At 39.4% G+C, this 122,595-nt stretch overlaps 1 protein-coding gene across 2 annotated transcripts; it reads right to left on the reverse strand.

The window, feature by feature from the left end:
* Nucleotides 1–8,789: 8,789 nt before the first annotated feature.
* On the reverse strand, nt 8,790–92,067 carry MEGF9 (multiple EGF like domains 9). Of its 2 annotated transcripts, none has more exons than XM_079927836.1 (6): nt 91,369–92,067; nt 49,480–49,681; nt 23,606–23,745; nt 14,913–15,056; nt 14,200–14,370; nt 8,790–12,325 (listed from the first exon to the last, which is right to left on the reverse strand). In XM_079927836.1, the coding sequence occupies exons 1-6, from the start codon at nt 91,955–91,957 to the stop codon at nt 11,874–11,876; spliced, it is 1,698 nt and encodes a 565-aa protein (XP_079783962.1). In that variant the 5' UTR covers nt 91,958–92,067; the 3' UTR covers nt 8,790–11,873. The 2 variants fall into 2 exon arrangements, with proteins under 2 accessions (XP_079783962.1, XP_079783961.1); XM_079927835.1 differs by having other exon boundaries at nt 14,101–14,370.
* Nucleotides 92,068–122,595: the final 30,528 nt, after the last annotated feature.

The following is a 122,595-nucleotide window of genomic DNA, read 5'->3' on the forward strand; positions in this document are numbered from 1 at the left end:
CCATCCCTCTCCCCTTTGGTAACCATAAGTCTGTTTTCTAGGACTCTCTAGACTAAGACTCTGTTTCTGTTTTGTATATGGATTTATTTGTATTATTTTTTAGATTCTACATATAAGTGATATCATTAAGTATTTGTAAAATTTTTATCTTAAATTTAAATAACCACATGAGGCTAGTGGCAACTGTATTAGCATTGATATAAAACATTTCCATCACCCCAAAAAGCTCCCATGTGATCCAGTCCCAATCAATCTCCCTTACACTTCAGGAAACCATGATCTACTTTCTATCATTAAAGATTTGCCTTTTCTAGAGTTTCAGGTACCTGGCGTCATACAGTATGTACACTTTCTGTGCCTGGCTTCTTTTGAAAACAGGTACTTTTTGGTTTTTTTTTTTTGGTTTTTTGCGGTACTGCGGGCCTCTCACTGCTGTGGCCTCTCCCGTTGCGGAGCACAGGCTCCGGACGCGCAGGCTCAGCGGCCATGGCTCACGGGCCCAGCCGCTCTGCGGCATGTGGGATCTTCCCGGACCAGGGCATGAACCCGCGTTCCCTGCATCAGCAGGCGGACTCTCAACCACTGAGCCACCAGGGAAGCCCAAAACAGGCACTTTTAATTCTGTATCCTAAAGTCTATCATAGTGCCTGGCAGATAATAGGTGTTTAATAAATGTTGGTGAAAGAGTGAATTATAAACCTTAATTAGAATTAATGATCTTATCCCAAACACTCTTTTTTCCCCACCTAATAGAATACAAGAGTGAAAAAGGCACTCACAGAGACCATTTAACTAAATCTCTTGGATGTACCAATGGAAATACTGAGACCCAGATGGGTTCCGTGGCCTGTCCCAGTTCACTCTGTAAACTTAAAGTGAAGGTTACAGCCTACATGTGCAGACACCAAGGCTTGTACTCTTCTCACTTCCCAATACCCACCTGCCATCCGTTTCCCATAGGCCAACATGGCAACTCTGTGAATCCCTGTGGGATCACAGGGATGCCTTCAAGATGCCATGCTGCCTACTTCAGCCTCCTGTGGATGCCATCCTGGCCCTAGATCACCTACCGAACCACAGAAACAGCAGCGATTAAACTCAGAAAAGTATCTCATTTCATTCCAAGCATACCTAAAACCTAGGAGTGACCTTCCTCCAATACGGGGCTGTGGGTTGGTTTTCTGCTCAGAAAACAAGCCACCCGGTACCGCTCAATAGAGAAAGAATAACACTGCATTTATTGAAGACCTCCTAAATAAAAGGGAGAGAGGAAAGGACCTACCATTCATTATAGATGTGGCATGTGCTGGGGTGCTTCACATATGATTTCACTTAACCTCAGTGCGACCTTAAGAGGTCAGCATCATTATTCCTTCTACAGGTGAGGACAGTAGGATTAAGAGCCATCAGTCATCTTGCCCAGGATACTACAGTGTGGAGCCTGCACTGGAATCCTCTCTGCTTCCAAAGCTGACACTCTTTATACTACAACCTATTGTGTTTTAGAACTCAGTTAAAGAGCTTTTCTATTGATGTTCCAGGATGCATCCTTTCATTAGTAAAAGCTAAGTAATCTATATTGTTGTTTGCTGGGAAACTCAGCTAAATTAGGTGCCAATTGCTAATGTAGCCTTAGCCTAGCTTTGCTGGTATACTTCTATCTCCTCTTTGGTATACTAAACTGGTACTTTTATCCTTTATTTAGTGGTTTAATGATCTCTGTCTTTTAATACAAAAGGTGAGGTACAGATTATAAGTAAATGAAGTTCATTCTTTACTCAGGACCAATAACCTGTTAACACTGCTACCTTTTCATTTTAACTGAAGGAGATTCAAAATGTAACTGTTACCAAACTCTGATCCTTGCTCCTGCATATAAAGGCCTCTCCATTTCAGACAATTGCTTTGGAGATTAATGGCCCATTGGAGTCTATACAATTTGCTTAATTGCCCCCAAATTATTATCTCAACTAAAACAGAATCTTCAGAGACAACCATTAATGTCTTTATCCTTGTCTGGAAGAATCTCCTCTCTTGGCAAAAATAGCTTCTTCAAATGAAACTGGATAATCCCCTGGCCATGGTTATTAAAGATAACAATGGCTCATTTTAAAAATGTTTTGGGGGAGTTAAAAAGCTGAGATTTAGCCTGTTCTGCAAGCTATTGAAAATAAAGGCAGGAGGGGGAGGACAACAAAAGCATCCAAATATCAGACTAAGTTTGCTTCCAACCCAGTCAGCACAGGCCACGATGTTTGAGGATATGCAATCCAGTCTGTGGGCGAGATCTGTCTCTGCCCTATGGGAGTGAGCTTCATCGGCACCATTCCGCTGAAGGAAATTTTGTGCTGTTTGTTCCCAGTGCCACTCAGAAACGTCCCTATTTACAAATGACTTGGTGCTGCCCCAGATAACAGTCTATTTGGTTTTTGGTTTAGGCTTGCGTTACTTTAAAGCTTACGAACAGCAGTTCTTACATGCCTTTACCGTATTTACCAGTGTAAACCCTGCAGTACATTACTGTATTTACCAGTGTAAACCCTGCAGTACAGCAGATTCCATCACTCATTCATTCACTAACATTTATTGAGCACCTTTTGGTACCAGGGCCATGCTTGGTTACATATACATTAATGTATATATATACATTATATATATAAATGTATGTATATATTATATATATATACATTATATATATAAATGTATGTATATATATACATACATTTAATGTATATATATACATTAAAAGATGTATACAGGGGCTTCCCTGGTGGCGCAGTGGTTGAGAGTCCGCCTGCCGATGCAGGGGACACAGGTTCGTGCCCCGGTCCGGGAGGATCCCACATGCCGCGGAGCGGCTGGGCCCGTGAGCCATGGCCGCTGAGCCTGTGCATCCAGAGCCTGTGCTCCAAAATGGGAGAGGCCACAGTAGTGAGAGGCCCGCGTACCGCAAAAAAAAAAAAGATGTATACAGTCCCAGCTCTCAAACTGAACAGATAATTTGATAGTAGAGAGTATCATCATCATCATCTTCTTCTTTATCATCATGTTATTATCATGAATGAATGTTGGATTTTGTCAAATACTTTTTCTGCATCTATTGAGAGAATCCTCATAAGATTTTTTTCAGTCTGTGTGAATTTCATTGATTTTCAAGTATCACACCAACTGTGCATTCATGGAATAGATTCCAGTTGGTCGTGAAATACTATATATATATATATATAATATATAATTATTAAATTATATACTAAATATATTTTATATATTGCTGTATTTAATTTGCTTAAGTTTTCTTAAAAATATTTGTGTCTGTGTTCTGTCTGTAGTTTTTCTTTTCTTGTGATGTTTGTCTGGTTTTGGCATCAGGGTAACGCTAGTCTAACAGAATGAATTGGGAAGTATTATCTCCTTTTTAATCTTCCGGGCCAAGTTTGTGCGGAATTGATATTATGTTTCATGGAATTCACCAGCGAAGCTATCTAGGCCTGGAGTTTCCTTTGTGGAAGGTTGTTAAATATAAATTCGATGTCTTTAATAGTTATAGGCCTCCTTAGGTTATCTGTTTGAGTGAGCTTTGGTAATCTGTGTCTTTCAACGAATCTGTACATTTCACCTGTCATCAAATTTATTGGCATAAACTCCTCTTATTATCCTTTTAATGTCTGTAGGATCTATAGTGACATCCCCTTATTACTGGGTTTTTTGTGTCTTTTAAAAAATTTTTCATGATCATTCTGGCTGGAAATTTATCAATTTTATTGAATTTCTCAACTTCTAGTTCATTGATCTTCTCTTTTGTTTTCTATTTATTTTTGCCCTTATTTTTATTCTTTCTTATCTTCTGCTTACTTGGGGTTTATTTTTCTCTTCCTTTTCTAGTTTAAGATAGAATCTTAGGTCACTGATTCGAGATCTTTCTTTTCTAATATAAACAGTGCTTTGAACTTCCCACTAAGCACTGCTTCAGCTGCATCCCACAAATTTGAAATGTTGTGTTTTCATTGTCATTCAGTTCAAAATACTTTCTATTTTATTCATTTCTTCTTTGACCCATGTGTTATTTACAGGCATGTTAGTTTTTAAGTATTTCAGAATTTTCCAGATATATGTCTGTTACTAATTTTTAATTCCATGCAGAGAACATATTTTGTATGATTTAATATTTTTTAATTTAAGACTTATTTTATGGCCCAGTGTATGGTCTTTCTTGATAAATGTTCCATGTACAGTTGAAAGGAATGTATATCCTGCTATTGTTGAGTGAGTGTTCCATGTAAATTAGGTCAAGTTGGTGACAAGTACTCTGTATCCTTACTACTCTTCTGTCTACTTGTTCTATATGTTATTGAGAGAAGGGTTGCAATCTCCAACTGTAATTGTGCTTTTGCCTGTTTCTCTTTTCAGTACTATCAGTTTTGCTTCATGTGTGCTGAAGCTCTGTTCTTAAGTGCATAAATATTTAGGATTTTTATACCCTCCTGATGAATTTATTCTTTTAGTATTATGAAATAAAATGTAGTGGATTTGCTTTGTTTCTTTTTTTTTTTTTTTTTTTTTTTTTTTGCGGTACGTGGGCCTCTCACTGCTGTGGCCCCTCCCGCCGCGGAGCACAGGCTCCGTAGGCGCAGGCCCAGCGGCCATGGCTCACAGGCCCAGCCGCTCCGCGGCATGTGGGATCCTCCCAGACCAGGGCACGAACCCGTGTCCCCTGCATTGGCAGGCAGACTCTCAACCACTGCGCCACCAGGGAAGCCCAACACATAATGTATTTTTAAACAACATATTCCATTTCCCATTTTTGGCCATTATATAAAAGAAATTATATTGTATATATTCTATGACTAGCTTTTTTTGCTTGACATTATGTTTTGAGACTCATCCATGATGTATATAGCTGTACTTCATTCATTTTCAACTACTGTGTAAAATTCTCTTCAAAGTATATGGATAGACCACAATTTATCCATTCTTCTACTGACAAACAGTTGGGATATTTCCAGTTATTTTGCTATAACAAATGATACTGCAATGAAGAGTTTGAAACGCGGGTCCTGGTACACATACATAAGAGCTTCTCTAAACTATATACCAGAAGTAGAATTGCATGCACATTTTCAAAATAGTCTATATTTTTCACTTAATTTTATTGTTTTTAATCATTCTTCCTTAGTCTTTTTTTTTTTAAATAAAATTATTTATTTGTTTATTTTTGGCTGTGTTGGGTCTTTGTTGCTGCATGCAGGCTTTCTCTAGTTGCAGCAGGCGGGAGCTACTCTTCGTTGCGGTGCACGGGCTTCTCATTGCGGTGGCTTCTCTTGTTGCGGAGCATGGGCTCTAGGCACGCGGGCTTCAGTAGTTATGGCTCGCAGGCTCTGGAGCTCAGGCTCAGTAGTTGTGGCGCACAGGCTTAACTGCTCCCCAGCATGTGGGATCTTCCCAGACCAGGGATCAAACCCACGTCCCCTGCATTGGCATGCGGATTCTTAACCACTGCACCACAAGAGAAGACCCCCTTTTTCCTTATTATTAATGACAATATGTTAATTCAGCAGGTGTAGGCACTAAGCCATGTCTCTGTTGTTGAACGTCTAGAGTTTGTCTCCATTTTTTTGAATTTTATACACGACTCTGGGGGAAAAAAAATTGGGGGGTGGGGCACAGAAGTCTCTGCTTTTCAGGTCATTTCCTTATGAGAGATTCCCAGAAGTGGATTCCTTGCATCAAGGCTGTACCAATTTACGTTCAGTGGGGGAGGGGACTATTGCTGAAATACATAAAGTAATCCCCATCCTAATAGCTGTTAATCCTTTCGGGATCATAGATCCTTTAGATGCTGTGATTAAGGGTATGGACCTTTTCTCCAGGAAAAAAAACCACACACAAATTGTTTATTTTCACAAGTAAGCATACAATCTCAAGAGTTTCTCAGACCCTCTGAACCCTGTATGCTGACATCTCTATTAAATAGAAACACTGTCTTACCCACTGAATATAAAATTTCTTATAATACCTCACCAAATAAGTTCACAGACCAACTGTTGTATCTGTCAAATACTTTTTGTTTTAAACCACCATTTACTGAGTACCCATAACATGCCAGCATTGTGCCAGATACAAGAGACAGAAGAGGAAATGCTCCTGGCTTCAAGGAATGCAGTCTACTGAGGAAGACATAATATAACAAGTATTTGTAATAAAATATGTGCAATAAGAGAGGTCTTCATTAGGCAAATGGAGATTATAAATTAAGGACTTATCAACCTTCTTTTATCAAGGGTTTGCAAAGAATGAATAAACATTCTCAAGGATGTTATAGATAGAAGAAACAGTACCAGCAAAGGGAGAAAGACATCATATAACCTGACATATATAGGAAATTATACATGAGTTTATACAGTTGGGTTAGAATGGTAGTGAGCATAAGGAGGGGCTAAGACTCTTCCTTATTTGGAGCAGAGATTAAGAAAAACCTATTGACATTACAGGACTTTAGCAACTGGTCTGACAACACAAAGGAAACCACAAAAGAAGATCTCCTCCCAAACACTTCATTACGCAAACCTACTCTTATTACATACAAAGAAAACATTTTGCCTGCTTTCTCTGCAACTGTCTGAAGTTCAGTGTTCAACACACAACACATGTATTCTTCTTTTTTTTTAGTTTATTTATTTATTTTTGGCTGCATTGGGTCTTCGTTGCTGTGCGCAGGCTTTCTCTAGCTGCGGAGAGCAGGGGCTACTCTTGTGGTGCAGGGGCTTCTCCCTGAGGTGGCTTCTCTTGTTGCGGAGCACGGGCTCTAGAGCACAGGCTCAGTTAGTTGTAGCACACGGGCTCAGTAGCTGTGGCTCGCGGGCTTAGTTGCTCCGCGGCATGCTGGATCCTCCCGGGCCAGGGTTTGAACCCGTGTCCCCTGCATCGGCAGGCGGACTCTCAACCACTGCGCCACCAAGGAAGCCCCAAAAACAGGATTTTAAAGTTCAAATATCAACCAGCTGAAGCTGAATAAACCAACTGAAGTTTATAAAGTTTCAGGACAAACAAAGGCCTGACTTATTTTTTCTTCTTTTTCAGGGTACCCCTTGGATCTCTAGATGGCATCCTTTGAGCTTTGTCAAAATAGAGGATCTCCAAGGGTACCTCAAAAGAGTAAAAAAAAGCACTCTCATTACAGGTTATCTAACAAACACATAGAACATGGTTCCCTTCATATTCTAAAGAAAGGACATTTTTTACATGCATGAAAAAGAAATCCAAAAGGAGCAAGTTTTTTCTGTAATATTTTCATGGAAAACCCAATGGATCTCATTGGAGACAAGTAAAAGCACAAACAAGAATATATGTTAATATATGCTTTTTTCTCAGGGTGTTTTGTTTTTTTCTGAGAGGGGGAAATCTTCGTGTGGCATTTCTTTTCCTAAGTGGAAGACATTCTTTAAAGGAACTTCCTAAAACAGAAAGCATGGTCAGTAAATGAAGGGTTCAAAGACTTTCATGAAGTGGTTTGAAAATAAGTGATCTGTGACATATATTAAAAGACTTCCAAAAACTCTGACCACATAAAAAAGTAAAACAACAAATCTACAATAGGTACAAATTATATACATTTATTTTTTAATAATTTTAAATAATACTCTTGTATAAATTCTTTCATATATTCAAATCATACACAAATTTAGAAATGCATCATGAAGCCTAGTACAGCATATGCATGAGACATGTTTTTAAAATTTGTGTTAGAATTTTAGCAACATAAATACAAGTTTAATGTTTCAGAAACACTCCCCAATTGCTTGGGCTGAAATTTAACGTAGTACAGAGTGCTTGTGCCTAGCATGAAAACGTCACTGTAAATCAGTTAGCTCTTGGACTAGTGCAGACCTAAAGCCTGGGCTCACGTTCTAGGGCTGCTGGTTCAGTTACTGCGTATGCATGATAAGTAAGAAAGGTTCCCAATGGCCTTTGAAAAAGCATCATTCAACCACTGACACTGTGATGATCCAGAACTGTTCTAGTCCATGTGATGTCATTTGACTTCTTCCGATGAATCAGTGTGTTCTTCCTGCTTCTCCCCTTGGCATAATCACTGGCTCGGGGCTGAAGGGAAAGCTTGCATTAACCTTCCGTTACTCCCCTGCACACACCAAACTCATTTTAGCTTCCAAATTCCTATCAAGATGATCATAATAGACCAAAGGTTCTTCGTGGATGAGGCCAGAAATGCTTTCTTTGCTCTAACAGATTACATTGGGTTGCTTTTTACTTCTCTGACATTTCTGTCAGAGAGCTTTCCGTGAGATATATAAATTCAACTCCTTCCCACATACCTCAAAATATAAGAACCTGGGAATGTTCATGATAAGTGGTGCTATGTTCACCATATGCGCTACAGAAAATACAGGTCCAAGGTGAATGATTTAATGACCCAGTCCAAACTGAGACTGTCGGGAAGCAGTACTGTTGCTTCAGCTCTCTGGCTCCAGAATAGCACAAGAAGGACGAAGTGTCCTCAAGGCACTCAGCTGACCAAAATGAACTAGTGGGTCAGTGAGTATTGCTTTAATGGTCAATTTTCTGGGAATATTGGGGCTAGAGAGTAGACGTATAATTTGATGCTTCCACAAATCCTCTGCCCCCACATCTCTCTCCTCCCATTCCACGTCCGCTCTGTTCTCCTCTCTTAAAATCCAGGTATCCCTAAGAGTAACACACTAGATCCATAGGACCTTAGTATAAATGAGGTTTAGTTTTTATTATCATTTTTCTCTGTAACTGGAGAAATTCCATTAGAAGAGACCTCTGGGAGGTAGAGGATGGAGGGAGGGAGGGAGGGAGGGGAAAGTAAGGGAGGACATACATACTTAGCAACACTACCGAGGGCATCTGTCAGAAATGCGGAAGGGCTTACTAAAATGAATTAATGAAGATAAAAGTATCACTTAATAGCAATATCTGTCATTCATCAATAAGATTCATACTAGTCTTATCTCATTTGAAAATAAACGCATTCCTAATCCTTAGACAAAAATTCTTCCAATATTAGTCTTTCTAAAGGACGTATGGGATCCTGGTGGTAAATGCCGTAGTTCATGGGGATCATGCCTTTAGAGAAATGACTATTGTACAATGCATTCCATACTGGTTTCCTAGTCTGATTTTGGTGGTAGATCACTTCATGATTGATTTCATTTTAGAGCAAAATTATTTCCACCAGCAGAAGCATGGGACACTAAAGAATATTATTTAAAACAGATTTTAAGACCTTAATTTTTTCCATCAGGACAAATTGAGAACATGACCTAGGAACTGTTCATAAATATTCAAAGGTAAACGTTCTTTGTGGTTCAGTTTTTGCAATATCTTTTAAAGTGTGTTTCATGGAATCTCTACATGGCCAGAATCCAGACTATTTGGCTTTGGCTCTTAGATCCCAACAAACTCTTTCTTTCTCTATTCGGTTAACTTCTGTTTAACAAACGCTTATTTCTCACCATCCTCAATCCCTGGCTTGAGGAGGTAGTAACCTAGGGGAAAGGCAGGTATGTCACTTTACACAATTCCTTGGAACTATGCACTGCACAGTCTATACACGCGTATGTGCCAGCTGCTGGGGAAATCAGGTTTCCTTTCCCTGTTTGGAAGGATTAGTTCACTTTAATGAAGCACAAACTGGTATTTTAATTTTCTTATCACCAATACTGGCTTCAGAGAGTAATCCTCCTGTGTTCTTTCCACAAAGTCCTTCATGGCTGTATGGCCCTGGATTGTACCTCGTACTTAGAAAAATTAGAAACGTTCACAGATGGGCTCTTCCTCCCAGCCTTCTTGTGTTCATGGCTGGGCAATTTCTGCACAAGCATATGGTTGAAAGAACATGTGCTTCAGAGTTAGGAGTCCTGATTCCAAGCCTAATAATGACATATTATATAGCTTTGAACAAGACATTTAACCTCACCTATAAAATGGGAACAACAATTATTCCTCAGGGGCCTATGGTGAGGAACAAAGGACACATATATAGAAAGATGCTTTGCAAACTGCAAAGGGCTATAGAAATAGTAACTAATTTTAATGTAATATAATCTCTACTTTCACGAACCATGGCCAAGTATTCGGAGCACCTAAGGTTAATAGAAGTAGATTACCTGCCTGTGCATCCTCCAGAGCATCATCTCCAAACCCTGAGAACAACTACAGAGGGATGTGACCACATTCCAGGTTCTTCTCGGGGGAAGTTAGGCAGAGTTACCAACTTGGATTTCCGAGGTCTAATCTTTGTGTTTTTTTTCTAACCACTTGACAGTTTGCTCTCCTTCCTAATAAATATCTATATTTGACTTCTGGCTGCTTTTCTGGCTTGCTTAATCTACAATCTGTCAATATCATAATTAGATGAGAGCAAAGGTAGAGATAGCCTCTAAGAAAAAACTGCATCTAAAAGCAAGGACCAACTATAGCCACTCAATTACAAAGCTACCCTCTAACCAGACAAGAAGATACAAGAACTGTAGCACTGCAGAGAGATGGTACACACCTCATGGCATGTGAGTGACAGGCTACGTTCAAATGTAGGAAGTATTTTGGGGTGGGGGGGAATACAAATATTTCACAGGCATGATATTTCACAGGGGATCCCAAGTAATAATGATGGCTTTTCTTTTGGAACTAAAATATTTCTAATTCCTTTGGAAGACTATGTTTTACATTTTAAAAAATTCTTTAATGAGAATATATTCTACATTAATCTATGTAAAATATATAGAGGCTAATGTCTAATCAGGTGAGTAGTTTGGAGAGTGCAGCCTGTGTCCCAGCTTAACAAACACTGTCTGCAAAATCTATTGCTTGAATCTATAGGAAGCCAAGACCATAGAACTCTACTTTTAGATTGAAAAGGGAAAGAAAAATTAGAAACATCCAACCTCATGAATTTCAACAGTGTCCAAAGAGGGACTAAAAATGACTGGTGCTCACCAGAGTCCCAGCTCTAGCAATATTGCCATCTATTTTACAGTATTTTAACCCCATATTTTCTTTTTACAACTCCATTAACTGCTGTACAAATAAATTCCAGATGATAAAATATGACATGATTTTTTTTACAAATAGATACAAATACAATGCTGCCCAGATATTCTATATTAACTATATACACCTTATTTCTCTAGAGGCAGGAATATTCCTTAATTTTAGACAACTTATCATTTATACTGAGACCCCAAGGAGGGACCATCAGCTTCCTGCTCCCAGATGTTGCCTCCCTCTCTCTACCATTAGAAGCTTATCCTGTGCTTTAATCTTATCATTGAGCAAGAATTCTGGAAGGAAAAATCAAACCCTTCTAAAGATCTTCTTGGGACTTTTCTGCCCCTATTCTGGAAATAATCAAGGTTGTTTATTGTGATACAGCCCAAACATCAGCTTTTCCTCAATGAATATCACCCCTGACCCCTCCTTTAAAAAAATGTGTTTCAGGAATGGAGATGAAGTCTTCTGGCAGTCCTTTCCCCCTCCACATCCATCATCCTGTTTCCGCTGGTCTGATAAACACTTCCCCAGAAGTCTGTTTGGAGGTCAAAGTGGATTTGGGCTGCACTCTGCGGTTCCGCCTTTCTATACTCCCATGTGGTTTGGTACAAAAATAGACTTTACTTCAAGTCCTTATTGTCAGTGACTGCTTCAGATCTTCATGGGAAATCTAAGGGTAATAGGCTAAGTACATTATAAATTTGTACCTGAAAATTTCAGATGCACTATATGCCTTTGCTTTCTCATCTCAGTGACTCTACCCAGGCTTTGTTCGGCCCAGGCGCTGATGCTGTTTTAGTAAGCACTGCGGTCTCACAATCCAGGAGAACAGCTCTAGCTCCTTAGGCTTTATAGTTATGTATTGGTGTCGTCAGGGTCAGTTGCCCATTGGGAGCCACTTCATTGCCATCATCTTCCAACAATCCTGACACATCTGCATTGGGAATGCTGTCATGGTAGCTGCTGAAACTGATATTGTCTTCTTTCAGCTCAATGGTCCAAAAGGGGGCGTTGAGTTTCCGGTTTTGGTACTCCCGGTACATATATACGGCCCCCACAAAACCCATCAGCAGCACCACCACGATGATGATGACTGTCAAAATGATGATGTTAAACTGGGTCCATGATACATCAGCTAAAGCTGATGTGCTATTTTCAGCAGAGCTTACTGAAAAGATAGTCTGCAGGGCTGTAGGGGTAAATGTACTATTTATAACAGGGGTGGGCACTGATGTGGTCAAAGAGGCATTGGAAACCAAAATGGTAGAATCTTCAGGTGTTGGAACAATAACTTCTGAAAATAAAAACAGAGAACGAAATGTAAAAGACAAAATATCTTGTTTTAAGAAACCATAAAAGAAATACACATGGGAGTGGAAGTTGATATGGGATGCTGACATGATACACTGCTTTACGGTAATGCAAGTTAAAAATAACTTTTTAAGAAATATCATGAAAAGAATCAGGGTCTAGAAAGCTAGATTATTACATCCATGGCTGTTATCCAAAGTGTATAATATCTATGCTAAAATCTTTGGGAAAATTCTAATGTTGGAGTTTTCCAACCTTCTGTACTCTTGAATAGATTCATACAAATTCCTAAAAAGGTAGTAAATATGTCACTAGAGACTTCTAAATCACTTGGTTAAAAATGATTTAGATAATAATCATTTGAACTAAGTTCAACATGTCTGATGGCATTTCATAAGGTAAAATTCTCTTCAATGGAGGCAAAAACAAAATAGGAAAAATTGTATTTCTAGTTACTTCTGAAAAACACATTTTAAATATCCAAAGTTGATATCAGCCAAGACAGAAAACAGCCATTGCAAGCATAGTGATTCTTCCTTTATGTATGTTATAGCTATTTTATAACTAAGGTACTATACTTTGTACTTTTAATGCAGCATAGCTCAGTAGAAATACCAAAAGCTTTGGAATCAAGTAGAACCATGTGGCAATAAATAAGTCAGTTAATCTTTTTAAAACTGAGGTTCCTCATCAATAAAATGGGAATAATGATATCTACTTTGCAGAGTTCTGGGGAAGGATTAAATTAGATAATGTACTATATGACATTATCACATTTAATGTTTACAGTGCTTGGCACATAGTAGGCACTCAACAAAATGATTACTATTAACATTACAATTCACTAAAGTCAGACACATCAATCTATCCTAAAAAGAAGCATGTTTTACATTTCCTAATAACTAATAAGAAAAATCATCCCAGTCCTGTCAGCTAAGTATGGACAAGGTATGCCTCTAGTGGGAAAGAGAATTGAGTGACAGGACCTCCAGGCTAATGATAGGGTTCAATCTGAGCTTTTTAGCCTTGATAACAGCAGAATAAGGGTATCAAGAAAATGGCAGAAGGATAACCCTTGCCACAGACCAACTGCCTATCAACCCAGTATTCAGCATCTGTCAGAATATCAAAGAATGGTTTATAGAAGAGCATGGCCTAATCTCTATGACCTAATAAAGCCTGAATATCCCTAATTCATCCTAAATTTCTAATCATTAATTTTCATCTAAACCCTTACTGAACTTCCCTGAAAGAAACATTTTGCCATATAAATAACTTTCTCTTTTAAAAATTGAGGAATATTTTTACTGTTTCCTCCATCACACCTGGGAAAACTTAAGCCCAAAGTTAGGACAGAAGTTAGAATAAACCCTTGTTTCTCAGCTGGAACTTCTAACCAGATATAGGTTTCTACTTAAAAAGACCTTTGATGATCACTGGAAGTGATGAGAATACAGGAAGCAAAGGATAAAAGAAATGACAGGACTTTTAAAATATTTTTTAAAAAACAGATGAAGAGAAAATGTGAGAACACTGCAATGACTTTGTCTTGGTCCTCAGATTTCTAGAGTTGACTCTGGAGTCTCAGGAGAGCAACAGGAATAGAAGAAAATCTCTTTAGGCAAATATCTATCAAAATCTATTTCCAGAAAACTTCTCTGGTAGGATTGGAAGCTTTTACAAAGCTAAAAGTAGCTGTCCTGAAATTTTCACTGCTAGGTTTAAATATTAAATTTACAACCTTAGGTGAAGTTTTACCTTTCTTGATGCAATTTCCCTCGAGGTCTTGAACATAACCTTCTAGGCAGTTCTCACACCAAAACCCAGTGGTGTTATGGAGGCAGTCAATGCACTCACCACTCTCAGGCTTACAAATCTTTGGAGTTTTAACTGGGTCCACGTGGCCATGACACTGGCACTCCATACAGATGCTGTCAGAATTGTAATAGCCATTGTCACATTCATTGCAGTTCTGGCCCATGTAACCATCTTTACACCGGACACATTCAGGTTCCAATTCACCGAGTTCTGACAGAGAACATCAAAATAATTTAGTAAAATTTCAAGCTACAATTGAAAATGCAAAACTACTACTAGTCCCCCCACCAAAACAGTTTACACACCCTGCCTACTATCTCCTCCCAAACTTAAGAAACACATGGAATTCAAACTAATAATTTACACCTTATTTATTAATTGTCCAGTTTGTTGTGAGAATGATAGGGCCACCCAGAAAATCTATTTAGGTAGAGAAGGAAAGAAGTGTGCTTACATAAAGAATCTGAGTAATTGAGACGGATAGGCACTCAAAATTTTTTTATTCCTTCCTCTTTAGTCATGTCAGATGGAACAAAATACAGTTTTAACAAAAACTTCCTCATCCCTCCCTCATGTCTCATTTCACATATGTATTTGGATTTGATGCAAATTCCTAGAAAGGAAAACCTATACTGTTTTTATAACTCCCTTTCACCTACAGCATCTAGAACTTTATCAACACACTTTCTACCTATTGATAATTGATTCACTGATTTTTCCTCTAAAAATGAAGATTTAGGTTAAGGCCTTACTTATGATACAACTGCCTGTAGATGTCACTGCTGAACAAGGGCAGCGAAGACATTCTTTAGTGGCATCAGGACTCTGATAAAATCCTTCTTTGCATTCTTCACAATGATCCCCTCTGCTATTATCCTGGCAATTTAAACAAGCACCTAAAAGAAGCAAATCATTTCAAGAAGTTAAAGATTTACTCTGAAAGCACAGTAACTTTAAATAAATCATACCTGCAACCAAAAAACCTTAGGAGTTAACCAGAAAAAGTTATCCAACAGAGATTGCACAGAGTTCAGTTTCTACCCCATCTTATTTCTATACTAAACAGGCATGTCAGTTCTGTGTCCCCTACTAGATTGTAAACTCTGTAGGGAAAGTCTAGGTACATGACTAGAGTCGCAATAAACCCTTGTTGATTAACTGACTACATACCAAAAGCAGGCCAACAATTTGCAAAGAAAAAATAAAAACAACCTAAAGACCTATTAAAAGAAGAATAGCTAAATTGTATTATTTTAATAGTTGGGATACTGTAGTTAAATCAGTGAACTACACCATATGTATGAACACACATAAATCCTAAAAACAACGTTGGTTGAAAAAAGCAAATTGTAGAATGATACATAAAGAAGGAGAGTGCTTACTTATTTTGTAAAAATTGATTGACTGAAATAAAAATTTTTAAAACCACACTAAACAATACTAAGCAAATGGATACATAATACTCTAGGCAGATGGATACATACATATGCAGTAAAAATTAAATCCAGACTAAGAGGGTATAGGCAAGTTATATGCTGTTTGTAGAGGGAGGGAGAAAAACGAGAGCACGGAAGAAAACAAAGAGGAAGAATTCCGGCTCTATTTCAAATTTTCTATTTCAAATATATAACTACAAATATGTATAAATATTAAGCAAAATACCAAAGTGTTAATTTTTATTAATTCTGTTATATTATTCTCCATATTTTTTTAAGATTTTTTTTTTGATGTGGGCCATTTTTAAAGTCTTTGTTGAATTTGTTAAAATATTGCTTCTGTTTTTTATGTTTTTGGTTTTTTGGCCCTAAGCCATATGAGATCTTAGCTCCCCAACCAGGGATCAAAACAACACACCACCCCCTGCATTGGAAGGCAAAGTCTTAACCACTGGACCACCAGGGAAGTCCCTCTCCATATGGTTTTATATTTAAAAATTCAAAATAAAAATGAAAACAATTAATAAAGAAAATGAAAAGGAAGGAGGCAAGCAAAGTTATGTGTTTCTTAATAATACTCCTTTGGTTCCCTACCAGTAAGGACATTCTACAGGTACTGAAGCAGCATAACATCTGCAAACAGGAAACAAAAATGTGTAGAGTAATTTACATTCTACAAAGATTCAAAGGGACACTCAGAACTCCTATTACAGAAATGAATGAGTAAACTCTACAAAGAGATCTAGGAAGACAATGAAATTTTTACATGATAAGCTAAATATAGTTCAGTGCAAAAGTATCATAAGTAATTTTATTTGATTTCTTTTCCTTACTAGTGAAATATTTACAAAAAAGGGGAGCAAGAATGAGGCTGTGGAATAAAATGGTCTGACAACTGGAACAAGATTTGAAAAATCAAAAGAATGAAAATTATTAACATACATCTCAAATCTCAATTCTTATGTGATTACAGCAAAGTTCCTTGAAACTTCATGAACTTATTCAGAAAGACATTTTTTTAAGTTTATTATATGAACACTTAACTCTGAATTAAATCAAATTTGCATGTAAATATCACTTTTAATCATATAATTTGTTAAGGCCTGATAGTGTTAATGATGTATTTCATATATGTAACAAAGCAGTATATCCTCATACGTTGATAAACACTTAAGGTACTGGTTTCTTCGCAGATCTTCTTATATCCTGATCCCTCTTTAGCTGTGTATCATTGTGACAATAAAAATAGCTGAAAAATACACACTAGGAAACTGTAGATTTTGGCTCTAAAAATAAAATAAATGTCAAAGTGTTCTGCAGGTTGGAAAAGTCAAAACCTGCTTTATGTATAAAATCTGTCTACCTGCTCTCCCCCTATTAAAAATGTCCAACGGAAATAATTTTCAAGAAAAATTTCTGATAACGTCCTAAACTTTAATACAAAAAATCTCAAAAATTAATAGTTCTGAAACAGAATAAGGATGCATTCCAATAACATGCCATTTGCAATGTGTCAAGAAAAGGTCTTATTAAAAAACAGTATATATATATGCTTTTAATACTTTGCTCCTACTGTTAATACTTTGCTCCAATGTTACTGGACCTACATGCTTATTATTTTGGGGCTTTCTACTATTCTAGATAAGACCTTCAAATGTTTGTCGTTGTGCTTATCACAATACAGCTTCACTCTCCTAAACCATTTATATTAGAATATTTAATATTTTTTCCAGAAGAATTTCTTATTTCAATTTGTTTTAGGTCACAAGCCGCAATGAGAAATCAGTAAGAAAAAATAAGCCTACATGGTAAATATGTTATCTGAAAAGTAAAGGAGGAAACAAGTATAACAATAAAACTCATCAGTTTTTAAAAACTTATCACTCTACATTGCTTTAAAAATAGCATGCACATGGAACACAGCTATAGAAAAAGAAAATTAATAAATTAAAGACAGATAAGACATAAATACACCAGAATGCTAACAATAGTTGTGAGGGGCAACAGTCCTTTAAGTGTTTTTTTCCCCTCTAATTTTTAAATTGTCTCTAATATGCACTTATCACTTTTATTTTTACTATCTTAATTTTTTTCTGATTACAAAATTAATACATTGTAAAATGTATCAAATGCATATTGTAAAATATTTCAAAAGCTCAAGCAATTTTAAAACATTTCATGTACAAAACTGAAGACTGATTTTTACAATAAAAATAAAGATCATAACTTTTAAAGTCCATATAGAGCAGGAACGAATAATATGAATTTGCTTTTCTAACAGCTTACAACTCCTCCTTGGGAGGCAACATAACATAAGAAAAATGGTATGTATTTCATGTCAGATATGAGTTCCATTCTCAGCTGAACCTCTTACAGCTATGTGACCTTCAGCAAATAGCTTCTCTGAGTTTCACTTTTTTAATATGTAAAATGGGATAATAATTCCTTGCCCAAGGATTTAATGTAATGTAAACATTTCAGAGGGTATATGTAGATATTCCATAGGATATAATGCTTCAAATTCCTCCTCTACAAACTAGGAAAGCTTAACTAGATGAGATCTAAATTCCCTTTAAAATCTGAAATTTGAGAATCTTTCTTTTATGATAAATGACATATAAAAATTAGCTGAAGTGTAAATTTGTTCATTATGCTCTGCCTGGAACCTCCCAAATATAACAATACTGCCTTAAAATTCACATTTTCTTTGCTGAAAGATGGCCAAAGGAGCTAATCCAAAAAAAAGAATAAGTGTTTCCTGAAGATGATCTCATGCTGCTTGGCTAAGCATCAAAAAAATCTGGTGGGGGTAACCAAGAAAATAACTGGTCAAAGAAAAGAATGTAGGGTTCTTTTCCAACCAAATTCAGTGACAAAGCTTTGAAACCATAAATTGCCACCTGTAAAAAGCCTTTTCCTTATTTATTTCGTTACCTCTAGTTCACATATAAACCTGTCAGAAATGCAGCAAGGTACTTTGTTATAAAAAGAAATGCCTAATCTTCTCTATGCAACAGAAGACAAACTTCAACCTGTTAAACAGAAAGGCCAGCCTAAGCAAACAAGGGAGAGGGTAACAGAAGATAAGGTCAGAGAGAAAGGCAGAGGCCCAAAAAATGTAGTCATGGAAGGAAGTTTGAATTTTATTCCAAGAGGGATAGGAAGACTTTGGAGGGTCTGAGCATGCGAACGACATGATCTGGTTTTACATTTTTAAAAGATCACGCTGGTTGTTATGTGAGACTGGACTGTGGTGGGGTGGGGGTCAGAGGATGAGAGGACAAGAGAGAAGGCAGAATGGTCAGATGAGAGCGTGTCAAAGTAATTCAGAGAGATGACAGTTGCTTAGACAAGGATGATAGCAATGAAGGTCATGTTGAATGTCAGGCTGACAGAACTTGCTGACGGACTGCATCTGCAGTAAGGAAAAGCAGCAAATGTGACTCCTATGGTGCCAGCCACCAAAATGAAGAACACTAGGAGTAAAGCAGGCTCAGCTTATATAGTAAAATAAAGAGTTGTTTTGGATGTGTTAAGGCTACCTTGCCACTTAGAGCAGCGGTCCCCAACCTTTTGGCACCAGGGACTGGTTTCATGGAAGACAATTTGCCATGGACAGGGGTGGGGGGTGGGGGGATGGTTCAGGCGGTAATGTGAGCGATGGGGAGCGATGGGGAGCGGCAGAGGAAGCTTCACTTGCTCGTCCGCCACTCACCTCCTGCTGTGAGGCCTGGTTCCTAACAGGTGGCGGACTGGTACCGGTCCACTGCCCGAGGGTTGGGGATCCCTGACTTAGAGCATTCAAATGAAGACGTCAAGTGCACTGTTAGATCTTTGAGTGTAGAGATCAAGGGAGAAATGTAAATCTGGTAATTAGCTCATTTGGAGATGGCATTTAAATTAAATCCAAGGGACTGAATGAGATCATTTAGGGAGAGTATAAATGCAGAAGACAAATGTGTCAAGACAAACAAACCTCTGAGGCACTCCAGTGCTTATAGGTGAAAAGAAGAAGATCTAGCAGAGCTGACTGAGGAGGGAAAAAAAAAAAAACAGGGAAGTGTGATATCTTAAAACTAATTCTTTTTTTTTTTTTTTTTAATGCAGTACGCGGGCCTCTCACTGTTGTGGCCTCTCCCGTTGCGGAGCACAGGCTCCGGACACGCAGGCTCAGCAGCCATGGCTCACGGGCCCAGCCGCTCCGCAGCATGTGGGATCTTCTCGGACCGGGGCATGAACCCGTGTCCCCTGCATCGGCAGGCAGACTCTCAACCACTGCGCCATCAGGGAAGTCCCGTGTGTGATATCTTAAAGTGAAGAAAGTCACTGAGGAATGAAGGATGAAGGAGTGGTCAACTCAGTCAAGCTACTGACAATTCAAGGTACTCACCATGAGACACTATGAATACACGAAGTCGCCTTAAATTTTTAAAAAGAAGTACACTATGTGAACATAAAGTTTTAGCTTAAAAATGACAGTCCCTCCCACCTCCATTTTAAGGGAAGTATGTGTTCAATAAAGAAAATCTAGAAAAATACAGGAGAATAGAAACAAGATAAATATCACCCAAAGAAATCTGTTATTAAGATTTTGAATACTTTTCCTTGCATCTCTCCTTATATAGAGAAGTTTGGGTTTTGCTTTTTAAATAGTCTAAACATATGGCACATGTCATTGTATAACCTGCTTCTTTCACTCTCTCATGTCGTTATATTTCATTCTTTAAAACATTTTCATGGCAACATTAACAATAGTTGCCATTTACTGACTGCTTGTAATTAGCCAGGCACTGTATAAACATATAGCACTGAATCTTCACAACATCCCATTAGGCAGTTACTGTTATAATCCCAAATTTCTAAGTGAAAAAACAAGGCTAAGTAATTTGTACAATGTAAGTCAAGAGTTCACTTTCTGTGCTCTTATCATGTATTGCCTAGATAACATAATTTGCTTCATTCCCTGCTGTTAGAAATAGAGTTGTCTTATTTTTTAGAATTATAATTGCCACTGTGGTGAGCATCTTTGAACATAAAGCTTTTTATGAATTTCAAATTATTTCCTAAGAATTGATTCCTGGAAACAGAATTACTGGATCAGGGAAATATTTTTAAGACATATTTCTTTCCAAAATATTTTTCTCAATATACTGTATCATGAAAAGGTTACTTTAAAAATCTACTTCAATCTAAAACACAAGGTATAGATAAAGACTAGGCGGGTGGGGGAAATAAGAACTGCAAAAACACAGTAAGTGGCCACCAGAGGGCAACCGTATCACAACACTGTTGAAAAAAATCTTTTCAAAGTTTGAGACAAAAGGAAAGACTGATTTTATATTAAGCTGGCAGTTTTATATTATTTGCACTCTTTCACATTAGATTCCACTTTTATTATATTTCCAGAGAAACCATTTATTTCTTATTACTAGCTGCTTTAGAAATCATAACCATGAAAAGGATTTCTTTTGCCTTAAATTATCTCCTGAGCAAAAACAGGTTGGGATTTATGTGACACTAAAGAAAGCTACCTTGCTGCTGCAAGGAAAATTAGAAATGAGAACCAGCAATGTAGACTGCTTCCTGGTACCATAAATGACCTAGGGAGCAATTTAAATCAATTCAGCATGATGAAGCATTTCTGTTGTTATCCAGGATTGAAACTCATCTTTGCTCTGTAAGTTTCTCCGTTCATTTGTTCATTTATTCAACAAAAATTTAGCAAATACTTACTATGTGCAAATATCTTTACTAAATATCGTATAAAATGGTGAATAAAGCTGGTATGAAACTTACAATGTAGTGAATAAACCATATATGACTCATAATCACAAATAAATATATAATTACAAACTGTGATATGTGCTATAAAAAAAATACAAGTGTATATGAGACTGTATAATTGGGAATTATCATTTAGCCTGGAGCATGAACTGCTTTCTAATGAAGTCACTTTTAACTGAAGGCCTGAAGGAAGGATATGGTTTAATAAGGCAAAGGGGCCAGGGGTGGGGGTACAGGTATATTAGAAAGACCATTCTAGGCAGAGGAAAGATCATGTATGAGAATCTTGGGACAGGGGAACATAACACGTTTTAGGAGTAGAAGCCAGTATGACTGGATCACCAACAGTAAAGAAAAAGAATAGCACAAAATAGAACTGGCAAGTAGGCAGGGACCAGATCACATAATTGAAAAAAAAAAACAACACAATTTCTTCTAAATTAATTTGTTTCACCACAGACTACAGGATTAGAATGAAGAATACGATTTCAACACATTTTTCCAGGGTACTTTCTTTTCAAATATTCTGCTACCTTGGTCTCATAAAAACACTTGTACTTGTCAGACTAGTATGTTCTGATTTTTTTTGTTGGGGAAAAAAAGATTTCCAAGGAAGTATCTCTAATCCTTACATTTAGGAAAACTGAAGAGCAGAAAAGCTAATTGTCTTTAGTTTTAAATAGTTTAACTAAGTAAGCCTAGATGTGGTTTTCTTTGTTTTTATACTGCCTACGGTTTGCTGAGCTGTTTGAATCTGTGGGTTGATGTCTTTCATTAATTTGGAAAACTCTTGGACATTATCTCTTTAGATATTTGCTTCTGTCCCAATATCTCTCCCCTTTCATTCTGAGCCTTCAAGTACATTTATGTGAGACCTTTTGGCTATTTCCCACATGTCTTTCCTGCTCTGTTCTTTCCACTGCATTTTTTTTCTCCATGCTGCAGTTTGGATATTTCAAATTGAGCTGTATTTAAATCTACTAACCTTGTCTTCACTGTATACAATGGTATATAACCTTGTCTTCACAGTATATACTGTATACTTCTGTTAAGTCCATGCAATGAGGTATTAATTTCAGACATACTTTTCAGTTCTAGATTATTCTTTTGATTATTTTTTATAGATTCCAAATCTCTTGAAATTTTGCCTCTTTTCATCTATTTTGTCTGGTTTTTTCCTCTATTTTCTTAAAATATTAATTTTAGTTATTTTAAAGTCATTTTATGCTACCTCTAACACTTGGGTCATCTGTGGGTCTGCTTCCATTGTTTTTCTCTTTATTATTGGTCACATTTTCCTACCTGAGCATTGTCTAGTGTTTTGATTGCCAGACACAATGTACAAAGAACCACAGATGATTCCCCTATCCTCTGTTAGACAGATATAATGAGAGGATCACCTCAATTCAATCAGAAATTGAGATAGGTGGAGGATGGACTGCAATATTAATATGAATCAGTTCACCTACGGTTCATCACTACTTCTTGGTCATGACCCTCTAAGGCTTTTGACTGAAAACCTAGCAGGCATGTGTCTCCTCAGCTCTGAAAGACTGCAACAGATTAGTACTTCCCTTAAGTAATGTGAGCCTAAGTCCCACTCCACACACCTCTGAATCTGGCAATGTCTTGAGAGAGAGAGATGGTTGTATGTTGTAGCAGGTCCTCTCTTTCTAAAGAGATTTTGTCTCCTAAGCACCACAAGACTGAGAAATTTCTTTCTACCTTTTGGGACAGCCTTCCATCTCCTGCACAGTCAGCTTATGTCCTGTGGGAAAATTGGCCTTGTGTTTAGGGCTCCTCTAGTTTCCAATTCATCACGCGAGCCCCAAATGACTGCCAGAAGCTCTTCTTGTATCTCTTTCCTCAAGAAGAATTCTTTTACTTGGACCAAGCCTGCTCCTTAGTCTGTGCCCAGAATCAGCAATGTCCCTTGAAAGGAAAAAGGCTGGGTGATCATCAGCTTACTTAGAAATACCCTGTCTGGAATTTTAGTTCATATAGTTTTCCTTTCTTCCATGGATCTCCAACCAATATGATTTTTGAAATTTATATATCTTTTTAAAGTTGTTGTAGCAGGAGTTTGGCTTGCTATGACCTATTACATCCTACTTAGAAGAGAAAGACCCTTACAAACTATTTGGGAGAATCAACTCATAGATGAAGGACTTCAAAGTGAAAAGTACAGTGGACTAATTATATAAAAAGGTAAGGAAAGTGTGTACCTGTGAGGGCATCACAACTGGCAGACCGATTATTGCATTGGCAGGGCAAGCAGCCATTCTTATTAAAGTCATAATATCCATCTTGGCATCTATCACATGAAGAGCCGGTGACACCCACTTTGCACTGACATTTCCCAGAACTGCAAATAAAAGCAAAGACAATGAACAAAAGTAAATAAGTTTGAAAGTTTTGTTGCCTAACATCCCATCATAGATGATCTTGATGTAGAAACAGTTTCAACTAGATTCTAGTCACTAGATGTACTGAGTGACTTTTATTTTGAATTGGAAGTTGAGCAGCTTCATGACTATATTAATTCAATTAACATAGTACTAACACTAATCATTTTTGACAATTTAATCCTCTGCACTTGGGTAGTTTAAAATAGATGATAAAGGAACCATGGAGAGTACAAGTCCCTGGCCCTTCAAAATCTTTATTTACTAAAAGCACTGGGGCACAGAACTGGCACTACTGCTACATCTCATTCCTGAATCATTCCACAGTTCCCTCAGAATCCACACTGCCCGATCTGGAGAAGAAATACCACCAAGCGCTCATGCAATCTAGCTTTTGGCTGAAGAATATGAAGGCCAGGACCTTAATGAATGTGCTGGAAACTCGACATGATTTTCTACTTTAGGTCAATGCTGTATTAAAATATTTCTGATAATTAACTGGAATTCACAACTAAGTAAATATGACTATAATGGGGACCTCTATTGGTTTCTGAGTTAAAACCATATAAAAATTCTAGATTGTCAACCCAAAAAGAAGACTAAAAATCTAAAGTAAGAAAAATATTTTATTTAGTATCCCATCTCTTCCTATTAACCTGTTTTCTTAGATGTCAATTACATCAGTGACATCATCTCTCTCTAATCAGTGAAACTTACATCTTTGTTGTAATTTTCACCTCTCCTCTCTCTACCCCATGCTCTTCCAATCACTCCCTCAAATCCAATATATCACCAATTTCGGTCAAATTTTCTTTCAAATTTTCTCTTGTTATTTACTCTATAGTCACCCCTCTTAGAATATCTTTCCTCTTCTTCACCTCTCAAACTTTTTCCTGCTTTCATGCTCATCTTTTCCCATGAAACTCTTCCCTGACTGGTCGACAGAGATCTTTTGGCCTCCTGACATCACATACTCTATACCATACATTTTATTCCTAATTATGGACTTTTCTATATTCTTTCATATATGTACTCTTGTTTCTCTAGTTAGATTGGTAAAGACCTGAGGCAAAGGCCATATCATGCAGTTTTTTAAAAGGTTATCTTCAAGACTTAGCATGAGCCTAGGAATAGTGTACTCTAACTATTTTCATGTCATACATCTTACTCGGTAAGTTTGCTGAGTTCAGGGACCATATCTTAGCCATCTTGGTATGCTCAGATTCTAGTATAGTTCCTGGTTTGCTGCAGGCACTTAATATATGCTTGATAAATAAATGCTCAATACACAAACTGAGTTTTAGAGTTAAGCACTGGAAGGGAAAAAGAAAGATGAAAGACTATACTAATTACTAGAGTTCTCAAAACAGCTAAAGTACTTTCCCTTTTTCAACCTTTCTTTATATGCTCATTCTGGACATCAGGTTTTTAGACTTCATCTCAGTAAAATTTTGGCACCAGTCATATTGGATGGGAGACAATATAAGGTAGAACTGCATTTCAATATAATTATTTTAGAGACTGAGCTCCTAATTATGAGCCCCTATGGGGTTGTTCATTTTAGTTCAGAAGACTAAGCTAAAATTATTAATACTTACACAGCTCTTACACATGTCAGTTAAAGTAATCCCCTACTGCTTCCCATATTCCTATTTCTGTAATAAAAATAGAAGTTCTAAATTTGAGTTATTGGAACTTTGGGTTGAACTTTGCAGAATGGAAGTAAAGCAATTTTCAGCTGTGTGTATTCTATTTGTAGCATACAAACCTAAGAATTATTTTTTTAATTTGAGATGTGCCTCTGTTTATCAGCATTCCCTGGGCTAAATAATGAAGGCTTTTGCCTTCTATCCTAAAAAACTATTTTGAGCAGCTAGAGTTGAAGTTTACTTCTCTCTCCCACTTACTATGGTTCTTTGCAATATCCCAGGGTATGCCAAAAAGGAGTAGAAAAACAGTTGTACCTGGTATATTTTTAAGGCATAACTCAAAACCATTCCAGAAAGGAAAGAAAGCCAGGCTTTTGTAAATAATAAATACTTAACATATCTTAAAGCCTTATATCCTAAGAAGTCACCTATCAAACTCTGTATTTCTATCTTAAAGCTGCCTAATATACTTGGTTACATAATTTCTTGACTTACAAATAATTTTACAGAAAGTGTAAAATGGAACAATGTCATCATTTATTGAGAGTCTATGTCAATAAATATATATTCTCTCTAATCCTCAAAATAACTCTACAAGGTGGCGGTCATAACCCTCATTTTACTACTGAGGGAATTCAGAGGGTTAAAGTTACTGTCCACACCTAGTAAAGGCAGGTTTATTTATACAAAGCCAGACTTTCCCCACTCTGCTACCAACCCTTTCCTCAGTTTAACTCTATACTTGTACAGAAAATCTGACTGCCAAATAATCTGATACCCACTTACGTATCAAGCTTCATTCTGTAGATTCCAAGCACCAAAATTCACCATTTATTTAGGTTCTGACCCCAGTGAGCTGTTTCTGCCTTGCCCAGAATAAATCCCACTCTCTTTTCTCACTGCCAGTAAATTTCAGGTCTTCCTTAACAAAAGCTGAGAGTTCTTTCTGCTTGAAGAGACTGCAGCCTAACAAAGCCCAAGGTTCTCAGAGACACAAGCCCAGATATTTTGATGTTTAGTTAAAACTTAATTAAAGCTTGTATCGATCATACTATAGAAGATGATTATTCTCTTTAAAAATCCAACAGAAATGTACATTTCCAAGTCTCTCAAGTAACTTTGCAAAAAAGAAAACAACTGAAAAAAAAAACCCAAAAAGCCCACCTGCATACATATACGCAGTCTTACACCAGAATACCCCAAGGTATTTAAAGATCTAGCAAAGTAAATCTGTATTCGTCAAATATGAAGTTCAGGATTATCTTATGACTCAACAAGAAGGAATCAGTCAACTTAAGTCTCACTATACTGTCAGAAAATTATAAAGGATATAATGTACCTTTTGGAGACTGGCCTTAGCCAATTTCCAAGGCTTTAAAAATGTTAATCAAAATATGCTTACTCCCCATTTCTCTATAGACATTAGGTTATTTGGTATACAAAAGAATAAACAGTTACTTTTAATGGCAGTGTCTGCCCAATCCACCATCTGTAAGAAAAAGGTATTACCTTGGAATACCTAATCACCTAATAATATCTCATAACCATAATATAGCCAGTGTTCCCAAAGTAGTTGCTATTCCTGTAAGTGACCTTTCTCTTCATAGTTCTGCTCTAGACACTCAGAAGACTGATATAAGCAGGCGTCTTTCTCCCTGGAAAATATGCTCCTTAGTTCTTCATTTAAAAAAAAAAAGTGGCTTTATGAATCTTGATGAGGTGGTTGACTAGTCTAGATACCATGCATCACTTTTCCTGGGTAGATTTTAAAACAACAAGGAAGGAGGTGTTTTTTCTCTATTTAAAAAATATATATAGAATGGAGTGGGGAAGTTTGGTTGTGAGCCTGCAACTAGTAGTGCTTTTCCATCATGTTACTCATGGCCCATGGCCAATTTCTGCATGTATAAGAATTAAATCACTCAGCAAATATAAAGCTTTCCCTGTGTGACTTCTTTTATAGAATAAAGCCTTTACAACACCGCTTTTCATGGTCTCCTTCTGTTAAAGACCGCTGAATGCTTTTTGAAGCAAAGGTCAATGATATAAATGCAATGAAATTTTTTAAAAAAAGAAAAGAAAAAAAAGGCCTGTTAACAGACCACTTATGCTTATCCATAGGTTTAAAATGAAAGAACCAAAGACTCACATCTTCATATCTGGAGAATAAGGGCACAGAGCTGGATTTTGAAAAGTCAGAAATCGATACTACTGAGATCAACTAACAAAGAATTTAAGATGGAATTTCCTCATCTGGCATCACTTTTTATAGACATGAGTTAGTTGCTAGTAAAGAACTAATGAAATATGGATAATTATATCAGAAGGAAGAATATGGAATTATTTATAAAGGAAGCACAAACATTGTGGAACTAAGCTACACTAAGTATACTAAACATGTATTATACATTCTTAAATTACCCCAGACAGAATTATCAGATTTTCTTATGGTGTCAGTGCTTAGTTATAGAATTTATCACACTCACAGGTGTGAACAACTATTACAAGGTTTAAACACTTGAAAAATTCTCTTAAAATGTAAACAAAGAATGTATTTTCTGACATGAAGTTATTAGTTTTTCAAAAGGAAATTCAATGGTGTGTCATCTCAAGATATTGTACATATTTATGTCATACAAGTACTAACCAAAATATCATTTTAAAGGTTCTGTTTTAAGATGAGTGGGTGGAGAATCTTCAGAATTTCCATTATTTTACTAGGGTAGGAAGGGTGGAACACAGGAAGGGAGGTATCAGGGTCTATGGAAAATTCATAGCCTGAGGAGACAGAGAGAGCTTGGTTCAAATTCCAGCTCTGCTAGTAACTAGCTGGGACTAAGTTCTTATTCTATCTTGGACTCAGTATTCTCATTTGTAAAATGAAGATAATTATACCAAACTTTGTGAAGTTCTTGTGAGGATTAAAGATCACATATGCAGGGTACTTAGCACAGTGTCTGGCACATAATCAGTACTCAAAAATGAAAGAACTATGAAGATGATGACAACGGTCCTAGATCTTTAATTTTTTCTGTGAATTGTAAAGAGAATGAGTTAGAATCTCTACTAGGCGAAAACAGACAAGATTATTTACTTTTAAAATTCTGTTAACAAACCTAGAAAAATGGCAAGAATTTATGGGGTAATTACTAGTTTGGAGCAAAAATGTGGCTAGGAAAAGAGAGCACATTATGAACACATGGTAGAAACAGTTTTTGGAAAGAAAATTTAAAAATTGAGAAGGGAAAGAATCAGCAAAATCCTGCATTAGGTGGGACCAAAGCCAGCAAGAACTGATATGCTTTTGTACCAACTAGCTAATTGATTTAACTTTTTTCTAAATTGCCAAATGTCTTGACATGTTTTACATTATCAAAAACATTGTCTATTTTCTTCCTAAGATTTACAAGGTATAAATTATGTGCATGGCATACCTTTATATATAATGTTATCAATTTTAATTCAAACAGTCACAGAGTAACTACAAAGGTATAGTTCTAATTAGGGGAAATTAATTTATTCAGAAGCCTTGCTTTTCCTCCTTCCTTCTTCCTGAGACAGCTTACATGTTGTCACTCTGACATGGAAAGAACAAGAAGCAGAAAAAGAGAGATAATTAAATGTATCAATTTTCTTCTTCTGCCTCTTTTAATAACTAAAAGCAATTTAGTTTAGGAAGAGACTTAAACTACTAGTTAAAACAGAGTCTGAAATTAGAAAATTGCTGATTGCAAGCTCTCCCAATATATTAAAAATAATATAAAAAGGCAGCTAGCTTTTTCTAACCAGAAAAAGCTTTTACATGGGAAAATAAACAACATGAAAAGTTATTAACAATCCTTAATATCATGTTTGGCTCATGGTTTGTAAAGGTAATGAAAAAAATAGTTTCTCCTTTTTGTGAAAGAAACTCAATAATCAGACATTTTGGCAAAAGACTATTTGCATTTAGTGTTCCTCTGTCTTTCTACCATCATGGAAAAGACCATTATGCAATGAGCAAAGCTCCTTTTCTGGAGGAAAAAAGAAGATAGCTTTATTGTTGAAAACATTGGGCTATTATGCTAAACATTCCTTGTTTTTTCAAGTCTAAAATATGTTTAGAGGAAATTCATATTTGAACAGAAATTCTTAATACTCAAAAAGGGCACTGCCTAAGTGTAAAAATATTTTCTGATAGCTGGTCTTACCAAAATCAAATTTAAAATTTTATTTGAAAAGCCAGAAGTAAAACTTAATGGTAAAAAAAATAAAAGTATCATATTTCCAGAGCCACAACTTGGGAGGGCAAACTTAAACTAGGAAAGTTATTTTTTATTTCCTTCACTTTTTTTTAATGGAAGAAATATGGCCATAAGAATTCGCAAACCCACACAATTACTCCATTATTTGATAGTGATTTCTGCATTTCAGAAGTCATTTTAAAAACAGAAAAAGCATGAAGTCCCAGTATCATCTTCTTGAAAAGATGATGCTTCTCACATGTTAACATTTGTATTCTTTTGTAACCACTGTAAAAGGTTTGCTTAGTAAAACAATTATTAATACTTAATTTGTTTTCACGCTGAGTTCTAAAAATTAACTTGTAGCGCTTAGAATTTAGAACTCATTTTCTCACAGAAATGATAGCATAAGTGGTGGCTTAGTTTCCAGATGAGCGAACAAAAACCTATTTAACTCAAAATGTTGATATCAACAGTACTGAGGACCAAGTAAGTCCTAACTAAGCCTTTGTGTTCTGAACCCTGTACGGGGTGGAGTGGTCAGGGGGCAATATTAACATTTATTGAATTCCTACTATGGGGTTATAAATAAAGTGCATAGAGCAATATTTATCTATGCATTACTTAATTTTGTCCTTACAATATGACATTCATTAGTTTCAGTTTTGTCACTTTCTTGCTGTTTGATTGTTGGGCAAGTTAAGTTTCCACATCTGAAAAATAAGAATAATAAGCCCTGTTTCAAAAGATTGTAATCGTTGGCTAAATTTAAGTGTCTTCCGAATATTAGTAGCTCCATATATGGTAAAATACTAATATTGTCAACATCCCCAATTGTTAGAAAATCAGCAATGTGAACGACTCAATTTTCGAGGTCACAGAGCCAGAGAATAATCAGAATCAGAGCCTAGGTCTTCTGCCTGCTAATACGATGTTTTTTTCTCTCTCTTGTATATTACAGATTACCTCTATGTACATAATGAAAGCAATTCAGAAGGATTTAATGTGCTCATCTCTATAGACTTGCAATACTCCTAGAAGAAGCTTTTATGTTGATCTTCTCCTGGCTCAGTCATCAGTCATTTAAATATCTCCTCAGTTGAATGAGACTTTAAAACAATTGCCAAAGAAATAAGACATTGCTTCCGATCTGTCTCAATACAATGACAAGACTTAGGAGCTCGTTTCCTACCTGTATCTAGCACTATTTGCAAATGCCCCTATAACAGCCAGTTTCCTTGCAAAGCTTTCTTTTTCCCCCTACCAACTTTATTGATATAATTTTGCGAAAGTTTTTCAGTCTTCATTTTTAAATTATGAAATATTCTTTCAAAGGTAGACAAATTTAGGGCTTCCCTGGTGGTGCAGTGGTTAAGAATCTGCCTGCCAATGCAGGGGACACGGGTTCAAGCCCCGGTCCAGGAAGACCCTACATGCTGCAAAGCAACTAAGCCCGTGCGCCACAAGTACTGAGCCTGCACTCTACAGCCCGCGAGCCACAACTACTGAAGCCCACATGCCTAGAGCCTGTGCTCCTCAACAAGAGAAGCCACCGCAGTGAGAAGCCCGCGCACCGCAATGAAGAGTAGCCCCCGCTCGTTGCAACTAGAGAAAGCCCACGCACAGCAACAAAGACCCAAAGCAGCTGAAAATAAATAAATAAATTTATTTAAAAAAAAACAGAAGTAGACAAATTTAAAGACAATACAATCATCTTTGAGTTATTTAAAGAACAATAAACTCAAAACTTTGATACCCACTAGTGAGACATTTGAAGCCCCTTAAGTGGCCCTCCTCAACTGCACCCTTTCTCTTGCCCCAGAAGCAACTAAGTTTTAATCATTCTTTAGCTTTTTAAGAGGGCCACTTACTATGTATTACTAAATAATATATAGTTTTGCCTGCTCTTAAACTTCATTAATAAAAATAATTATGTATAGTTTGATTCACTATTTTCTTGCTCAGTAGAATACTACGTTTTTGAAATTCATCACTGTAAATTTGTATAGCTGTAGTCATTCATTTTTCTCTGCTGTATATTTCATCATATGAATATAACCCTATGTATTTATTCATTCTTCTAGACATTTGGGCTGTTTTCATTTGTTATTATGGATGCCAAAGGCTTCTGTGAACCTTCTTGTATGTCCCTTCTGGTACACATGAGCATGCTTTTCTCTAGGGTATTTACCAAGGAATGGAAAAGCAAGGTAATAGTTTGTGCATGATCAACTTTACTAGGCTATGCCTAACTGTTTTCCAAAGTGGTAGCAACAATTTACACTCCCATTACTAGTGGAATAGTGGTCTCGTTGCTCTGTATCCTCACCAATGCTTGATGTCATCAACTTTTTAAATTTTGGGCAATTTGGCAGCTTGAAGTGGTATCACGTTCTGGTTTTAAATTGCATTCTCCTGATTATTAATGAGATGGAACATGTTTTCTGGAACATGTTTTCATGTTTATTAGCCATTTAAGCTTCCTCTTCTATGAAGAGTCTGCCCAAGTATTTCTGACATTAATTTGTACACATTCTTTATGTATTCCTGGAAAAGCAAACCTTTATCAGTATAATGTGCTACAATTATCTTCTCTCAGTTTGTGCCTTGTCTTTCCACTCTTTTCATAAGTTTCGTAGTTTAATGAAGTGTTAAGATATGAACTGTGGAGCTTAACCACCTGGATTCAAATCCTGGTTTTATCACCTACTAGCCATATGACCTTAAGTAAATCATTTAAACTCTTTGTGCCTCAGTCTCCTCACTTATAAAATGGAGAAAATAATAGTACCTCTCTTATAGGTTTGCTGTGACGATTAACTTAGTTAATGTGTCAAGCATATAGTGCAGTGCCTGACACATAGTAAAGACTATGTAAGTACTGTCATGACATTAACATTATTGCTTAGGAAATCCTTCCCCACCTCAAGGTCATTAAGACACTTTATGTTTTGCCTTTCACATGTAGGTCTTTAATCCACCTGATCTTTATTTCTGCATATGAAGAAAGTTAGAGGTCCAATCTCATTTTCTTCCTTACAGATAATCAAAGCTCTAGTACAATTCATAGAAAAGTCCATACTTTTATACTTTAATACTTCCTATGCCATATGTCAAATGTCTTCACAATCATGGATTGTTTCTGAGCTTTCTTTTTTGTTCTATATATCTGTTTGTCTATTCCTGAACCAATACCACACTGTCTTAATTACTATAGCTTTATTTCCCTCCCCCCCATTTTTCACATAAAATTTTTTGAAAATATAGATATATTGAAAGAACAGTATCTTGAGTATCTGTGTATATATTTTGCTTTACCTAGTACTCCCCTAACCCCTTCTTCCAACTCACATCACTTCAGCCACAATCACCCTGCTTTTGCTCAAATATGCTAGGCATATTCCTGCATCAGGAACCTGTACTTGCTGTTCCCTCTATTAGCAATACCCTTTCCCTAGGGGATCCACATGGCATGCTCCCTAACTTCTTTTTGTTATTTATTCAAATGTCATATTCTCAAAAAGGCCTTGGCTAGCTACACTATCTAAAATTATAATATCTCTTACTATTTAACATAATATATATTTTATTTCCTTGTTTATTCTCTCTCTCCCCATTAAGAATGTCAGCTCTTAAAAAACAAAAGAACGTCAGCTCTATGAAATCAGGGTGTTTTATCTGTTTTTCTCCACTGCTGTATTCCCACGGCCTAGCACAGTGCCTGGCACATGGTAGACACTCAAACTTTTTTGTTTAATGATTATGTAATCTGGCTCCAAAATCTATGTACCTTTCTTCATTAACTCTGATGCCTTCTGAGTGCACTATTCAGTGCACTATTCACTGTCTTCAATTTAGTCCATTTAATATTTTCCAAGCACCTAATCCTGATGCTTTATATCACATTTAAATAAACCTCTTAGAATCTTAGAAATAGGATATTTATTCTAGGTGAGCAAAATAAGACATTTAATGACTGGTCCATGATGGGTCAATCAACCTTGGAAGACAGTGATCCCTTGGATTTGTTCTTTAAAGCAGGACAAAGAAGAGCAGATAAAAATAAAATTACTAGCCCTCAAAGAAAATGCTATTTTACTTAACTTCAATATCCTATGATGACCCTGCTAAAAGGGCCTCTTTAATGTTTATAATCCTTATATAAACAAAGAACAGAGGCTAGAATGCCTTCTGGTTTTCTCCTGCATATAAGTTGACATTAGGTTTTAGGGGGCAACATTGTCCACTAGATCAGTGGTGCTCAAACTTAGGCATGCATCTGGAAAGCTTGTTATAACACTGACTGCCCAGCCCTATCCCAGAATTTGTGATTCAGATAGGTCTAGGGCTGGCCCCAAGAATTTTCATTTCTAATTAATTCCTAGGTTATGCTGATACTGGTCTGAAGACCATACTCGGAGAACCACTGCACTAGATTAACTGGAAAAATGTCATTGTTCTTATTTCACTCCCTACTTTTAATACTCTTAGCCCTGACTTAATTTCCACCTCTAGGCTTAGTGCTGAACCCTTTATTTGGTATCAGTTCTGATCTAAGGAGAGGGTACTTACAGCAATCAGCCTCAGTGATATCTGTCATCAAGTTCCATTTGCTTACTGGTTCCTTTGACCTCAGTCCCCTATATTCTCAATGATTGAATTACAACTATTGTCCCTAGCTTCTCAATGCCTGGCTCCTGGTCCCAGTTGCCCTGACTCCCCACTTCCCACCTCAATGGCTAGGTCCATGACACTTGTTTTCAGATCTCCTGCATGTCAAATGCCTGCCATTTAGGCTCCAGCAAGTCAGGTGGACTCAGCTTTGATATTCATTAATGTGCTAAATCCTACCTTTCAAATGATTCTCTACACATACTCTCATTATTTCAAATTGTCTTCTATGCAATATTTATTTTCATTGTGCCCAGATCTGACTTCTAGATTTATGTCTCCATGAGCCAGTTCCCAGGTGGATGAATCATGCTAACCACACCCAGAACTTCACTTACACTGAGCCGCTGCCATATCTAATCTTGCCCATTCTATTTTAGGGTACAGTGGGGAGAACTTTGGAGTCAGACAGACCTAGTCTCAAATCTAAGCTCTGCCACTTATTAGTTATGCCATATTGCTAAGTAACTTAGCCTCTAAGAGCAAGATAGCTAAGTTGTTCTGAGAAGTCAGAGAGGTTATATGTGTAAAGCATCAAGCACAGAGGTTCAACAGTGTTCATTAGATGTTAGTTTCCTTCTGATCCTCCTGCTAAATTATGCAGCTTCCTTAGGTAAACAGTTTAGTCAAGAAAGCTAAAACTATTTCCCTGCAAAAACCTTTCTTTCAAATACCTATAGTATCTGTTTTACTGGACATTCTATTTAACTGTAGAACTTATAAAAAAATCAACTCAAGACCAGGAAAAATAAAAATTAAAGAGATGGTTGTAGTGTATGTGTTGGGAATTGGCAGAAGAGACGAAGGGATTCTGGTACTGATAATATAAGCCATATTTTCATTACTGCTTTTGGCAATGTGAGAAGAACATCTTTGCCCTTCCTGTATAGTATTCAGAAAACTTCTTACACTTGATGGTATCTCGGATCTCTTTGAGAATCGATTGAATGTTGCAGACCTCCTCCACAGAAAAATGCACAGATTCACCATTACACTTCATGTGCTTCCCCTCTTAGGTTAAGAACTCCTGACCTCGAGCACAGGGGGGTATACTTACCCAGAAGTACAAGACATGGGAGTTTAATGCAACAGAAAGAACATGGGATATGGTGTCAGAAGACCTTGAGATGACTCTTCTCACTCTGGAATGTAATAGATATCCAACTTTGGGCTTATCATGTAACCTTTCAAATATTACTTCTCATCTGTAATTTGGTGGATAACAATTTTTACCTACCTCTCAGGGTTGTTGTTAGAATCAAATGAGAAAATGTACAGGAGAAAAGAACACTATTACTTGTAAATGACTTTACAGATATTAGTTATTAACATTCTCTGGAAACCTACTGAATTTATAAACACAGGGGCAAGCTTGAAAATCCCAAATTATTGAAACTAATGGAATATATCATACCAGAGAATTATCTTAATAAATAAAAAAGCATAATAATGATTTTTAATAATAATGAAATTAATAATTTTAAACTAGTCCTATATATGTTGAATGTCAAAATTATCATGGCTGAAGCACTTATGCTCCTTTTTAAAGGAAATCTTGAGAAATTTCAAGCCCAAATCTCTAACTGGGATTGAGAAATTTAGATATTGTAAGTGGAAATCAAATCCAAGGAGAAAAAAGATGAATAGTCCCATATTTCTCTCTACCCTACAGGAAACATATTTCTTGCTATGAAAAAACCATCTGAGACGGAGAAAGTCATGCTGATTTAATTTTCTTTCAAGGGACACCGGGGAAGACAAAGCCTTCTCTGTGGGAACAAGCGTCCTTCTATTTTAGCCTAAGTCTACTAACATTTTAGAAGCTCTTCTTTTAAAACTTTAGATAAGGAAGATATTTAAAATATTAAAGTAGGCTACGAATTTGATCATATATTCTAACCACAACGTCATACATCTAAAATGGCAGATCTCCATGACAACAACGTAAGTTTATTTCCTTATCCTGATTCCTCTTTTGGATCTAAGGCTAAAAATGTCACCAGGACCAATTTTGCCCTCATAATAAGACAGTAATGCTATCCATATTCCCTTGACTGACTGTTCCAAATAACAATTCTATTAACTTTTTATTTTGAAATAATATTAGATTTAAAGAAAAGTTGTAAAGATAGTACAGAGGGTTCTTGTATACCATTCACGCAACTTCCCCTAATGTTAACTTCTCATGTAACCATGGTATATTCATCAGAACTGAAAATTAACATCACTACAATGCTGCTAACTAAACTATAGACTTTGTCAGATTTTCCTAATTTTTACACTAAGGTTCTTTTTCTGTTCCAGGATCCAATCCAGGATATTACCTTACCTTTACTCATCTCCTTAGCCTCTTCCAATCTGACAGTTTCTTGGTCTTTCTTTGTCTTTTATTACCTTGAAGCTTTTGAAAAGTACTGGTCAGGTATTTTGTAAAATGTTCCTCAATTTGAGTTTGTCTGATGTTTTGTCATGATTAGACTGGAGTTATGAATTTGGGGTAAGGATATCACAGAGGTAACATGCCCTTCTCATTTCATCATATCAGAGAGTACAGGATACTCACATGACTTATTACTGATGATGTTATCTTTACCACTCAAAGGATAATTTTTCATGCTAGGAGTCTGTCTATATGGTAGCTAAACCTAGGATGGTTACCACGCTTATTTGGAAAATAAGCAGAGGTTCAACTGCTCAACTAAGAAACTCTGGGAACTACTGAAGGCAGTATAGTCAGACAGGTGTTGGTTTGAGTCTGTTTCTGCCACTTACTAGTTGTCTGCTGGGGGGCAAATTACTCAAGTCTCAGTTTCTTCACCTGTAAAATGAGAATAATATCACTTCAACCAGTTGTTATTTTATCCTCACAAGATAGTATATATAAAGCACTTAGTTTGGCACATAGTAAATAATCAATAAATGTTAATGCTGTTCATTCTGGGGTTGATGGTGGTAGTAATAATGTTAGTAGTATTTGCCAAGTTGTGTTGTGTGCTATTTTCATCTCAGAAGGAAGTCAAACTACAGCCCAGAAAAATACTATGTGTTTATAAGATTTTTAAACTTTTTAAGTGTAGTAAAATGTCCTATCAGAGAGATGTTTAACTAGAGATTAAATATGTGGGTTTTTTCTTCTTTAGCAAGAGAAGTTTGCAATTGCTTTGCCATTTGGGCAGAGGTAGAAAATAACCTTCAAGCAGATTCTACTGACTGGGTAAAGAATCATTTAAGAATGAAATTAGAATACTCCCTAACACCATACACAAAAATAAACTCAAAATGGATTAAAGACCTAAATTTAAGGCCAGACACTATAAAACTCTTAGAGGAAAACATAGGCAGAACACTCTATGACATAAATCACAGCAAGATCCTTTTTGACCCACCTCCTAGAGAAATGGAAATAAAAACAAAAATAAACAAATGGGACCTAATGAAACTTAAAAGCTTTTGCACAGCAAAGGAAAACATAAACAAGACAAAAAGACAACCCTCAGAATGGGAGAAAATATTTGCAAATGAAGCAACTGACAAAGGATTAACCCCCCAAATTTACAAGCAGCTCAGGCAACTCAAAATCAACAAAACAAACAACCCAATCCAAAAATGGGCAGAAGACCTAGATAGACATTTCTCCAAAGAAGATATATAGATTGCCAACAAACACATGAAAGAATGCTCAACATCACTAAATCATTAGAGAAATGCAAATCAAAACTACAATGAAGTATCACCTCACACCAGTCAGAATGGCCATCATCAAAAAATCTACAAACAATAAATGCTGGAGAGGGTGTGGAGAAAAGGGAACTCTCTTGCACTGTTGGTGGGAATGTAAATTGATACAGCCACTATGGAGAACAGTATGGAGGTTCCTTAAAACACTAAAACTAGAACTACCATACGACCCAGCAATCCCACTACTGGGCATATACCCTGAGAAAACTGTAATTCAAAAAGAGTCATGTACCACAATGTTCGCTGCAGCTCTATTTACAATAGCCAGGACATGGAAGCAACCTGAGTGTCCACTGACAGACGAATGGATAAAGAAGATGTGGCACATATATACAATGGGATATTACTCAGCCATAAAAAGAAACAAAATTGAATTATTTGTAGTGAGGTGGATGGACCTAGAGTCTGTCATACAGAGTGAAGTAAGTCAGAAAGAGAAAAACAAATACCAAACGCTAACACATATATATGGAATCTAAATTAAAAAAAAAAAAGGTTCTGAAGAACCTAGGGGCAAGACAGGAATAAAGACACAGATGTAGAGAATGGACTTGAGGACATGGGGAGGGGGAAGGGTAAGCTGGGACAAAGTGAGAGAGTGGCATGGACTTACATATACTACCAAATGTAAAGTAGGTAGCTAGTGGGAAGCAGCCGCATAGCACAGGGAGATCAGCTTGGTGCTTTGTGACCACCTAGAAGGGTGGGATAGGGAGGGTGGGAGGGAGATGCAAGAGGGAGGAGACATGGGGATATATGTATAGCTGATTCACTTTGTTACAAAGCAGAAACTAACACACCATTGTAAAGCAATTATACTCCAATAAAGATGTTAAAAATTAAAATAAAATAAAAAAAGAATCATTTAGGTTAGGGTTCCCTTAGTAAGTTTAGAGTGAAGAGGCCCCACTGTCCTGAGAGAAGGGTTTAACAAGACCTTTTGTATTGGGGAAGAAGGGAGACTTATAGTTTGTCAGGTAAAAGATTCTACAAAATGTCCTCAACCAGTACTCTTGGAACTGGCTTATACACTGGGATGTAGCTGCACGTATAAACTAAAGGAGCCAGTTGTTACAATCTCTATAACTTCCGAGTCCCAATTTAGAGTATAACTGAAGGAACTTGAAACCAAGGGAGTGGGTTCATCCTACCTCAAAGAAGCGTTGCTGCCAACGATTCTGGACCAGTAAAAGCATCATCTCAGTAGTGAGCAAGCATCATCTGTCAGGTTGTTCAGGGTCAGGCCTCAACCCCAAAATTCAATATAAGGGTAAGAAACAACAAGATCAGTGAACTGATCAGAATCATGTTCCCCTGATACTCAGCATTAGAGAGGGATTGACTCCTAGAGCTACTGGAAAATTAGTAATTAATTGTTGGGGAATGGATTGATGCAAAAAGAGGGCACTGGATTTATGCTACTGAGGCATGTAAGTGTCAGAGTAATTAACTGTAAAATAAAAGAGGTATGACTATACTTGAAGCCCGTTCACAGAAAGTTTACCAGTTGTATAAGCTTTCAACTTCCCCATATCTATTGTTTGCTACCCCCACAGGCCTCTCTATAAAGATAAATAGTTTTTAAAATGCCTAAAAGGTAAAGGGCCCCTGGATTTACTTTTAGCAACACAGAAAGAACATGAGTATGGGGACATGGCTTGACACTTAGCAGCAAGGCTTATGAGGGAATAAAAATCCCATGGGATACAGTGGGTGGTAGCAACTACTGAAGCATAGGAAAGCAGATTCAATTCCTGCAGCCTGCAACAAAGGAAGAACGGTAAGCATACAGTGAGGGTATGGGCCTAAGAAGGAATCCTGGGACTGAGCACTTCCCTAAATTCCACTTAGAAACTCAAACTACCTTTAGATTTGTGTGCATGTATTAATGCAAAAATCATAAACTTTCTAGAGAATTATGCACAGAAACACTATCATGGGACAGATCACCATTCTCCTTTCTCTCCGCAGTCTCTCCAATCTCACAGTTTTCATTCTGCCTCTGATCTCCCCCTACTTATATCCACCCAATCTACTACTGCTAGAACACAGTGCTGATCTTTTACCTGCTTAAAATTACTCTGTGAATAAAATCCAAGTCATGTGTCTGGCCCTTAAGGCCCTCTGGGGCCTGACCCCAGCAGGACTTGCCAGATTTATCTCCTCTGCCCCACTGCTCTTCCACCTTACATCCTGTGTAAGCACATCTCTGAGATGTTAATCTTGCTGTTTCTATTCTGTAATGTTCTTTTCCACCTTTTGCACTTCTGTATGTCTAAATCCTTTCCTTCCTTCAAACTGAGGTCAAAAGCTATCTCCTCAATGAAATCATCTCTGATTTTTCCAGCTATAAGTGATATCTCCCAGTTTCTTAATCCCCTTAACATTTTATCTTTCTATTTTATGATGTGGCTCAGTTTTTGCCTTGTATTATATATATATATATATACATATATATATATATATGTATATATATATATATGTATATGTATGTATGTATGTATGTATTTCTTAATGACCTTACTAGACAAGAAGCTCCTTTGGTCTTCACATTGTCTTATTTATTTCCCACAAGGTCTGTTAAAGTATCCTGCACATAATTTGTTAAACAAATAAATACCTTGGTACCAAATACTACATTTATATGAACTTGATTATCTGTAGTATTAGCATATATATAACTACAGATTTGGGGGAGCTTCTCAGAAGAAGCAAAATAAATAATCTTTTAATATTATCAATAATAAAACTTTAACTTTAAAAGATTTCTTTAAAAAATTCCAAACTGACCTAAAACTGGCTTAATAAAATGAAAGAAGCAGAGGATTCTGCAATATGGTTTAGGAAAAATTACGCATTTGATCAACAGCAACTACATCAATTCACTGTGACATGTTACGTTAATGTTCACAAAGGTCACCAATAGCTGGGAGGAAAAAGTGTTTTGTTTGTTTTTTTCATTCAACTACAGATGATATCTAGTTAATAATTAGAAGACCAGGAGGGCAGATCATGTTCTGTATTGAAAGGAGGATTTAACACAGAGTGCACGGAAAAACATACAGAGCTTTCCAAACTGTAATAGACATGCATTATTTACACTTAAACCTCAATGCACTCAGTGCCTTTTCTAAATAAGCCCCTGTCTGGCTATTTATTAACATTCAAATTTTATTCTAATCTGTTTTACCATGAACTTTACATGATTTATTTTCTAATATATAAACCATTTGGAACTGTAGAAACATTTACTGAAACAAATGAACCACGATAGGATAAGGGCTGAGATCAGTTACCTGCTTCTGACCAAGACAGCTACCTTTTAAAATTCTACCTTCAAGGAAAAAAATACTGAAGTGTACAAAAAAAAAGGTAATTTAAACTAGAGATTGGTAGAATTGCAAAAATAGTAACGGGGGTATAGAATAAAGTTATTTTTAAGTAAAATTAAAGCTATGAGGCTTTGCTTTGTTTTCCTTAGAATATGCTAGTTTCCTTTCCTAAGAATATGCTAGCTAGTTTATAAGATTTCTTGAGTTTGGCACACAATGCATGTGCAACTGTCTACCAGACACCACTATCTGAATGTCCCATAGAAAATGAACATGTTGAAGCCTAAGATCATAATCATCTCCTTCCAACTTGCTTATCCACCTGTATTCTTTATCTAGTTAATAGAATATCTCTTCACTCATGTGCCTGTGCCAGAGCCAGAGCAAAAAACATGGGAGTCATATCTATCTCTCTCTTACTCTATAAATACAATCAACCATCTAATAGTTCTGTAGATTTTCTCTCTTACGCTGGTTCCCTCCTCTCCAGCACCATTGCCAATGCCAGTGTCAATGCCTTAGATCAGCCCTTTAATTTCTCTTGCTTGGAGAGTTACACGATAGCCTTCTCCATGGTCTCTCTGCCTGAGCTCACTCTCTCTATCCACCAGACTTCTGATGGAGTAATTGTTCTAACGAGCAAATCCAATGTTACTCCTTACTCAGTATTCTTCAATGGACAAACTAATTTACATGGCATATCAGGCCCTTCGTGGTCTGGCCCTGTTTACTCTTAACCATTCACTCATTCTGTTCATTCATCAAGTATTTACTGAGTCTACTTTGTACCAGGCACTATTCTAGGTATTAGAGATACAACAGTAAGCAAATAGACAAAAATCTCATCTTTTCAACCTTCCCTCTCTACCACTGTCAAGTGTTCCCTGCCTTCAAGAAATAGTGAGCCACTTGCAGTCTACTAAAACATGGCTTGTTCTTTCATGCAAACTTCTACTCATCCTTCAGATTTCAACTTAAATGCAACTTCCTCTCTCAAGACCTCCTGAATCTCCTGTGTACTTTATAAATACTCATATTATGTTTGTGTTTCTATCTTTCCATTTCAAGTTCCTTGAGCACAGAAATAATATCTTTTGACATATAGTTGGCAAATGCAATGTCTGTTAAATGAAATAAGTGAATAAAATGACAAAGGTTTCCTCAAGTTTTAATTGTTTCTAGTGATCAAATAACTTTTTCTTGATGTCCCAGAATTACAGGCAAAGTAATAAGTAAGAGTTTACACAAGCAACTGTTACTCCTTATTATTACAAAACAGATGATTTTCAGAGCCCCATATGAATGTAAGTCTTGGCAATTTTGTCATCTTTCTATTTGACATTTATTTCAGCCTAAGTTTATTTCATGAGTAAAATTTTACACTCTGCCCTGGGGCATATTCCCATAATTAAAAATGCAAAGTAGTAAATATTTCAACATACACTATACAGCAGCAACCACAGGTTTTATGGGAAAGGATATTACGCAACGACAGAACTTCGTTATCTCACAGAGACAGTTTTAAATGATGCACCTTGTATACTAACCTACTATGGATACATTAAAAAATCTCAAATCAGTATATTACTGCCTACATATAAGTCAACCCTGATGACATTCTAAGGCTATATTAAGAGAGTCAGGCTCTCACTAGGCATACTGCTTTATTGAGATAAAATGCTATCTGATTTCTCCATTCATTTATTCAACATATGTCCAAATGTGAACCAGGAAAATATTAGAAATGCATTCCAAAAGCAAAAGTGAAAAGACAGATATTGTAGACCAAATCCTTCCCAATTAAACAGGTTGGAACACCACTGTTGATGTGAGGGGTGGCCATCTGTCAGTACATAAAGGAACTTGTGTTTGCACACAAAGACATTGCTCAACCCACATCTGGCTCCTGCAGCCAAATTCTACCCTCACTGGGGCAAACTCCCACTGAAATATATGGGCATAAAGAACAGGCAAAACAAAAAGAACAGGCAAATAAATTTTTAAAAAGCCAGCTATTCATTCATAGTAGATGTATGACGGTAGATGTATCAGAGAATCTGGACAGAATTGAGTTCACAATTCTACTTTCATTTAAAAAAAAAAAAAAAGAACAAGAAGGTCATGACAGAAGAGAATTTGCATATGTGTTAGGAGATCATATTTCTCATCTCATGGCATAAACTTAGGAAATTCTCTTGGATTCTCATGTTTTTTCTCTTCTCATCTCTCTTCCCAAATCATAACCTGTAAGGCACAACTCAGTTCCTACCTCCTCTGGGAATCCTTTCCTAATTATTCCTGCTTTTTTCCTACTCTAAACTACTCTACTTAGAAATTTAGCATATATTTTATAAACTTCCTCTAATGTTCTCAATGTCTACTAAGCTAAAACTGGGATTACTCTTTCCCAAGAAGAGTTATTTATATAGCACCAACTATATAATCAGAAGAAATTCCTATAAAATATCAAGTAGTTGGCACCACAGCATCAAAGTTTCTTATGATACTCACTCACTTTGCTCAATATCTGAGATTTCGAGAGGGGCTATACTAACATAATGGATAGGAATATATACTATAGATCCAGCCTGTATATGTTTCAATTCCAACTCTTATTTACTGGCTACTATATCATAAGTTAGGCAAATTACCTAACTTGCAACTCTTTTCCTGTACAAATGAGAATAATAATAATAGTGCCTTCCTGATATGGTTGCTGTGAGGATTAAATTAATCACTACCTGCAAAGGCCTTAGGATAGTGCCTAGCATGCATTCAATTCATTTTAGCTGTTATTATTCTAAAGTATGAAATGTCCAATTTTAAAAAGCATATATGGGTTTCTTTAAAATGGAAGAAAATAAGCTAAACTTTCTTTTCTTCTACAGTGAACAATTTCTTCTTTAGCCTACCAACAGAAACAGATATCCCAACCCCTACTCACACCCAAGACTGGGTGACTTAATTCTTCTCTTTTGTGAGTCACCAATTCTATTCCTCATTTAAAAAAAAAAACAGGGGACTTCCCTGTTGGTGCAGTGGTTAAGAATCCACCTGCCAATGCAGGGGACACGGGTTCAAGCTCTGGTCTAGGAAGATCCCACATGCCACGGAGTAACTAAGCCTATGTGCCACAACTACTGAGCCTGAGCTCTAGAGACCGCGAGGCACAACTAGTGCGTCCGCATGCCACAACTACCGAAGCCCATGCGCCTAGAGCCTGTGCTCCACAACAAAGAGAAGCCACCGCAATGAGAAGCCCTTGCACTGCAACGAAGAGTAGCCCCGCTTGCTGCAACTAGAGAGAAAGCCCATGTGCAGCAACAAAAACCCAATGCAGCCAAAAATAAAAATAAATAAATAAATTTATAATAAATAAATAAAATAAAATAAAATAAAAACAGACTCAACTACTGGGGCATTACTGAGCCGAATCTAAGTGCCAGTTACAATGTAAGTGGGTATACACACACACAATTTAATTCTCACAAAAATTCTTCATGCTACATTTATGAATCCTATTTCACAGTAGAAAACACTGAGGATCAAGATTGTACAGTTAGTAAGTGGCTAAATCAAGAATGGAATCAAAGTACTAATTTCAGATTCCACCTCCTTTCTGCTACATATCACACTACTTGCCTACAATTTCCTTTTTCCCTTAACCTACCCACATATAATTTATAGCAGAGCAGAACATAGAGGTGTTTCCTCAGAGTTCACCCATATGTTCTTGCCAAAGTACATAGCCCTGCAACTTCCCATTTCTGTTCCTCAAGTCTCATGTCAATTTAACTTCCTTTCTTGTAGTAAGAAATGCAGTGCTTACAATTTGTATGGAAACACAAAAGACCCCGAATAGACAAAGCAATCTTGAGAATGAAAAACGGAGCTGGAGGAATCAGGTTCCCAGACCTCAGACTATACTACAAAGCTACAGTAATCAAGACAGTATGGAACTGGCACAAACACAGAAACATATATCAGTGGAACAGGATAGAAAGCCCAGAGATAAATCCATGCACATATGGTCACCTTATTTTTGATAAAGGAGGCAAGAATACACAGTGGAGAAAAGACAGCCTCTTCAGTAAGTGGTGCTGGGAAAACTGGACAGCTAGAATGAAATTAGAACACTCCCTAACACCATACACAAAAATAAACTCAAAATGGATTAAAGACCTAAATATAAGGTCAGACACTATAAAACTCTTAGAGGAAAACATAGGCAGAACACTCTATGACATAAATCACAGCAAGATCCTTTTTGACCCACCTCCTAGAGAAATGGAAATAAAAATAAACAAATGGGACCTAATGAAACTTAAAAGCTTTTGCACAGCAAAGGAAAACATAAACAAGACAAAAAGACAACCCTCAGAATGGGAGAAAATATTTGCAAATGAAGTAACTGATAAAGGATTAACCTCCAAAATTTACAAGCAACTCATGCAGCTCAATGTCAAAAAAACAAACAACCCAATCAAAAAACAGGCAGAAGACCTAAAGAGACATTTCTCCAAAGAAGATATACAGATTGCCAACAAACACATGAAAGAATGCTCAACATCACTAATCATTAGAGAAATGCAAATCAAAGGTACAATGAGGTATCACCTTACACCAGTCAGAATGGCCATCATCAAAAAATCTACAAACAATAAATGCTGGAGAGGGTGTGGAGAAAAGGGAACCCTCTTGCACTGTTGGTAGGAATGTAAATTGATACAGCCACTGTGGAGAACAGTGTGGAGGTTCCTAAAAAACTAGAAATAGAACTAGCATATGACCCAGCAATCGCATTACTGGGCATATACCCTGAGAAAACCGTAATTCAAAACGAGTCATGTATCACAGTGTTCACTGCAGCTCTATTTACAATAGCCAGGACATGGAAGCAACCTAAGTGTCCATCGACAGATGAATGGATAAAAAAGATGTGGCACGTATAGACAATGGAATATTAGTCATAAAAAGAAACAAAATTGAGCTATTTGTAGTGAGATGGATGGACCTAGAGTCTATCATACAGAGTGACAGTAAGTCAGAAAGAGAAAAACAAATACTGTATGCTAACACATATATATGGAATCTAAAAAAAAAAAAAAAAAAAGGTTCTGAAGAACCTAGGGGCAGGACAGGAATAACGCTGATGTAGAGAATGGACTTGAAGACGCAGGGAAGCAGAAGGGTAAGCTGGGATGAAGTGAGAGAGTGGCATGGTCATATATACACTACCAAATGTAAAATAGATAGCTAGTGGGAAGCAGCCACATAGCACAGGGAGATCAGCTCGGTGCTTTGTGACCACCTAGAGGGACGGGATAGGACGGGTGGGAGGGAGACACAAGAGGGAGGAGATATGGGGATATATGTATATGTATAGCTGATTCACTTTGTTATAAAGCAGAAACTAACACACCATTGTAAAGCAATTATACTCCAATAAAGATGTTAAAAACATTTTTAATAAAATAAAATTAAAAGTCGAAAAGAAAAAGAAATGCAGTGCTTAGAGCTGGATTCTGAGCTCCCATGCCTTCCTTCTAATGACTTTCTTTAAGTACAAGTTTTTAAATGACTTTTGTGATGCATTGCTTGCTCTGACAAATTGCCTGACATTTTGAAATAATATTATTTTAAAAATTTAATTAAATATTACTCTGTAGTAACTCATAGAAAAGAATTATGGATTTATCTCAAAATTTTAATATGCCTATCCTTGGGGCCAAAACAATCAAGAAATGAGGCTTCTGTGCTCCAATGAAACTATTTACAAAAACAGGCAGTGGACTGGATTTGGTTCATGGATTTGGTTTACAGACCCCTGCCCTAGACTTTCGAAGGTCCAGTGCACTTTTCCACTACTTTATAGTTACTACCTATTTTCAGAATGGTGTTTTAGCCTATGTCACTTGACGACATTCACTGTCAGGGAAAAGATAAATAAAAAGTAATTTGTAAAAGACCTATGAAAACAGCAGTATACTACATAAACATTAGTATTACTTTTTTCCCTCTTCTCCAGCTTTTCAAACTCTCTCTCACTCCTTCTCATTTCTTTCTCCTCTAATAAGGTAGTTTGGCCTAGAAGTAAACACTTTTTTATCTTTCCAAAAGTACTCAAAGCAAACGTGTTTGCAGAATCTTATTTTAAAAGAAGTAGTGGACAGGGGACTTCCCTGATGGTCCAGTGGTTAAGAATCCGCCTTCAAATGAAGGGGACGCGGGTTCGATCCCTGGTCGGGGAACTAAGATCCCACATGCCATGGAGCAACTACTGAGCCCACGTGCCACAACTAGAGAGCCTGCATGCCGCAACTACAGAGCCCATGTGCTCTGGAGCCCACACGCTGCTACTAGGGAGGAGCCCACACACCACAACAAAGAGCCCGCATGCCACAACAAATATCCTGAGTGCCGCAACTTAAGACTCAGCACAGCCAAATAAATAAATATTATTAAAAAAAAAAGTAGTGGACATGCCTTTAGGTACCAGAATGAACAAACTTATACAAATCTCATCTTTTAAAATGGTAAGAAATGTGGGCCTTCTGAATATAACTTGTGTCGGCATGTTTTAGGGGAGTAAAGGGAGCAATGGTAAGCAACCGTTATATTCTCAAACTCAAGTAACAAAGTGATTATCAGTTTTCTCATTATAGAAGCTATACGGCATGATGATAAGAATACTGGACTTAGTACTGGAAGACCAAATTTGGAATTCCTTTTCTGCCACTTACTATCTTTGTGATTTAATAACCTACATAAAAGGAGTTGTTATGAGGATTTAGACAGTTAACTATTTAAAAATACCAAGCATCATAAACATCGATTATTGTCGTATTTGAAATTATAAACTTCTTAAGTTCACATCTATATTTTTAATAGAAGTACAATATGATACAGTATTGTACAATACAATTTTTTGGGGGGGCTGCGCCACGCTGCATGTGGGATCCTAGTTCCCCAACCAGGGATCAAACCCAGGCCCCCTGCAGTGGAAGCAAGGAGACTTCACCACTGGACTATCAGGGAAGTCCCTGTACTATATGATTTATAAAGCATCCAAAGTATCTACTGCTAAGTATAAAGAAACTTTTCTGCCAAGGAGCTAAAGATTATTTAAAAATACTCCCTCATCAAGCCAACAATATTCCTCTGAAATTGAAAGAAACCAGAATTAATTGAGTGAGGTGTGCTGGGTATTTTACATAGATTCTACTCATTTAACCTTCACAACAACCTTGAGAAGAAACTGAGGCGCAGAGAAGTGAAATAAGTTGCTGAAATCACAAAGCTCCTAAGTGGCAGCCGATCTGGGATCCACACCCAGGTTAGACTGATCCCAAAGCTCTGTTCTTTTCATCACATAACACTGCCTCTTCAGCTTTTTCACTTGAGGTCCACAGAAAGCTAAGTACCTCACACAAGGTCAAATGATAATTACTTTCAGTGGAGTAGAAGGCAGATCCTTAGATTACAGGGCACTGTTCTACTAGATTAAGTCACCTACAAATAATTTACTATTTTAAAGGTAATTTCCAGACAATTTCTGCTTAATCTAGTTTTGGTCCCCCAAAATGTATATACTGGTACATAGAGTGAAACCAGTCTTTTTCACACTAATTAAAGACATTAGGATATTACCAAGTTTAAGCCTTACATGTGCAAAGAAACAGCTTTAGAATTTTGAAAAGAGAAAAAATAAACCAAAGAATAAGTTTCCTGAAACTCTAATAGTATGTTAATAAACATAACAAGGACATTTTCACTGGAAATGCCTGGAAGTTACTGCTTCCAGGAAGCAGACTGCTTTCTCAATACTTTTTTCCCATGAAATTTAGAGAAACTATTACAAGGCAAAATTGGTTACCGAGGTGCTTTTGAAGAACTAAATCAGTAAATTAGAAGCTTTTAAATCTTGACATCAAATATAATTCACAAAATGATAAAAATATGTGAAATATTTTGTAAATCTATGGCCCCTTTATTTAAACCAGTCTGGTCCTTGAGAGCAGAGGCCTTTTTGTGTGTGTGATAAAATAAAATTAATTTTACCTTCAACTTCTGCTGCTTACCTGTTGCAGAGTATGCTGAGGGCTCCACGTGGACTACAGTCACATGGCAGACAGAGCCTGGAAGTACGATTCAGGTACAAACCCTCCTTGCAGGTTTCACAGCGAAGACCCTGATAACCTGGCTGACACTCGCACTGCCCTGTGGTCTGGTTGCAGCGATTCACATCCAGGCTTCCGACCACAGAGCAGTTACATACATATCCTGCAAAGAAAAGAGGGAAAGAGATATCAATTAAGGTTTAATGCTTTCCTAATAAAATGAGCTCTATTTTATTTTTCTTAATAAATATTCATGACAACTTTGTAAGGATGGATAAAATTAAGTCTAGTTCAAATTCACTTTCTATCCTATTTAGTTTATTTAAATTGGGAATTATATACAGTAAAGTATATAAACTAATTATAAAACTAACATTCTCAATTTCTTTTTCAGCACTCTTTATCTTCTAGCCCTCTTACCCTATACTCCAATGTATGGGTGGGTCTGTATATTACTAGTTTTTCTGGATTAGAAATCTCCAAAGGCAGGGCCTATGCTTATCTACATGGCACTGAGAGCACATGCTGGAAATGACTACACGTTAAATAATAAATAATCCCGCTATATAGCAGCAGAAGCGCAGACGGTTGACTGTGGTAACTTATACAGGTCAGACAAGATTGTGCTACAGCTGGAATCATGAACTAGTATGTTCTTCCCAGGAAGAAATTAACGGAGAATTGCAACTTTAAGGTGAGGAAATGACAAACAATAAATCCCAGGTGAGAACGTTTACAGGGGCATCCTGATCAGTGGGTTAAAACCAATCACAATTTGAATCTCTTTCCCAAATTAAAAGATTTAGAAAATAAACATTTTCTTTAGATATTTCAAACAGTTTTTTGAATGAAAATATTTAGAAGTAGTTGGCTTTAGCTTTTTTTTAAAAAAAAAAAATCATTTCCAAGGGGCTTCCCTGGTGGCGCAGTGGTTGAGAGTCCACCTGCCGATGCAGGGGACACGGGTTCATGCCCCAGTCTGGGAAGATCCCACATGCCGCGGAGCGGCTGGGCGCATGAGCCATGGTCACTGGGCCTGCGCATCCGGAGCCTGTGCTCCGCAACAGGAGAGGCCGCAACAGTGAGAGGCCCGCGTACCGAAAAAAAAAAAAAATCATTTCCGTGGGTTTTTTTTAAGACTTATTTTATTATTTATTTATTTTTGGCTGCATCAGGCCTTAGTTGCGGCATGCGGGATCTTCCGTTGCAGCGCCCGGGCTCCTCATGTCAGCACCCGGGCTTCTCTCTAGTTGTGGCCTGTGGGTTTTTCTCTTCTCTAGTTGTGGCTCGTGGGCTCCAGAGCGCGTGGGCTCTGTAGTTTGTGGCACGCGGGCTCTCTCATTGTGGCATGAGAGCTCAGTAGTTGTGGCATGTGGGCTTAGTTACTCCACGGCATGTGGGATCTCCCTAGACCAGGGCTCGAACTCGTGTCTCCTGCATTGTAAGGTGGATTCTTTACCACTGGACCACCAGGGAAGTCCCAGCTTTAGATTTTTTTTGTTTTTTACATCTTTATTGGAGTATAATTGCTTTACAGTGTTGTGTTAGTTGCTGCCGTATGACAAAGTGAATCAGCTATATGTATACATATATCCCTGTATCCCCTCCCTCTTGCATCTTCCTCCCACCCTCCCTATCCCACCCCTCTAGGTGGTCACAAAGCACCGAGCTGATCTCCCTGTGCTATGCAGCTGCTTCCCACTAGCTATCTTACACTTCGTAGTGTATATACGTCCACGCCACTCTCTCACTTCGTCCCAGCTTCCCGCCCCCCCCACCCCCGTGTCCTCAAGGCCATTCTCTACATCTGCGTCTTTATTCCTGTCCTGCCCCTAGGTTCATCAGAACCATTTTTTTTTAAATTTAGATTCCGTATATATGTGTTAGCGGCTTTAGCTTTTTAATGCAGATACATTTAAAGGTCAGTTAGGATTTGTTTTTTGCTATTATTTATACTCATTCTATTAAGAAGAAAGTATTTTCCACATAGTTTGACAAAGTATCAACATAGGGCTTTCTAACCATATACAGAAACATGTAGTTAAAGTCAATTGCAGATAAAACCTTGTACATATTTTAGGAATAGCCCCCATTCCAAAGTAGCTATGGACCTCGGTTTAAAAAGCTCAGAGAGGGCTTCCCTGGTGGCGCAGTGGTTGAGAGTCCGCCTGCCGATGCAGGGGACACGGGTTCGTGCCCTGGTCCGGGAAGATTCCCACATGCCGCGGAGCGGCTGGCCCCGTGAGCCATGGCCGCTGAGCCTGCGCGTCCGGAGCCTGTGCTCTGCAACGCGAGAGGCCACAACAGTGAGAGGCCCGCGTACCACAAAAAAAAAAAAAAAAGCTCAGAGAAATCTATGACAAATTATACTTCTGAATAAGTAAGGAACTATCAATATATAAAATGACATTATACATATAGATAAAAGTTTAGCTTGAAAAAAATCTTTAACATAACTTTTGATGATTTTTAAAAAGATACTGGATAAACTGCAAATCCAGAGTCTTAAAAAGAAAGCTATAAAGAAGTTTGCTTCTCTATTCTAGACAACGAAATTAACCTTCAAAATTCTTTATGTCATCACAAATAGCTTATGCACACAAGTCCAAACAAAGGATTCCACAAAGATATTCTCACTTGACCAACTCTTGGCCCACACTTCTTCAGTTCCTAACCTTTGGTGTCAGCTTATCTCTCTGCTCTTCACACCTCTTCTAATTTGTAAATATACCAAATGAATGAATATGTAAGTAATTTGTTTATTTTATGTATATTTTAAGCTTGAGTGGTGAATTAGTTACAAAACCCAGAGGACAGTTCAGATTTCTTCAGCCCCAAACTTAGAAAAGGAATAAGCTTCCCGTCTCAATCAGGATTCTTAGTTTTACTAAGCTACATAAGCATGACATTTCTGTGACAGAGTTACATGTTTTCACATTATTTCTAGTTTCTTGGTTTGTGTGTGTGTGTGTGTGTGTGTGTGTGGTTTTTGTAAATAAGGAAGCCGTGTTTAGTGGTCTGTAAACCTGCCAATAACAACTTCATGGCAAGGCCTTCACTCTACCAAAAATGACCAGAATGCTAAAAATAACATTTTCTTCCAAAATCTGGCAGAATTCCAACATACATTCAATTCCTCCTGCTGGACCAATTTCATCACAAGTTAAACCAAGCAAATTGTGCCGGTGTGGGCAGAATTAGCTCAAGAAAAATGAATGGACTAAAAAACTCTATAATAAAGACTGAGAATTTTATTCTATTATTTCTTTACTAAAGTGCTTCCATCTAAAATGTGAATCAGTGTTCCCAATGAATAACATTTTTAGTAAAACTGTTAAGAACTTTGAGATAAAAACTAAGGTTTTTTTGTGTTTTTTTTTTTTTTTTTTTTGCAGTACGCGGGCCTCCCACTGTTGTGGCCTCTCCCGTTGCGGAGCACAGGCTCCGGATGCGCAGGCTCAGCGGCCATGGCTCACGGGCCCAGCCGCTCTGCGGCATGTGGGATCTTCCCGGACCAGGGCATGAACCCCTGTCCCCTGCATCAGCAGGTGGACTCTCAACCACTGCACCACCAGGGAAGCCCAAAAAACTAAGTATTTTTTTCAATCAAGTCTTATGGATAAAACTTCAGTAGTAACCAAGTTTGTTGGTTATTTATTATTTCTATAGAACTGATTCAGCCTTTTCATTATCCCCTGAACATACTCTTTTCAGTCCCATTCTGTGCTCCTTGTAATGTTCTCTCCTCTCCACATATTTAAATCTGTCCCTTATTTCAAGAATCAGCTGAAATTTACTCCTCCATAAACTCTAATTCTATTGCCCCTTGTTTGAACCCATAACAACAACTACCACCCATGACCCTCATACAACAGTAATTTAAAGATTAAGGCAGTAAAGTGAAGCAGATATGAGTACAGACTATAGAAGCAGACAGCTACAGGTTTAAATCCAGCTCCATCACTTACTAACTTTATGACCTTAGGCAAGTTAGTTAACCTCCTTGTCCCTTCCTTCTCTCATCTGTAAACAGGCATAATACAGTACCTATAACACTCAGGCCCAACACAAACTGGAAGCCGTTTGGAGTGCCGAAATAATTACTACAATAGCTGGAAGAAAGGGATTCCAAATAAAATAATAGAAACACAATTTAGATGGCCAGATTCACAGGCCACAGCTTTGTGATGAGATCTGAAAGCCTGGGATTAGGTTTATTACCATGTCAGTTTTGGACAATGTCTGTGAAATAGAACTAGCGTCCTGACATTCAGGAATTTAAGCTGTGGGTCAGGTAGAGAAGAACAGCGTATCCTTCATATGCTGGGCTCCATACATTACCAACATGGGTGCCTACAAATACAACGATGAAAACAAAAGGGTGTAGGACATGGTTTTAGAGAGAAAAAAAAGAGCATTTATTGATTATATGCCCTTGGTACTAATCATCCTAACGGTAGTGGGGTGAATTGCAAATATTTCAGCAAGAGAAGAGACGATCACCCTAGGGCCAGGATGAAGTGCTATCACCTGATATAGCAAGACAAAAATACACTATCACATTAACATTCCTCTCCAGATTAACCAAAGGGAAGGAAGCTGAAATAAAGCATACCAAGTCAAGTGCCAGGGAACATATGCATCTTTTCAGTTTGGAGCTCAGAATCTGAGGCCCTATCCCAGTGTTTAACCTCAAATGAAATGATCCAAATTAAATGAATAGTATGAGTAACAGTAATAAATATAAAGGACTATGAACATGCATTAAATTGTGTCAGGATAACTCATTAGCTTGTAAGTAAACTCTCAGAGCCTTCACAGTTCTTGACATTCATACGGAACCAGATAGGAGTTAATGCAGAAACAATGCAATTTTCTAGGAGACTGGCAATATGAAAAAAGAAGAAAAGATATGTCAATCGATAAAAGCAGTGGGAAGGACCTATAGCCAAAGACAAGAGATGAAGTGCTGACTTTTTAATGAGGTAGAATCTTAGACACCAGAGCGGCACAAAGGACTCTGTGACATGACTGATGGTAAGGCACTAGTGTGTATGTTAATGGGAGTGAAACAAGATGAAGAGGACACAAAACGCTAATCACAGACAAGTCTGAATGAAATGCCAAAAGGCTCATTTGGTTGCCTATGAGTAAATATGGAATAAACTCGCCATCATTTGAGTAGAGTGTTTCCTTTCAGTGCCCTATAATTCTTAGGAAAACTCTACAGAAAAATAGAGAAGAGTAACATATATATTAGCAGGGAGACATTTCTTTTTGTTTGGCTTCTGAAGAACAATGAAATACAGTGACTTGAACCCCGAAGAAGAATAAGAAACTAAAATCTGGAGCCAAACTGTTTAAAAATAGAAATATAGGGGGCTTCCATGGTGGCGCAGTGGTTGAGAGTCCACCTGCCGACGCAGGGGACACGGGTTCGTGCCCCGGTCCGGGAAGATCCCACATGCCGTGGAGCGGCTGGGCCCATGAGCCATGGCCGCTGAGCCTGCGCGTCCAGAGCCTGTGCTCTGCGATGAGAGAGGGCACAGCAGTGAGAGGCCTGCGTACCGCAAAAAACAAAAAAACAAAAACACAGAAATATAGGGCTTCCCTGGTGGTGCAGTGGTTAAGAATCCACCTCAGTGCAGGGGACATGGGTTCGAGCCCTGGTCTGGGAAGATCCCACATGCCATGGAGCAACTAAGACCGTGCACCACAACTACGGAGCCCATGCTCTAGAGCCCGTGAGCCACAACTACCGGAGCCTGTGCGCCTAGAGCCTGTGCTCCGCAGTAAGAGAAGCCACCGCAGTGAGAAGCCCACGCAATGCAACAGAGTAGCCCTTGCTCGCTGCAACTAGAGAAAGCCCGCACGCAGCAACAAAGACCCAACGCCGCCAAAAATAAATAAATAAATTTATTAAAAATTAATTAATTAATTAAACACTGCACTTTTCAAACATCCCTTACCAAAGCCAAAAGATGAAAATTTTAGCCCTAAAGAAAAAAAAAAGTAATTTTGTTAAGAAGTCCCGTAAGTCCCCTCTTTATGCAAAAACACCTGTCCTGGTAAGAGATTATCTCCTTGAACATATTAAAGATCTTTTCCGGGCTTTTCATACACCTGGTAGGCTTCTCCCTGCATTCAACTTTTAACCAACTCGTGTCCTTAGCTCAGTAAAAAGTCCATTATATCATCTACAGAATTTTAATTATGTTTTGGTAACTGCAGCTACTTCGATGGGAGTTTTTAGAAAAATATTAATTGTAGTAATATGGCCTAATTAATGTGTCCTTTGTTTCTCTGTGCCTGTTTCTGAAGTCCTTTCTGAGTGCTGTAATTAACTATGATGTCTGAAGACTAAGGCAGTTTGATACAATAGTGTGTTTGCCTTTTGCAGATAAAAAAGAACTATAAAAGAAGTGAAAGATTTGAAAAAGACTGAATAAGAAAGTGAAAAAAATTGTGTCCTCAGTCAATTCATGATGCAAATCTCATAAAGAAATGTTCATTGATATCAGCACTGTTGCTGAACTAAAATGATTATGAAACAAGTATTGCACTTAAGCATAGATACTGAAAAAAATACTTGTAAATACAACTAACACAGAGCACTCACAGGAATCTGATTCAGGAATATAGCCTGAAATTCTATCTATAGCCTCTTGCAAAATTGTGGAAATACCTTTGCAAAACTCAATCTCTGACTCCATTCCTTCAACAATCATTTCACTCTTGCTTTTCAATATCTTCAGATATTGAAACAATACAAAAAATATATCTATTAAGAATACCAAAAAAAAAAGAAGGAAAGAAAAACTGCTTTTGGCTATTCTAAAACTTTTCATTTTTCCCCATATTCAGAAGACATAGTAAATGTACTATAATATGGCAACCTCTGTTCAATCTCAAAGCAGCAAAAACTAGAAGTATTTAAAATATATTAAGACTCAGTATTTAATCTTATAATGAAAATTTAAAACATTAAAAATTCAAGTTTAGTAAGTTTAAAATTATCTGAAAATACACACTTAAGTAAAAAGTAAATACACTTTAGTATCTCCTTCAGGAAAACATAATTATTTTGTAAGGCACTATCTAGAGGTCATTTATAATTATGGAGAAATTGAGTTTCTCAGGCTTATCATTAGATGGGAATAAGCTGATTCCAGGATATAAAATATTTGGGGAGCTTTATGAACAGAGGTCATATGACAAGAGTTATGGCGGCACTCATCATACTGGTACAATTGTCACCACTTCCTGCTTTGTACCCTAAAGCCAAAGAAAAAAACACATCTTCCCAACTTCCCAAGGAATAACCTCTTATTCCTCTACTTTCTCCTTTTCCTTCTTTTCTCTCTCTCTATTAACTGTATTCTAATGTTTAAAAGTATTCGCTACACACACAATGCAACCATTATAACAGCATCTACTGAATGGAAGTCAAAGAGCAAATTGCACAGTAAGAGGCAATGAATACCCACCTATTAGAATGGCTCAAGTTAAATAAACAAAACAAAAAAATGACAATATCGATTGCTGGGAAGGATGCAGAGGAATTGAAACTTTCAAAAACTATTGCTGTGAATGCAAAATAGTACAGACACTTCGGAAAATAGTTTGATAGTTTCTTATAAATTAAATATACCTTCATCATATGACTCAGCAATTCCACTCCTAGGTATTTATCAAGGAAAATGAAAATCTATGTTCACACAAAAACTTGTATTAAAATGTTTATAGAGCTATATTCATAATCACCCAAATCTGGAAACAACCCAAATGTCCTTCAACTAGTGAACTGGATAGGCTGTGGTACTTTCTTACAATGGAATACTACTCAGCAATGAAAAGGAAGGAAGCATTGACATGGATGCTTTGACAAGGATGTGATGGACCTCAAATGTGTTATGCTAAATGAAGAAAGCCAGGCTCAAAAAGGTACATATTATATGATTCCATTTACATGATATTCTGGAAAAGGCAAAACTATAAGAGCAGAGAAAAGATCAAGGGTTTTCCAGGAATTGGGGTGGGGGGGGCGGGTAGGGGGAAGGGCTAACTACAAGCTCAAGGGAATTTTGAGGGAGTAATGAAATTGTTTTGTATCTTGATTGTGCATTTGTCAGAACTGAGAACCAAATGAGTAAATTTTATTGGATATAAATTTTAAAATTAAAAAAAGTTTAATAAAAGCAATGAGGTTTTACTAGACTAGATTCTTAAATTTTGCTAGAGGGAAGCCATGGTGTACCACAAGCAACGATTTTAGCTGGACTGTGGCACTAAAGTCAATATGGGACCCAACTAATAACTCAGTCTTTTTCAAAGCTAATGTTACAATTAAGACAGCGAGAACTGATTAACGCTTCGGCTGATTACTGCATAAGGAGTTGTGGAACATTTTAGGATTTAAAATGCTATTTAACTAAAAGAAGTAGAATTTTCCTTTTTCCTTTGGCTTCAACTAAAGTCTTGGATTGTAATTGCTCCTATGTAGAATGAGGGAGAAGAGGGAAAAAATGAAAGATAAAGATGTATAGGATTTCCAACCCCTTTTCATATACAATTGCTTATTTCCCTTTGAGATTGATCATTAAAAATCCTACTCTATTTAAACAAAGACCAGGAAAACAACTTTGAATCTATCCAACATAAAACTTCATCCTTTTTCACAAACCTAGGATAGCATCTACAAAAATAACATCTCTCCTGATTTTCAAGTTGAAAAGAAAAGGAAAAATAATTGTTGGAAATAGGAATACTTAATTCAAACCTCTGCCTGAACATCAAAAGAACAGAAAATTACAACAACAACAAATTATACTGTCTTGACTACAGATCTGATTTCCTAAGTGTATGGGGTATTTATTTCAAAACGTAGTTTTTATTAGGCCCATATTTCGTCTTTGTAGGTTTAGAGTACAGGAGTCTCAGAAAGGCCTCATTCTAGGGAAAAGGAATTATCAACATAGAGTTCTTATTTTTATAAAAGGTCCTACTCTAGCATAACACTGATACTCAAATTATATTTCACATTTACGTTATGCCAGTGTAAGGTCACAAATCTTTGCAGAGCTGGGAAACAATACTAAAGTTGATGAGTTTTTGAGTTAAACCAGGCTTTGTAGAAATATGGAAAGTTTTAAAGCCACCACTTTTAAAGAAAGCTTTACCTTTTAAAATAAAAATATATCCATGAAAATTCCCAATCACAATTCACTATTGCAAAACATTTCTTCTACTTTACGGTAGACATATGAAAAAAAAAAGTGTAGCATGACATAGGTTTTGTTGAAAAATTTGTCTCATGCTTTAAGGACCATGTTGTTAGTGCTTGTCCCTGGCTCACTGCCAGTTTTCCACAATTCAAAAACAATTCATCTAATTAATGAGACAAGACAGCAAGTTCTGGGAAAGGCTGTAACAACTACCTTTTACTACAAATAGTAACAGAGATGATATTACCAGTTATTGAGCATGTGCTGTATGTATATCAAACTTCACATTAGAAACTTTACACATATGGCCTCCTTTAGTCTTCACCACAATCCTGTGAGGAAGGTTCTTTGAAGTCTTAGAGAGTCTTAGAGAGATGAAACAAATCATACAACTAACCAGCACAGGAGAACAAACTGGAACTCAAACTAAATAACACCAAAGTACACGTTTTTCACTATAAGAAGCTTCTGCTTTCACTTTGTTATAAAGCAGAAACTGACACACCATTGTAAAGCAATTATACTCTAATAAAGATGTTTAGAAAAAAAAAAGAAGCAGCTTCTGCCTATGAAAACGAGTAGTAAAAACACTAGACAGACCCAGCAATCCCACTACTGGGTATATAACCAGAGAAAACCTTAATTCAAAAAGACACATGCACCCCAATGTTCATTGCAGCACTATTTACAATAGCAAGGTCATGGAAGCAACCTAAATGCCCAACGACAGATAAATGGATAAAGAAGATGTGGTACATATATACAATGGAATATTACTCAGCCATAAAAAGGAACGAAATTGGGTCATTTGTAGAGACGTGGATGGATTTAGAGACTGTCATACAGAGTGAAGTAAGTCAGAAAGAGAAAAACAAATATCGTATATTAACGCATATATGTGGAACCTAGAAAAATGGTACAGATGAACCGGTTTGCAGGGCAGAAATTGAGACACAGATGTAGAGAACAAGCGTATGGACACCAAGGGGGGAAAGCGGCGGGGGTGGTGGGGGGTTATGAACTGGGCGATTGGGATTGACATGTATACAATGATGTGTATAAAATGGATGACTAATAAGAACCTACTGTATAAAAAAGTAAATAAAATAAAATTAAAAAAACAAAACACTAGAGAGACCCAGGACACCTGAAAACCAAAATATGCTGCTAATTAACTATCTCCGTGACCTTCAGTAAGTCTAACTGTTCTGCATTTCAGTGTCTCAGTCTATAAAATATGGATAATTCTTGCCATCTCTCTATATGAAATACTTAGATATAAAGTAAAATAGTATGTGTATGGTTTTTATGCTAAAAACTGCAAAACACTGATGAAAGAAACCAGAAAGACCTACATAAATGGAGAGACATACCATAACAATTAGATCTACAGAGCTGATGAACCCTGATCAAAATATCAGCAGGATTTTTTGGTTGAAACTTGAATCGCCGAAGAGAAATAAAGTTGAAGGAGTCTCAATAACTGATTTCAAGACAATCTAAAGCTGCAGTAATCAAGACAACGTGTTATAGGTGAAAGAATAAACACAAAGATCAACGGAATAGAATAGAGAGCCCAAGAATAGACTTTCACAAATATCATCAACTAATTTTTGACAAAGCACAGAGGCAATTCAATGGAGAAAAATAGCTTTTTTCGGGCTCCCCTGGTAGCGCAGTGGTTAAGAATCTGCCTGCCAATGCAGGGGACAAGGGTTCGAGACCTGTTCCGGGAAGATCCCACATGCCGTGGAGCAACTAAGCCCGTGTGCCACAACTACTGAACCTGTGCTCTAGAGCCCACAAGCCACAACTACTGAGCCCACGTGTCACAACTACTGAAGCCCACGCACCTAGTGCCCGTGCTCCACAAGAGAAGCCACCGCAATGAGAAGCCCGCACACCACAACGAAGAGTAGCCCCCACTCACCACAACCAGAGAAAGCCCACACACAGCAACAAAGACCCAACGCACCCAAAAATAAAAATAAAATAAATTTTTTTTTAAAAATAGCTTTTTTCAATAAATGGGGTTGGAACAGCTGGACATCCATATGCAGAAAACTGAACCTTGAGTTAACCTCACACCCTGTAAAAAATTAAGTCAAAATAGATCATAGCCCTAAAAGTAAAATGTAAAACTATAACACCTCAAGAAGAAAACATAAGAGAAAATCTGATTGACCTTGGGTCAGGCAAAGAACTTTTAGATACACACCAAAAGCAAAACCCGTAAAAGAAAACTTTATAAATTGGACTTTATTAAAATAAATTTAAAACTTTTGTTCTTTGGAATACTACTGAGAGAATGAAAACACAGCCACTGACTGGAAGAATATTTGCAAATCACATTTCTGTCAAAGGACTTGTATCAAGAATATACAAAGAACTCTCAAAACTCAATAAGGAAACAATGTAATTTAAAAATGGGGAAAAGGTCGGAATAGACCCTTCACCAAAGATGTGTGTATGGCAAATAAGCACTTGAAAAGATGTTCAACATCTTTCATTAAGAAAATGCAAATTAAAACCATAATGACATACTACTAAATACCTAATAGATAGGCTAAATTTCAAAAAACTGGCAATACCAAGAGCTGACAAAGATGCTGAGTAACTAGAACTCTTATACGTTGCTGAGAGGAATACTTGGAAAACAAGTTTCTTATAAGGTTAAATTTACACCTCCCATATGACCCAGCAATTCCACTCATAGGGATCTACCCAAGAGAAATGAAACCTATGTTCACACATCAGTGTAAGTGAATGTTTATGGCAGTTTGCTTCATCATCACTAAAAGTTGGAAGCAACCTAAATGTCCTTCAACCAGTGAATTGTTAAATAAACTATGGTCCTTTTTATAACATATATTAATATATTTTTCACATCAGAATCTGTTTCTGATTTTGAAATTGATCTATTCTTGTGCCAGTACAGTAAAAAAAAAAAAAAATGGTTTTAATAACTACAGCTTTATAATATGTTTCACTGCTATTCTTCTTCACATTTTCTTTCAGTGGTTCATAGTACTTATGTTTTCATCTGAACTCTGTTTGCCACAGTTCCTCCAAAAAAGATCTTACTGTAATTTTTCCAGTAATTCTACTTATTCTAAAAGTTAATGTGTTAAGAACTGATAGCTTTATGATATTCAGTTTTCCCATCTATGAGCACTGGCATGCCTCTCCAGTTATTCAGTCTTCTTTTAAATCTCTCAGTGAAATTTCATAATTAAAAATATATTTATATGAGTTTCACACATATCTTGGTGAGATTATTCCTAAACTTTTTATCATTAGTGGTAGTGGTAGCAGTAGTGGTTAGAACTGTGATCTTTTTTTCCATTATCTCTTCTAATTAGTTTTAGTTAGTAAAACTTATTAACTTGGATTTCTTGGGGAAAATACATAGTTATTTTGATGAAGTCTCTTATTATTTCTAATGGTTTTTCCCTTGATTCTTTTGAGTAAGGCCTCTATTTTTAAGCTACGTGTAATGAGGTCTTCCATTGAAAGTTATATTTTGCTTGGCTAAAAACAGATACAATTCTGAGTTTCCTCAACCACAATAGTTTGTTGGTAAAATAGAGCAGGCCATTTCATATAACTTCTTATCTTAATCCCTAGGTTAGCTTTATTATTAATTATAATAAAAGTAGTTACCACTTACTATTACCTACAATGTCTCAGCCTTTGTCACACATTTTACTTGTATGAACATTTACCTTCACAACAACCTTGCAGAGGTTGTTTATAAATAGGAAAACTAGAACTTAAAGAAGGTAAGTACTTGCCCAAGGCCACAGAGTTACAGTAAGTGGTTGAGACAGCATTCAAACCCAGGTTCATCTTACTCCAATGCCCTTCCTCATTCCACTTCACCACAGAACTTTCTTCCTTGGTAAAGAAGGGGAGAAGAGAAGGGAGGAAGGGGGGAAGGGAGGAAGGAAGGAAGGAAGGAAGGAAGGAAGGAAGGAAGGAAGAAAGGAAGGAGGGAGGGAAGGAGGGAGGAAGGAAGGAAGGAAATAAGAAAGAAGGGAAATAAGAAAGAAGAAAGAAGGGAAGGAGGGAAAGGAAAAAAGGAGGAAGGGTAGAAAGAAAGAAGAAGAAAAAGAAGAGGAAGGAGAAGGAGTAGTAGCAGTAATAATAGTAGTAGTAGTAGTAGTAGAAGAAAGAAATTCCACCTAGTATTGTTAAAAGCAATTTTTTTTTTTCAATCTGTTTTCCTTGTGAGAAAGTAACATCAAGTCAAATGACTGCCAAACAGTATGGTAGGGGGAAACAGTTGCTCCAGCTACAAAAATAATTCTCAACTGGCGACTCACAACACCTTGTATATGCTTTGGGCTGGAGAGTCTTAATATATTGCTCAAGGTTAAACCTGCATGCTCATGATTTAGTATTTGGGATCTGTTTATTTAAATGCATTCTCATAGCTAAAAGAATACTGCTAATTAATATTTCCAGTATCTCTCTAAAAGAAGTGTAGTGATTTAGGAGTCAAGGGTTACGGATATGGACTATGCTAAACTGCCAAATTGCTACCTGAACCTAAACAAAAATTTTTTCTTTATGTGCCAACATTTTCCCATTTCTTTGCATTTTTCAAGCCTTTAAAAAAAAAAAAAACCTAATTTTGCTATTTAATAAGAGTCAATTGCTTACTTTTTGAAAGTGCATTTTATTCTTTCAGGCCACCATCAAATTCAGAATGCACTGACAGAATTAACCAAATACTGCCCATATGGCTTGGAAGAATAACTATTCTATCAAACTTTGAATTTCTGTGAGCTTTTTTATTTACAGCATTTTTACAGTATCCTTGAGTTTAAGGGGAGGTAGGGAGCGGGGAGGGGAGCAAATACAGAATGTGAATTAACATGTGAAATCTGGTTCCAGGCCATAGTAGAAAAAGATCAGTCTATGAGGTGAAGGGACCTGGGTTCAAATACAGAAACCACTGTTTATAAGCTCTATGATCTTAAATTTCATGACCTCTTTTCATAAAATTGGGATAATGATACCTAACTTATAAGAATGTTTTAAAAATTAGAGACAAGGCAAAGAAAACACCTATGACAAGGCCTTCTCCTCCCCATCCTACAATTTTATTATAAGTAATCTTTTTAACAAAGCAGCATTCTTAGATGTTACTAAAAATTGCAAGAATTGAGAACTAAAAGGGATCAGCAATCTCAGAATGCAAATTACCCTAAATAATTTCATTAATACCTTAATTTTTAGCAACAGAACAGAAAAGGTAAGAAAAATAAAAGAACTTCAAGTACTGCTGATTGCTTCTGAGGTTGGGACTTAGATTTGCTCTCTATTTACAGAGCAAAGCTGAGCAACTTAAAGGCTAGAACTATTTGCTCATGATAATACCTGAAAAATGAGTTCAGAGAAAAGGAGTGCAAACAGAGCAAGAGGAAAGGTCAATTTAAAAATACTATCTTAAGGCACCCAGTGATGTAACCTAGGAACTGTTTCCTAATTTTCAAAAAAGGGAAGGTTGGTCCCATATTATAGTTTAACATTCATCCCCAGCCAATCTTTAAACATGTTATTAAATAGATGGTTTATGGATTACTAGAAATATATATTTGATCACAAAATTACGCCATACCATCCTGGGAAAATACTTGGTGTATACAGGGAAGCATGAGTAGAGAGAAAATCTTACTATGGTTTCAACAGACTGATAGGAAGGAACATAGGAGAAAATACATATCTAAAGGGTTTACTGGGGCCCTGAACTCCAGACTAAGGAGTTTGCACTTCATCCTACATGGACTGATTCTCCAAATAAGGTCACAGTACCATCTGCTTCAAAATCCCCTGGGGAGCACATTGAAATTCTGACTCCTGGGTCCCATCCTAGACCTACTGAATAGAAACCTCTATTTCTATTTGGGGGAGAGGGGACTCAGGAATATGCATTTTTTACAAGTTTCAAAGTGATTCTGATGTACCCAAAAAGTTTGCTATAAGCAAAAGGGAATACGAAAAATTCTTGAGCAGAGCAATGATGTGGCCAGCGTTGGGCTTCAGAAGTAAAAACAACAACAAAGACAAAATAGCAACAATAATAATGACAATGGTAACACTCTCTACTACTATTCATTATTTGTTACTTATTTACTTTTTACATACCAGGCACTGTTTCATGTACTCTACATACACTGACATTTAAAACTTTCAAGGAATCAATAAGGTAGGTAGGTATAAGGTGATACAGGGGATAAGATAAGGAAATGAAGGCACAGAAAAATAATTTCCTCAAGGTCAGATGGCCATAAGGAGCCCAGCTGGAATTAGATTATCCTTAGCAGCAGTGTGAAGGAAGGATTAGAGAGGAGAGACTGGAGGTGATAGATTTACTGATAAATATTGTAGCAGCCTAACATGAAAATCTGAATTGAGGCAGTCTCACTAGTAAAAATTGCTTCTGCAAACATACAGATACCTGTCTGTATGTCATAAAGTGAAATTAAGTCTGCTTGCTTTCAGAATAAATAAATACTGCAAGGTGGAAAATATACCTGTCTGCAGCTGTCTGCAGTGCTAAAAGTTTAAAAGATTTGAAGTTAAGAGCCAAGTGAAATAGCTGAGCCTTGAGTTATTCCAAAGGACCCTTGAAAGAAGTACTTTTTTCCTTTGGAACTGGATGTGGGCTATCTTACTTTGTGTTCCCTATCTAATCCTCTTACTCCTCAAAACATGTTGACAAATTCTTCCCACTCTCCTGCCACACTTCACCATTATCAAACACTTATACAGTATCAGCATTGTTCTACACCGCAAGCTGTGAAGTTCTTTGCCTTATCATCATGACTAAGCATTTGGGTAACACTTCAGATTCAAAAATAAGGGCACAAGAGAGAAGAAACTCCTCTTCCAACTCCACTGCTCACTCCTGCTCTTCCTGTACATACCATTAGTGGAATCCCATTGTCCCTCCTTCCGAAAACACACGCATACACTCACAGGATCCTCAAAAGAAAACTGAAATGGTCAGACGTCACAGTTCTAAAACATGGATTGGAAGGCTTCTTCTTTTTTTTTTAACAAGAATTTGGGAGCACCAAGATGTCAAAGATCTTGTTCAAGTTTGCAAACAATACAAAACACAACTTTCAAACTTTCCTTAATCATTGCTAAAGCACTACTGGAAGTTAACAATCTCAGAAATTTTCAGTGACCAGTGGTCAATAAAAAGCCAAAAAAAAAAAAAAAGAAATAATTTGGCTTCCTCCTCCACTCCTAAAGTATTAATAATAGTCTTGGAGAAGCAAGCAATGTTAGCTAAAATATCTAAGGGAAACAGATGCTGGCAAAGTGAAATTTACCTTCACACCAGTAGAATTTACCTATTCTTCCTACTTCACTTCTGATTTCACATATCCCTTTCACTACTTTCTGTGCCATTAAAAGATGTCACCACACTGTTGGCAGAATTGTAAAATGGTGTAACCACTATGGAAAACAGTATAGAGGCTCCCCCAAAATTTTAAAATAGAATTACCATATGATCCAGCAATTCCACTTCTGGGTATATATCCAAAAGAAGTGAAAGAAGGGTCTTGAAGAGATATCTGCACACCCCTGTTCATATCAGCATTATTCATAACAGCCAAGATGTGGAAGCAACCCAAATGTCCATCAACAGGTGAATGAATAAACAAAATGTGGGATATATATACCATAAAATATTATGCAGCCTAGGGGGCTTCCCTGGTGGCGCAGTGGTTGAGAGTCCACCTGCCGATGCAGGGGACACGGGTTCGTGCCCCAGTCCAGGAAGATCCCACATGCCGCGGAACGGCTGGCCCTGTGAGCCATGGCTGCTGAGCCTGTGCGTCCGGAGCCTGTGCTCCGCAACGGGAGAGGCCACAACAGTGAGAGGCCCGCGTACCACAAAATATATACATATATATATATATATATATATATATATATTATGCAGCCTTAAAAAGCAGGGAAATCGTGTCACTTACTACAACATGGATGAAACAAAGTCATTGTGTTAAATGAAATCAGTCATAAAAAGACAAATACTACAAGATTCCATTTATAAGAGGTAACTAAAGGAGTCAAATTCAGAGAAACAGAGTAGAATGGCAGTTACCAGGGATGAGGAGAAAAGGGAGAGTTCTGTTTAATGAGTATAGAGTTTCAAATTTGCAAAATGAAAAAGTTCTGAAGATCTGTTTCACAACAGTGAACACTCCTGAAACTGTACACTTAAAGATGGTTACAGTGGTACATTTTATGTGTGCTTTTTAATTATAACAGAAAAAACAGGTGGGTAGAAGCTATCATCATACAATATGTGTGTATGCATTTCTTAATTTATCAAAGAAGCTAGGAAATCTTCAGTGCTGGGAGTTAAGGATCTAATTATCTGATCTACTCCCTTTTTACAGGTAACTGAAACTAAGAGCAGTAAACTAATTTCTCATGTAAACCTTGAAGCCAGACAGGTTAGACTACAAACACTGGCTGTATTACTTAGCTGTGAGCTTGTACAAATGTGGGGATTAAATGTAACAATGTAGCACAGTGCCTGATGCACAGTTCTCCTTCCCTTTCAGCATCTGGGATAGTTCATCTTATAGCCTGAGCCCTGTCTGGGTTGACAATGGAAAATGGAGTATTTGGAAAGAAACAAGTGAAGTTTTAGAATATTATTTAATTAAAATCTATATATCTATATAATTTAGATCAATTCCTAAGAAATATTGTAGTTAACTATCCTCTGAAATAATTTTATTATTTCATGCTTTCCCACCCAAAAATCTTTCTAATTTTAAGAAGAGAATGGCTGCAGATTACATTTAAATAGTTATCTAGAAGAGGCTACTCCTGGGACAACCAAATCCCTCATACACTCCTGTTGGAAATATAAACCTGTACGACATCGTCAAAGAACAGCGTGGCAGTATCTAGAAAGATAATGATGTGCCACAACCTACTACTGCCTTGCAATTCAAAGTGTGGTCCATGGTTCTGCATCACCTGGGAACTTGTAAGAAATGCAGATTCTCAGGTCCACCTCAGACCAACTGAGACAGAATCTACATTTTAACAAGATACCCAGGTGATTCCTATGCACATTAATTGCGATGCACTGCCCCAGAGAAAGCCTCCTATTTGTGAAGAAAGAGACATGGGCAAGTTCATTGCAGCTTTATTTAAAATAGTAAAGAAAAGCATTATTTGAAATAGCTATCAATAATAAAATGGATACACTGTGGTATATTCATATACTGGTAAACTACACAGCAACTTAGACAATCTAGAGTTACATGAACCAGCAAAGATAAATCTCAAAAAAAAAATGTTGAGTGAAAAAAAGCACGGGAAGATGCCATTATGCAAAGTCTAAAACATTAAAACAACCCTATATTGTGCGTGTGTGTGTATGCATGTGTGCACACACGCACGAACACACACAGAACCAAATTCAGAATAGCGGTTACATCTAAGTAGGGAAAGAAGAAAATTGGATAAAAGAGGAACACTGGAGGCTTTAGTCATATCTAGTATTTTCATTCAAAACAAAACAAAAAAACCCGAAGCAAATGTGGGAGACAATTCAGATATTACAAAGCTGAGAGGTAGGTATACAGGGGATGCTTACCACATTACTTTCTATGCTTTTCTGGAAGCTTGATATATTTCACACAATATGAAATATTGTATTGAATATAATATGATATATAAAACATACATTTCTCCCCAATGATTAATATTCCTCATTATTAATATTATCCTACTCAATCTTGTACTATAGTTATTTATCTACTTGTCATATTTAGGTTCTAGAAGAACAGGTTTCACATCTGATCTATCTCTGAATGTATACTCACCCCTCCCCAATACACACATACATGGCTCTTTGGGCTTCAGATACCAGGTTAGGAGATGCAGAAGTCAGATTTAAGTTGAGTAATAGTCACCTGAGGCTATAAAATGGATAAACAGGATTTGCCTGGGGTAGCCAAGATTATGGCCTCAAAATAGGACTAAATGTAAAAGTCCAAAAAATGAAAGACAGAAAAAATAAACAGCACAGTACTGGAAGCAGGACTGAATCAGGGGCACCAAAAGAGTAAAGAAAAAAGAGACGCACATTTAAGGGTATGAATGTATTCATTCATTCAGCAAATATATATATATTGGTTCACCATGTGCCAAACATTGTATTAGGTCTTGTGGATGCAGCAGTAAATAAAACAAACCAAAATTCATGCCCTCATGGCCCTCACCTCAAAGCAGGGGGAGACATACAATAAGTAACTTAAACAGGTTAAATATCTAGTACGTCAGAAGAGTTAAATAGTAACGAGGGAAAGCAATACAAGGAAGCAAAACATGGCGGTTGTGGCGGGGAGAGGAAGGACTATATGTGTGTGTATTAAAGAGTCCAAGTTTCAATAGGATGGACAACAGAAGCACACACATGTACTTTCCACATGCTTCTGGGCAAGGTATGGAGGCTGAAGAGGTTCAAAGCAATGTTCTGTTGAATAATTAAATGAATAAATAAGTTAATGAATGAATATGACTAGAAGATGAGAAGAAAAATATCAAGAATGTGAAAACAGAGAATCGTAATTTTTCTCGGATGTTGTTAAAGATTCTTGGCAATGCACTTGATTATTAATTCAATCATTCAACATATTAGTTTTGTACCAGAAGTGAGTAGTATAATTTCTAGATGCTGAAGATATAACAATGTGGAAAAAAAGAAAAGGTTCCTGCCCTTATACAGCTTAAGGTCTAATAAAGAGAAAACAAAGTAGCAATATAGTGTGATAAGTACTAAAATGGAAATATGCCACAATGTTATGGGAAAACATGGTACGTGTTTGCACAGGGAGAAACACCTAATTAAGACTTTCCAGAGGAAGAAATCTAGACTGGGACATAAAGAATGAGGAGGGTTAACCATGCTAAGAGTAGAGAGGAAGAATATCCCAAACACCAACGTTTGTGTAATGACCTGGAAGCAAAACAGGGCACAGAGAACTGAGAAAAGTTCATTATAGCTCTGACATAGAATAGGAGGCTGGAGTAGTGACAGGTTAAGGGCTTTCTTAAGGGCAACTGGGTAGCCATGGAAGAGATTTATACAAAAGAGCATAACATGATTATACCTTCATTTTAGAAATATAACTGACTGCATGTAAAGAATGGATTGGGAAAGAATGAAGGCAAAGAGACCTTTCAGCAGCCTGTTAAAATAAAATAATCCAGTTGAGAGACAAAGATAGCCAGAAAAGTAAATGCCAAGAGCATATGCACGCTATTATAATCAGAGAAAATTTATCGTTACCTGGGCCAGATGGTATGCTCACGTCCTAAAAACCTACTTTTCTATTGTTGCAAAAACAAATCATATGTGCCAATGAATTATCAATGCCTCTTACCCAGAAGACAGGAAAATTGCATTAAATCAAAGACCCTAATAAAACAGGGCTATGAAAATGTTATCAGAGTTGTGCTTGATAACCTTAAAGTCATTATGCTTTTCCCTAAGAGAGCACGTTCATTGCACATCATGTCAATATCTGATAACAATTTTCATCCTTTCCCTTCCCAAAACAATTTTTCCACCTATTTTAACAGCTTCTGAGACCTTGAGATTCACGCCTGACTGTATAAGAGACAAGCACAGCTTTTCAGCTGAATAAACAAAGACAGACAATGAGGGCAATGTGGCAAACAAATCTGCCCACTCAGATATTTTCCAAAGTAGGAGTTCATGCTGGGCTCCCTCAGCTGGAAAGCCCAGGGGAATAAACATTCCAGATATATAACTGAACCAATATCAGAGACATATTTCAGCAGCACTATCATTTCTGTTAATTGTTGACTCGACAGTGTATAAAACTTTGGGGAAATTAAGAGGTCCAAGGGCTTAAAAATTAAAGAACAGAAATAAAAAAGGTTGGTATACTGGGGTATTTTGTAATCAAAATTGGCACCACTCAAAATGGACGTTATTTTTATGTTAGGGTATACTCTAAGAGACTAATGTTTTATATCACCTATACAGCAGATGTAAAATATTTGACTTGAGTGTTGCAATGTTTGAGGCAGCTTCACTAACCTTTTTTCTCATTCAAAATGAGCATTACATTCCTAACCAGGTCTGCTCAGACACCCAGGGTGCTAGCGAATGGTAGCACAGACTCTTCAGTGACCAAGCAACCAATATCCTGGAATTTGAAAAGAACTTTTTATAATGAAATGTTCTACTATCAATAGACCATTTGCTTGAGTTGTTTTCAGAGTTGCAACTGATCCTCTGCTGGAGACCAAAATTTCCCCTGTATTAGCCCTAAAGTCACTCCACCAGCTAAAAATTAGGATAGGACAGAGGAGAGAGAAAGTACTTTAAAATTATAAGACAACAAAAGATAAAAGAAATTAGGTGATCAAAGGGAAGAATGTACTTGTTATAAAAATAATGTGGGCCATAGACATTTAAAAAGAAATATAAATAGTAAGTTTCTTGAACTCAAATATTTATGGAATGAGCATGGTTCAAAGGACAAATTTCAGCACAAGTTGTTTGCAGGTTATATGACCATTGACAAACCATTTCTTTGAGTCAGTTTACTCACACGTAAAAACTAGATAATAATCTGCACCCAGTTCTACCCAAACAATTCAAAGAGTCCTCATATTGCTAGTTTTCATCCTTAGTTGGGTTATATGAGGTATTTAGCAATGTCAGAAATGATAACAAAAAGACTATTAATTTTCATTACTACTCCCCCAAACTGATCGATCAAGTCTCTAGATTTAGCTTTGAAAAATGGAAAAGGGAGGGACTTCCCTGGTGGCACAGTGGGTAAGACTCTGTGTTCCCAATGCAGGGGGCACCGGGTTCGATCCCTGGTCAGGGAACTAGGTCCGGCATGCCGCAATGAAGATCCTGCATGCTGAAATTAAGACCCAGTGGAGCCAAAGTAAATAAATAAAATTAATTTTTAAATGTTAATAAAGAAAAAAAATAGAAAGGGAATTCCCTGACGGTCCAGTGGTTAGCACTCGGTGCTTCCACTGCAGGGGACACTGGTTCTAGCCCTGGTTGGGGAACTAAGATCCCACAAGCCATGTGGCATGGCCAACAAAAAGGAAAGATTTCCCCCCTCATCATAAAGAAAGCATTTTGATGATATTAAGAAATTGTTCATTTTTTCATTTAGATATGATAACAGTATTCTGGCTATTTAAGAAAAATAGGAGAAGACATATTTTAGAAACACATTCTGAAATATTCACAGACAAAATGATATGATGTCTAGGATTTATTTCAAAATAAAATAGGAGAGGGGTAAATGGATGGGGTACGGATGAGGCAGGATTGGCCTGAATGGTTGTCCAGATGGGTGATAGGTATGAGAGAAGTCAGTACACTGTTTTCTCAACTTTTGTTTATTTTCAAAATTTTCCATAATAAAGAAAAGCTTAGAGTGTCTTTATGCTAGTTTCACAGGCATATTTTCATAGGTGTTTTTGATACCAAGGTCATTCACTGATCCCCTGAACCAGAGGTCAGATCTCAAACATGCATGCTAGGCAAAAGCTCTTCGCCGATTAATTTGAATAAGGTAGGTTGAATTAAATGCATTTTAACAAAATTTCCTGAATGTTTGGAAAAAGATGAGTTGCTATTCCAAAGACAATCTTAACAGCTAACATTTAGGTAATTCTTTCCTTATGCTTCCACTGTTTTAACATTATCTCATAACAGTACTCACAACTCTATGAAGTTGGCTGACAGACTTAGAGAGGGTAAATGATGGAACTGGGATTTGAATCCAGACAATATGACTTTAAAGCCTACACTTTTAATCACCAATGACTGGATCTTTTGAGGCTCAACTGGTTTGGGTAGTGTTTGAAAGAGTTAAGAAAATATGGGAAGAAAACTACTTCGGGCTTGGAAATAATATATATGCATTATCTTGTCTTTAGAGGAAGCTAAATATATGATGGGGGGGAAGAAACACTCTGGAGCTGGGTAGATGGAATATTGAATTGTAGCTATCTACCATTCATTATTACATAAATACCTCTCTTAGTAGAGCTTTAAAATTCTCACCATAATAACAACAAAAAGGTAATTATGTGAGGTGAAGGATATGTTAACTCACCTTATCCTGGTAAACATTTTGCAATATAAATGTGCAATGAATCATCACATTCTGGCCTTAAACTTAGACAATGTTATACGTTAATCATGTCTTAATAAAGCTAGAAAAAAAATATCTCTCTTATCCTGGATTTCCACATCCATACTTTGAAGGTTTGAGATAAGGATAGAAAGTGAAAATGTAAGTAAAGGAATCTAATACATAAGTATCCTAAAGCATTTGTATACAAGTCTATCCCTCCAACAGATTGTAAACGCCTAAGTCATTCACCATTTTATCCTCAGCTCCACAGTGCCTGTCACACAGGAAGTACTTGGGTTTGTTCCGTCTAACACCAGATCCATTAAGAGGTCCAGCACCAATTGCTGACTTTATTTGTCAAGTCTCTAATTTCAGTCCTCTAGGTCTGTGTGTTATACCAACAAGCAAAATAGGTTTCAAATGTTTGCTTAATAAGAGAGAACAGAAAACCAGTCCATGTCCCCCCGTATTATTACATTATCTTAGCATTTAAACCCTTTAATCCAAAATTAATGATGGGAAAGATTTAGCGGGGCCTCTAATCATCTTTGCTGGGGATCACTTTTAAAAGTGCCCTGCAGTTCCCATACTGATCTAAAACTCAAACTTACCATATCACTTCAGGGCTTAGAGCTCTTTGCTGCTTTTAGAATAAATTTCTGAGCATGACACATAAAGCACTTCATGATTTGACAAGTGCCAGCTGTTCCAGCCTCAACTCTCACCATTCCCCATTCCACACTCACATATACTCGCTTTTCCTACTGGAGCCACCCAGGACTTCAGTTCCCTGAACAGGCCGTGCATGTGCTTTCTTACCTCCATACTTTTCATGTGCAGGTCCCTTTTCCTGGAGTGTCCTCCCCCTCCTCCGCTTGGCTAATTCCTATTTTTTCTTAAGACTCAGCTCAGAGAAAACTTCCTCCAGAAAGGACATCATCTTTCACCCCCCGCCCCGGCAAAAGTCTGGGTGAGGAGTCCTCTCTTTGCTCCCGTAGCACATGCATACCACTATGGTGGAACTTATCCATCTGTAGTCTGACTTTCTGTATCCTCCACTATGCTCTCAAGGACAGAAAACACATCTCATTTGTCTCTCTTGCATCTATCCAGTCCAGCAGTAGGTGCATAGCAAGTGATTAACTACGATCAGATAGATGAATAAAAGAACCTTATTTTGTTAACATAGAAAGCCCAATGTAAACTTATTGACAAAAGCATACCCTTTGGGTTTCCCTGGTGGCGCAGTGGTTAAGAATCCGCCTGCCAATGCAGGGGACACTGGTTCGAGCCCTGGTCCGGGAAGATCCCACATGCTGCAGAGCAACTAAGCCCGTGCGCCACAACTACTGAGCCTGCGCTCTAGAGCCTGCGAGCCACAACTACTGAAGCCCGCATGCCTCGAGCCCGTGCTCCTCAACAAGAGAAGCCACCACAACGAGGAGTAGCCCCCACTCACGGCAACTAGAGAAAGCCCGTGCCCAGCAACAAAGACCCAACTCAGCCAAAAATTAATTAATTTTTTTTAAAAAGCATACCCTTTTCCCTATTACTTAAATAAAAGTGGATGCAAAGTCTTAAGCTGAACCATCTAGTGAAACACAGGTGAAGGCCAGTTTTAGCATGGTGAGACCCACCCACCCCCCAAAAAAAAACAAGTGAAAAAGGATCTGAAATCTTGTCTGATTAACAGTGAAAGGAAAGAAGGAAGGAAGGAAGGAAGGGAGGGGAAAGGAGGAAGAAAAGAGAGAGAGAGAGAGAGAGAAAGAGAGAGAGAAAGAGAAAGAGAGAGAGAGAGAGAAAGGGAGGGAGGGAGGGAGGAAAAAAAGAAAGGGGGAGAGAGAGAGAGGGAGGGAGGGAGGGAAGAAAGGAAGCAAAGAAAAGAAAGAGGAAGATACCATTGCAGATTGGTTAAGCAATAAGGAAGTACAAAGTAACAGCTTGTGACACTTGTGGCTTTATTCCCTGAAGACTACTTAATCACTGATTTTCTAAACGAGTGATCTATTATATGAGATTATCAACCAAAAGAAATATAGCAAAGAGAAATGCTTACTTTCTGATAAATTGTTAAAACGACTGTTAACAAGAAAGATCATATGTAAGAAAAAGAATTCTCTCAAACTAAGTTTAAGTAAACTTTTTTTTTGCAACAAATGTCTGGAGTCCGTTTCTAATTTCTCTCTCTCTTTTCTTCCTCCTTTCCCCTCCCTCCCTTCCTTCCTTCTTTCCTTTCACTGTTAATCAGACAAGATTTCAGATCCTTTTTCACTTGTTTTTTTTTGGGGGGTGGGCGGGTCTCACCATGCTAAAACTGGCCTTCACCTGTGTTTCACTAGATGGTTCAGCTTAAGACTTTGCATTCACTTTTATTTAAGTAATAGGGAAAAGGGTATGCTTTTTTAAAAAAATTAATTAATTAATGCACAAGTTAAACAATGATTAATGCACAGAAAAGTATTTTACTAGGCTGCAAAGCTTTTGTAGCAACTCAATATCATTATTTGTTACTGTCTCTATTTCTGACAATCTTGTGTTTCACCTGTTGCACCAGCTGAAATGGCCCTCAGTTGGGCGTATTCTATTTGTCCTTAAACGCCACCCTGGCTAATGTATAAAATTACTCATCTGACTCATAACACTACGTTTTCTTTCCTGGCAACAATCCACTGTACAGATCAATTAAGCTAACAAAAAAATGAAAGTGAAATTAAAATGAACAGTCATAGTAGTATGTGAGGATATGCTTTGGTCTTTCAAATAAAATACATACTTTCTATTACAAAAAGAATCAAGAAGAACACCAAGGAGGGCAGTACACAGACCTACCGTATGGACAGAAAAACAATGACTACAAGTCAGGAAAGAGAGTGAAGGTGGCAGGGGAAAAAAGAGGCATTAAAACTAACGGGAGTTATGGGGACTTCCCTGGTGGTCCAGTGGTTAGGACTCCATGCTTCCACTGCAGGGGGCACAGGTTTAACCCCTGGTTGGGGAACTAAGATCCCGCATGCCAGGCAGTGCGGCCAAAAAAACAATCAAACAAACAAACAAACAAAAAAAAACTAACAGGGGTTAGAAGGATATAATAGGGCACAATCTACTTTTAGCATACTATTTTGCCATGATAGAAAGCACTTCCAAAAAGGAGAGATCTTGGTTTGAATTCCAGCTAACTAGTATTTCCAAACTCTGTGACTATTGAGCAAACAACTTAACCTCATCTCAAACTCAGGTTCTTTGTAAAATGGGGTGATACTACTAATTCAGAATGGAAAGGATTAGCGGTAGTGAAGAATTAAAAAGATTGTCAGTAGCATTACAATAAGTAAATGGGTATTCAAAATATAAAAATGAAAAGAACAGCTAATATTTAGAAGGCCTACTTATGCCAGGCATTCTAAGTACTTCACATATGTTATCATTTAATCCTTGTAATAACCCTGTGAGGTAGATGCTATTATTATGCCCATTTCACAGATGAGGAAATTGAGACACATCCCAAGGTCACACAATAAGTAAGTTGTAGAAAAATTATTCAAACCTGGCTCCAGAGCTGATAGTTTCCACATAACAATAATTCTTCAGTTCGCTTGAACAAAAGTTCTCTTTCAGCTTGACATAATTATGCTTGTGTCCCTCCAAAAAGCTAACCTCTAAAAGCTACAGAACTCTGGTCTACATATAGTACATTTCTGCCACTCCACTACCCATGTGTAAATCATTCCACAATTATGGGTCTTCATTTCCTCAAAATGAAATGCTACCACCCTGGGTTATTAAACTTTTTAAAACAGCATACAAGACAGTTTGCCTAAAAGCCTTTTCTTCCCAGTATAGACTGCATCTATCAAGACATAGTTGGTTATACAAAAGGAGACAAAAAAGATTTCATGTCAAGCAGGTATTGTACTTTAGGCCATTTTTGTGGCTAGTGACTATGGTGGTAGGTCTGGGAAAGAATTCCTAACTGCCCTTTTCTGGTTATGCTTCTGGATAGGAGGAAGAGGTAACTAGAGATGAACAAGGCAGTTTCTGGCTTCATACTGTATGTGGTCTAGTTGTAAATTATGATACAGTGCTTTGAATCTGCCATTCACATTCAAAGGCTTTTCTGACAGCATCATTCCCAGAAATAAAGAATGTACTATTTAGGAGTATTCATTTATTCTATAAACACTTCCTGAGGTCCCAGTACATGTTAGTAATTAATCTAGGTGCTGGGGAGACAGTGGTTTAAAAAAAAGAAAACAGAAAGAGAGACAAATACAAACATCCCTGCCCTTGTGGAACTTACATTCTAGTGGTGGTGGGCAGGGAGGATTTATGCCTCAATTCAGTTCAGCTTTTTATTGAGTACTTACTATGTGCTGAATGCTGAACACTATCCTAGGTAGGTAGATGTTAGACAGTACAAACATCAATAAGACATAGCCTATGAGCTACTTGAGAATAGGTTATAGAGGAGTCAGTTATATTAACAAGTAATACTTAAAACAAGAATCCTTAAAAAGCAAGTAATCAAAAAATATGTACAGTAATATTAGAACGTATAAGGTAAAACAGTATGGGAGGCTGCATGGATGATGTTTCTCAAGGACAAGTAAGTTTCTCAGGTAAAAGAAAGGGATATGGTAGACTAGACATCTGTCATTCTTTTTTGCATCCTGCTAATTCCTTCGTATTCTGGGAAATTCTCCATCTTTTAAGGCTTGCTATCCCACCACAAAGGTTCACAATGCCAGATTATTGTTTTCCCTGCCTCCCCTACATCCAGGGCATGAGCAAGTGACTGAGGCCCCAGTAAGCACAAGCACCCTCACCTGGCTTGTAATTAGAAACTAATGATCCTAAGGAATGAGCATGAGGCCCTTCTCTGGTGGCAGAGGGGGTGATGGCTGCAGTATGACAAGTGGCAGTAGAGCATCTAATGCTCAATGGTGATGGCAGTGGCATATTCAGTGCACCTCTCTGTGTATGACTGGGCCTTATCTCTAGCTCCATGTCCTGAACTTGGTTCCCCTGGAGATTCTGTGAACTCTTTAACAATCTTTTAGTAAAGTCCATTTCTGATTAAATCAACAAGCATTCATTTCTGCTTTAAGGCCTGTATTAAAACTGAAGAGAAGGGCATTCCAGGCTGAGGGAGGAGCAGAAGCAAAGTAAACGAGAGGCCAGTTAGCTTAGTGATTAAGAGAGGAGCCTCTCAGGCTAGAGAGATCTAAATTTGAATCAAGCTTCTACATTTTACTAGCTGTGAGACCTAATTCAATGTATTTAAACTCTCAAACCTCAACTCCTGCTTAGTAAAATGGAGATAATAATACATATTTATTCCAGGTTCTTTTGAGAATTAAACAAGGTGATGATAATTCATTTAAAGCTCTTAGTACCTCACACAGAGTAAAACCTCCACAGATAATTGTTTTATTAGTAATATTGATGATGTAATAACCATGATATTTTGGGGTAAATACAAGCAATCTGATTCTGTTGGAGTTTAAAGCACAAGGAGAGGGGTGGTAGGAAATGAGGACAGAGGCAGATTACAGAGAAGTTTTAAATCACATTCGGAAACTTGAGCATTACGCACTGGGGTCACTCATGGTGAACACACAGGAGAATTATCTTAAAGTATAAATATTGTATTAAATTATTAACTAGGAGACTGATGTGACCAGGTTTTGCACTATATGTGTATTCTCCACAGCTATAGTTATATAGTTCCACTTGACCACAGTACTTGTGCACTTGCAGGATGTAATAATATATTATACATTGTTACTGTTGAGTCCTGATGCCATACAAACTGAAGGTATTTGATTCTAAATCAAATCCTCCAACATTGTGTATATCATCTGTCAATATGTTTGCAACTGGATCAGAAGAGGTTGGTTCTATACTTGAAATAATAGCTTTTCCTTGTCTGATCTGAGAGACAACTAGCCCTTCAGTGAGAAGGGAAGTTTATAAAATGGGGAGGGGGAATGCATCCTCGGGTGACTGGCAGAAGTATGAATCACATTTGCAAGTCTGAGATTCTTCTATGACTTGTATAATCAAATATCACCTGCCACTTTTTACAACATGTTGTTGTGCACCAGCATCTTCATCTAGAGTCCATATTAAGTTAAAGATGAAAGGTTTTATTGTCAAGTCAAGAACAATCAATACTATCATTTTGCAGTGTGTGGTATTTCTTGCCAAATGCTAATAAGCATCACATTGTCTCTGTTAGCCCCGATCCTTCTGGCGCTGAGTAGACAATCTCATACTTACTGTTCGGTTCTGCTTTACATTTACATGTAGTCTACCTGCTTACCCTCAGCTAATTTCTACCATTATCTCCTCTCCCTACCTCCACTCCACACCCATATCTACCTCTGAGAAACACTCTTTGATTTAATTTTGATTTTCACAGCAGCTACTGAAATCAAACCTGAGTCAAAACTGTGTAATTCAGAACAAGCGCTGAGAAGGACAATGTATGGGCTTGCTGGTGGAGGCTCTGGGAGGCTAGGGAAGGCAACAAAAATGGAACCCAAAATGTGCTCTGTAACCACTGAATGCTTCATTTCATTTTCTGCTACTCCCATCTGCTTTGGCAACGCAGCACAGTTTAGTCAAAAGAAAAAAAAAAGCAAAACACAGACTTTTAAGTCAGCCAGAGCTGGGTTTGAATTCTAGGTCAACACTCAAGAACCCTATTAGGTTGGTACTATTATACTCATGTTACTGACAACAGTATAGTAGCCCAGGCAGATTATGTGACTTGCCCTGTGTCTGTGCATGTAACAGGTCTCATTTTATAGTTAGAGAAACTAAGTCACAGAGCCATTAAAAAAAAATGTGCTCCGGAACTTACAAAGTGAATGAAAAGAAAGACGAATTTATTTCTTCTGACTGCTATTCCACTGATTAGCTGGACCATTCAGCCCTGCCTTTGTGGACAAGTTGAAGCAACAAACTAACTTAAAAACTAAAACCAGTTGAACAGGATAGGTTTGTAGGCAATACACCAACAATTCAGTATAATAATAAATACCCAACAGCTAGCTTGCTTTGTGGTTTTGGTACACTTTATAACCATTCATTCACCCACACAACATCAAGGGATGGTGGGGCTACCTTGTTAAAGCAGTTCATATAGAACAGGTAATCAAAACACGCTGTAGAGTTATAAGGAATATAAAGTCAAATGAGAAATCTACAGCAAAAAAAGCCCAATGCCTTCCTCTAATCAAGCCTCAATACAGATATAAAACAGGATAAACACGCTGGAATATGAAGCATTCCATCTTTTCCCTCATTATTACCGTTAACCCTTCCCAAACTGCCATTTCATCCCTATAAACAGCAGACAGGGCTGAAGAGAACCTAAAAAAGCTACTCGGTTCATGCAATTTCCTTCAGAGGAGACAACTTTCCCTAGAATATGCTTAAAAGAATTTCATTTTTAAAGACCATTTCTAAAATTAAAAGGAACTAGGGCTTCCCTGGTGGCACAATGTTTGAGAGTCCGCCTAACGATGCAGGGGACACGGGTTCGTGCCCCGGTCCGGGAAGATCCCAGATTCCGCGGAGTGGCTGGGCCCGTGAGCCATGGCCGCTGAGCCTGCGCGTCCGGAGCCTGTGCTCCGCAACGGGAGAGGCCAGAACAGTGAGAGGCCCGCGTACCGCAAAAAAAATAAATAAAAAATTAAAAGGAACTAGAGAATATGATGTTCTCCTTACAATTAACAGTGTTACTCATAACCTCTTCTTTTTGCTCACATACATCGAATAAAAACTATAGATTTTTGGGCTTCCCTGGTGGCACAGTGGTTGGGAACCCGTCTGCCAATGCAGGGGACACGGGTTCGAGCCCTGGTCCGGGAAGATCCCACATGCCATGGAGCAACTGGCCCTGTGCGTCACAACTACTGAGCCTGCTCTCTAGAGCCCCGAGCCACAACTACTGAGCCCTCGTGCCACAACTACTGAAGCCCGCGTGCCTAGAGCCCGTGCTCTGCAACAAGAGAAGCCACTGCAATGAGAAGCCTGCTCAGCACAACGAAGAGTAGCCCCTGCTCACTGCAACTAGAGGGGGCCCATGTGCAGCAATGAAGACCCAATGCAGCCAAAAATAATAATAATAAATAAAATAAATATTTTTTTTTTAAATAAATATTTTTAAAAACTATAGATTTTAAAAAATAAACAATAAAAATCTAATAAGATCCCTGGTAATATGCCAGTTTCTAGGAAGCATGCAAGACTGAAACAAGTTTCCAAAATCAGTTATTTAAAGAGTGTAAAATCTAAATAAAGGTTTAAATAAAGGTTATTTATTTATAAATATACTAAATAAATATACTAAATAAAGGTTATTTAACGTTCTCCAGCCAGGTTGAAAACATTCCTACCCCTTATCATTTTCCCCATGACTAGGCAGAATACATTCCTTTTTCCAACTGAATATATTTCCCCTTCCCTAAGAGCTTAGCTGTCTCCCTGGCAAGGATATCATATAGAACAGCTGTTGTATTACCAGTATAAAAGCAATCCCATCTGATTTAATTGAAAAACATATGGATAGACTGAAACCAAACTTTTGGGAGCTCTGTATCTTTAAAGGAAGAGATAACCAAAGACCATCTATTGGTAAAGCCTGTGAACAATGTCATGAATTCAAATTCTGCACAATTTAAACAAGATCTATTTCAAAAACCTACTTTAATTAACTTTTAAGTTCATGCTTTAAATTCCCTAGACAGAATGAAATGGATGAAGAATCAGCTCTGTTTTCAGCCTCTGCTAAGATCTTAGTTAAACCTTCCCTAAAAGTACCAAATCTTAGATGTGTCTTCACTACCCTGATTTGTCAGGTGTCAGGAACAGTTTCCTTTCTTGGGTATTGTCTTCAGCAATCTCCTTTCTTCAGAACCACAACTCACTGAGACTAAGCAAATATCTCTGATGCAGATCAAAACTGGTGAGTCAATCACAGAAGTTAGAAAGTGGCCTGGGGTAATATCACCTGAGTTGATCTCATATAAGTGGAGGCTTATCAAGCTTATCATAACTTTTTATTCATTTTTTATGTTATTCATTTATATTTATGACTGTAAAATTAAAACTGGATACATTCATTGAAAAAAAAACTTGGAAAATCCAAAGAAACACAGAGAAGGAAATTAAAAAGACCCGTAATCCCATCACTTAGCTTTAGCCACTTAATATTTTGGTGTATTTCTCTCCTTCTATGTATACAGCTACTTAACATAATGTAAGCATTTTAATAGATGCATAATAGTTCAGAGATTACCATAATTTCTTTATCATAGAATTTTAGAGTAGAAAAATTCCTATTTCAAATATCTCTACTGAAAAAAACAAACCCAATATATAAACCAGATGAGAGTGGAGCTGATTAAAGTGTGGGCAGTGATGCGGGGGTGTGAGGTGAGGGTGGGGGTGGAGGGCCCAGAAGTAGACCCACTTGGCCTCCTGAGTCCCTATACTGGCTCCCAAACACATCTAAGGAACCCTGGCTTCCCAAATAATACAGTTTAGAAACAACAAATCTAGCCTCTCTCATTTTACAGATGAAATTACTTGCCCAAGATTACAGAACCAGTAAGAGAACTGTGAAAGACCTTAGGGTCCCATGTCTTACATACAAGGGCTCTGCTTTTCCAACTTTAGCTACTTTTTCTACAAAAGGCATCAGATGTACATCTGTATATTGCTGTTCTTCCTTTAAGAAAAATAGAAGGGACAAAGTTATGTAACAAAAAAATGAATAATTAATGTAATTTGCTAGATCTCAAAGAACTCCACATGCCTAAGTAGGTTCTCATACTATTCCTATGAGTAATGGAGAAAAGGAGAAAAGTTCATTTCTAAACTAAGGAAAAGGCCATGAGATTACATTATTTTCCTCAAGAATACACTACACATCTAGTGTAGCTACAAACCACTCCTTCTTCTTCACTCATTCAATCCTTAAATTTTTATTCGGAATCTATTTTGGGCTGGATGCTGGGGATACAATTGTGAACAGAACAAACAGAAGTCCCTGCCCTCATGGACTTCGTAAGCCTGACAGCTTGAGCAAGTTGCTTTCTCTTTCTGAACCTCAGTATTTGCCACCCATAAAGTAAGGATAATAATATTTAACTACTGCTTTGTCTAAGAATTAAATAACATGATGTAAGTAAAAAAAAAAAAATCCTGGTAGGTAATTAGGCATATAATAGGTGCTCAGTTAACATTAATTACCTTTCCTCCCAGAGCGTTAAATATTAGATTGGTAATGAGAGGTGAGAAAGTACCAAGTTCCTTTGATACTCACACTGATTTGAGGCAACAGAACAAGTATGTTAAAATAATTCCAAACAGATTCCTACACTAGGAAAGAAGTAAATAATATTTCCATCTGAAGAAATGAAATTTACATGAGTTCTCCCAATCAAGTTCTGTAGTTTGCGTTGCTACCTCCATCACCATTTACTTTCAATTATTACTGGGCTCTTTCCATAACATTCAGCCCCATATAGTACTTAGGAAATAAAATATAAAGTAAGCAATCCTCTTCCCAAAATGCTATTTTTCCATCCCGTAAATATGGGCAGCTAAACCAGTCAAAGATTTACATTCAACAAAATAAACTTAAAGGACAACAGTTTGGGACTTCCCTGGTGGCACAGTGGTTAAGTATCCGCCTGCCAATGCGGGGGACACAGATTCGATCCCTGGCTGGGGAAGATCCCACATGCCACGGAGCAACTAAGCCCATGCGCCACAACTACTAAGCCTGACCTCTAGAACCCGTGAGCCACAACTACTGAGCCCATGTGCCACAACTACAGAAGCCCATGGGCCTAGAGCCCATGCTCCACAACAAGAGAAGCCACCGCAATGAGAAGTCTGCGCACAGCAAAGAGTAGCCCCCGCTGGCGGCAACTAGAGAAAGCCCACGCACAGCAACGAAGACCCAATGCAGACAAAAAAATAAATAAATAAAATAAAAAGGAAAAGAAAAGACAACAGTTTGATTTCTTTTTTTTTTTTTTGGCCACACCATGCGGCTTGTGGGATCTTAGTTCCCCAAGACAACAGTTTGAAATACAAAATACCAAATGTGAAACCCACCAAAAACCTATAAAGTTTTCGTCTATATTCACCAACATAAGTACCAACAGAGGTCAGAACCTGAGGTTTTACTGACTCATATAATACCCAGAAATCTACAAAATATAGATGCCAAAGTCTCGGAGATTCTAAGAACACCTTGTAAACCGTAAAGCACTGCACACTTGTTAATTATTAGAAGCTCTCTGTTCACTATTGACTTTAATTAGATTTCTACAGGGGAAATTCTGTCATTCAAAAGATCTAATATTTGCTTCTCAACCAAATTAAACCTTTTATATTGCTATTTAGCCCAAATACACCTACCCAACAAAAACAGCTCATATTATTCATAAATAGAAAAAGAAATTTGCTACTTATTCAAAGTACTGGATTTTTTTTTTTTTTTTTTGGAGGCAGATAACTTCTGTTATGGCAGGTTTTTTTTTTCTGTATTGTTCCTCAGGAGAAGGAAAAAAAACAAAAAACAAAAACAAAAGCTGGTCAATAAAGAAGAGCCAGAACAAAAAGAAAATCTTTTCTTTCATTTTTTTCTAAAAGAAAGAATTAATACCATATCCTGAATATTGTATAAACTATGACATTTTCTTATCAAGTGGGCTTAATAATCTAAATTAAACAGACTTTAAAAACAAATTCATAGGGAAAAAGTCAAAGTCACAAAGAAAGACAGGTTTTGTTCTGAGTGCAAAGTGTTCAACCCTGTGCACCCTGTTACCAGAACGTCTTCAAGGACCTTTTGTTCCCCTGGAAAGACTTCTTGGAAGAATTAGGCTTTGAGGAGGCATTGAAGGAGGACAAATGGGAAATTGTTAAGTAGAGAGGATAATTTGGTTCCTTAAAGAACATGAAAGAATGGATGGGTCCAAGAATAAGAGACAGGAGTAAGAAGAACATACAGAGGAGCTTAAAGTGAAAAAAAATGAGCAAGGAGAACAGAAGATTTTATTTTAATGAAGAAAAAGTAATAGGGAAAGGTTTTGCAGACAGTAATACTTATCTGTGGAACAGTGGCATTACTAGAGGGATTATTCTGACACACATTTATCACATGTACTTAAATAGATACAGTTAAAAAGAGCTGAGTAAACCTTTACTGTGATTCAAACACACATGTATCCAGACATAATCTTTATCTTTTTCATGACAATTTTTAAAATATCTCCCTTCAAAGTTACCAGTGCAGTTAGGGTAGTTGTTTCTAGTGAAAAACAGATAAACCAAAATGCATACTTGAAAAAAAGACTAAGTGACCAAGAAGAGATACCTATAACATAATCTCAACATTAGTATTAAAGATGTTTATATTATATGTAAAGAAAACAAACAAAAATAAAGATCAAGGCAAAAAGCATGAATTAAAGCTATTTTTAACTAAAAATATCATCTAACACTGTCTTTCAGCCAAACAGATCTTATATTTCTATTCTCTTCTGATCTATTAAGTGCCCTAGAGCAGTAATCTCTCTACCCATAATCTACCCATCAGTAAAAACAGTACCATGATACTTTTCTTCTATTCTTTTTATAAGGGTGCCAAGATGTCTGGAAGTTAATATATACATGCTTAGCAATGCTGAGATGAAAAGTAATGCTCACTTTAATTTTATGGATCTTTATAAAAAATCAAGATAAAAAGACCTAGTTAGATTATTTCAATGTGTAAATTTTCAACTAGCCAGAAGGCTTCCTGGGGACATAATTCAGTAGATTTGAAACTAATGCTTTAGAGTTTAACTGTGCTGTTCCAGAAACTAATCAGACTAAGGAATTTCTGCAGAAAGGTAGGCACTCAGGCCAGGAATAAGATAGAGTGAATTTGAGTAGTCCCTGGGCCTAGCCCTAAAAAGACTACAGACAGTCCTCCCTATCACAGACCATATTAGAACCTAATCAAAGGAAGAGTTAGAGCTATAATTGTACAACATTGTAAAACAGAAATTTTGAGGAGGTGACTAAATAGCACACAAGAGAATGAAGAGAGTAAATGCCAAAGAACAGGTGAAAAATTTTCAGACTAGTATCCAAGGGCAAGTATTTTTAGCAAAATGGTTTCCTTCTCTTATCCTCTATGTAACTATTTCTTTAAATGCCAATAATATGGATTCTGGAACCACAAAGCCTGGGCTTGAATCTAGGCTCCACCATAGCTGGGCTTCTCTGAGTCTCAGTTTCCTTATCTATAAAATGAAGATAGTAATAGTACCTAACTCAATTATACCTAACTGTTGTGAGGATTAAGTAAGGTAACATATGTAAGGCACTTAGAACAGTACCTGTAGCATAGTAAGTACTAAATGTGTTTGCAATTACTATTACAGTGGTGCACAGTCCCTCAGACCTGATGTAAATACCAGAAGATCCAAAAAACCAAAAATTTTTCTGTTATTCATTTGGCAGCAAAACCTGACCTGAACAAATGCAAGGCTATTTATAGCTTTTTTAAAAATCCACTCGGTGTGAATATACATGCATTTTGCTGCAAGTATCTTCATGTGTTTCATTACAGGATGCTGCCCTAGACTTCACTGGGGTGTATTTATTAACTTCCTAAAATCTGAAAAATTCTAAATTCTGAAATACACCCAGCCCCACAGGTTTTTGATAAAAGATTATGAACATACCTTATCTTTGAAGCCTCAACAATTTCTATTTCCTTCAAATGAATGGTATCTTCTTAAATAACCATAAGCAAATGACACCCTGAACCTAGCTGTACAGAATTTTAGGATGAAGAAAACGTTTCCCAGTACAGGTAAGAGGGCCCTGAATTCCCAGAATGCTCCTTTCAAATAAAATCCATTCACAATATTTTATTTACATGCCATAGTAGTTCAGAGCTTTCAAACTCTAAATTCTAGGACTTGCTTGAAAAAAAGCCTATTCTCTTAACTTAGATCACAAATAAATGATTAAGGCTCATTTCGGGGGCATTTATGTGCCCTGAATCATGTGTACCAAACCATCACAGAACTTTACAGCTGGAAGAGACCCTTGAGAACTAATCTAAATCATTATTCCTTCCCTTCCAAACTGTTTTATCATCCATAAATGTACTCTCCCCTATGAGGTAAGAACAACCTGCCCTAACTTGTCCTTAGACTCTGTCTATAGGAACACCCTGTAGGTGAATGTGAATAAACTGGGTGGGGTACATTGACAGACTCGGGATCCAAAATGATGGGTTGAATCTAACACAATAAATCTTACATGCTTGGCAAATGTCTCAGTTTATACTTAAGAAAATAACAAGAGTTTCCAAGTGCAGAATGAAGAAAGACTCATCTACTCCATGTTTTTTTTTTTTTTTAAAAAAGAAGACTTACCTATCTTAATGGACTCAATGAGTCAACTACATAATGTGGCTGCTAAAAAAGCTACTGTGATTAGGAACTAACTACATCAACAGTGGTACAGCATCCAGAAAGAACAAGGTAACCGCCCTCTCTGCTATGAGCTGGTTAGAGCACATCTGGAGCAATACGTTCAGCTCTGTGTTCAACACTCCAGGAGAGACACAGAAAAACTGATAAAGTCCAGAAGAGGGGTAACCAGGATAGTAAGGGAATGTGAAACCATTTCACATAACAGTTGAGGGAGCTGAAGTTATTTAGTCCAGACTCAGAGGGAACATGATCACTGTCTGCAGATCCCTGAAGAACTGTCATGGCCCAGAGAGAGCTGACTTGCTCTGTATGGCCCCAAAGGGCAGAGCCAGAATCAGCTGGTGTTAACCACAGTGAGAAATATTTCAGCTAAGTCCACAGAAGTGTTTCTTGCAATGTAGAGCCGCGTTAGGACGCAGTGGCTTCTAAAGTCTTATCTAGCCCTGAAGGTCCATAATTTTAAAAATCAAACATTTGTCATCTCTTCGGTCTCTTACTGTTGATAACTATTATTCTCTAGTATCACAGCTTCTGCCTTCACCCTTCTTAAAATGTCCTACCCAGCCAACCAATCAGTCAAATGTTTTGCCAGGTCTGTGGGAGGAAAATGCTTGCTTGCTGGGCAATTAGTTTCAGTTTGCAGATCAGTGTCTCTACAAACAAAAGACAGCCCTAATTGAGGGGCAGGCAAGAGCTCTGAGCTAGACCTCCTTGAAAGAAATTCTTATTAATTCAAATAGCAGCTAGAAGACCCATCCAAACACCGTAATATATTATCTATGGTGTTCAGTCCTTACAGGAACATTAAAATAAAACACCCTGTACCCGTCTTCCCAAATGCCAGAGAATCCAACTTTACCAACCTAACTAGGTCTCTCAAATTCAGTTAGAAGTTTTCCTTCTGTCAAAGAGATGCGTTTACTGTTTGAAGTAGACTAAAACCCATGCTCAGATAGAAAGGCCATACTCGATTACATTACTGTAAAGCTAAAATTGCCCATCAGTAGGCCCACAGAGGCAGTTCAGCTTCTGAGAACTAGACACGGGCAATCCACAGTGAATTCACAGAAAACTACAAGCTATGAAAAATTTAAAACGCAGGAGAGCTACAAAAATTGGACATCCTTCTAAAACTTCTGTTGCTCAAAGACCATCATAGACATAGATATATGGTAGTCTATGGAAGTTACTAAAAGCCTTGAACAGCTCAGATGGCAAATATTACTCAATCCAGCTTTACTTCTCCTGAAATTGATTTGGAGTCCACAAAACTCCAGCCAAAGTATTAGAGAATATAATATATACGTGATGGACTGAACAAGAACACATTCTTCCCTGTGCTTTTTAAAGTGAAGCCCAGAAGCAATCTAAGTGTCCATAAACAAGGGATTGGTTAAATAAGTTATGGTATATACTTACAACGAAAAATGCAACTGCTGAAAAGAATAAGGTAGACCTTAGGTACTAACATGAAAAAAACAGTCCATGATACATAGTTAACTGGATACAGCAAGTCGCAAAACTCTACGACTTGCTATAACCATATATAATTAATATATGTAACATATATAATTATTTCATTTTGAGTTTTTAAAACCTATTTTTAAAAACCCTGTGTTTATGTTCATATATGCCTAGAAAAATGTCTGAGAAAAGATCAAACTGCTAACAGTAGTGACCTTTAGGAACTGACTGGAACTGGGAGGCAGTAAAGGAGTGACTTTCACTCTTTCCTTTGTAGACTTCTGGTTCTTTGTTTTTCGCAAGTAAAGGTTACGTTTGCCGACAAAAGCTGTATGAGTCCCCCTGTATGAGGAACCTGGAGTAGGCAAATTCACTGAGACAGGAAGTAGAATGGTTGTTGCCAGGAATTAGGGCGCTGGGGGTGGGAAGTTATTGTTTAATGAATACAGAGTTTAAGTTGGGGAAGATAAAAAAGTCCTGAAGATGGAAGGTAGTGATGGCTGTACAACTTGAATGTACTTAACACCACTAAACTGTACACTTAAAAATGGTTAAAATGGTAAATTTTATGTTATGTATATTTTATCACAATGAAAAAGTAACTTAAGGAAAAAGTTACCTTTGTGATTTAAAAATAACAATACAAAAATTATTAAGGTAAAATAACATCAATTACACAGACATTATATACTAACCATTCAAAATAAGCAATCTTCCTACATAAACACTACGGTGTGTTTCAAACTTCGGAAAATCTAATTCATCCTTTTCTACTATATTTTACTAAAACAAATAAAAATCACCACAAGTCTCTACTAGGTTTCTCAAATGCTTTCTATCCCACAAAAAAAAAAAAAAGAAGACGACCTAGTCATAAGGATAGCTAACACACACACCCACAGTGTGTTACTCTGCATGGGGAACGGTTGTTCTAAGCTTTATAAATGTACTAAATTATTTAATTTTCACAACAATCCTATGAGCTAGGTACTATTATTATCTTCATTTCTCAGATGAAGAGAGGTTATGCGACCTGCCCAAGTTTACACAGTTAATAAAGGGCAGAACTACGATTCAAACCTAAGAATGGACTCCAGAGTCCATACTCTCAACCTCTATGCTTCCTGTCTCTCAGTAATATATCCATCTCTCTATAGGAAGGCCAAAAAAGGTTACAGTCAAAATCCAGCTAGTTAGTACAGCCCTTGAAGCTGGAAGAAATACAGACTTGGCTTTTTATGGGTGAATAATCTGCATTCCTTCTTATGTCAATGCCAAGCTCCAATCCAAGATGTGACTGTATTAAGGCTCATAATCATGTGGGAAAACTCTCTACAAATTCAATTATAGTCCAAAGTCCATACCTGACTCCACAGTAAATCACTGAGCCTAAGAATTAGGTCAGAGATCCATTAATATAAATACAGCTAGACAAAATGGTTTGGACAAATCAAACCCCAACTCAAAGCAAAGGAATTCAGAAACTCTTGACTAACATCTTGACAAGGTAGGTTTTATTTGTTTAGTTCCAGGCCCACTTTAGATCTCAAGGGGGAAAGAACAGAAGTTGTCTCTAACTTTGCTTGAAGACTTCAATCAGCAGGAAGAAGAGCTTTATTTTCTACAGGGACTCAGACAGAAATTGGCTTTTATTAGCATCAGCAAAACTGAACATTCCCCTTAAGGGGGAAAAAACCCGGCATTCCTGCTTAAAATGTGTTATTTGTCCAAACATATTGACCTTGTAATTGAGGAAGGGAAAAAAAAATGGTGCAAGGAAGGGATTTAACCTAATTTATAAATGTGCTCAACCTAGATACACACCTGCCCCAAATGACCTACTGAATCTATTTATTTGCAGGGAAAACATGGATTACAATGTCTTTTTTTTGGCCTCAAGTGGTCTGTACTACTGTTTGTAAACAAAATCCTCTCAATATCTTTTCCACCTGTCACATGCACATCTGATATTTATATAAACAAGGAGAAATGAACAAGGAAAGTGGAGCTGTAGGAGGAATCCCTTAGACTCAGGTTTTGACCAGTTGGTTTCAGGAGGTACTGGGCTGGCTTTCAAACTTCCCCAAATCACCCAGGCGGAGAGGCAAGGTGAGCGAACCGAACGCAAAAGTTTGCGCCCATTCAGCCTGTCTGACAAAGGCCAGAGAGCCCTGTTTGGAAGGAGGTGCGATGCCTTTCCACGCAGCAGCCGCCCCCCTCCCGAGGACGCACAGCCCAAGGGGGGGACAAAAGACTTTCCAGATTGGGGGCTGGGGGGCAGGCTAGCTGGAGCTTGGACCTCCCCTTGAGAGTCGAAATCTGGGGAACCTTTGGGGCAAGAAATGAGCCATTCCAGCCAAGAACCCAACGCTAGAGGCCAGGGCTGGGGAAAGGCACTGACAGCCGCTGGGAGGGTCCGGCGGGCGAGGAAGCGCTGAGACTCACCTGGGGGAGGCGGCGAGGGGGCCTCGGTGGCAGGTGGGGTGGGCGGGACGCTGCTGCCGCCGCCGGGGAGAATGGAAGTCGGGATCGGAGGAGTGGTGGGCGCCGGCACCGTGGTCGCTACTGGGGTGGTCGGCGCTGGGCCAGTGGTCGTCGAGAGGGTGGTCGGAGCGGGTCTGGTCGTCGCCCGAGCGGTGGTCCCAGTACGTTCCACCGCAAGAGGTGTGATCGGCGAGGGGCCGAGCGGCGCCCGAAAGGTGGTCGGAGTGGGTTCGGCCCTGGCCCGAGAAGGGGTGGTAGCCAGGGGCTGGGCTGAAGAGGACGCAGCCAGGGGTCGGTGGACGGTAGCGTTCGGGGGTCCGGTCCTCGGGGCCTGGGCCGTGGGAGCCATGGCCTTAGAGAAAGGGTGACTGGGCTCGCCCCCCAGCCCCGGGCCCGGCGACGCGTCCACCTGCCCCGTGGCCCCGCCGCCACCGGTGACATTCCCCGCTGAGGTTGCTGAGGCGGCGGCGGCGGCGGCGGCGGCGCACAACAGGGCGAGGCCGCCCAGGCTCGGCAGGCTCCTCATGGCGCGCTCGGCTTCGCCATTCATTCATTCAGTCAGTCGGTCGGTCAGTCATCTTCTCCTCCCTGCACTCGGACCAGGGAAGCCGCCGCAGCCGCCACCACCACCGGGCGCACCATCGCCACCTCCCTCTGACAGGCGGCCGGCCCCGCGGGCGGGCCCCAGCGCGGAGGGAGAGACCGGGCCGTGCGAGGACAGCCCGCCCTCCCCGATTGGCAGCCTGACCCGACCAATGGGAGGCCACGCTAACTCACGTGACCCACCCGCTTCCCGGCCTCTTTGTGGCCCCGCGGGCCAATCAGAGGACGTCAAGGAGAGGGGGCGGTGCTAAGGCGGGAAGAGGGTGGTGCGAGCACAGCATCAGGCGGTCCGGCTAGCGGCAGCCACGGCTTTGTCTGCCCAAGGAGTGGGGCGCGGGCCTCGGGCACCGGGCGCCACGGAGCAGACAAAGGACGCGCCCCGCGCGGCAGAAGCCGGGCCAAGTCGCCTGCTCCACTGGGCGGCGAGCGCGACCCGGAGCGGGGATCGAGAGCTTCCCCGCCTTCTTGAACAATGGGGCGCCGGCGGCGCTCCCGGGCTCGGGTGGAGACGGAGCTGGAACCCCAGTGATGGGTGAGGGCGGCTGCAGCGAGGATGTGGAGCCCAGCATTCCCTCTGCTGCTCGAGAGCACCTGGCCTCGGCCCTGCGAGGTCTGCGCTGCATTCCCATTTCAGAGATGGGGAAACTGAGGTCCTTGTTGAGGACCTCACCGAACCAAGACCCACGCCCTCATCAGACACCTGCAGTGGGCCAGGCGCTGTGCCTGGCAGGACGGAGGTTCTAAGAGACCCGTCAGGAGCTGGAGGTGCAAGCTTCCTGCGTGGGGGAGACAGGCTCACATGCACACTTTACCCTAAAACGCCGGGGAGAGTGGGATCGGATGGGGTTGAACCTCAGCTCCAAGTTTCCTGCTGAGTGGTTTTGCGGCCTGAGCGCAGTGTTCTCACCTCTAAAAAGGGGTGGATAGAGAGCTAACATCCCCAACGCCCCCATCCCCCTCTTACAGAGCTGATGTGAGAATTAAGTAATGAATTGAAAGGGCTTAACGCAGTGCCTGGCCCACAGTAGATCCTCATTTACGCTTACTACTCTCAGTGTACTGTTAAGACAAGACCCATGCCGCAGCCCTGCTTGTACCCAAAGCCGCCTGCCTCTTGGGGTGGGTCTGATAGCAGAGCTTGACCCTGGGTGACACTCAACCCTGTGTAAAGCTGGAATTCCGGTGCGCAGCCTCGCACCATCGCCCAGGATTCAGAGCTCGCTCAGGCGCTGCAGCCTCGGCTCAGCAGCTTCTAGTGGCAGCCGGGCAGGGCGCGTTTGTCATCTGACAGGGCTTAATCCCAGCCCCACCGCCAACCCATTCCTGGCCTCCCCTGCGTGATGCTCGCTTTGTGTATGGCTTCCCATTAGTCACTGGTCTCCAACAAGAACGGGGCGATGAGATTTGCATGCGAACCCGTGTATATGTGAATTAAAAATGCACTTCTTTACCTGCATGAGGAGTCGGTGGGGAGAGGATAGTTTTGTGCTTGTGTAATGAAAACATAAATATGTTTGTGAGTCTGTGTGTATGAGTATTATGTGTATTTGTATGAGCTTATGAGTATGGGAGCTAGTATCTTTTTTGCGTATTGTATGTTTTAAGTATCTGCATGTGTACTGATGTGTGTTTTATGTGTATTTTCTGTGTGTCTTTGCATTTGTGAGTACCTATGAGCGTGTCTTGGTAGGTCCATGTATATATGTAAGGGGAGGGGGCAAACTGGGAGGGCTGTGTATGGGTTCTGGTTTCAGAACCATTCAGAATTCTGGTTTCAGACCAATATTTAGGAAGCACAAATCAAGATTCTGTTTTTACTTCTTGGGTAAGGGAGGGCACAGGTCATGCCTCTTACCCATATTCTTTTGCTGAATCTTTCTAGCCCTTCAAACCCCAACCCAAATACCATATCCTCTAAGAGACTCTTCTGGATCTCTGAGTGGGAATTAATCTCCCCCTCCCCATTTTCCCACTGCCGTTTGTTTGTTCATTGATTATAGCCCTGATCTATCAATCTATCTCTCCCCTGCCTCTTCCTAAAAGGATTAAGGATGGCATTCAGAAATACATACAACAGGATAAATAGAACTGCCCACGTGATTTTATTACTTCTCACAGGCTTGCATCAGCGGGAACACTAGAACTTGTGATTTCTGTGTCTGTCTCTCCCATTAGGCTGTTCTCTCTGTTCTCAGTGCTTAGCAAGGGGTAATTTGTGTGAGCATTGACCCATGCTGGTTAAATTGAATTAAATTGAAAAGAGATCCTGTGGTGCCCTGGGAAGAGCTTGTATCTTTAGCATCAGACAGATCTGGGTCATGATTCTGCCAGCTGTGCGACCTTGAAAGAAACCTTTCACCGCTCTGAGCCTCAGTTTCCTCATCTATAAAATGGGACCAATGAATTCTGTCTCACTTAGTTGAGCTGAGGCCTGAAGAGAATGTTTTTACAGAGCCTGGCACACAGAAGTTGTCCGATCTGTGGAGGCTCATTTCATTTATACCAGTGCTAACTTTGAGTCTTGTTGGCCTAAGGACCACAACCAGAAACAACTTCCCCATCAGGGGACATGGCCTGACAGTCACCCTACCAGATATCCCAAGTGATAGCTGAAAAATGCTGGGTTGGCCCTAAGCTGTGCTATATCAGAGATTCAATGGCACTAGGAGAGAAAAGCTGATGCAGCTTCTTTGCCTGAAGAATCACAGAGAAAAGACTAGAAGGCCTTGCCAAAGTAATCCAGGCCAGCTCCCTGCCTCAGACAGGGATCACCCCCACCATGGGTTCTAAAACGAGTTAATCACCCTGTAATAAGTATAGAAAATGTTGAATTTTTTGGAAAGGTGATTTAAGTGTATTAACGTTGATCCACTCAACATGTAATCCTTAAATTTCCTGTTCTGCCTTTATCTCTAAAGTGCAAGATAACGTTTTTGTTTGTTTGTTTCTTAGGAATAATATTTTATTTTTGTGTTTAAAAATTGGAAATGCTCCAAATATCCAAATCAGAGAAAGTTGTTATTAAATCTCTTCAATTTAATCATATAAAGTCATTGTAAGGGTGGCTATGAAGACATTATAGTGAATATTAATAATCGACCATTGAGCTCTTACTACATGCTAGACATTATACTAAGAGCTACACATTAATTCTTTTGTTTAATCCTAAGAACAACCCCAGGAAGTAGGTACTATTATTATCCCTATTTTACAGCTAAGGAAACTAGGCCACAGGGAGGTTAAGCAACTTGCCCAAGGTCACTTAGTAAATGATAGAGCCAGAAATCAAACTGAGGCTGGCTGGCTCTAGCTGGCACCCTTAACAACTCTGCTGTAAAGGGAAAATGCTTATGAAATAATTTTAAGAAAAGAGAAAATAAAAATTAGAGCTATGACTCTCTGTGTAACAGAATGTCATTTGGTACTTTTCCTGTGGCTCCAGAATTGCAGCTAAGGCCCAGGGCTCTAAAGAGAGCTGTCAACCCATCCATGGCATCCGGGCCTCTGGACTTAATGAGGGGTGGTGAGGAGGCACAGAACAACAGGGGGCAGAGAGGGCTGATTCCTCTTTGTATCTTCGGCACCTAGCACAGTGGCAAATACAGAGAAGTGAATTGTATGTTGAGCTAAACAAGGCCTTATGATGTGGCAGACACCGTTCCAGGAGTTTTGCATTCATAACCCATTTATTCCCCAAAGGTAGGACTATCATCTGTACTTGAAAGGAGGAGAAAAGGAGCCTCTGAGAGGTTAAGGGATTTGCCCAACATCTGCCCAGCTCCAAAATCCAGGCTCTTCTCCAGACTCCACAGGCCATTTACGTAGCTACTATGCCTTGCACATAGTAGGAGCTCAGTGAACACAAAGAAAGAACAGGTATACACCAAATTTAACCCTCCTGCTAGAGCAGCATTTAAGAAAAGAGAAGCTTTGAGAGTAAGGAAAGAAGGCATAATAATGTAATCAGCAAAATAACTTCATCTCCAGATTTCAATAAAACACAGAAACTTTCCCCTTTCTGGTTTCATTGAAACAGCAGTGCTGACATGCACTATTTCTTTTTTTTTTTTTTAACATCTTTATTGGAGTATAATTGCTTTACAATGTTGTGTTAGTTTCTGCTGTATAACAAAGTGAATCAGCTATATGTATACATATATCCCCATATCCCCACCCTCTTGCATCTCCCTCCCACCCTCCCTATCCCACCCCTCTAGGTGGTCACAAAGCACCGAGCTGATCTCCCTGTGCTATGCAGCTGCTTCCCACTAGCTATCTGTTTTACATTTGGTAGTGTATATATGTCCATGCCACTCTCTCACTTCGTCCCAGCTTACCCTTCCCCCTCCCCATGTCCTCAAGTCCATTCTCTACGTCTGTGTCATGGACTATTTCTAATCCTGCCAGAGCCTGGGCTCCTACAAGATGTGGCCAGATGCAAGGTTTGGCATCATCTGCAGACAACTTTAGTTATTGGGGCCACTATTTGCAAAGCCTGCTCAGCAGAGTCACAGAAAGAGAAACACAAATGGCTAAACCACATAAAGCACTGTGTATTCAACTTAAGTCATCAAAGATTTGCAAACTGAGACAATAAGTTACCATTTTTTTTAACCTATTGATTTGGCAAGAATTTTTTAAAACTGGTAATACTTGTTGCTGGCAAGGGAATGCCTCACATAACTGATGAGAATGTAAAATGTAAATGATATGTAAAATGTAAAATGATACAACCTTTCCAGGAAGCCTTAGGCCTTTGACTGGTTACTTCCACTTTAAAAATTCATTCAAGAGAAATAAACAATTAGATGTAAATAAAGCTTTATGTATGAAAATGTTCATCAGAGTGTTATGGATAATAATGAAAATTAGAAAAATCTGAACAGATAACAGGGAATTCCCTGGCGGTCCAGTGATTAGGACTCCACGCTCTCACTGCCGAGGGCCCGGGTTCAATTCCTGATCTGGGAACTAAGATCCCACAAGCCAAGTGGCTCGGCCAAAACATAAAAAAATAAACAGATAACGGTAAGGAGAGGTTAAATACTTTGTGCCGTTATGCCCTCCCTATGTTGGAACACTATACATCCATAAAAACTGATATTCATGGGGGCGTTCCTGGTGGCGCAGTGGTTGAGACTCTGCCTGCCAATGCAGGGGACACGGGTTCGAGCACTGGTCTGGGAAGATCCCACATGCCGCGGAGCGGCTGGGGCCGTGAGCCACAACTATTGAGCCTGTGCGTCTGGAGCCTGTGCTCCGCAACAAGAGAGGCCGCGACAGTGAGAGGCCCGCGCACCGCGATGAAGAGTGGCCCCCGCTCGCCACTAGAGAAAGCCCTCGCACAGAAACGAAGACCCAACACAGCCAAAAATAAATAAATAAATTTATTTAAAAAAAACAAAAACAAAAAAACCCCTGATATTCATGAAGGAAATGCTTGCAATATAAAATTGTGGAAAAAATAGGTTATACACCTCTGAGAATAGCCAAAATCCAAAACTCTGACGACACTAAATACAGGAGAGGATGTGGAGCGGGAGGTACTCTCACTCACTGCTGGTGGGATGCAAAATGGTGCAGCCACTTTGGAAGACACTTTGGTGGTTTCTTACAAAACTGAACATACTCTAAACATATGATCCAGCAATTGTTTTCTTTGGTATTTACCCAATGGAGTTGAACACTTATGTTCATACCGAAACCTGTACGAGGATGCCTACAGCAGCTTTATTCATAACTGCCCAAACTTGGAAGCAGCCAAGATGCCCTTCAGTAGGTGAATGGATAAACTGTGGTGCATCCAGACAATGGAATACTATTTGGCACTAAAAAGAAATGAGCTATCAAGCCATGAAAGGGCGTGGAGGAAACTTAAATGAGTATTACAGAGTGAAAGAAGCTGATTTGAAAAGTCCATATAGGGGCTTCCCCGGTGGCGCAGTGGTTGAGAGTCCGCCTGCCGATGCAGGGGACATGGGTTCGTGCCCCGGTCCGGGAAGATCCCACATGCCGTGGAGCGGCTGGTCCCGTGAGCCATGGCTGCTGAGCCTGCGCATCCGGAGCCTGTGCTCCGCAACGGGAGAGGCCACAACAGTGAGAGGCCTGCATACCGCAAAAAAAAAAAAAGAAAAAAGTCCATATATTGTATGACTCCAGCTACATGACATCCTGGAAAAGGCAAAACTATGGAGACAGTTAAAAGTTCAGTGGTTGCCAGCGTGCGGTGGGGCGAGGAGGGATGAATAAGTGGAGCACAGAGGATTTTTAGGGCAAACAAAACTACTCTGAATGATATTATAATGATGTATACATGTCATTATATATTTCTCCAAACCCATAGAATGTACAACACCAAGAGTAAACCATAATGGACTGAGTGAATATGATGTGTCAGTGTAGGTTCATCAAGTATAACAAGTGTACCACTCTCTCTTAATAGTGAGGAAGGTTATGCATGTGTGGGGCAGGGGATATATGGGAAATCTCTATACCTTCTCAATTTTGCTGTGAACCAAAAAAACTGCAATAAAAAAATAGTTTTATTAAAAAATAGATTACATGGTTATTTGTACTATGATCTCAATTATGTAAAATAATATGCAAATATATATTCATATGTTACTATATTCATATATTGTTTTACATAGTATGATACATGAATATATTATTAATTATATATAATATGAATATATTATTAATTATATATAGTATTAACTATGTATTAATATGAATATAACATTTTATATATACATAAAATAAAAGACTAAAAGGGAATATACCAAAACATTAACAATCTCTGTCTCTGAATGATTGTATTATGGGTATTTACATTTTTTTCTCCTTCATACTTTTTCACATTTTTCTTTTTTTTTTTTTTGCAGTAAGCACATATTACTTAAATAATCAGAAATAACCCACAATAGAACTCATTTGGATCTGGGGATATGTCTGCCAACCACATTCTGGATCTGCCTCCATGGTATCTCTTCTCAAGATGATGAGGAAGAGAAAGTTTTAAGTTGTAAACTCACATTAACTACAAAGTGCCTTCCCCAAGGAAGCTAAATGTTGAAATCCTGCTTCAAAGTCCTTCTGATGCTAAAATAAGCTCAGAAAAGCATTTGCTGCAGTTCTTGGAGATCCACTGAAGGACGTCATTCACAGTGGGCACCAAATCAAACCCTCACTCGTCATCAGCACTGGCTGCAGAGCAAAGAATTTGAACCATCTAGAGGAGGAATGGGGTCAGAGCTTCACAGATAACTCTTTCCCTTAGGTTGCTATAATTATAATACAGGGGATTACTGACAGGTGCAGAACACACAAAGCTTTCCCAATCATTGTCTTGTTTGAGCTTTGCAACCACTCTGGAGAGACGGTGGTGGTGGTATTAGTAGTAGTAGTAGTAGTAGTAGTAGTAGTAATAGTAGTAGTAGTGTAATAATAATAATAGTGACTAACATTTACTGAGCACTTATTATATGCCAGACATCCATGCAAAACACTTCATGCACATTATCCCTTTTAATCTTATACTGTGAGGTAGGAGTGATTATCTCCACTTTATAGGTCAGTAAACTATTGCTTAAAGAATTCAAATGACTTGCCCAAGGTCACCAAACTAATAAATGGAAGAACTAGGATTCATAGCCATTTTTTTAGTCCTCAGGTCCAGAGTGATTTCCACAACTGCTTACTGAACTTCCTCAACTTTAATTTTTATTGCCATTGTTATCAGGAGAGACATTAGTGCAGCAGTAAAGAGTGCCTGGCTCGAGAAGCAACTAAGCCCGTGCACCACAACTACTGAGGCTGTGCTCTAGAGCCCACGAGGCACAACTACTGAAGCCCACGTGCCACAACTACTGAAGCCCACGTGCCACAACTACTGAAGCCCACGTGCCACAACTACTGAAACCTGCATGCCTAGGGCCTATGCTCCACAACAAGAGAAGCCACCGCAATGAGAAGCCCTCGCACCGCAACAAAGAGGAGCCCCTACTCGCTGCAACTAGAGAAAGCCCACGCACAGCAACGGAAGACCCAATGCAGCCATAAATAAATAAATAAATAAAATCTAAAAAAAAAAAGAGTGCCCGGCTCAATCCTGGTCTTTCTAGCTGTATAACTTTGGACAAGTCACTTTAGCTCCGTGTTTCAACGTCCTCCTCTGTAGAATGAGGATCATAATATCTGTCTTACGGGTCGAGGTCAAACAAAGCAATGTATACAAAGTGTTGAGCTAAAGCCTGCCCCAGAGTAAACACTCAGAAGACACTGGAACATATCTGATTTTCCTAAACCTTGTCTTTTCACATAGTGGGTCAAGGCCAGGAGAATACAATGAACTTGGGGGTCAATGCCCAGTATTCATACTCCCCATGACCTCGGCCCTCTTGAAGAGCCTCCTTCACTGGAGTGAGTACCTGTCGTTGGAATGTGTACCTAGTATCTAGGGCTAGGGGAGTGGCAGGAGTGCACACCTGGCTCCCCGGCTGTCCCTGAGAAACCCAGGCCTTTGGGACTAAGATGCTCTTTGTTGAATTATTTTAAGGTAGCCATGTTGATTTCATGCTGACTTCTGAGGGCTGGAAGATAAGGAAACCCAGTCCTAGTGGGGAGCAAATGTTTCCTGAAAAAAGCCACAGAAAGAGCAAATATCAGAGCTGGAAGAGGACTCAAGAATTAGCCCCTCCGAACCTGTCCTTGGACCAGTGATAAACCAAGACCCAGAGAAGGAAAGGGCCTTGACCAGATTCCATGCTGCACATTAGTGACAGAGCCGGGGTCAGATCCAAACCCTCTGCCTCTCAGGCCACCAACAGACCCAAATCTTTCCTCACAAATGTGGCAGCTGAGGGCCAGCGAGGGACAGAGTGTCTGCTGGCTGGGAAATCCAGGCCCTTCCCACCCACATCACTGCCCTTCTGGCTTCTGGTCCAGGGCTTTTTATGTCACCAAGCTCCCTCACCAGGAACTTTCCTCCTGGAATCAAAGAAATGGTACCCTGCTGTCAGCTCTTTACCAATGGCCAAGGCAGTATTTTAAATGATAACAATAATCAAGGTCCGATCTCAGGCAGTATTTGAGACCTCAAAAACGGCAAAAATCTGCCAAATTAGGCCACATGAAACTAAAGGAACTAGAAACAACATCTTTCCCATTCCATCAGGCCTAAATTAGAACAGCTCTGAAGAGGACCCTGGGAGATCGGGCCAGCTCTCAGGCCTGTGGGTTTGATTTTCTTCCTCAAGCAGTCACTGCACTTTTCTTGTGATCATTGGATATTTATTAGGTGTGTGTGATGCCTCAATGCAGCCTGGAATTTGGAACTGATTGTAATCCTTAGGCACATACAGGCACCTCTTTAGAGATAGGAACTTTGGAATCTCTGCCATCGGGTCCCATGTTGTGGAATTAGTCTATGAATCAGCCAAGCTGGCTTCCCAACCCAGAGTCTATCTCCCCTCAAGGTGAAATAGTCTAGTGGGAAGAGTTCATAATCTAGGGCCTGGCTATGCTACTTCCAGTCTATGTGACTAGGGCAAGAATCCATCTCTCTAAGCTTCAGTTTTGACATCTGTAAAGTGAGCATATAATGCCTGGTCTATTCATTGTGCTGCTAGGAGGATTCAATCCATTCATTCATTTATTCATTCATTCATTCAGCAGAAATGTATTAAACACTGATCGAGAGATACCCTAGTGAACAACACAAGAAAAGGGAGAGACCTTGCATTCATGGTGCTTACAATATATCAAGTGAGATAACCAATTAACATATAAACAGGTAAATAAGCAAGGTATTTACAGCTTATGATAAATACTACAAGGGAGATAAAAGGGTGCTGTGACACAGAGAAACTGGGAAACATTCCCTTAGGGTGGTCAAGGAAAGCATCTCTGAGGATGTAGCATTCAATCCGAAATCAAAGAAGCTGGTTCTGCAAAAACCACAAGGAACAGCAAGTGCAAGGCCATGAGGTGGGAAAGGGTCTGAAAAGAGGCCAGAACACACAAAGCATATTGAGGGAGAGCGTGTTAAGTGGTACGAAATAAGGTGGGAGCTGGAAATGCAGAGCTCTGTAGCCATGTAAGTAGGTTGGATTTTCTTCTAAGAGCAGTTTGAAGTCCAGGGAGAATTTTCAGGAGGAGATGGAGGTGGATCAGAGGACGGCAAGGGCGGGAGCACGGTGAGAAGGCTGAGTGGTCCAGGTGTGAGAAGGTGGTGGCCTGCATGGGCCTAGAGGAGTTTCAGGATCAATTTTAGATGTGGAGTGTCAAGACTTGCTATTGGGTTGGGTGTGGGGTGGGGGAAAGAAAGAAAACAAGAATGATTCCTAGATGGGGAAATCAATAGGATCACTCATTGCACAATCATCAATGAAGCACGTAGATCTTCATGACCCTATGCTTGGTGTTGTGGACAAAGACAGGGATGAAGAGCATAGCTGAGACGGAGGTAGACCGGAAAATAGGCAAATGCATGCATTTAAATAAGTTTAGTAGATGTTAGAGAACATCTAACTCTGCTAAGGGAAAAGGATCAAAGAGGTCTTCTGGGCTTCCCTGGTGGCGCAGTGGTTGAGAGTCCGCCTGCCAATGCAGGGGACACGGGTTCGTGCCCCGGTCCGGGAAGATCCCGCATGCCGCGGAGCGGCTGGGCCCGTGAGCCATGGCCGCTGGGCCTGCGCGTCCGGAGGCTGTGCTCCGCAACGGGAGAGGCCACAACAGTGAGAGGCCCGCGTATCGCAAAAAAAAAAAAAAAAAGAGGTCTTCCTAGGGGAGAAGAATTTGAGATGAGTCTTGAAGGAAGAACAGAAATGAGGAGGAGAAGGGCTCTGGGGTCATGCAACAGAGCTCTGAAATAGCAACAACAAAAACAACAACAATAGTAATGGTAGGTGATATTTGTAAAGCCCTAACAATGTGCTAGGAACTGTTGTAAGTGCCAGTTAAGGGAATTCCCTGGTGGTCCAGTTGTTAGGACTGTGCACTCTCACAGCCGAGGGCCCGGGTTCAATCCCTGGTCAGGGAACTAAGATCCCACAAGCCAAGTGACACAGCTAAAAAAAAAAAAAAAACCCTTAAAAAAAATGGGTGTAAGTTAACTTATTTAATCGTCACATAAGAACTCTGTGTGGTAGATACTATTATAATCATGTCCACATCATGAATGAGGAGACTGAGGCACACTTAACCCCTGTTCTATCACTTGCCCAAGGCCACACCATCTCAAACCAGGCTTCAGTCTCATGCAGTTTGGCTCCAGAGGTCAGGGTTCCACCACCACAAAAACTGCCTCTCCCTGGGAGAGCACTGCATGTTAAGGGGTTGACAAGTGCAGAAAGTATAGGGCGTAGGAAGGTAGAAGTGGATGGAAGGGGAGATAAATGACCTGTAAGTATTTTGCAAACTAGTAAGTACTGTCCCCCAGCGGATGATCACCACTGTGATTAAACAGTGTGAGAGACAAAGGTTTCTCAGCAGTGTCTCTGGATTATTGGCCTTGGGGGACTGTGGCTGCCTGGGGGGCTGCCCAAAGAGAGGGGATCTTAGGAGAGGATGGGCTGAAGTGAATCCTACCCTGAGTTGGGAAGCAGTAGGTGTGGGTTCCAGCCCCAGTTCTGCCCCTGACTTATTACATGGTTTCAAGTGAGTCACTTTTCAGCCTGGTGTTCAGTTTCCCCATCTGGAAGACAGAAGGAAGGAGGAGTGGGGATTCCAAGGGCCTGTCCAGTCTTCACATTTTGAACGATTGCTGTTGCAATTGGTGCCCTGCTTCTTGACTAGACAAAAAAGGAATGTTTGCTTGGAGTCCTTTACCAAAGCAAAAATGACAGCTCAGATGGGAGTGGCACCTTCCAGAAAGCAGGACCCATGCTAGATGAGAAGCCTATGACATGTTTCCTGAGTCCACAGATCTCTGAGTTAAACCCCTCTCATCCCTCCTGTCCCTGCCAGGATGCTGGTTTCCAACACCCCGCCCAGCCCAAATCCAGCCCATTCCTATCCTTTTTAATCTTCCAGGGGTGGATCTGAGAAGCATTTCAGACAGTATATTTCTGAGAATGCAGCCAGAAGATGCTTTTACATCCTAGGGGGTCTTGTTTGGAGTCTTCTGCAAACCAAACCCTCGGGGCTTTTTTGCCTGTGCTGCTCCAGGCTCCATCCGGGTGATTGGTTTGGGTCCACTGCCCTGGAGTAAAAAGTGTTCATCCGGGTGCAGCATGGGATCTTTCTCTTCATGTCTTGGGATCTCCATAGTGAGAACAGATTCACAGGCCTGCAAGAGAACCTTTTCCATCAAAGCAATGCAATCCAATGCTGTCTTGCTGGCGTAGAATTTTGTAAACTGTAAAGCACATTCATACATTATTAATTCACATATTATTCCTTTTGCACCTCATAAAATTCCTGAACTAGTTTGGACAGGGGTAGGGTTGCAAGATAAAATACAAGATGCCAGTCAAATTTGAATTTCAGATAAACCATGAAGAATTTTTTTACCATACCACAAATATTGTACGGGACATACCTACACTAAAATATTATTCACTGTTTATCTGAAATTCAAATTGTTGCGAAGTCTAACAACCCTGGACAGGGAACATTAACCCCATTTTGCAGGACTGGGGCTCAGTGGGGTGAAAGTATTTAACCAAACTCTCTGAGAGCATGGACTATGTCTGATTCATTTGTAAAATTTTAGTATTCATTTATTTTGTAGTATTCATTTATTTTATATTCTCATAAAACCAGTGTATCAGTTCCTTTAGTGGTGATCTGAAAGATTTACGTACCATGAAAAGTTTTGGGCTTCCCTGGTGGCGCAGTGGTTGAGAATCTGCCTGCCAATGCAGGGGACACGGGTTCGAGCCCTGGTCTGGGAAGATCCCACATGCCGCGGAGCAACTAGGCCCGTGAGCCACAACTACTGAGCCTGCGCGTCTGGAGCCTGTGCTCCGCAACAAGAGAGGCCGCGACAGTGAGAGGCCGGTGCAGCGAGATGAAGAGTGGCACCGCTCACCGCAACTAGAGAAAGCCCTCGTACAGAAACGAAGACCCAACACAGCCAAAAATAAATAAATAATTTTTTAAAAAGTCTTTTCCTCTGAGAATATAACCCCTGTGTTTGCATAGGTATTGTATTACACAGAGCATTAAAAAGGTAATGGTTCATTTTTAATCCCCAATTCCCAGCCTGGAGTTAGCTCAGAGAAGATACTTGGGAAATGTTTACTCAACGCCTGGGTTTTCTGAGCCTCTCACTCTCCCTGTAAGAACCCTACAGGGTGAAAGAAAGAGTTGGCTCAGGACAGAGAATGGTCCCAGGAACCCAGTACTAGGCTTTCCTGTTCTTCCAAAGTGGTTGTGCCTAAGATTAATTCAGATGAATTTCAGGAAAGCAGAATGAAACTATAAAACATCATGAAATCAACACAGGGCATGATGAAAAGTCTCCTTTTCACAACATCCCCTTTCCACTCCAGGTGCAGGAACACAGGGAGGCTGCCACACCCAGGGAGGTCTTGGGATAAAGGCCACCCAAGGAGTCCCTACACTGTCAGTGACAGAGGCACAAAGTCCCTCTCCTGGTGTGGAGAAAAGGGAACCTCCTACACTGTTGGTAGAAATGTAAGTTGGTGCAGCCACTATGGAAAACAGTATGGAGGTTCCTCAGAAAACTAAAAATAGAGCTACCATAGGATCTAGCTATCCCACTCCTGGGCAGATACCTGGACAAAACTATAATTCAAAAACATACATGAAAAAAAAAAAAAAAAACATACATGCACCCCTATGTCCATAGCAGCACTATTCACAATAGCCAAGACATGGACCTAAATGTCCATGGACAGATGAATGGATAAAGAAGATGTGGTGCATATATACAATGGAATGCTACTCAGCCATAAAAAGAAAAAATAATGTCATTTGCAGCAACATGGATGCAACTAGAGATTATCATACTAAGTGAAGTGAGTCAGAAAGGGAAAGACAAATACCATATGACATCACTTATAAGTGGAATCTAAAAAAAGGGTATAAAGGAACCTATCTAAAAAACAGAAACAAACTCACAGGCATAGAGAACAGACTTGTGGTTGCCAAGGGTAGCGGGGGAGAAGGAGAGGGATGGACTGGGAGTTTGGGGTTAGCAGATGCAAACTATTACATTTAGAATGGATAAACAACAAGGTCCTACTGTATAGCCGAGGGAACTATATCTAATCTCCTGGGATAAACCATAACAGAAAATAATATTAAAAAGAATGTATATATATATATATATATATATATATATATATATATATATATATATATATAAAACTGAATCACTTTGCTATATAGCAGAAATTAGTACAACATTGTAAATCAATTATACATCAATTAAAAATAGTTTTTTTTTTAATTCCCTCTCCTGCCCCTTGGATGAGTAGCCCTGTCAGGGGCACTGGTGGGACAGCCTCCAGGGTGACTCTGGACCAGATTCAGCCCATCTCTCTCCTGATAGACATGCCGGGCTCTGCCCACTGAGAAGCTTGCATGCCAATGTCATCTGCCCAGCCAACGCTGTGACTAAACACAGACACTCGGAGAAGACTTGAGCTTCTGATGATGGACGTCGGGGGTCTTGGTTCCTTGCCAGGCTGTCCACTAAGAAAGATGTCCTGCTGAAGAATTGGAGCCTGGCACAAGCCCTGGCCACAGGTCTGAGGTTCGCTGGGTAGCCTCCTGGAATGTTAGGATTCCAAGAGAGGCCCTTAGAAAGCATCTAGGTCTAATACAAATATTCTCGTTTTTCCAGAAATACACACCAAGGCTCAGAGAGGGAAAGAACTTAGTCAAACTCACACAGTACCTTGGCAACAGAACCAGGTCTGGAACTCATATTTTTTCGAGGTGCTGCACTCCTGGTTCAGTTGATCAGCTTTTCAGTGCAAAGCAAAGCGCAGGTGGGACAGATGTGGTTACTCACCAGTGCACTGGCACTGTGGGTCACCGACCTTTAACCCTGGCACAAAATTAGCATCTTAATCCAGTCTGTCACTCCCTGAAGGCCCAGCAGTCCACAGGCGGAGGACTAGAAATAAACTCCTCTCTGCCAAGGCCCTGAAATTGGAGATGAAATGGCTCACAAAGATCATCCGATCTAGTTCCCTCAGCAATGCTAAGTCCCCAGCATCCGTGTTGAGGCCAGTTCCAAGTACCTGTGAGCTCAGTGAGCTTGCAGGTTGGCAGGCAGGCCCCATGGACACAGAGGGTTACGAATGGGCCGTGGAGGGATGGACCAGGGGTAAAGCTAGCCGAGGGAAGCAGCAGCATGCTCTTTCGGCCTCTGGCAGCTCTGTTCAAAAGTACAATTTACATCCACCTCAAGTCTGTCTCTATGAGCTTCTGCCCAGTGCGTCCAGTCTGCTGCTTCTTCAGGCTTGGGTAGAGGAGGTGGCCCAAGTCACCCCGTAAGTGAAACTACCAAGTTAGGCAGGAACCCTGATCTGCATGCCGTCCAGCCAGGGCTCTCTCCTGTGGTTTATCCCACTCAGGAGAAGAATGAGAAAACCGAATGAAGAAGGGCGGGGGCAGCTCTGCCTGGGATTTTTGGACGGATTCCCCTGTACTTGCCAGCTCTCAGCGGAGAACAGAATAGCCTTTGACCCTGCCCTTGTGGAGCTGATGTTCTGGTTATAGAGTCAGACAGTATGTGGCTAAATAAATGAATAAAATACTTTGAGGAAATGACAGTGCTAAGAAGAAAACATAGGCTGATAATGGGATAGTAAAAGGACCCAAGGGGCAGCATGACCTCTTGGGAAAGGTGCCCACTGAACTGAAGGTTGAATGAGGACAAGATGGTGAGCATGGGATGACCTAAGAAGAGGGAACGCGGCAGGCAAAGTCTCCGGGGCAGGAACAAGCTTAGTGTATTTGAGGAAGAGAAAAGCCAGGATAGAACATCATAAATGATAGGAAGCGGGGGAGGAGATAAAATCTGAGAGGTGGTCGTGGTCTGAGCCACAGCGTATTGCACTGGGCTTGGCTAAAGATTAAACATGGTGCCAAGTCTACTGCCAGAGTAGCAGAGCCTCCACAGAGCAGGAATCACAGCATCATTGTGAGGAAAACTGTGAAGGCCAGGTGCTCACACGCAATGTGGCTGGGATGGGGTCACTGGAAAACTCCACTGGGACCTACGGTTCTAGCCTAAAATCCAACAGGAAACATCCATCCCAGGGTTCTGTTGAAGCCCAACAACACTGAGGGGCCTTTTCTGCAACTCCCCTGGGGGCACTGCACTCCTGGGGGAGTCCCACAGGTCAGAGGCAGTAGAGAAGGAAGCCTAGGTTTTAAGAGATTTTGTGAAAGGCTGGACTCTGAGCTTCACCTGCTTCCTGGGGCCCTTTCTCCTGCTTTCACGGTCTTCACTGGGACTCTTCACCTCCTTCCCCCATCAGGCCTATTCTCAGAGCCAGAGCTGATACATTCGTTCACCCTGGGGTATAAATGGCACTGTGCCCTCTCCTGTGTTTTATCAAGAGTCAAAGTCCTGATCCAGAGGCATGCATCTGAAATTGTGTAATTTCAGTCATCAGCACTCCAAGGTTGGGGTGGGAGGGAGCGCTTGCTGAGTCAACAGGTTGATGGCAAGGCCCTGCCTGGAGCTTGGGCTCCTGACTCCAGGGTGGGTCCTGTGCTCCCTCCACCATGTTGCCTTGTTCTGGTAAAACGTTGATTCCCACCCAAAACAGGCATTTGACTCTCTCTTGGGAATTCACGGGAAATTCTAGAGAGCGCCCAGCTCTGTGCTAACTGCCGAGGTACAATTCCAGCAGAGGTAGTTGAGGAGGTAGAGTGGCCCTGGATAGACTGAGGGTCTAAGGGCCGGGATATCAGTTGAGGATGGTCTCACAGAAAAGAAAAATCCAGCCCCTTCCAGAAAATTCTGCCTGGCTCAGCAAATTGTCCTGTCACCTCATTGGCACTGCTTCTGCATTTTTTTCCCATTTCAGACTGGAAAGAACATGTGGGCAATCTCCGCGCATTGGTTTTATCTTCCTTCAGGATGACCTAACCTTCAGGAAAGGCCAAGAAGCCCTATTCTTATCCTTTGCCTCCTTAATCTGCTTCCAGGAATTCATTCCAAGGGCGTACTTACAAAGATTGATTTAAAATCTTGCTTTGGACTTCCCTGGTGGCACAGTGGTTAAGAATCCGCCTGCCAATGCAGGGGACACGGGTTCGAGCCCTGGTCTGGGAAGATCCCACATGCTGCGGAGCAAGTAAGCCCGTGCGCCACAACTACTGAGCCTGTGCTTTAAGAGAGCCCATGAGCCACAGCTACTGAATCCTGCGTGCCTAGAGCCCGTGCTCCACAACAAGAGAAGCCACCACAGTGAGAAGCCTGCGCACCGCAACGAAGAGTAGCCCCCGCTCGCCGCAACTAGAGAAAGCCCGCATGCAGCAAAGACCCAACACAGCCAAAAATAAATAAATAAATAAATAAATTTAAAAATCTTGTTTTAACAAAGGTTGATAGTATATATATAATAGCAGAAAGTTAGAACTACCCAGGCACCAAATGACAGGCAGATGAACAAACTCTGGCCCATTCACTTGAAGGAATACTATGAGAAGCTTAAAAATGATAAAGATAAATCTAGTCGAGACGTGGAAAAATATATGTGAAGGAATGTCCAACGAAAATATTAGAAACCCCAACTGTACAAGTCTATCTTCCTTTTGTTTCTTTTTTTTAAACCTCCTCACTGTGCCCTTGAAAGGCCCTTGAAAGGCTACCTGTCTACTGTTCTAGTTTCCTCTTGTTAATGGCTGAATTCAGGGGGACATTGCCCGGTGTGAACTGGGCCCCACGACTAGGGTTTTCTTCAAGGATGAAGAAAAACAGCCAGTACCAATTCCAATTTACTTTTTACCATCTCTAAGACTTGTCCTTTAATAAAGTTAGCTCTCAGAATCTACAAGTTTCCCATCCTCGGATACAGAGAGCTGACTGGAGGTCTATAGATGAAAACCTGAAGAGCTCAAGAAAGATTTAAATAAAACTGAAATAAAGCCCATCTTCTTTTTCATGGGTATTTCTGTGCTTAGATAAGGTAAATAAAATAATCCCTGTGAAAATGCTTTCTAACTTTTTTTGCGGTACGCGGGCTTCTCCCGTTGCAGAGCACAGGCTCTGGACGCACAGGCTCAGCGGCCATGGCTCACGGGCCCAGCCACTCCGCGGCACGTGGGATCTTCCCGGACCGCGGCACGAACCCGTGTCCCCTGCATGGGCAGGCGGACTCTCAACCACTGCGCCACCAGGGAAGCCCAGTGCTTTCCTTTTAAATGTTATTCAATATAAAATTATTATTCCCTTTCTTCAAAGAGTAAAACATCACTTTAATAACTGCTAATTGCTCAATTCTGCATTAGGTGGTTGGGACAGAAAAATGATCGTTTGCTACCCAAGATTCAGAAGAGTGGGGATGGAGTCTTGACCAGGCCTCCCCTTCCCAGGTTACTCTGCGAGTTGGGTTACAGAGAAGAAATAGCGCATGCTCACACCCAAAGGATGGGAGGTCGCTTTCTCCGTCACACTTGTGCTGGACCTGGGGAAACTGCCCATCTGGTTCAAGCGGCCTGTCCTCCTAGAAAACTGCCTTGCTCCCATAAGGAATAACCTTAACTGTATCAGTTAGGATTCTTAGCTGCAAGCAACAAAAATCTACCCTGGATAGTTTAATAATAACAACTATTATTATTGTTATTTTCATCATTAGTGTCACGGCTGTTATATGCGGGCGTTTGCTAGGCCTGGTGGTAAAAGGGTCTTCAGTGCATTATTTCTTTTTATCTACAACTTTGAAAAGGAGGCAATTCCTCTCCGGTAAAAAAGAAGTAATTGAGCTTTGGAAAAGTTGAGAAACTTGCCCCAAGGCCAGAGATTTAGTAAGTGGTGGAGATGGTTTTCAAAGCTAGAACAGACTACAGAGCTGGAGGTCTGCATTGCCAGGTCCTGCTCTCTCGACAACAAAGCTCCTTCTGGGCTTCAGCAAGAATCCACCAAAGTGGCGATGGGGCCTCCATCCTCTGGGGGTCTCTCCTGGCCTTCATACTTCAGGGCAATTTCCAGAGGGCTGGCTAGAGGTGGCTGTTGACATTCCCACCAGCAGAACCATGGAACCAGCTTTCCCAGCAGCCACATGAACTGGCAAGAAGCAGAAATGCTCTCATGGCCTCAGGAAACATCTGCAAGTCCTCAAGGAGGCAAGACCTGCTCCTTTATCCCCTTTCCAGAGGAGATAGCGGGCCTGTCCCATCTGTAGAGATTGGACAAACTTACTGCTTTTACTTTCCAGGCCGGGTTTCTGCAAATGGAACAATTCACTCCTACTACACTTTTAGGACTGGGCACTTGGGAGCAGACCCTGTACTGGGCAGTGGGGTTGCAGCCCTGAAATCAGAGCCACCAAATGCCTTCTAGGGCTCACAGGCAATGATGGAGACAGTGACAAGTAGCATTTGCAATTCAAGGTGATTGTTGCAGGAGAGGGGATGTGGGGAAAGGGGAAAAGTATGAACTTTGGAGTCAGAAAGACCCGTTTCCTCACATCCTCGTAGTGTGACTTCAGGCAAATTTCCTAACCTCACTTAGGTTGTTTCTTCATCTGAAAGAAATGTAAATAGTTATATTTTTATTGCATAATTCCCATAAGAATGAAAAGGACAAAGTACATCAATACTTACAACTGCCTAGCACATAGTGGGGTCTCACTGAATGATAATTACTAGTAAATATTACTAACATTATTGTAAAGGCTCTAGGAGGGGTAACTATAAATGGTGTTTTTAAGGAGACAACAACAGAAGAGACTTATAAGCTGGGTTTTGACAAGTAAGTAGGAGTCTGTTGAGTGGCTGGTGGGCAGGAAGAGTTTTCTAGTTAGAACAACAGCAAGAGCAGCTTCTGAAGGAGCATGGAATGTTCAGGCAGCATAAGAGGACCAGTCAGGAACTACTGGAATATTCCCATCAAGAGATAAGGGCCTTGCCTCAGGCAAGATGATCTCTGAAATCCCCTTTCTACTGTTCTCAAATAAAGGGCCCTCATTGACTTAGTGTAAATTCATAGACCAGCATTCTTACAATCTGTGCTACCTTGAGGGAAGCAGCCTCCACGCCCCTGGCCGGCAGGTCTACAGAGAATAAATGAAGCTCAGAGCTTCCCCCAGGCATCCAAGCCTCCGGCTCACCTTCCCCGGAGTTATACAGGCTTGGGTTTCGTTCCCGGTGGAGCCGGATGGGAATAATGACACAGTACGTAGAGGTCCTTACACACCATCTCAGCTCCCAGCACACAGCAGGTACCCTGCTTCCAAGAGCAAGGGGCTGCTCTGGCAGCTGAACTTATCGCAGAATCGGGGCAGGACCGACATAGTCCTGGGGAAGCCTTGCAGTATCAACCGCTACAGATGGAAAAAAAGACTTCCACCAAAATGGTATACTTTAGATATTGCTCTGGAACTTTGCGTTTTTCAGTGAATGAGAGATCATGTCAATAGACATCTTCCTCATTCTTTTTTTAGCTGAGATAGAATTCACATCCCATAAAGCTCACTTATTTTTTATTTTATTTATTTATTTACTTATTTATGGCTGTGTTGGGCTTTCTTGCCGTTGCTGCGCATGGGCTTTCTCTAGTTGCAGCGAGCAGGGGCTACTCTTTGTTGTGGTGTGCTGGCTTCTCATTGTGGTGGCTTCTCCTGTTGCGGAGCACGGGTTCTAGGCATGTGGGCTTCAGTAGTTGTGGCACGCGGGCTCAGTAGTTGTGGCGCATGGGCTTAGTTGCTCCGCGGCATGTGGGATCTTCCCAGACCAGGGATCGAAACTGTGTCCCCTGCGTCGGCAGGAGGATCGGCCACTGCGCCACCAGGGAAGTCCCAAGTTCACTAGCTTAAAGTGTACAATTCAGGGGGTTTTAGTATATTCACAAGGATATGGAACCATTACTACTATATAATTCCAGAACAATTTCATCATCCCCCAAAGAAACCCCGTACCCATTAGCAATCATTCCCCATTCTTCCCTCCTACCGACCTCCGGTGACTACTTAGCTTGTTTTCTGTCTCTATGGATTTGCCTGTTTCGGAGATTTCATATAAACGGAATCATCTGAGGCCTTCTGCGTCTGACTTCCTTCACTTAGCATAATATTTTCACGGTTCATCCATGTTGTAGCATGTATCAGAACTTCGTTCCTTTCTATGGTTGAATGAGATCCCACGGTATGGGTATTATACCACATTTTGTTTATCTATTCATTATTTGATGGACATTTGGATTGCTTTTACTTTTGGGCTATTAATCCCCATTCTTTTTTTTTTTTTTTTTTTTTTTGCGGTACGCGGGCCTCTCACTGTTGTGGCCTCTCTGGTTGCGGAGCACAGGCTCCGGACGCGCAGGCTCAGCGGCCATGGCTCACCGGCCCAGCCGTTCCGCGGCATGTGGGATCCTCCCGGACCGGGGCACGAACCCGTGTCCCCTGCATCGGCAGGCGGACTCTCAACCACTGCGCCACCAGGGAAGCCCCCCATTCTTTTTAATGCATAGTGTTCTATTGATTGGATGTAACATAATTTATTTAAGCACTTCCTACTTGAGAATAGTTCTGGTCTTTCCCATCTGGGGCCGGTGCAAAATGCTAATGCAAAAAATGTTGCCACAACATCCTTCTGGTCTTCCATAACAGGTAGTCAAAACATACCCCATTTCCTAAGGAAATTATTCAACTGAAGCAAAAAGTTATGTTGACAAAGATATTAATCGAAGCAATTTTTGCAGTAACACAAATGGAACTACTTAAAGAGTCCACAATAAGGAGCTCTTTTGATAAATTCTATTATTTGATGAAATAACGTACAGTCAGCAAAAATGAGAATTATGAAGGCAATGGAGCAACAAGTGAATTGCTAATGATGATCTTAAATTTAAAAGAAAATACAACAGAATGCAAAATGGTATCCCTGCCCACGCTGGTTCTCACAATAGCAAGACATGGGGCTGGGAAGCATACCCATGCCCTCTGTCCTCAAGTGTCCTGTCTCTGCCACACCACCATGACACACAGAAGCTGGGCTTCCTCTCTAAGGAGCAGACTGGGGATCACTGCCACCCTGCACTGCTGAGGGTGCCTTGAGAGGATCACTCAGCAGTGGAGGGGCAGCAGTCACAGTGCCTTCCCTAAATTTAAGATGCCAACTCCTTATGTTGGCAGAGGGTGGGTCATAGCTGGCTGTGTAACTGTGATGAGCATCATGGATCAAGGTCATCTTGGGGCTGTGGAACCAGTCATTCGTGGAGGTAATGGGTGACCTGCTGTGATGGGTACCCTCTGAACTTCCCATGTGCTATGCTGGAGTCTCTTGCCAGCATTCAGCATCTGGGACAAAGGCTTCCTTCTTAGAGTCCTGCTTGATACTGTACTGTCCAGAGTAGTGATTGCAAATACATTCAGCTGTAGCAGTTGTGAATGTATTCATGTGAATCTCTTTTTTTTAATGTATGCTTTCTATTGTCATAATCATGTATACTACAATCATTGCCATTAAAGTTACATAATGCAGCTACAGAACAGACTTGTGGTTGCCAAAGGGGAGGAGAGGTGGGGGAGGGATGGATTGGGAGTTTGGGATTAGCAGATGCAAACTATTATATATAGAATGGATAAATAGCAAGGTCCTACTGTATAGCACAGGGAACTATATTCAATATCCTGTGATAAACCATAATGGAAAAAAATGTACATATATGTATAGCCGAATCACTGGGCAGAAATTAACACAACACTGTAAATCAACTATATTTGAATAAAATAAATTTAAAAAAAGAATATACAATGTAGCAAAACCAGTGATGAACACGCAGTCTTTAAAATATTAATGGGAAAAATTTAGTCCCAATGGAGGATGTTGGCTGTACGCTCGTAGTTGTGATTTTTGTGATTTTTTTGTGATGGGTTCTATCAATACACTTAGATTATATTGACTATCTATTATGTCTTAGGTTATAAGTTATAATAAATAGCAAGAGATTACAGGTGTTATTTCTAAACATTCTAAACTTAAAGTATACTAAATATGTAATTTTTGTGAAATCAAAGTTTATATGAAGGAATAGAAAAGACCAATATTTTATGGTATTCTGTAAAGTGCATAGTGACTTCCAATCAGCTCCATGCTCTGCTACTAGCCTCTACTCAGCCCCATGAACTGTGAAATGACCTCCAAAATCTCCCAAATCTTTGGCAGAGGTTTAAGGTGTGTTTGTTAGGGTCACAGCTAAGCTGCTATAACAAAGAGATACTAAAATAGAGTGACCCAAACGCGATGAAATTAATTTCTCCTAAAAACATGTCGGCCAGTCTGGGCTGGTGAGGTGACTTTGCTATGGACAGGTAGGAGGTTCCCTGTTGCTGGGCCATCCCCTAGGGGGTCATTATTTGCTTAATCAAAGCTGGGTTGCTACCCCTGGGAAAGAGGAAGGAGCCAGCATCTAAAATAGGGAGCTTAAGTTAGAGATGACTCAGAAAATGCGCCCATCACTTCTTTTTATATCCTACTAGTCCGAACATAATCATGGCCACATCCAGCTGCAAGGCTCAGAAATGGACTCTCTACTCTGCCCAAGAAGAGGGAGAGGAGGGATTTGGGAGAACAACTACAGATCGGCAGAAGAGATTTTTTTTTTAATTAAAAAAATATGTAACGATAGAATTATATCACTTCACACAACTGCTGACATTTCTCTGTGGTTCCTTCCACACTTGATATGTACATATCTTTTTACAAAGTTGTAAAAATAGTGTCTATGCAATTTACGTTCTGCTAGAATAAAACGACATGATTAAAATAAATGATATACTGTTTTTCATCTGTGATATTGGCAAAGATTTTTTGAAAACACAGTAGCCAACGATGGGGAAACGATGGAGAAATAGCCACTCTCAAATATTACTAATGAGGATGTAAATTTGTGCAACTTTTCTGGAGGGCAATTTGATGATACATCACAAAGGCTTTACAAACCTAAGGGGGAAAATTCAGAGGTGTGTATACAGATTTTTATAAAAGGCTAGCCACCAAAGCCTTATTTATAGTACTAAAAAACTGAACCAATATAAATAATCAACAGCAGGAAATTGTTTAAGTGAATTATGACCCATACATCCATACGATAGACACCACACAGCCATTAGAATCATGGTTTTGGTAAGTCAGAAAGAGAAAGACGAATACCATATGATATCACTTAAATGTGGAATCTAAAATATGGCACAAATGAACCTATCTACAAGATAGAAACAGACTCACAGACGTAGAGAACAGACTTGTGGGTACCAAGAGGGAGCGGGAGTGAGGGAGGGATGGACTGGGAGTTTGGGGTTAGTAGATGCAAATTATTACATATAGAACGGATAAACAAGGTCGTACTGTATAGCACAGGGAACTATATTCAATATCCTGGGATAAACCATAATGGAAAAGAATATATATATGTGTATTACTGAGTCACTTTGCTATACAGCAGAAATTAACACAACATTGTAAATCAACTACGCTTCCATAAAAAAAAAATTAAAAAAAGAAACTTTGAGATACCTAAAAAAAAATCATGCTTTTGTAGAACATTAATGATACGAAAATTATGATAATATATTAACTGAGAGAAACACATTGCAAAAGAGCATATGTGATCTGTGTTGATGAAAATAATCAATAAACAATCTACAATAGGAATAGAAAAGAGTTTTATTTGAGCCAAAGTGAGCACTATAGACAGAAGACAGCCTCTCAGATTACTCTGAGGAACTGCTCTGGAGAACCATGGTTTTCAGCACAGCTTTATGTCTTGTCAGAACAAGGAACATCAAACACGTCAGGGGGACTTCCCTGGTGCTCCAGTGGTTAAGAATCCGCCTGCCAATGCAGGGGACACGGGTTCAATCCTTGGTTGGGGAACTAAGATCCCACATGCCGCAGGGCAACTAAGCCTGTGCGCTCTGGAGCCCACACGCCACAACTAGAGAGAAGCCCGCATGTCACAACGAAGATCCCACGTGCCACAACCAGGACCCGAGGCAGCCAATAAATAAAACATTTTTTGTTTGTTTTACAGGTTTATTTCTGGATCCTTTATTGTGTTCCATTGACCTGTACATCTATCCCTCTGTCAATACCACATTGTCTTGAGTATGGTTGCTTTGTAGTAAATTTTAAAATAGGAAACTTTGAGTGCTTCAACTTTCGTTTTTTTTTTTTCCAAGACTGTTTTGGCTACTCTGGGTGCTTTGAGGTTCCATATTATTTTTAGAATCAGCTTGCTAATTTTACAGAGAAGCCAAATAAATGTTAAAACAAACAAACGAAAAAACACATCAGGGATATATTTCTTTCAAGGTTTCAAACAAAGCAGATCAGCACATGCACGGCAAGTCAGGACGGCCTTGGCACCCAGGAAGGGAGTCTTATTATCGAAGGAGGACCGGCATTGGTGTCCCAGGAAAGAAGGCATTTAATCTTGATTTTTAACATGGACATTCTTTACTTCTGGTCAATGTGCCCTTTCCTTTAATAATTAAAGCAGATGTACAATGTACAAACAGGCTGTTTTAGTTAGCAGAAAATTCAAGTTAACTCATGTATAAGCCAGAATTAACTTCCCCATCCCTCAAACTGTGAACATTTCTTTTACCATCTAATTCCAATTTTTTTTCACTTAAAATTATCCAGAGTTATAAAAAGGGCTTGAAGAATATTCACCAAAATGTTAACAGTGGTTCTTGTGGGTGAGTGGTGTAAGCAGTGATTTTTACTTCCTTATGTCTTCTTTTTAGTACTTTTCAAATTTTTTGCAATGAATATATGTTACGTTTATAATAAAGGGGTTATTTAAAACGCTGAATCAGACGTACAGAATCCTAACACATTAGAGCAGGATGGCTCCTCGGCAATAACTCCCTCAAAATTCTAAAAACAATTTCACCTCTGACAACTTAGTCCGTGTTGAGGTGAATACAAAACAAAACGTGTATGGAGGACTCAAAATAACTTAAAACACACACGCACACACTCCCCAAACTTCCGATACAACCAGTGCTAATGGGAAAATATACACTGGGAAAACAAACATTGACATTGGCAGAGGTAGGAGATGAGAACTTCATTCATTCATTAAAAAACTATTTGTGAGCACCTGCTATATGACGTTTTTGACACACTAGATCCTGATAATCAATGATGAACAGATATGGTTCTTGCTCTTCTTGTCTTACAGTATTTAAAGTCTGCTAATGGTTGCCGAATGTCTATTATACACTATACATTTTCACAGACATCTCTCTGTCATATTACACCAATAGTATTAATCCCCACTTACCGAGTTAGGGCCTAACTGTTATGCATGGTTACATAGGCACTATTTCTAATCTCACAGCAACCCTATGAAACAGCTATCATTAAGCCCATTTTACAGATGAGAGAACTGAGAACTAGAGAGACAAAGAGAATTGCTCAAGATTGCACAGATAATTAGTGGCAGAGCTGTTTTCCAATGCATGTCTCTCTGCCCTTCAGCCTAGGGTTCTGTAGCCTACCCAGAGCTTTTAGTAGCACCACTCATCCCAAAGCCTAAATAAAAGCCCAGGACTCAATAAATTTGGACCTAACCAGACTTACTGAACTTACTGAGATGGGGCCCAGGAATCTTCTGCTCTTTTTTTTTTTTTTAAATCAGTTGTCAGATTTATTTTGAAAGTGTTTGTCAGAATCTTCTGTTCTTAATAAGATCTCCATATACCCTCATACTCATTCTAAAGTTTAGGACCACTGCCTTAATCTCTTTACCTCCCTCAAAATCCATTCTGCAGAAATTATTCAAGTGAAATGGAAGGGTGGAACTTGTAAAACAAAACATAAGAAGAGGCCTTTGTGGAGACAGAAGTCTGTCTGGATCTGGTATGTGTACCTGGGAGCGAGGAGGTGGGTACCTGCAGCCTGGGGAAAAGGCTGATGGAGGCAGCAGAGAGGATAGGCCGGAGGAGAGGCCTTTAAGGTCAGCTATTGCCTCACCCAGGTGTTATTTTGGGATAAACACTGCCTGCCCCTTCCCATTAGAAACCAGCAGCACAGGTAGCCACATGGGTCAGCCTATCAGAAAAGCAAAAAGCCCCCAATGAGAAAAAAAAAATAAAATGGAACTAGAGATGACACCCTAGAGAGACTGCTCCCTCCCAGTGCTTACTATTGAATATTTAAGGACAAATCCCTGCCCAGAGAATCAATCCCACCTAGAAAGGTGGGATTAAACCAGAGGGGCCAAGAGTGATTCTGTGGGTCCTGTGGTCCTGTGTTCTGGGGCTTATCCCCGCCTCTCTCCTTAAACCCAGAGACTAGAGCCTGGTCTTCAGCTCTCCCCCCTGAAAACACTACTGAGGAGCTGCTGTCCCAGGGGACCATGAGCTCCTAGACCAAACTAATGAGCCACCTGAGAAACACAACCACGGTAAAAGAGGACAAACATCTACGAGGACCAACATCTACCATCTGAAGCAAGATGATTGGAATAGACTGGCCAAGAATATGCTTGATAAATACACTTAGGAAAATAAGGGCTTTTAAAGTATAAAGCAAGAACAGGAAATCATTTTTTTACAACTTGAATGGTATATAATTAACATACAATAAGATGCACATGTTGAAAGTATTCAGTTTGATGAGTTTTGACATAAATGTAGTGAATAGTGAAACCATCACTATTATCAAGATAATGAAGATCTCCATCACCTCCCCACAAGGTTTCCTCCTGCCCCTTGTCATCCATCCTTCCCTCCACTTCCATCCCCACACAGCTGTTCATCTGCTTTCTGTCTCTTGAGGTTAGTTTTATTTTACATAGAGAATTTTGCATAAATAGAATCATATAGTTTTCATTCTTTTGAGTATTGTTTCTTTCACACAGCATAATAATTTTGAAGTTCATCCATGTTATTATATGATGATAATTTTTCCTTTTTTTTTTTAAAGAAGATGTTGGGGGTAGGAGTTTATTAATTAATTAATTTATTTTTGCTGTGTTGGGTCTTCGTTTCTGTGCGAGGGCTTTCTCTAGTTGTGGCAAGTGGGGGCCACTCTTCATCGCGGTGCGCGGGCCTCTCACTATCGCAGCCTCTCTTGTTGTGGAGCACAGGCTCCAGACGCACAGGCTCAGTAGTTGTGGCTCACGGGACTAGTTGCTCTACGGCATGTGGGATCCTCCCAGACCAGGGCTTGAACCCGTGTCCCCTGCATTGGCAGGCAGACTCTCAACCACTGTGCCACCAGGGAAGCCTGATAATTTTTCCTTTTTTATTGCTGAGTAGAATTCTACCATATGGATATACCTCAATTTGTTTATCCATTTAAAAACAGTAAAACACATCGGTTGAGGTACTCCTAAAACTTTTGCCCATTGAGTCTACTTCTTCTAAATCACTTTCAAGTCAAGATTGTCAGTGTCTGTGATTTTCCACATAATATCTTCCCCTATGATATCAAGAACACTGGTTTTGCAGCATTTCTTTAAAAAAATATTAATGAAAGAATTAAACACCTATACTACTGAGCTCTAAAGCCAGATTTGCAATTACATATGATGCTAACTTACTTTTTTGGTACTTTTTCTTTTTTTTTTTTTAATGTTATTTATTTATTTATTTATTTTTGGCTGCTTTGGGTCTTTGTTTTTGCACGCCGGCTTTCTCTAGTTGCGGTGAGCGGGGGCTACTCTTCGTTGCGGTGTGCGCGCTTCTCACTACAGTGGCTTCTCTTGTTGCGGAGCACGGGCTCTAGGCATGCAGCTTTAGTAGTTGTGGCACATGGGCTGTAGAGCTCAGGCTCAGTAGTTGTGGCACACAGGCTTAGTTGCTCCGCGGCATGTGGGATCTTCCCAGACCAGGGCTCGAACCTGTGTCCCCTGCATTGGCAGGCGGATTCTTAACCACTGCACCACCAGGGAAGCCCGGTACTTTTTCTTATTGTGGTAAAGTGTATATAAAATAAAATTTGCCATTTTAACCATCTTAGTTCAGTGGCATTAATCACATTCACAATGTTGTGCAACCATTACCATTATCCAGTTCCAAAATTTTTCATCACCCTCAGCAGAAACTCTGTATCTATTAAGCGATAACTTTTCATTCTCTCCTGCCCCAACCCTATGTATAACTGAATCACTTTGCTGTACACTTGAAACTAACACAACATTGTAAGTTAATGACAAGTGTTGAAAAGAGTGTGGGCATATGGAAACCCTCATTCATTGATGGTGGGAGAGTAGACGGGGGCAGCCATTCTGGTATAATCTGACAGTATGTAGTCATATGAGGCATTCACGCCTCCCCCCTGCCCCAGTGGAGAGAAGCTAATGGGAAACCCAGGAAGGCAGCCTGGCCAGAGATCCAGCATCCAGGGAAAAGAGAAACTTGGGCCAGGGCTGTCCCCATGATCTGCAACAGTGCTCCACCCAAGTGCATCCTGTTCCAGAAAGTCCTGGTTCCCCCACGGGCACCTTTCCCTCTTACCTGGACCACACCACCTTGTGATCTCATCCAGGTGCCGGAGGGAAACCTTGAGGCACACAAATGCCCAGGAAGGCATGAGTAAATCTCTGTGATGGGGAAGCCACGAGATGGATGGGAAAACCTCTGGTTTGTGGATCAACAGACCTATGTTTGCTACCAGCCCCTTGGTCTCGGGCAAATTTAGCTCTCTAAGCCTCAGCTCTCAAATGTTAGTGGGGACAAAACATTAGATGACATCTGTAGAAGTGTGTTGCATGGACTCGATGCTCAATATTAATTCCGCTGACCACATTTTTGACACGCCAGTGCTGAAAGTCTCTGGGGACACAGGGGCTCTTTTTTCTTGTTACCCTGAAGGATAGCTCTAAGCAGTCTTCCCTATGCTAAATCCAAATCTACCTTCCATAATGTTAAAAAAAATTTTAAATATTCAAAATAAAATTAAATAGAGCTTGAAAAGAAAAACAGTTTTACACTCAGAATGAAATAATACACTTGGAATAAACCCGGCAGTTTCTGCCCTATTCTCTCCCATCCCTAAGTCCTGCTCTACAGAGAGCCACAGAGCTGACTGCCTCCTCCCCCCACATACTTGACTCCATATTTTTAAATAATGTGTGTTTATACAGCTATTTCGTTCTTAGGAATTTATCTCCTAGGTGAGGATTTAGCACTGTTGAATGAACTGTCCTTCCAGCATCCTCATCTGCTAAATTAGTCATCACTCCTCCATACACAACTGCTTTTAACTTCAAAAATATTCTCAGGAGTCTCCCATTTATCGATGCGCTGTCCTCAGCTCCCTTTGCCCTTGTGTGTTTTTTTGCGGTACGCGGGCCTCTCACTGTTGTGGCCTCTCCCGTTGCTGAGCACAGGCTCCGGATGCGCAGGCCCAGCGGCCTATGGCTCACGGGCCCCGCCGCTCTGCAGCACGTGGGAGCTTCCTGGACCGGGGCAC

The sequence above is a fragment of the Stenella coeruleoalba genome (genome assembly GCF_951394435.1).
Source record: "Stenella coeruleoalba genome assembly, chromosome: 7".
NCBI lineage: Eukaryota > Metazoa > Chordata > Mammalia > Artiodactyla > Delphinidae > Stenella > Stenella coeruleoalba.

Coding starts and splice junctions, on each gene's coding strand:
- MEGF9 (XM_079927835.1), bottom strand. CDS start 91,957: ATGAATGGCGAAGCCGAGCGCGCCATGAGGAGCCTGCCGAGCCTGGGC. Junction 23,746..49,479: donor CTCAGCATACTCTGCAACAG/GTAAGCAGCAGA, acceptor TTTTATTTGCAG/TTCTGGGAAATGTCAGTGCA. Junction 12,326..14,100: donor GGGAAATTGCATCAAGAAAG/GTAAAACTTCAC, acceptor TTTTATTTTCAG/AAGTTATTGTTCCAACACCT.